This window comes from Physella acuta, unplaced genomic scaffold, assembly GCF_028476545.2.
Source record: "Physella acuta isolate Inbredline_101_S28 unplaced genomic scaffold, ASM2847654v3 ptg000369l, whole genome shotgun sequence".
Taxonomy (NCBI): Eukaryota; Metazoa; Mollusca; class Gastropoda; family Physidae; genus Physella; species Physella acuta.
In genome coordinates, this window is record NW_026731888.1 from 429516 (window position 1) to 531588 (window position 102073).

The window sequence follows — 102073 nt, forward strand, 5'->3', positions numbered from 1 at the left end:
ACAGATCAATTTTAATTTCAATATAATATCTTACATGCTTATGTTCTATTTTATCTATGTATTGTCTCTTTTTTTTAAGAAAACATTGCCAAATGATGTTAGTTTAGACACCAGTAATTTTTAACCAGCTTAACATACAACTTAGGGAGGTAGTATGTTTAACAAGTTAACAACAAGGACAGACAAATTTTAATTTCAATATTATATCCTATATGTTATTGCTGTATTTCATCTGTGTATTTTCAGTTGCCTATTATTAAAGAAAACATTGCCAAATGAGGTTAGTTTAGATACAAGTAATTTTTAACCGGCTTTACACACAACTTAAGGGGGAAGTATGCACAGCAAAGTTAAAAATATATTGGCTAATTCAATGTAGTATCCTATAGGCTGTTCTTTTTCAGTTGTGTATTAGAGAGGTGTAGTGACTATTATTGAAGGAGACATTGTCAAATAAGATGCATTTTGACACCAGTGCTTTTTAACTTGTTTACATACAACTTAGGGAGGAAGTATGTGTAACTAGTTAAAAGCAAAGACAGATCAATTTTAATTTCAATATAATATCTTACATGCTTATGTTCTATTTATCTATGTATTGTCTCTTATTTAAGAAAACATTACCAAATGAGGTTAGTGGTTTTTAACCAGATATACATACAACTTAGGGAGGAAGTATGTGTAACTTGTTAAAAGCAAGGACAGATCAATTTTAATTTCAATATAATATCTTATATGCTTATGTTCTATTTTACCTATGTATTGTCTCTTATTTAAGAAAACATTACCAAATGAGGTTAGTGGTTTTTAACCAGTTATACATACAACTTAGGGAGAAAGTATGTGTAACTTGTTAAAAGCAAAGACAGATCAATTTTAATTTCAATATAATATCTTACATGCTTATGTTCTATTTTATCTATGTATTTTCTCTTATTTAAGAAAACATTACCAAATGTGGTTAGTGTTTTTTAACCATTTGTACATACAACTTAGGGAGGAAGTATGTGTAACTAGTTAAAAGCAAAGACAGATTAATTTTAATTTTAAATATAATATCTTACATGCTTATGTTCTATTTTATCTATGTATTGTCTCTTATTTAAGAAAACATTACCAAATGAGGTTAGTGTTTTTTAACCAGTTGTACATACAACTTAGGGAGGAAGTATGTGTAACTAGTTAAAAGCAAAGACAGATCAATTTTAATTTCAATATAATATCTTACATGCTTATGTTCTATTTTATCTATGTATTGTCTCTTTTTTAAAGAAAACATTGCTAAATGATGTTAGTTTAGACACCAGTAATTTTTAACCAGCTTAACATACAACCTGGGGAGGAAGCATGCACAGCAAAGTTAAAAATATATTGGCTAATTCAAAATAGTATCCTATAGGCTGTTCTTTTTCAGTTGTGTATTAGAGCGGTGTAGTGACTATTATTGAAGCAGACATTGTCAAATAAGATGCATTTTGACACCAGTGCTTTTTAACTTGTTTACATACAACTTAGGGAGGTAGTATGTCTAACAAGTTAACAACAAGGACAGATCAATTTTAATTTCAATATAATATCCAATATGTTTATGCTCTATTTCATCTGTGTATTTTCAGTTGCCTATTATTAAAGAAAACATTGCCAAATGAGGTTAGTTTAGATACCAGTAATTTTTAACCGGCTTTACACACAACTTAGGGAGGAAGTATGCACAGCCAAGTTAAAAATATATTGGTTAATTCAATGCAGTATCCTATAGGCCATAGATTCCCATAAACTGTGGGTCTACCCCTATAGGGGCCGCAAAGGCTTTCAGGGGGTGGGGGGGGGGGGGGGGGGGTAGCCAAATGGTAGACAAGAAACCAAACAAAAAATTCTCTATACAGTTTGTTTTTAATAGTGGTGCCTTGAAGTTTGAACAATTTCATATTAAACGATGAAAGGGAGAGTGATTCCTCGAAATACTCATATATACTTTTTCATGCAAAATCTTGTGATCCCACAAACGTTTGTTTTCCGGGCTTATGTATTATAGTTTTCAGATTGTTCTTAGTCATCTTGAGCTGAGTCAAACAAGTAAAGTTTTCCCTTTCAAACCTGACGGTCTATAGGGCAAGTGAAGTAGAGTTCACTTGTTTCTGATGGGTACCTAACTTATGTTAGGGAAAGTAAAGGCGGCTGGGCATAGTGCTGACCACACTATCTCTTCATATGCCGAGGTCACAGAAACAAGTGAGTCAAACAAACTCACCAAAAAAAAAGATATGGAGTTCTTTCGTCGATATGAATCTAATGGCAAACACCAGACTTGATAGAACAGGAAGTTTTTACCAAGTAAACACAGTGCAAGCATCATATGAAGTCGCATTAGAAATTGCCAGTAGACACCAGTAATTTTTAACGGGCTTTACACACAACTTAGGGAGGAAGTATGCAGAGCAAGTTAAAAATATATTGACAAGTTCAATGTAGTAGCCAGTAGGCTGCTCTATTTTGGCTATGTAATAGGGTGGTGTAAGCTATTGTTAAAGAAGACATTGTCAAATTAGGTGCATTTATATACCAGAGCAATTTTAATTTACTGTATAAAAGTAAAGTGTGGGTTGCCTGTTAATCAAACCTGAATTAGATCAGATACCAGCTGGGCAATTTCCAAGGATTTTCTCTTGCCAAAGTGCACAACTTACTCTTAACTAAACCAATAATTGTCTTGAGTTTCAAAAACCATACTACACTGGTCGTTGCTTTATATAAACTACATCACTTGCAGCAAACTTGATATTTGGCATGGAATAGTTTGGGTGTCCTAAATTATCAGAAATGTAATATTAAGGGATTGAAAATGGATGGCATTTTTAGAGAGTAGTGACGGCCCAGTCCACCTCTATTAACCCTAAATCTAGCCATAACCCTTCCCCTAGCTTTAACTAAACCCAACATTACCTTATCATTAGGGTTAGGTTTAATGTTAACATTAAGTTCAGAATTAATTTGTATTTTCTGCTTGGTAATCATATACCCCAATTTTCGGGCATGGGTTATTTGATAATCTAAGGGAAAAAATAGGGGGTGAGGGTGTCAGGGTTTACTGTCCTGCTTCCCATATTAAATTTTGTGCAAAATAATTCATAATTTTAAATTTACTTTGAGGACATTAATGTTTGAGTTTTATTCATTTGTATTTGAGTAAAATATTTGGTAAAGATTCAGGGCCTATGCAAAACCATAATTTAATAATTATTAGAATCTACTTAGACTCTACTTACTAGACTAGATTCTAGATCTGGATCTAAGGACAAGGTCCATAGTTAAGCGTCTCCGTCTGTTATTATTCCAGAATGGTATAGAGTATAGACTATAGAGTATAGAGGTCTAAATCTAGTCTAATAGTAATACTCTAATATCATGTTTACATCACGTGACAGACCTACACATTTGCCACAACTCACAGACCACTCACCATGAGCATTATTCACTAAATAATACATACAAGGCCTAAATATTTAGTTTTATTTACGATGGCTCTACACACACCATCGGCAATGCACACCTATGGCAACCGACAGGACAACTTTTCGCTGAAAGGAATTAGGAAAAGAAGTTGGAAATGTCACACACCGACGTCCGACCAGACCACCAACCATTATCACTAGGAAGGCGATACGTTCCAAGGAAAGCGCAAAAGAGGTCCACTAAGAAACACCTAGCGACGGGGCCCTGAAGCTGAAACGACAAAGATGGGCTAGGACACCTGGATTCAAGTTGAGAAAATGGCATAGGATAGAGGATTCTAGAGATCTTTGTTGGCAGCCCATATCGGTCAATGATGTTGATGTGGATGGGCTTTAGCTGACTTGAGATGTTTCAGCAAGCTATTTTCAGCCAAGATGTCGCAATTCATAGCCTAGATTCTACATCTCTTAACTCAATATAGTAAAGAGGAATTTATTCTTTTGAGCCAGCAATTTGTGCATCCACTGACTTTGTGACCCACTATGTGAAACACTCAAGGGCTTCGACAACCCATTTGTGATACCATTTTGTGGTTGACACAATGTTCAGTGGAGAAACTTAATGCTTGGCACTAACTTGGTCACTTACTTAAGTGGAAAAGCTTAAAGACCTGGACGACCTATCTGCAATTCCACTGAGTTGGTGGCTGACAGTTAGTGGGTAAATTTGTATTAACATTGTAAACTTGGGTAACATTTTATGGGCATAGATTAAGTTTTTTTTTTTTTTCTGGGGGGGGGGGGGGGGGGGGAAGTCACAAGTCAGCAGCAAAGTCCAACAGCAGTTTCATTTCCACACCTTGAGATGCCCATAAACTTTTAGGTATGTTGAATTTTTATTTCTTTAAAAAAATAATTTAAAAAACGATTTTTGCTTTAATGTTTGCGTTATATTTAATATAACATACAAGTAGTATTTTGTCCATTTTTTATTAACCTATTTATTTTTCTTGAAATTAGTCTGCAGCTATGCACCTGTAAAAAGCAACACCAAAAAAAATTTCAAGCCCAAGACAGAACCTGATGTCAAAAAACTTTTGGAGTTAATTCTACAAGACCTTGTCAATAGTAAATGTTTTAATTTTTGTAAACAGCTAACTTGATTTTAAATTCTTTTAAAAATTAAAACAGATGTATTTTTCCCCTTCAGAGCAGCCAGATGTAGGTCCTATTATAAATCCTGCAGTCCAACATCAGCTTCAGTTCAACACTACAAATGGTATACATATCTATTTTTTGAAAAGGTTGAAAATTCAAGTAAAATTTAGTCATTAGATTTGAAACAGGGGTCTATGAATACCATGATGTAACTTATTACATTTTGTATTTATTCTTTTGTTTCTCTTTTTTTATATTTAGTTGGTTTTTAACAACACAGCAAGTAATACTTACTGCTGCCAACATGTCTTCTACAACTAGCCAATCTAGTGCTACAGTAATTTTAAATCCTTACCACCAGATGCCCAATAATTTAGGTACATTTACAGTTTTTTTTATTTTTTGGCATGGAAGACAAATGCATTTTTTTTTGTTTATATGTTGTGTTTTTGTGTCAGAATAAATGTGCGTTTTTATCTCTTTAGCCAATACTTTTAAAAATTTCAGCCTACAGCAATACACCTAAAACAATCTTCAAGAAAAAGACATTTTCAAGCACAAGAGAAGATTTGAAGAAGGTTTCTACTTAAGATATGATTCCTGTAGAACAGTTGGAAAGGTAAATGTAAATTTTTTTTAAGCTAGAAAATTCAACAACCTTGTTCTATCAAGGAAGATAACAATTGTATTTCTTAATATTTTTTTTTATTTTTAAAAATGTCCCTTTGTTTTCATTTTGAATCACTTCTTTTCAACACTGCAAGAGAATTTAAGTACAAGTCAATGAAGTCCAACAGCAGTTTAATTTTCACACTTCAAGATGCCCATTAAAAAGGGTTAACTTAAGTTATTTGTTTGTAAATCAACTTCATTGTAGTTCATTATATAAAGCCTTTTGCTTAAAATTCTCTCTTATATTATCTAGTTTTAGAATGTGCAATATTTTGTTATTACCCATTGTTTTTAATTTTTCTTCACATGTCAGTCCTCTGCCATGAGCCTGTTTAAGCAGTAATCAGTTGAGGATAAAGACATTTCAAACACCAAACAAGTCCATGATGTAACCAGTCTTCTGGATGTTCATGTTGATCACTAAAAAACCTTCTAAAAAGTAAATAGCCTATAATCATTTGTTGTAAAAGTGGAAATTCAACTAAAATATAGTCATCAAATTTCAATGGAGTAGGTGGGCAAGGGTTAAATATTTTGATATTAAATCTATGATGCACAATTAACCCTTAAAATTCAGTATTTTGATCTTATGTTTCTCTTGCTTTGTTTTCCCCACTCAGTACAGATGAGTGCATTGTAAGATTTCTTGCCACAAGATGCCCTATAATATATGTATCTTGATAGGGTTTTATTACTTTCTGTAAAATGTTTATTTGTTCATAAATTAGCTTTAAACTTAGTTTCAGACTAGCTTGTTTTGTTTAAAATTTGAATACATTTTGTTTATTAAAATTACAGTCCACAACAAAACCCACAACAAAATCTTCAAAGAAAGACATTTTCAAGCACTACACAGGATATCAAGTCTTCTGGATATTAAAGATTAATCTTTATTCCTGTAGAACCTTGGAGAATGTATTTGTATTTATTTTTTGTAAAGGGAGGAATTTCAGGTAAAATTTTGTAATTAGGTTTTGAAGGGGGGGGGGGGGTAGGATGGGGCTGAAAGTTAGATGATATACAATTAACTTATTGCACTTTTTGTTTGTGTTTCAATGTATTGTCTTTTAACGGTTGGTGAGGATGCAGTGTAGGATTTGGTGGAAAAGGGTATGGTCTTTGTGGGTCAGGGGAGGGTTATCCTGACGGAAGGTGGGTGTGGAAGAGGGGGCAGCTGGTAATGGTGGCACACCAGGGAGATGAACAGTTGGAGAGGTCTGCTCAATAGAGCAGGCCGCCTGCCAACCTCCGCTGCGAGTGTGTTGACATCTGTGGCCTGCTCGGCTGGCCCATTGTTGATTACCAGATAATGCCTGAACCCTAGCCTTGTCAGTCTGGATAATGTGTCATACGTTTGTGAATATTGCAGTTTCCTTGTCTATGTAAGCAGAGTGCCTGATTGTAAACAGGTCTTTTCATTGGCAATGTGCAGGCTATTTCACATACTTTTTCCTTTTACAATGCAGTGTTAGGAAAAGAAAAGTAGGCTCTTTAAGTGAAGGGAAAGGAGCCAAGAGCTTTCTAGCTTCTTGTGGTTGGGGGGAGGATGGGTGTTAAAATTGCTAAGATGATCCAAACAATTTGTTAATCAATGTAAAGATGACAAGAAGTAACACTCTTGACTTGCTGGCAATTTGACATTTTTCATTTTCTACACTTTTAGAAATGAATACTAGGTTTTTTTAGTTAAGGAACAGGGGCCAGTCTCTCTAGCTTTTTTTTTTATAGAAAAATAGTCAACCTGTGAACTAAATGAAACTTCCATCATGTTTAAGGAGTTGATAATTTTAAAATGTAAATATATTAGTAATGGTATAAAATAATATAGACTGTCCACAACCTGACTTTTGATATTTCTGGCATTAGGGGAGGAATGCTAGAAACGTCTAAAGTTAAGTTTAATCAGCTGTTTTCATGGCCTTTAGTTGTGAAGGCATTTAGGGATGCTGAAGACAACTACATTTTTCAGGCCGCACTGACACTAAACAGTCTATATTATCAAACCTATTTTAAAAAATAATTCCTTAAAATGTGATTATTTATTATTGAGGTCCATAACCTGACTTAAGATGTGACTGCATTAGGGCATGAATGTTGTATACATCTAAAGTTAAGTTTAATCTCTCTCACATTTTTTTCATGGCCTCTAGTTGTGAAGGTATTTAGGGATGCTGGAAACAACTACATTATTCAGGCCACAGTTGCACAGAATGGTGTATATTAAAAAAAGAAAATTCCTTAAGATGCACATTAAGACTTATTAGACAATAAATTATCTTTAGGTTGTAGGACAAATATGTTCTGTATTTTGTAATTTTATTCTTAAGAAAAATATCAAAGACTATCAGAAATTGAAACAACTTTCTGAGACAGCCCCTTGTGCCCTTGGCAATGATGAGAAAAAATGCAATTTTTTGTTTGCAAGTCAAGAGTGGTTTCCAATCTTCTAGGTTTAAAAAAAAAACATTAGAGCATCATGTAAAAAGGGACACCTATAATATACTCTTACGCTGAAGCAAGTTTTAGTGCATTCCTAAAGGAAAAACAATGCCAAATAGTCTTTTGCCTTTGAACAAATGAACTGACCTTTCATAATCAGGCACTTTCATCAAAGATTTAGGAAAGATATGGCAATATTCACAACTTTATGTGATGCATTATTGACACTGACCTGTGCTAGGAATTAGGGCTAACGTCTGGTATGATACAATGGGTACAGCCGACAGGTCCACAGCTCTGTCAACACCAAGTCAGCGGAGGGGCAGGTTCCAACACATCTACTGGTAAAGCCTATACCATATAGAAACCAGCATGCCCATGTCGGGATTGGTGGGGGTGTTAAGGGTGGGATTGGGGAGGTGAGGGTTGTGTATATATGTAGTCCTCTTCTGTTATGTGTAATAAGTTAATTGTTTTTACTGGTTGTAAATAATTGAGTAGTTTTACTTGAAATCCCTCTCTATTTTTGTTGTAAGCTATATTATTTTTTCATTAAGATTTGAGGAGTCCTACTGCAAAATTAGCTAAGCCACTTTAGATCGATATTCCAGAATTTGTCTTTTTAAAAAATCATCTTGTTAGCTAAACTCAATTGTAAATAATAGCTTTTCAAACTGCTGACTTAGCAGTTTTGCAAGTGGGGCTCCTGGTTTTAAAAAAGGAATGTTTCATATTTAAATATTTTTAGATGATTTCCACAATTGTAATATATTATGAGTGTTAGTGTGAAAAGTGAATGAAAGCTAAATTCATTGTAATATTAGAATAATTCATTAAAATTGTTGTATTACTAGAGGATTTTTAGATACATTAAACACCATCTATATGTTAGACAACTGTGAAATTACTATGACAAAATAAAATAAAGTTAATTGTAATTCATTGAGTATTTATATGGATAGCATTGTTTTAAATATGAAGCATTCCTTACAGGCCTATGATGCAACAAGACAATATATTTGTTTGATAAGCAAAAACTTGTATTCATTAATCATAAGACAAACACTGAGGCCTATTGTTAAAAAAAAGTAAAAAAATGAGTCATATACCCAATTGACATGTTGTAGCAAGCTTTAAAAATACAATAAACAGTGGAGTGAATGCTCATAATTTTTGTGTTGTTGTTTTATTAAAGAACAATAAATACTTTATGATGAAATGTAATTGAACAATTCTCTATCAAGTAATATAGGTGTAGATATTTTTATAGCAAATTGAATTTTATAAGGCAATATTTAAAGTAAAGATTCTGGTATAAATTCAGAATGCCAGCTGACAAGAGGTAGTGGATGTAACTTGTCACAGGAGTGACATGCAGTGATACACTGTGATGTCTGGCTCAAGTCTTTGGTATCAAACTAAAATTTTAAGGCTGCAATATTCAAATCTAAAATTAACAAATATATATAACTAATATATAGATAAATGACCTGTTCATTTAAGAAAGGATAAGTTTAAAGCAGGGGTCTCCAAACTACGGCCCGCGGGCCGGATGCGGCCCGCGAGGTCCTCTCATCCGGCCCGCGGAGATCTTTTTGTCCACGGAAAAAAACGTTTGTTAGTGATGGCTGAGGAACTTTGCCCAGAAAAATCAAAGACATGTCTGGAACTAACTGGCCCCCGAACTGAAAATTGATAGTTGATGCGGCCCTCGGACTGAAAAGTTTGGAGACCCCTGGTTTAAAGCATACTGAATATTTTCTATCAACTTCAGAATTCTAAAGCCATATTGAGGTGGCCCAACTGACAATTGGTTATTAGTGTACAGTTAAGATAACCATATTAAGCTTATATCGATTATGATATTAATTAGTTTATCATGGTAAATCGTTACCAAAACATAACATTGGGTAGGGTTAGAAATAAGGTAAGGGATGTTTATGGTTGAGGTTATGGAAACGGGAAATAACCAAGCTCCATTTATTTTTTAAATAACAAAATTGAATTGTCTCCCGTCTTATAGAAATTACAAATTTCTACTGTTAGACATGTTGACAGAGGTAAAAACATTGCGAATAAAGTTATAGATCTGATATATAAAATACATTTCAATATTATTTTAACTGATCAATTTGTATAGCGATTCAATAAGTCAATCACTTCAAGATTCTATTAATTAGCAAACTAATTAGTATAATATAATATGACATAGTAGGGGTGGGATTTTAATGGGTGTGTAGAGAGCAAAGTTTCTTCTAGGCATCTCTTCGGGGGGGGGGGGGGGGGGGGGGGAACTGTGCGGCCCCCCCCCCCCCCCAAACAAGATGGATTTTATATAGTAAACATACACTTTTACTAGAGTCCACCCCCCCCCCCCCCCGGAGAAAAAAGTCCGGGGGTGAGGGGTAAAAAAAAAGTCGACTTTAGTGATTTGACGTCACGCTTTTTTACCACAAAAGGATTTCGAACTAGCCGGCCATTCCTCTTCCCTTTGTTTTATTTCCTTAAGGGTATATCTTTTAATTTTTTAATTTCAAAATTGCAGACTGTTTCAAAACTCAATTGATGTGGCCTGTCAATGCTCGTGTCTGACACTGATTATAGATACCGGTGTCCGATAATGGAATCTATTTTTAAAAAAAGGGTTGTTAGTAGTATTGTAATCTCGACTAATTTTATGGTAAGAAATTAGGGTTAGGCGTATGGTAGAACAAGGGTTGTGGTTAGGGTTAGGGACGGGATTACCCATGTGACATTAGCCAGCCATGTGTGTATTTAGTTAAATAATAGTAACCTAACACCCCGTTTTTAAAGAAGATTCTTTGATACCTGTGTCCTATAAGGGGTCATCCATAAATGACGTCACGCTTTTTTGACGATTTTTACCTCCCCCCTCCCCTACGTCACACGTCGTCACAAAAAGCCAGACCCCCCCCCCCTAAAATGACGTCACATCTCAGCCTACAACCCTCCTCAAAATTGCTGTTGAATTTTTCTTAAAACATCGATATTTTTTCCAAAATCTTAGCTGAACTCTGTCAAAATAGAGTATTTTAATAAATTCCTATTACTATTTATTAAAACAGTTTTCTAAAACGCTAAATAACGGCTACAACTGGTTTTCTAACATTGTTATTTTTATAATGCAAAAAATTGACCCCCCCCCCCCCTCCCCCTCATCACACACCGTCACAAAATTACGGACTCCCCCTCTCCCCTACGAGTGTGACGTCATTTAAGGACGACCCCTAATACTCCTCTAATGGGCCTATTAAAAGGGGGGTATTTAGTTCCTTTTGTAAACGACACACTAACCCGAACTATCTCAGAAGTTTTGATGGTCACACACTGATTGATCGTTCACTAGCTTGACTGTACTACACGGGCTTTGAGAAATGACCTGGTCGCTACAGCTAGAGAAGAAAGTCACCTGACCGTGACACACTCAACACAAACAACGATAGGTGAGCTGTGTAACATTTTTTTGACTGAGCTATTTAAAAATTTCAACGTTAGCCTATTGATAAGGATGTTTAGGTTTGATCTCCCTGTTGAGCCTCGTCTCACCGAATGATTTACACATCAGGGTGGTTGACTGTTTGTGTGTGATGTTGGATTTGACTCAATTTACGTTAACACAAGTGTGACAAAGCTGAAACACATACCTTTGTCTTTATACCGTACTTGCAGGTAAATAAATGTATTGGCTATAATGTGCCCTTTGAATTTGATCGATTAGACTGAATTAACCTTAGTGTGGCTTTATTGTTATAAGTGCTGACTAATGGTTTTGCGCGATCTAATGCATATTACTAATGTATTGTTAGTTCATAGCATGTTTGTCCAGGATTAAAACAGCGCTAAATATTGTCTTACTTGAGTGGACGCACAATGATCTTGGCTCAATTACCTTTAAGCTTGTTTTAATTATTCGTTATGACGAAGCGAAATCTATGCGTAAACATTTTATAACAAAATGGGTGAGTCAATTTAAGATACAGATGAGTGCCCGGCATGCCCCCCCCCCCTTTCTGTAATCGAGACTATATTTTTAATCACAGAAGTGAACTGCATCTGCTAAAGAAGAGTTTAGATTGGCTGTAAACATAACTGTAATCTCTTACACTGTTAAATGTTAAAACTCTAACCTGTTTCATTCTTTTTTTTGCAGATATTCAGTTAGTGAATGCATGGCAGTGAACTCCAAGGGATTAAAAGTGCCTGTCAAAATAGTCTTCTGATCTAACAGATGTATCAAGTCTTGTCTGTGCGGCTATGAATTGTGACAATACTACTAACAGCGACCTTATTAAGACAGCGCAGAAAAGGAATTTGGAACTTTTTCTTTCGACAGCAACTGAATCACACGTACTGAAACCAGTTTCCTGCTTCACTGAATCGCCTCGCGTGAGTAAACCTGGTATAGTTCTCAAGGAAATTTCCATGCAGGTTCCTGTACACGCAGTGAAAAAGGAGACAGACATTGGGGACTCGTCGTTGATTGTCTTGAACAAAATGTCCGAAAGCGTTGAAAACACTGTCGCAGCAGAAAGCGAAACAAGAACTTGTAACGACGACGTCGGGGCAAACGATCTTCAGCAGGTGGCAGTAAAAAATAATTGTTCTTCTCTCGTCGCAGCATCGTCATGCCCCAGAAGAACCAAGGCCTCGTCGTATCGACCCTGTCAGCCCAGGACCTGTGAGGCGTCAGGGTGTTCTACCAGCGTCTGTATCGTGACGCCCGAGCCACGTCTTGGTGCCTGTTCCGGCAAAACGCGACGCGGATGCGGAACGAATAATACGTTCTCAAGGTGCAGCAGGTCAGCTGGTGCCAGCAACTCTGCTAATTCGGTAGCCATAGGAACCTGCGTCAAGGTCAAGGCGATTCAGGACAAGTATCGCCCTGCTGGTCAAAGCGAAGTCCAGCACTTTACGGCTATAGTCATGTACGAGTCTGATGACGGCCACTACAAGCTGGGCACCAGGAAGGGAATCCTGGGAAGAATGTTCTCGAGGGATGAGCTCATCTTCACGCCCAAGGTCGGGATGACCTTGAAGGACGTACCAGAGAGAACTGTATCAATGCTAGAGGCCAGCACAATGTCGTATTAGATCTTTATGTGGACATTGTTATATCAGATCTTTATGCGGACAATGTTGTATTAGATTTTTATGTGGACAATGTTATATCAGATCTTTATGTGGACAATGTTGTATTAGATCTTTATGTGGACAATGTTATATCAGATCTTTATGTGGACAATGTTGTATTAGATTTTTATGTGGACAATGTTATATCATATCTCTATGTGGACAGTGTTGTATTAGATCTTTATGTGGACAATGTTGTATTAGATTTTTATGTGGACAATGTTATATCAGATCTTTATGTGGACAATGTTGTATTAGATCTTTATGTGGACAATGTTGTATTAGATCTTTATGTGGACAATGTTATATCAGATCTTTATGTGGACAATGTTGTATTAGATTTTTATGTGGACAATGTTGTATTAGATTTTTATGTGGACAATGTTATATCAGATCTTTATGTGGACAATGTTGTATTAGATTTTTATGTGGACAATGTTGTATTAGATTTTTATGTGGACAATGTTGTATTAGATCTTTATGTGGACAATGTTGTATTAGATCTTTATGTGGACAATGTTGTATTAGATTTTTATGTGGACAATGTTGTATTAGATCTTTATGTGGACAATGTTGTATTAGATCTTTATGTGGACAATGTTGTATTAGATCTTTATGTGGACAATGTTATATCATATCTCTATGTGGACTATGTTGTACAAGATTTCTGTGATTGTTTAAGGCCAGCACAATGTCGAATTAGATGTTTATGTACACAATGTTGTACTAAATTTCTGTGATTGTTATAGGTCAGGAAACGCTCGTTAGATTTTTATGTGGATAATGTTATGTGAGATTTCTGTTTAAAGCCAGCACAATGACTCATTGTAACATTGTGTGGATAAAGTTGAATTATTTCTTTATTTCCTATTTTTGTTTTTGACAAAAGTGCTATACTTTTTATGGGTGCTATTAGTAACATTATGTAGCTTCAATTTCTCAGATTCGTAAATAATAGGTTAAACAAACAGTAAAAAAATAACTTAATATTTTAAATTTCATTCATCTTAAACATTAAAGCAAATTGTTTTGGCATCGCTATATAAAATAACAATCTTTATAAAGTGCTGCTATATTTTAAATACACGGTGAACGAAGTTATGCTTTCAAGATTAATTATAGCAACAGCCTTCACTTTTTATTTTTTTATGCACCGTTTATTTGTTGCATTTTTCAGTCTTTTCCCGATTTAAATTAAATTCCATGGTTCAAATAAACTGTTTGAATTTATTGTTTCGACTTGTAAATTTATTTTTCATACATCCATCAACACAGGTTCATATTATCATACTTGAAAACTATTCGGCTAGTTCTAAACTTGTGAATTGTTCTGGTGAATGGTTTCAATTAACGTTAAGTACTTTAATAGATGAAATTAAATAAAACAGCTTCAAATCTGAGTAAATTTAACTAAAGTTAAAGACAAAAATTAATTGGTGAGCTCGAAACACATAACTAATTTATTAAGAAACAAATCAAAGTAATTGGTATTAAGATCAATCAAATCTACTATTTACATATGATGTTGGTCGAGTTAGAGGGAGGTGGTGTTCAAACGAAATACATTGAACCTGTCACTCTTCATGAAGAACGGAACATAAAGCAGTAAAGTTGGTTTTCAATACTCGCAGCGACATGAGAAGTACTTTTTAGGTTGTCTTTTTTTTTAGAGACCTTCAGATTTACACACATTCAATTGTAATTAGGCTGTAGAGATACAACAGGTTTAAAAATAATGTACTTACACCACAATAACATGCCTTAATGGCTGTTAAAAAACTATTGTAGCATGTGGTATTATTTACGAATACTAAATAAAAATCGCCATTTTTGCTGATATTTCCATAAAGCACGGTGTAGGTTAAAACAAAATTCATGAACAATAACAAATGCAGATGATGAAAAAAGAAAATGATTTTTTTCACTGCAAAAAAACTACTCATACACTCTAAGCACGGCCAGGTTCAAATGCTCTTACATCAACGGTAAGGCTTGGTTAATGTCTATCAATGCCTAACCAAATTAATGAATTTTCTAATTCAACTAGAACAGTAAACAAAAAAAGCCGGGCATCTAACCTATTTACCTATCTCCCAAACATTTAGGAAATGTAAATAATTTATTATAATTATGATATATATAATGAAAAAGTAATTTTATGACAGATATTTTTACATCAAAAAATGAACCTCTTATTTGTAAAGCCTTTGTTATTTGATGTCACGCTTCAAAACTTTGCAAGATATCACAGGAGACAAATTAGAACTGTCGATATGTTCATCTTGTCACATGCATTGGGGCCACATTGTTGCTTTTACTCTAAGCAGCTGCCCAGAGAGGCACGTGCGAGTTGTGACCTGGGTGAGTAGAAAGCGTAGAGTGGCGTGAAGATGAGTTGACCGAGAGTGTGCTCTGTGTCGTCCTTGTCCTTGATGCTGACACGCCCAAACAACACGCACTCTTCGTAGCTTGGTTTACCTGCAACACACAACACATGCACTCAGTTCGTTGACGCCAGAAAATGCATAGTTATGGTTTCCAGAGCAAAAAAAATCTGACATGTGTTAGATTTTAACATGTGTGACACCGTGTTTTATATATATATATATATATATATATATTTATTTATTTATATATATATATATATATATATATATATATATATATATATATATATATATATATATATATATATATATATATATATATATATGTATATATATAATTCTCACACAGATAAAACAAACAGCGATGATATACTATATTCACATAGGTCAGAATACAGTTAAAATATAAAATATTCACATAGGACAGAACACAGCAAAGATATGGTATACACACATACGTCAGAACACAGTAAAGATATAAAATAGTCATATAGGTCAGAACACAGTTAAGATAAAAAATGTACACTAGAGCAAACGTTGGATTAGCGCCAAGATTAGAGAACTTGACGTGTCTTTTTCCCCCTTAAGCTCTAGCATAAATATCTACTACCGATACTCATCTGTGCTAAATGAATTTGCTATCAATTACAACTCTTATCGAGCAGCAAGTAGAAATTTAGGCAATCAGATGGCCTGAAGCTAGAAATCCCTTGTACTCAGGAAGTATCACATTTAATTTACACTCCTTAGTATAATAGCTATGCACTTTTTGGAACATAATGATAAACAGCTCCTAAAAATAATAAAAATTATGCTATAAAATTCAAGGCAGGCAGAGGCATCCATTGTATAAAGTATATAAATAAATAACATAATTCATAATCAATGTGACAACCAGAATTACTGCGACTGGTTACACGCGACTTATTGACGCCACCGATTAACAGCACCTTCCATCATCACTAGTATACATTCAATCTTATGGTAAGTACAGGGGCGTAGCGAGGGGGGGGGCGGGGGGTGCGGACCGCACCGGGTGACACCATTTAGGGGGGTGACACCAAGGCAAAAAATAGCAAAATATATAGAGAAAAACTCGAGGGGGGGGGGTGCAAATCGAAAGCTTGACGGGGGGGTGCAAATCGAAAACTCGAGGGGGGGGGGGGGTGCAAATCGAAAGCTTGAAGGGGGGTGCAAATCGAAAACTCGAGGGGGGGTGCAAATCGAAAACTCGAGGGGGGGGTGCAAATCGAAAATTTGAAAGTTTGTCCCTGGGAAGGGTCTCTATGCCTCTGGGGGGGTGACACCATTAAGTGCCGCACCGGGTGACACCCGACCTCGCTACGCCACTGGGTAAGTATATTCCTAATTTAACGGACCAGAAATTAAGTATATTTTTATTGGACCAGAATATAAGTATATTTTTAGTTTTATGGGACCAGAACTCAGTGGTGTTTCTTACCGTTGCTCTCGGCGTCTTTCTCTGCCGGTGGTGACGTGGCGTTAACGGTCTGGTAGTTGGTCAGGGCGCGGGTGGCGGTTATCTTGGCTGCCAGTGGGAGGGTTCCAATAATTATTTCATCTTCGTAGTCAACCTCGTCCCACGAGCACCGGGCATCGGATCCAACTCGGAACTGACATTTACCATAAGTAACAATGAAAAATTAATAAGCTGGGCTAAAATAGATGTTTAGCTTATGTAAAGTTATAATTAGCTAGCTTGCGTAAAATATTAATGAGTGAGTTTATGGTTATTAACCGAGTTGTGTTCTAATGTTTGGTATACAGACTAGGTTTTATTCTAATGTTGCTATATAAGAAGTTGTTATATTGTAGTGGTTGTTTTTTTTTTTAAATTAATAGTTTCCTTTTACCGGATATTTTGCGTTGCTACATAGGTCTACACTTTTCGTACACAAAACTATAACCTCCACCCACTATCATGTTTAGCAATCTGTACAGGGGCGATAACCCAGCTGAACGGGACCAATAATTCGCGATCTATTTAAGATTTGCTACGGCTCCCGAACTGACTTGATTATAATTAAATGATACGCCCTGACGCTAAATCTAATTTTCGTGTACAAATGATAATTCATTTCTTCTACTCAACAGCATAGTGTTTTTTTCATATTCTCTCGTGCGTCTATTTATAGATGACAGGCCTTTAAAACCTTTTTATTTTGTAAAATCTTGCATGGGCTGAGGGCTGATGAGGTGTGGAGGGGGGGGGGGGGTGGCGAGAGCTGGGGTGAGGAGGGAGGTCTGGCCATTGTTCGTGTAACAAAGAAGCTTCATCTCATAGATATCTTATAACAAAACTTCCAAGTTTCCTCAACTAGTTTTATGTTTCCTTTTCCCTAAGACTTGTGAGATTAGTATGTATATTTATTATTTGAAAAAACATATCTTGTGAGTAGTAAATGATATCCTTTTCACTAACGATATTTTAATTGGAATCGGTGTATAAAACATTTTATACCGTCTGCGCAAATGTACCTTTTCGCATTCGAGGTAAATGTCTAACGTAAGGGGTCGTACATAAATGTCGTCACACACGTAGGGGAAGGGGGGTCCGTAATTTTGTGACGGTGTTTGATGAGGGGGATGGGGGGGGGTTCAGATGGTGCGACGTCACACTTTTGTATTAGAAAAAAGCAATGTTAGAAAACTAATTTTAGACGTTATTTCGCGTTATAGAAAATAATAATAATTATTAATAATTTAATAAATTGTAATAGGAATCGATTATAAGACTCTATTTTGACAGAGTTCAGACAAGATTTTAGAAAAATATCGATGTTTTAAAAAGAATTCAACTGCAATTTTGAGGGGGGTTGTAGGCTGAAGTGTGACGTCATTTTAGGGGGGTCTGGGGTTTTGTGACGACGTGTGACGGAGGGGAGGGGGGGGGGAGGTAAAAATCGTCAAAAAAAGCGTGACGTCATTTATGGATGACCCCTAAAGCAAACGAAAGATAGTAATATTTGTAGCTTCATCTCTACCACTTGGACTCCCTATCCACTCACTAAACACTGCTATCCCACAGCCAACAGTGTATACACTATTTTTTTTTGTAAGCAGTGTTGTAGCACCAGTATTATTCTTTTAAATATTTCAAGAGCATATCTGGGCGATTTCATTAACCAAAAGACATTGACATCAATATGGGCGCCTTCAGTAACTTTCATTATTTTGTTATTTTGACTTACTGTCCCTAGATTATTTTAATTCTTTGTAGTAGATTTTGATTGAAAAAGATGTCACTGTCATGAAAATGTACCCAACCCCCCCACCCCCACTACAACCACCCGACTACGCCTTTACAAAAGTCTTTGAACCACTATTAAACGTCTCATAAAAACTATTAAACTTCGGTGTAGGAGTTTGGGTTAAAGCGACGTTTCCCAAGGCACAAACTGAAGTCGCTGGATAGGAGCCAAGTATAAGGTAATAAAATAACACGCTACTACCATAGTCGTGTGTTTAGTCAAGGCATTCATCTGATTGTCTAAGGTTTTGTGAAGGCGCGTTAATATTTATTCTACACTAATTCTAAAGAGAATACTTTGTACGCAGTGTTATGAGCAATTTTTAAAAATCGTTTTAGTAATTTGCATGAAATGTTTAAATGCGAAATGTACATTATTTTATTGACGCTAGACCGATGAAGCCACGGAATTTGTTCTGAAACTCGCGCTCACCTGTAAAAGATACTGCGATTTCATCAGCTTGCACCCTTTCAGGTGGGACGGGGGTAGTGGGGGGATCCTCATCTTGTCGTTCCATGTGAAGGTTTTGCCCCGCGGGATGTGTTCCTTGTAAACGGTGCTGACGACTTTTTTCTCCTGTTTAAATTTTCCCCCTGCCATGTAGGTAATATGCTGGTAGAAAACAAAGCAAGGTAAAATCGGTCAAATTAAAGACAAACACTGATCAAAGTAGAATAACTTTAACTGTTACTGCTTTTATTTTTATTACTAATTAATACAAATACTGGCTTGGGTTTTATGGCATTACATAGTTAAATTTTCTTTTAAGGACTTCACAAATAATTTCCGAAACACTTCATCTAGCCCTAACCTGGCGTCTAAGTCACAACCCCTAATTTATACGAGTTCTGAGTGGGTCATTAACCCCTAGCTTTTGTGGCATTAAGAAAGTTTAGAACATCGACTTCCTCTTTACGTTATAATCTCACATGTCCTAGTGTTGAATCTTTTGTTCTATAGAGTTCAACCAGTACACGACGTTGCATCACTACCAACAATACGTCAAACATACTAACATATATCCTTTTTTGTTAATATAAACTACTTTTTTAGCGGTTTGTTTTAATACTTTAAATCATAAAATGTCTTGGAGGATGCCTGACGTTGATGACGTTGCAGTTGCTTGACTTGAATGATGGCTGACGTAGTTTCTCACTAAGCTTGATGCCAGCATAAAAATGTTGTGTGCGAAGCCATGTTTTATCCTGTGTTTAAACCCAATATGTTGGCTTTATTATGTTTCTCCTTAACCTGGGTCTAGCTTGTATCTGACCTGTCTTGGTTTTTGTCTGTATCAGTCTCGTCTAAAACGTGGACGATATCACATAATCCAAGATGGTGCCAGTCTTGGATCAGTTTTCCACTGGGGCTGCCTAACAACTCATAAAAACGGTCTTTTGTTTCGTTTGCTTACCACAGTGGTTTACCTAGCAGGGCTGGATGGGGGTGGGGGTGGGGGAGGAACCAGGCAGGAGCGATAAACAGCACTTGAATCATGGGTGGTCGCACAGCCCCTCGTATATTTTGTAAGTTATCTCTAAACAGTCTTGTTTGATTGCTGCATTAACTCGATTTTTTTTAGGTTTTATTGTAAGAATAATATACATAGAAGCCGTAGAACGTTATTACGATTGCTTGGTGTAGATGTAGTAAAATAAATTGTTGTGGGTCAACATCCGTTGATACATGTAGTCGCCGCCTACAATAAAGTTGGAAGTCATTTACCATCTATTCAACTGCTAAATGACGTCACCTACCGTTCATTGGATTATTTAATTGCATAAGTGATTAACTACCACATTTATTACGTCGCATAGCATATACATTGGACGCAATAACCTACCAACGATCTAATAGCTCACCATTTTCAGCTTGACCTCCGCCCAGCACGTTGACCCGCTGTGGTTCTCTATCTGAGAACAGAGGCTGATCTCCGAACCCGGAACGAATCCCTTCCGGTTGGTGGTTATAGACCCGCTAAACCGCCCTGATGGCAGGCAGCAGCAGCCCGTTCTTAGCTCACCCCTGTACTGGATAGGCTCCTGCAAAAGTGGGAGAAATTTAACATAGCCAAAACCACATTCTACAATATTTTGAAACCATTATTAAGTCTTAAATACACATGAATGAGCTGTTGCGTTAACAAATAATTATTAACATCTAAGGAGAGGCACAAAGTAATGTTCTTAGCCTAGGTCAGCGCTCGGTAATTTCAGTTATCTAGACGATTGCGACTCTTTGATACAATTAATAACGCCGCCTTACAAAAAAACGTGACACAAATCCGCAAAAGAAACCATGTCTTTAAGATTTTCAATGTGTGCTTGAAAATTATTAGAACTTTATGGGCTGTTCTATAAATAAGAATTAGAATGGATAATTACTGGTAAAAGGGTGGCGACATTTGCCAGTTGAGTAAAATGTAAAACATCATCTGTTTCACATAGCTGTCTAGTGAATAAAGGTTTTGTTTTAAAATGCATTGCAATGCCGTATGTTATCAGTATTTTGTTTGGGGAATAGGGGAGGGGACAAATGTTTACAGCTAGACCAGGGGTCGGCAACCTTTTGAAGCAGTAGAGCCAAAAGTTACAATTTTCAAAATGTCCCTGGTTTTAAAGAGCCACTAACACTTTTTTATTTCAAATATTTTATTTTTTTTAATTAAGATTATTAGTATTTGTGCTGGAGAGCTGCAACTTGATATCAAAAGAGCCGCATGCGGCTCGCGAGCCGCAGGTTGCCGACCCCTGAGCTAGACTAGTTACGGTTTTCCCACTTAACGAACGAGAAGTGTTTATCGTTTATCTTTATTATCTTTCCTCAAACTCACTGGTTCTTTTAATAAGAGATACACATATTACAGGGCTGACGGTGCTGGTTTTTCTTATAACAGTAATCCCATAATTCAATGCGCAGCAGAGCGGATCATCTTTCTCTCCATCCTTCTCGCTAATTCCAGTTTAGATTTGCGTAACTTTCATTCTGTTTTGACCCCTACAAAATTACACATAGATCCTGTGCTTACGTGTTTTCACAATATAAGAATTCTCACCTATTTACATTCTTAAGAATCCTGCACTGGGCGCTCTTACAACAAAAAACCATGTAGTTTATTAGATTACCAGGATCAAAGCTACAATAATTATCCACACTATTCACGCGAGCGTTCTTGTCTCTAAGCCCTGATTGTGGTTTGGCAAAGCTGAAGTTACATGTAAAGAGCCCTTAACTTTTTACAGTCAGGGTTTGGCGAATTACCGTTCACCGGCTCGCCACTTATGCGAGTGCTTTGAATTCTTAAGAACATAATGGATGTCTGGGCAGTGGCGGAACTAGAAAAAAAAGGCCCCCCCCGCAGAATTTTTTTTGGGCCCCTATATATATATATATGTAACGAGCGAACAGTTACCCTGCTCGCAACGCCACATGTTACGAGACTATTTGCCTGTAGTGCCAAATGTAACGAGTTTAACCACTCATGCTACACAACATCGACTACAGTAGAAAGACTCGAAGATGCAGGTTCGCTATTGATCCTTTTATTACATGAATCAAGAAATGCTTCAATATAACACAATGAATCAACAGGAATGCTTCACAATAATAGTCTGAATCAACTGACCCCTAACAGTCCTCACTAGGCTTCATATAACTGAATCCACATGTCTATTGTCCTTCTTAACACAATATAACCAACTTGATATGTCACACAGACTGACTGATCTAAAGCGAGCGATCGAAAAGGGAAGAGCTGCGAGTTCAGTCGTCCCCTCCTATTTATCCCTTGTATTCGTACTCGTCTTCGTACTTGTATTCCTCCGTAATCGATACTTGTACTCGATGTCTCCGACTACTAGTTGCGCAGTTCTAACGTACAGTCCGTTTAATAAACATCTGCATCCTATCAATCAAAGTTGACAGGCCGTCTGAATCCCCTCGTACCGTTTCCCAAAATAGCACGCGTTGGCTTTGAGATTGTTATCAGTCCGATCTAATAAGCCACCTGCTATCGGTTGCATCAGACTGTAATACTGCGTCTCGGCTTATCGTTCGTTATCAGATTTGTAACTAGTAGCTAGGCCTACCCTAGTTACATCCACCCCTGCCTTTTTTTGTGTGTTTTCAACCACAAACAACGCCTGGCAGGTGCACTCCTCCAAAGTCAATCGCACAATCGTAACAAATTTTATTGTTCCACTCACTGTCCACGTCGTCCCATTCGTATACGATTGACAGTTATACCTATTTCACATATCAACTGTGTCTATATCATCTTCCTGAGACACAAAACAGTTCTAGAATTCACATCCACCCTTTCCATTTGGTGTCTTCACCAGTTCACTTTTATAGCTTTTTTTTAACAGTCTGTTCTCATACCAGCGCGACCATGAAAGAATTGATGGTTGCTGACAAAAAAATTTCGTCTTCCTTCTGTTCCTCAAACTTCTCCGCGGACCACTTATCTGATGGTCTACTGTCTCTCTGCTTCTGGAAGGAACGGGATCCTCTTTGTTGCCGTTATCCTCCACTTGTGTATCGCGGTTGTTCTGTTGATGGTGATATGGTTCCGGGATGGGTATGTGAATTTCCGTTGTAACTTCCGGTTCCCTAATTGTCTTGGATTTCCTTGTGTGTAACTGCTCTTCTTGCCTATTCCAATATTTCTTTAATTGAGCAATGTTCGCCCACCGATCCGGTTTGGCGTGATCGATGGGTCTTATCTTAAAGGGGCCACCTGCTACTTTAGGCATCTCCACGACTTGCCATATCTCCTGTCCCCAGAGATCGTGGATTTTGTTTCTGCCTAACGGGTGGCTACGCAGTAATACCCTGTCATTCAGTTTGAGTGGCGGGTCCTTTGTCTGTACCGGCGGTTCCCTTCGCCGAGATTCATGTTCTAGTCTTTCCTGTACTACCCTGTACATTTCTCTAATTCTTCTCATATGTTCATTCACATATTCCAGTGCGGTGTATGAGCCAGTCATACTCTCCTTTTTTCCTAGGAACAAGTCAAGAGGGAGTCGAGCCTCCCGTCCGAACAGCAACATGTGTGGCGTAAAACCGGTTGTGGCATGGGGTGTGCAGTTGTATAGATATACCAACTCTGGGAGAAAATCAGGCCAACGTTTTTTCTGTTCAGGTTCTAGCGTACGCAGCAAATCATGCATGCTGCGGTTGAACCGTTCACACTGTCCGTTTCCTTTCGGATTAAATGTGGTTGTTCTAGATTTGTTGATCCCGTAGTGGCTGCACAGTTGGTTAATTACTTCTGACTCGAAAGCCCTTCCTTGGTCAGAGTGTAATTGTCTTGGTATGCCATATTTGATGAACCAATGTTCTATTAAGACCTTTGCCACTGTTTTGGCAGTCTGATCTCGTGTGGGCACCGCCACAGTCCATTTGGTGAAAACATCAGTCATTACCAACACATGTTCCGTCCCATCCGATGATTGCTCCAACGACGTAAAGTCCATAGCCACAATCTCTAGTGGTTTTGTCGCTAGTAGGTGTCCTGATGGCTGTCTCATTTTGACAACTGGCATTTTCGCATGCTGACACCTCACACAAGCCTCACAATGGCGTTTGACCTCCATTTCCATATTGGGCCAGTAACACCTCCGTCGTAAAATTTTGTGCGTCCTGTCCTGACCCTGGTGTCCTGCCCTGTCATGTGCCAACCTTAGCACTTCTTCTCGTAATTGTCCAGGCACCACCACCTGGTGTATTGTCCCATCAATTTGGTCATGAATTCTCCGCATGAGAACACCATCCTCTATACTGAGACGGTCCCACTGACTCAGTATTTTCTTTGTTTCTCGACCAAATTGTTCTCTTTCCCTTCTTCCTGGGAATTTTTGTTCCTGGACGTATTTCAATAGCGGTTGTAAGCCACTATCCGTTCTCTGGGCATCTCTTATCTTTTTGTGATTAAGGCAATTAAAATCACTACTGTCCATATGTCCGGGCTCTGTGGATATGTGCTCCACCCCGGTCTGTCCGTTTTGCATCACCTGCACCCCATGAGGGATATCTGTTGACGCTCTGACCTCACATATTCCTGTCAGCGTTTCTTCCTCATCACCCGGTCTCTCGTAAGGATTCCTTGATAAGGCGTCCGCATTGCCATTGGACCGCCCCGGGCGATATTTTATCTCCAGGTCAAAGAGTGCCAATTCTGCTGCCCATCTCTGTTCGATGGATCCCAACTTTGCTGTCTTTAGGTGACTCAGGGGGTTATTGTCAGTGTATACCACACATTTAGCACCTAATAAATAGTCCCTGAATTTTTCAGTCACAGCCCATTTTAATGTCAAAAGTTCTAGTTTCATGGCGCTGTAATTTGTCATGTTCTTCTCTGATCCCTTCAGAGCTCGACTGGCATACGCAATAACCCTGAAACCTTGCTTTTGTTGTTGTGATAGCACAGCTCCCAGACCTTTAGAGCTGGCGTCAATTTCTAGCCGAAATGGTTTGTCAAAGTCTGCGTATCCTAATATCGGCGCCTCTGTCAAAGCCTTTTTCAATAGCTTAAACGAGTTCAGGCATTCATCAGTCCATAATTCACCTATCCGGTGTGTTTTACCTTTCTTTTTCTCCTTACTGTGTTTCTTTGTCATTTTGTTTACCAAGTCATGCAATGGTGCGGCAATTTTTGCAAAACCAGGTACAAATTTTCTATAATAGGAAGCAAAACCCAAGAATGACCTGACCTCTACCGTAGTTGTTGGTTGTTTCCATTCTTTAACAGCTGCAATTTTATCTGGGTCAGTGGCGATGCCATCCGACGAAATCACATAACCCAAAAAATGTACCGATTTTAGACCAAAGCAGCATTTGTCTGGGTTCAGCTTTACTCCTATCTCCCTAAGACGGAGAAACACTTGTTCTAATCTTTTTAGATGGTCCTCCCAAGTTTTTGAGTAAACTAGAATATCATCCAAGTACACCAACATTATTTGAAATAGAAAGTCACTCATAGCACTCTGCATTACTCGCTGGAATGTAGCAGGTGCATTAGTCAAACCAAACGGCATACGGGTCCACTCGTACAGTCCCAGTGGAGAAATAAATGCCGTTTTATGTTGATCGTTGGGGTGCATGGCCACTTGGTGGTAGCCACTAGCCAAATCCAAGGTAGAAAAAAATCTTGCTCCCCCCAACGCATCAAGACATTCATCAATACGAGGCAAGGGGAATGCATCCCTTCTTGTGATATTGTTCAATTTCCGGTAATCACAACACAGTCTTATCTCCCCTGACTTCTTTTTTACCACTACTATCGGTGCCGCATACGGGCTTGTACTAGTTGTAATAATTCCCTTTTCTAGTAGATCATTCAGGTGTGCCTTCACCGCCGAGTAGTGACTCGGTGGTAATCTTCGATAAGGTTGCGCCACCGGCTTGTCTTGTAGTAAGGGTATCTGGTGTTTGATTACTTCCGTGTACCCCAAATCACCCTCATACGAGGCAAATATATCACTGTATTTATTCAGCAATTCATTTAGTTTTGGGTCCTCAGTTTCCGGGAATGTATATGATCGGCCATCCTCTTTCTTCACCTCGGCCGTCACATTGACCGACCTAATTGTTACTTCATTACTGCTGGTATTGCTCAGTTCGATGCACTGTGCCGACCTTTGTACCTCGACGTTCTGTGGTACTCCTACCAGAGTATTAGGCGGTATAAAAATTTCCTCATCCAAAACATTTGCTACCAACCCTTGAACTAGTCCGTTTTCCGCTGATGTGTATGTCCGCAGTAACACGACGCCTGCCCTCAGTGCGGCGCCACATGGTTCTATCATCACATCACCATTCACGCTTCTATCACCAATTTGTAATGTGATTGCCTTGACCGTGTTTGCCGGGACTGCTGTCCTTCCTCTGGTCTTGGCAAACCTGGCCAACCTGGGTCCCCGACCTGGTGTGGTCGATCCGACAATATTTGTAAGCAATTCTGGCAACTGGCCAAGAATATTCATGCCCAATAGGCAAGGTATATTTGACACATTTGTCTCTAGGTTGTGTTTCGTAACGAACACCCCAACCTGCTTCAACCTATGTCCCGACACCACGACATCCGCCAGAAAATAACCACAGTATGGAATGGTTAGTCCATTCGCTGCCGTCAGGCGCATGCACGTGTCAGACCTTAACCTATGGTCTTTTCCTTTCATCCATTTGGTGTAAAAATTTTCCGTGATTGTCGTCACCTGGGAGCCTGTATCCACAATTGCCTTCACCGCGATGTCCCCAATCGTAATCACCATTTCGGGACAGACTCCCATCATTTTGTTTCTTGGGCCATAACCTCGCCCCTCTGTAGCCTGGCCCTGCCTTACAGAGGACGACCGTTTCACCGGACAGTACCGTGCCATATGTCCGGGTTGTGAACAGGACAAGCAAATTGGTCGACCGTCGGCCGTCCATTGGAGTGATGGCTTGGCAGGACGCGGCCGTCCAACCCGTCTCTGTTTTGTCCCGTTCTTTTCCTGATTCTCAGCTGTTGACCTGCTTTCTAACCTCTCCAAACGTTGGTCAACCTTATCTAGGTGGGCCAACAGTTGAGCCATCATGGTCTCCATCGTGTCGGCCCCTGTGGGTGGGGATTGTCTCTGTTCAGGCACAGAGACTTTGTCCACCGAACAGTTCGATTGGTCCTCATCCTCGGACCTGCGGATCGCTGAGTTCCTGACCTGAAGGAAGGTCAACTGCGGGTCTTTGTGGACCTCCTCTTTCAACTCTCTTCTTAGGATCGGGGTTGCTAGCCCCTCGATGAAATGGTCCCTCAGTAGGCGCACATCAATGTCAGGTGTTTTGACCTTTACCGAATCAAAGGCCCTGTTCATCCGGTGTGAGTACTCCATCACACTCTCCGCCATTCTCTGCCTTAAGCCTACGAACCCTGCTAGCAGTTGCGATCCCGACCGTCTCTCCCCAAAGGTCTCCATAATCAGATCCAGCACCTTATCCGGATCTGATTGGATGGTTTTATCATGGCATTTGACCTCTGCCCTAACCGTCTCTCCTATACTGCCCATCAGCAGTCTTAATCTGTCCTCTGGTGACATGCCTCTCGAGGCCCAGGCCGCTTTGACCTCTTCACTGAACCTGTTGGTTAAAGTTGGATCACCGTCCCCGTAAAATTTGTTAATGTGGGACTCTCTGGGTAGGACCACTATATGGGTCTGCTTCTCGTCCAGAGTAGACATTGTATTCCGTAAGTAAAACAAAAGAGTTCTTTCTTACCGTGTGTGTATGAAAAAAATTTTCCTCGTTCCTCAATTTTCACAGTTCCTGAATGTCCGAATTCACACACACACTAAACACAGTTATGCACAAGGTTGACTATGGGTGCCTAAAGCGGCAAGTCTAGTTGAATTCATCCTGTCCGACGACGCCAATTGTAACGAGCGAACAGTTACCCTGCTCGCAACGCCACATGTTACGAGACTATTTGCCTGTAGTGCCAAATGTAACGAGTTTAACCACTCATGCTACACAACATCGACTACAGTAGAAAGACTCGAAGATGCAGGTTCGCTATTGATCCTTTTATTACATGAATCAAGAAATGCTTCAATATAACACAATGAATCAACAGGAATGCTTCACAATAATAGTCTGAATCAACTGACCCCTAACAGTCCTCACTAGGCTTCATATAACTGAATCCACATGTCTATTGTCCTTCTTAACACAATATAACCAACTTGATATGTCACACAGACTGACTGATCTAAAGCGAGCGATCGAAAAGGGAAGAGCTGCGAGTTCAGTCGTCCCCTCCTATTTATCCCTTGTATTCGTACTCGTCTTCGTACTTGTATTCCTCCGTAATCGATACTTGTACTCGATGTCTCCGACTACTAGTTGCGCAGTTCTAACGTACAGTCCGTTTAATAAACATCTGCATCCTATCAATCAAAGTTGACAGGCCGTCTGAATCCCCTCGTACCGTTTCCCAAAATAGCACGCGTTGGCTTTGAGATTGTTATCAGTCCGATCTAATAAGCCACCTGCTATCGGTTGCATCAGACTGTAATACTGCGTCTCGGCTTATCGTTCGTTATCAGATTTGTAACTAGTAGCTAGGCCTACCCTAGTTACATATATATATATATATATATATATATATATATATATATATATATATATATATATATAGATATATATATATATATATATATATATATATATATATATATATATATATATATATATATATATATATATATATATATAGATATAGATATATATATATATATATATATATACATATATATATATATGGAAAACAAAGGTCGCACTAAATTTTAAAAGAAAAATGTATCCGGTACCCGAATAAATCAGAGGTTTTCCAACACACGAGCTGGCCCCATTCAGTTTTCCATGTGAGAAGCACGGACTCTCTAAATCTAGTACAACACTCCAAACTGACGCCGGTTTTTATGAGGCTTTCATCAAAACGTTACCAACCGTGTGCCCTGTTTTCCAGAAGTTGAATTAAATGTTTCTTGGATCTTAGGGCGCGGGTTTCTCCACACTACCAACTAGACACGCCAAGGCATGCTGTAAGTCCTTCGGCGACGACCCAGGTGTCAGGGGAGTCACGGGGCTCTTGGAGCTACCGGTTACATTACTGCACGGGTGATGGGTGCAACACATTGTTTCTTCCGGCAGAGCTCCCCCTCCCCCACCCCTCCTCCGAAAACAGTCTACCTAGGAAGAAACATTGGTGCGACACCTAATTAGATTTAGTCATCGAGTGTTGTAGCGAGACTTATTCCTAGTGTTGTGGGAACTTTTAAACGACTGTCTGTGGGGGGCCAACTTGCTCATATGTGATGCGCTCAGGATGACACTGACGCCGGTTGTATTCAAGTAGTAACCTCATCCGTTTATGCAGGATCACGGGGCGCTAAATCACATATTTCCGTTAGGAGTCCCCACTCCAATATGTACAAATGTTAGGCCTATGACAGAAACTTTTGCGGGGCTGTACTCAACAGCTTCCCAAGTTTTCATGGCGATTGGGTGAATGATGCAGTAATGCAAAATAGACAGAAAAATGTTTTTCACATGTACAACTGTATGTGGCCAGGTCACGCGTTGGATAACCTTCTGATTTAGGGGAGGGGGGGGATTAACAAAAAGCCAGACCCTCACACACCCCCACCTCAATGACGTCATTTATAAATAGTAATTGACTATTAATAATGTTCAATTAATTCTAAACGTAATTAATTTCTAAATAATTATATAAAAATAATCTTACCTGCCCTGTTTTGTGAATTAGATGTGCCTAATACTATGAAAGTAAATTAGTATCTGTTGACTAGATCTAGATCTAGATCTAGTGCTGTCTAGTGTCTGACAAAATGTGCTGAAGTGTTGAATCGTACGGTTAGGAAGTAGTTCATAAACGATACATTTATCTCCTCGATACTTGTGAGGTTGAGAAAGAGGGGTGGGATAGGGGTCGGCTCGGGAAAAAAACTTGAAAGCGACATCAAAACGCCTTGATCTATGTACGTCAGCATCGCCCATTGTAAAACTTACTCAGGGGAGATTATTCCAAGTATAGACTTTAAAAGTTTACTATGATATTTCTCGTAAAAGCAAAAACAAGTAACCGTATATAAAACTGAAGTTTCTAGTATAGTATTATATTATTTTTTTATTATTTGTAGGATGCAAGATACAAATTCAACCACTATCACAAACACATTAACATTGAAAAATGTACAAAGGATTTCGGGTCCCTTACCAATGCCGCAAAGACGAAAGCCCACTTCATATGTAGCGGCTTTTCGTGCTATGGACTTTGTTGTTTTTTAAAAAGAATTTTGCCGACGACAGCGTGTGTTTGATTGTAGGGAAATAGAACTCGGCCTTGACAATGGTTAAAAAATACAACTATAAATAACTGTTTAAAATATGTAAAAAAAAATTCGACAATTTTTGAACCCCCTTTTTGGTCCCCATCCCCTGCCTAATCCGCGACAGTACACTTTGGAGGATCGGTTAAACAGTTACGTGTCCTCTATTTAGCTATTAAAGAGGTGGGGGGGCAACGAGTCAAAGAAGTCATTCAAATTTGAAGAGTTGCCTATATTTTACACTGTAGTTTGTGTAATGGATTTTATCTGTTGCGGAAGAGCGTGGTATAGTGACTGTAAAATAAAGATAATCGTACCGCAGCTAGTGTTTTTCTTTTACAAACCAAATATTAAGGCAAAAATGCACGAAAATTAAATTCAAAATTTAAAAAAATATTAATTTTGGTCAGCCGTGGGCCCCTAAACGGCCTGCCCCCCCCCCCCCCCGCGCATTGCGGGGTCTGGCGGGACTGTAGTTCCGTCGCTGTTCATCAGGTAAAGGAACAACTACTGACTAGTGTCTTTAACAAAATGTGCAGGAGTGGTCAGTTTACAGTTCAGTAGTTCATAGACGGTTCGTTAATCTATGCATTACATCTTATTGTAAGAGTAAGGGTGTGGTGAGGGGTAGAGGTGAGGGGTAGGGGTGAGAGGGGGCAGGGGAGAGAGTTGGGAAGGTTCATTGGAAGGGGACAAGAAAGCGCCGATGAACATCTACATCAATAGTGCCGACCAGTGTTTCTTCCAGACTTTTTTCTCCGGGGGGGCACTTGAAATCTTCGGGGGGCCGGTAAACTTTCTTCGGGGGGGCGGACACTGTTAAAAGTATATATTTTCTATATAAATTATATAAATTTCATTTCGTTCGGGGGGGCGGTAAAAAATTTTCGGGGGGGCTTCGCCCCCCCGAAGAGATGCCTGGAAGAAACTCTGGTGCCGACTTTTTCCGGTCGTCTAGAAGACCAGGATAGTCGCCGCAACATTTCCCCAGCCCGATTTCAAAGCGTGCCGGCACAGTCAAATTTTAGATGCTTCGCTGAAGGGAGATAACTTAAACTTTTACAAGTTTATTGATACAGTTGTTAAAGTAAAAATGAACGCAATTATAAATGTACGAGATCGAAATAAATAATTATATTTTTTGTAGAATTCAGGCCAGTAGTTTAAACACACAATCATAGATATGTATTTTAATAATGTAAACAATATAACAATGCTTTTTTGTTCTCCTAGTCGACGCCACTAAAAAGAACGGTAGGCTGCGTCTTTGAAGTTGACTTTATGTCTGGCGGTCTCTCGAGCTATAGTCTGTGCATTTTTATCAAAGACGTTTGCCGACTATCGTGTTTGTTTGTAACTGTAGAAGAAAGATAACTCGACCTCCACCTAATTTTTTTTTTTTAATTTTTTTTTTTAAATAATTTAGCCAGGATTTTTGGGCCCCCAATCGGTCTGGGCCCCCCCGCATTGCGGGGTCTGGCGGCACTGTAGTTCCGCCCCTGTGTCTGGGATTGCCTTGAAGGCTTTTGATTCCAGAAACTATTGGCGGATAATGCAAGTAGTCTTGGGTTACCGACAAGGTGAACCCATGCAATTAGCGCGTGGCCATTTTTTGTGTCAACATAGACGGTACTCATACCGGAACAGTGCCGGCATGGGGCGGTGTTTATAAATAAGTCTACACGTGAGTGGATGCCCGAGAAAAATAAATAGTTTACGCAGCACTGGATGTTTTCCAGTGACTTTGTTTAAAAGATGTAAGCTGCCTTTAAAATAAATAAGAGAATTTGTTTCCATGAAGCCTCTCGGTGGGGGTTTTGTTTATTTGAGAGATGTAATGTGAGGGCCGAGTGGGTTTATAAATGCTGTCGTAAACTCGTTCTTCATTATTTAAGCTGTGATAATTTTGTGTGTGAACTTACGGAGACTCCTGGTTCCTGGTTCAAATCCAGGTTGGGTATAATTGTAAACGCTCTTTTTGTATGATGGTCAAACTTCCATGGTTTGTCTATTGTTGCTTTGGCCCAATATCTGGCGAAAGATCATGCACTTTAGCCGTGAGTTATTGATAAAGCTCGAGGTTTTAGTCTTCAGTTAAGATCGTTTTAATCATTACTAATAATACTAAAATTTTTTTTATAGAATAATGATTTATATAGTATATTTAATTATGAGATAAAAATATATGTTAACAGAACCGTAATTTGTATGCTACATATGTTTACATTTAAAAGTATCCAAATCAAGTCAGTATAACTGGACAACATCTAATGGACAGAATCAACTGACAGGGCGACATGACTGAAATGGAGATAGGACTGGCCAAGCGACACGTATGACGGGGAGAGGGGCGAGGGGGGGGGGGAGAGGGGGGGATGGACTAACAATACATGACTGCATGACTGACAGCGGAACAGGACTGAAATGACAGAGAGGACTGACATGACGAAACGACTTAAATGACTGACTAGGCGACATGACGGTCATGATTGACGGTATGACGGTAGGACTGACAAGATGACACAACTGACAAGGCAACAGGACTGATAGGACGATATGACTGACTGTGACAGGACTGGCAGGGCGAGAGGACAGACCGAGTGAAAGAACTGACAGGGTGATATGACTGACAAGTTGAAAGAACTGACAGGGTGATATGACTGACAAGTTGAAAGAACTGACAGGATGACAAAACTGGCATGTCCATAGGACTGAGATATTCTAATGATGAAGGTAATTATTTCAAATGATGTTATTGTAGATACCTTCGAATGAAAAAGTTCTATTGTTTCAACACTCACCTTATGTAGCCATAGGCGCCTTCAAATGATGGAGGTAGATCGTTGGGTAGCTGAAGCTGGAAAGGAAATGTGTGCTGCCCCGCTCCAAGGATTCTCGACTCTTCTTGGGATTCATCTAAGGGAGTATTTAAAACTATGGGATTATCTAAGGGAGTATTTAAAACTAGGGGATTATCTAAGGGAGTATTTACAACTATGGGATTATCTAAGGGAGTATTTAAAACTATGGGATACATCGTAAGGAATGCTGACAACTATATGATTCTATAGTTACAAATATTGAATGTAGAGGGATATTTTTCGAGCTGAAGGATTAAACTATGAAAACATTGGAATGAAAAACAACAGTTTGAGCTATGAGATAACTATTCAAGATTCAATGGTAAAGAGGTTAGTTGATGTTTAAGATGTATATAAATAGATTTATAGGAGATTTATGAAAAGAACGATAGTTGGCATTCATATTGGAATTTTTTTTCAAGTGTGCTCCAAAGTTACAAAAATGCTAATATATGAACACTTGTATATGCCTTTATATATGCATTGAATTCAAGAAATTAAAATGCCTTTATATAAATCGTGGGTTGCTATTTGGTGTAGAGCCTATTGAAAAAAACAATTGGGAATTCGTGGGCCAACCTCTAAATATAAACATGGCTACAAAAAATTGTATTAGTATACTTCACTTACAGAGATATGTAATTATAAATAAATAAACCTTTCACAAATATAGCAAAAAATAAATTTTTATATTCATTTGCTATTGAATATAATAAGAAAGATATCTTGAGTATTCCCTACATCATCAATTACAATTTTAGAAATGTCGCAAATTATATTATATATTAATAATTTTTCTGGTAAAATGTTGCTATATTTACTGGTTAAACATTGATAGTTCGCTGGTTAAATATTGGCTTGTGGGTTAAACGTTGGTAAATCTCAGGGCGCAGTTTTAGTATATTTAAACCTCGCCCCTTTCGTCACAGATACTCCTAACCCCCCCCCCCCCCCCACACACACACACAACACAGATAAATATGACTTTTTATAGTTACACGCACATACACACAATTAAATAATCAAACAATAACAAAACAAAAAAACTAACTAGCTGCTCATTTATTATTTTACAATTCTTCATCAGATTTCTGGACCCCCCTCCCCCTCATTCCATCTCATTACTCAGAATGATTGTGTGGTTGTATTGCAGAGACAGTCAAAAATAGAATGACTGTATGGTGTAATATTCTATAAGTCGATGATTTAAATCATATATCTGTTAAATGTGTAGGCTGTCTACTGTCAAGTTGAAGTTTAGTTAAGTAACTGGTATCTGGAATGTTCTTCCTACCAGTCAGTATCCGACAATGGACTCTTCTAAAAATGTTTGGTGGCTAGGAGTCTTGCATCTACAAGTGTCCGACAATAGACTTCTGAAAATAGGTGTGTTAGGTTGTTAATAGTATTGGCACATTAGCTTTCTTGTTAGGGAGGGAAATTTTGTTACGGCTATTATTGTACTTGGGTTAGAGTTTTGGTTAGCGACTTAGCGTGTATACCTAGCAACGTATATTAGTATTTAATTTAATACCTGTGTCCAGTCAAAAGCACTTAAGGAAAAAACGAAACTATAAGGAGGTATATATTGACTACTTAATTTTTATGTTTAATATTTATTATTTTTCAAACGTTTGTAACATTGGTAACAGCACAGTTATGAAATATGAAATTTCGACATCGGTTTTTGCTCAACACAAAATGTGATTAAAGAGCCAACACCGTCAATACCCAGGATATTTACGACAACAAAAGCCAGCACATGTCCTGAGTTGAGAGCGGTGAATGCCAAAGGTTATATGGAAGAAACGTTCTTTGACAAAACAATACACGAGGGAGATTTACTATTATATCGATGGAAAACAACATTACCGAGGAGAAAACCAACCACTAGTGTTCCAGCTTTTTGCACCATTACAGTATTAAGCCCCGTATGTGAGATAGTAAAAACAACGATAATATTAATTTGATGGCAGCTCCTGAAGTGCAAACCTTCACTAAGCGCAACAATTGAAAATTTTGCTGGAACAAAACACATTCTATTTTTAAACTGCACTTGTATTTTTTAATTTCTCGTATATACGAAGTATAGAGAAAGTATTGTAATCGTGCACAAAAATCACTTGAAATTTTAACAATTTTCACCGTATTACACCTCAGTCCTTCATCACATCCAAACTATAGAGGACTTATTTTAATCGGGCAAAAATTATCAATCCAGATTTATCAAAATTAAGAGGTTTTATGCGTAATCCAGTCTGAAAAACTGGGCTTTGCAATTCTGTCCGTATGTCTGTGTGTCCGTCTGTCCGTGTGTAAACACGATAACATGAGTACCGTTACAGCTAGGTTGATGAAATTTCATATATAAGTATTTTATCAAAATCGTAGATCCGTATCAACTTTTGAGCAATTTCCGATAACCGGAAGTGGTACTTTTTTTACTTTGAATTTTTCAAAAGCCTATAACTTGAGTACTATTTCAGATAGATAAATGAAATTTCACATCTAAGTATAAAATCTAATTCTCTACCTTCTGTCAAATTTTGAGTAATTTCCGTTGCCCGGAAGTACTAATTTATGCTACTTCCGATTTCTCAAAAAACTAATGTAAATTTTTAAAGTACTAATAATATTGCGCACTATTATGCACTTTTTTATTTGGCGTTCACTTGGTGTGCAATCTTTTGTCTACGCGATTTTATTCTATTTTTAAAACTTTAAGTATTTAAAATGGATTAAAAATCATGTCTATAGCCCGAGTTCCCATCCCCTGGTATTTTATATAAGAATATTCGAGAAAGTTTAGGGGAGATCACTCCCGGTTTATTTAAACAATATAATAATCATTCATTAAAAGTAATACAATGCTTTTCTTGATTCTGTTTTGTTTTTTAAAGCGAACTATTCATGTCGTGGCCTAATGGTAGAGAGCTAGACTACTAACCCGAGTGTCTCTCGAGTACGAATCCGGGTTCTAATGACAAGGTCTCTGAAGCAGATGAACTCTACTTCACCAGCCCCATGTGTCTTGGACACTAGCAGGAAATGACGAAGGGTATTTGTCCTTTGGGTGAGGGGGTGTGGCCAGGAGATTTTATCCAGAAAATTCTGCCGGTGGTGTTTACTACAAATAACCTAACACCCCTTTTTAAAGAAAATTCCATTTTTGTCAAATTATCGGACACTGGTATTATCGTATAACAGACACGAATTGGTGTTTGTGATGGAATTCACAATAACATTAGCAAATTAAAAAAAGTTACTACTGTGCTATTAACCAAACAACTCCCTTTCCGAAGATCCCATTATTGGTGTAAAGAAAATTACAGGTATTGAAGTGTTTTACAGTCTCTAGGCTCCCAAACTACTAAGGCCATGGCCTATGTCACCTTGACCTTGTGGCCTCCCACATTGTTCGTTTACTGGATGGCTCTTTAAATAATGTTCACGTGCGAACACCTGCAGGCTTGCCAGTGAGGAAAAATATCAGGAACGTAAATAATGAGCTCTAATATGTCAGTGCATTTTTTTTTTTGGAATGAGCACTCATTCATCAGATGAAATGGGAATATGTTTTTGTCTAACAGATTAAAAAATACACCAGACAACCATTATTTGGTTTAAAAAAAAATAGTGACAATACATCAAAGGGAAGTTATAAGACGGACAATGATTACCCCTATAAGATATCCTCTCTTTGTCTAATTAAATAACAATCCGTGGAGACTGTAGGCTTATTATATACCTAGAGGGAGCCAAAGATTAAAGGTCACGGTGTTAACTGATGTAAACAACAGACGTGGGATTGTTTATTGATGTAAACAGATTGAGCACCAAGCAAAATAGCACAGTGGTGGCTAGATAAGTGCCTTAATGGTATTTTGTCGTAGCTGCTCTTTTTATGTCAGGTCACCCCTATAACAAACTATTTTAAATTGATACACACAATTCAAACATATAACTAACAAAGTCAGTTAGGGGTGTCGTGCACGGAATGTGCAGGGGTTAGTTGTGTTAAACTTTGTTAGATGGGGGGGGGATAGAATTTAGCAATGTTTTATTTTCTTAATTTCTCAATTTCTTCGGTGTATAGCGGTGGTTAGTGAACGTTAAAATCTGGACTACAATTTTTTAAAAACAAGTTTAGCCTAGACAGCTTGTTCTGATAAAGAAGTAAAAAGCGGATTGTATTAACAAAACACAAAACTTTTGTAGAACGAATAGGATCATGGTGAGGTTCCAAGAAACCACATACATATAAAACAATAATTCCAAACACATAAAACCAGTGTTCCTGCTTTGAATACATAGTTAGCACAATACAGAAGTTTTATAACTGAGACTAGCGCTAGTGGAGGCCCGAAAAGTCTGACAGACACGTGGATAATGTCTGAGATAAAAATGTACACAGATAAATAAAACAATATTTGTAACGTTTGATCTGAGGTCAAAGATTTTCGTTCAAAATTCAAACCGGACAGAAAGTTTGCAAACCGCTGCGCGATGACACAATCTGACGAAGGTCCATTTCCAATTTAAAACTAACGCAATAAAAACAATTAATATGTGGTGCTGTGTGCTGTTCCACTTCCCACTCACCTGAGTGTTCGCAGAAATTAGTAGGCCTATCCATGTTAGGAATTACATATTATTGTATAGCACTACAGTATCATATTAAAGGATTGTGCAATCATATAACGACGGGCTGTTTTGTTATTTCTGGTGAAGCATTCTGATGTGTTTTATTTTTTATTTTACGCATTTAAACGTGAATTTCTGGCGGCTTATTTTAGGACAACAATCACCTCGTTCTCGTACATTCATATAGTTTTACACCCCCCCCCCTCCCCACCATAACTTCCTCCATCTGATCACGATCATTAGTATACCTTCCACCTTGCAAACCCCCCCCTCCCCCCACCAACCCACCCCGCTGCTTCCATTAACAATAGGTTAAACTGTGCACCCCATGCGTATTGTCTCAACGACAAAATTGTTGAGTTTCTCTACAACTGTGTCGCTGAGAATAAGACCCTTCCAATCGTTCTCAGTTGAGATTGTCGTAGAGAATTAATAAAAAACTCAAAACTCCGAAGACTCTATATTTTATGGTTTAAAAAAAAAAGAAACGAAACGAGAAATATATCCACCATTTTGGATTCACCATAGAGATCCTAAACGCTCGTTTTTCTCTTAGTATATATAGATCTATATCTAAGCGTTTCGCAATCACTAATTATTTACTAATTACAGCTTAAAAGTGAATTCTAGTATATAGACCCATTCACAGTTATGCCTCCTAAAAGAAAACAGGAAAGAATTGAAGACGAAGAGGTAAAACAAAACTTAGTAGAAGCAGTTGTTTTAATTTTATTTTTACTTAAACTTAACTAAAACTTTTAAGTTTTAGTAGGCCTAAAATTACTTAAATAATATATTAAAATAGGCTATTAAAAGAGATTTTTAAAAATATTTTATACTCAACTAAATAGACTAGATTAGAAATATTTCCTAGATATACTAAAACTATACTACAAACCCTCCTTAATATAATAATAAATAGATCTAGTAAGAAATACTCGTATCCCATTGATGATGACCCATGCAAGCGCAACTGCTTGAACACACAGTACAGATACTATCTGTCAGATAGTTTTGTCAGAAGAATATGGCTAAAAAGGAAAACTGATCCCATTAAGCAGCTATAAAAGGATAATTTCATAAATTTTAGCCCATTGCACAGCTATTAATTATAGTATTTATTTTGCGAAGTGACTACTCGGAAGAAGATTTTTCTCCCCAATGTCTCCACTTAGTCGGCAAAAGATAGCTCTGCGCATGCACAGTGACCTATGGCTAGGGTTAGGGCTAGAATGAGGGGTAGGGTTAGGGATAGGGATAGGGTTAGGGATAGGATTAGGGATAGGGTTAGGGTTGGTATTAGGGTTCTGCGGTTGTAAACACACGCATGCCCAGTACCATCGAAAACATCGCCGCGAAGGCAAGTCGTAGTTTCTCTCCATTGCGCATGCGTATCTTATTCCGGCTAGCATCGGCCTCTATTTTGAGCCAATTGTGCATCTATTAAAATAGGTCATTGCGATTTGCATCTTCTGCCAGCCAGACTAGCACTGGGAGTACTAAGCTTCTTCTGAGTAGTCACTTCATAAGTATAATTACTATTAGGCTTCTTAAAATATACTAATTACTACCAAGTCTAGCCCCTCTATTTAATTAGAGGTCAGGGCTATAGGTATCCCGTTCCTAATAGCCCCAGCTACTATTAGGACCTGGGTCCATACAGTCCTGGCCGCTATTCTGACCCTGCATTAAGTTCAGTCTATAGTTTAACATAAAATTATACATTTTATGTTTATTTGATTTTTCTTGTGGGTTTGCAAGTATCTTATTTTTGTTTTGTGTGTGTGTTAAATAGTTTTTGTGGATTTGCTACTGTTAGGTCCTTCTATATGTAAATACTCTATATTTAGCCCTATATACAAAATCATTAAATATTGATTATTTAACAAAAGACATCATGATCGGGTGGAGAATGTCGTGCTATTAAAAATATTGGGAGTTACTGGACTCGAACCAAACTGAACAGGAATTCCTCTTCACTTGTTCCTTGAAAATCACTTAGTTTTGTGCGAGAAAAATAGTATTAAACTAAGCTAGTTCTGTCGCAAGTATAGATTCCTAGATTTAGATATTTAAATATGTCATTTCTAAACGTTGTTGCTCCTATGATTGCCCGCTCACGTTATCTTGGTTTAGATATCAGTAGTGTAAGCCTATAGCATACAACATAGGCAACATAGCAAGAACAATGCTATTTAAGATTGCTAATGACACCACTTTTATTTGTCCCCCAGAAGTTGTAGCCTTAATTCAGCTATTCTATAGTTTTTTAATTTTTTAAAATTTTGGACTGATAGGCCTATAATTTACTATAAAATTAAATTACAGTTAAATAAGATGAGAAAAAATAATGGATCATTTTACATGCACGCCCAACATTCATTGGGTCTGAGAAGTTCATACCATAGGCCATATATAATAGACCTAACGATTAATCTTTGCCATGACATTTGTCAGAAATGATATAGGATATTTAAAGCAAGATCTCTAGATGTTTATGGAATTACAAGAAAGAAGTCATAACAACAGAAAATATATATTCTACATCTTAAAAAGTATTATTGTGTAATTAAATGTCAACAAATTTAATGTCTGGTCTGAATTGTGGCCAAGTCTATAAGGATCTAGTCCTAATAGCGGCCATGGCTAATCAGACCCGGGTCTGATTAATTTAAGAAAGATTAAGATTAAATTAATAAGGATTATAATTTAAAACCTTACCATTTTTACAGGCTTAATTAGTAATCAGTGTTTCTTCCAGAATTTTTCTCTGGCTGGAGGGGGGGGGGAGGAGAGAATACCTGGAAGAAATTCTGTTAGTAATTACTAATATTTAAATGTAATAATTTAACAAAGTCACTATTTCGGCCTATATGATAATTTTTTTTTATTTTGCAGGTCTATAGGTAGCTTTATAGTTCTAGGTTTAATAAACAATTAATATAATTTATAAAAATGAGTAATAATAAGTATAATGAATTTAATATTTATTAGTTTTGAACATTAGTCTAGCAAAATTATTAGTTAGCCAGGGAAAGTTATAGTCAACAGCACTAACATTGGTGGACTGTGTCCAAGAGGCTTGGGAAATATTTAAAAGGGCCCCCAACCTTGGATAGAAGTTTTCACCGAGCATTTTTTCTCTTTCAAAGCCTGGAGAAATACCTACAAATCATTTTTTTTTAAATCAAAACATTAAAAGAACTAATACAGCACATTTCATGGAGGCCTATCAAGATTTGTCTCTGTGGGGCACATGGGTTTTTCCTGGTAGACCGGCTGAATGAAAGAAATATCACTGTCAATTAATTATTTTATTATATTTTTTGCTTAAGACTTAATTGAAAATAGTGTATTGCAGTTATTAACAAAATAAATTTAATTAATGTATATATTTTTTACAAATAGGCTCATTGTTTAATTTCTGTACAGGGGATACCAGTGAAGATATACTGTTATGCTTCTGGGGGACGTGCAACAAGATGGTACAATCCGGCAGAAAAAAAACCAGGCACATCAAAGTCTAGAAAAACCGGAAACTTTACTACTAATGATAATTTAGAAATGATACAAAGTGATGCTGAAGATGAAGAAGATGAACAAAAAGAATCTGCTTACACTAGTAAGTAGTTTTACATTTTTAATTCTTTTGTTAGTAAAACTAAAATTGTAGTTTACACTAATATTATTTTTAATATTACATTATTTTAATGTTACAGTTAACAAAAACAAAAGATTAGCAGTTTGGCAAGATCTACGGGCTAAATTTATTGCTGTTGGATTAGCAAAACTGGAACGCAGTTTTAAAAACTGCACATTTTGCTCATGTCCAATAGATACAGGTGCACATTATCGATGTGATGACTGTGCACCTTTTGCCATGGAAATGTGTGGATCTTGCCTGCTACAACAACATGCCTACCCACACCTTCACATGTTCAGCATTTGGCAGGTAATATATTTATACAGTCAATTTTACATCTTTTAATTAATAGAACATAGGTTTCACTAACTAAATGAAGAAAATTGTATTGTTTATATTTTCATCATTATTACCATAGGATGGAACATTCATGCCATGCAGCCAGAATATTTATGAGCACCAGATTTGGCAAATACCACATGACTGTAAGGGTGAAAAAACAACTAGCCAACTAATCATTGTTGATCAAAAAGGTAGAATCAATACATATTTAAACTATAATAATGTTATTATGCTCTGGAACTAATTGTTCTCTAAAATTCTAATTGGGGAAAAAAAATATTTTTAGGCAGAGAACACATCAGAAAGATTATGTTTTGTAGCTGTGAGGAGCAACCTGTAACACTACTGAAATTGGGTCTCTGGGCAGGCTCTCCAATGATACCAAAAGTGGCATATCATGTTGAACTGTTCGTTCAAATGAGAAGTCTTCTTTTAGAAGGCCATGTGCCCATTAAAACATTTTGCAGCTCTCTGGAATTTAATAGTCCTCCAGAAGCTAGACGCATTTCTCAGTTTGTGAGTTACCAATCATTCTTTGTCAATTGTTAAGTGATTTAAAAAATTAAAAAGTCAATAAACTATATGTAAATATATATATATATATATATATATATATATATATATATATATATATATATATATATATACAATTTTTTTTTTCAGAAAAATATATACTCTTCATGCTTTTTAGAAGCATTTGAAGAATTTAAACATTACATGTATGGGGTGGAACACCCTGTTGAATTTGTTGATGGTCTTGATGATGGCACTCAGTGTCCTGCTTGCTTTAATGTATGTAATTTTTTTTTTTTTTTTTTTTTTTTTTTTTTTTTTAATAAAAAATATAATACTAAATTCCCACCAACTACATGTCTTTAAAGGCTTCAACCAAAATCATCTGCCTGGATGCAGATTTTCAACTTGTGCGGAAAGCATCAGCAGGGAGACAATGGGAAACGCCAACAAGACAGGTTTTTTTCCATCAACAAGATGCTGTTGAAACATTTGTTTCAACTTATAAGGAAGAAAGTGTTGCAAATGTAAGTTGAACTAGATAGATAGTTATTATTGCTAAAGCCTTAAATAATTTACATTTATCTGAAGTACAGTTGCAGTTTTTTCTTTAGGATCAGTGTTCGGATTTCCAAGCCGGAAACAATCTACGATCAAAATCCAAAAACGTAAAACTTTCGGACAAAGGTATATTTGGGTCAGTCTGTCGACATGAAATTCCCAATAAATTTGCCAGTTTAAAACATGGAGAAAGGTAGTGTGACTAAATTTTATTTTATATAGTGTACCTAATTTCATCGTTTCAAGTATTTATTAAATTATTTTTTCATTGGGCAAAATTAGCTCATCAAACTTTCAATAAAGTTCTTCTTTTAAAAAATGTGAAACGGATTTTAGTGTAATTGTTTGCAAAAAATACATATTTAAAATTTAACATTAAAGGTAAGTTCATAATTTATCAGATTGTGCACAGCTAATTCTTACCCCAATAAACAAAGAATGAGTATTGATACATTAAATAAATGTATTTTTTGAAGTAATATCAATTTAGTTCACTTAATTTTATTTTGCAGACTTGCTTATCCAGTGTACTTTCTAGAAAAACTTGTAGATAATTTTCAAGGAAGCAAGCTCATCATATCATATGACATCGCTTGTAAGCTAAATAAACATTTGCAGGTAACATTAAAATTGACACATTTAATTAAAATAAAAATAAATTAAATATAGTTCAAATTGTATTAAACCATATATATATATATATATATATATATATATATATATATATATATATAAACACAAAATTTTTACTTAACATAAGTTATTAAATTAGTCATAATCTCATGTTTTATTTTATAGAAAAATAACCCAGCCTTACTAAAAAAATGTCAGATGATGGTGCCAATCTTCCATTGCTATGGTCATCAAAGACAATGTCAGGTAATAAGTAGTATGACAGAATTATTGTACCCACTGCACAGAAACTTTCAATTATAACTTTTAAAATTTGCACCTTTTTAGATATTATATCATCCAAGGAGAATTGAGGGAGTTGGATTGACAGATGGAGAAGGGATAGAAAGGCTTTGGTCTTATTTAGGCAAGTTTTCAAAAATTTGTAAAGAAATGAAGCCTGAAACTAGACAAGATATGCTGTCAGATGGACTTCTACATTTTAGTGAGAGAAAAAAGAAGAATATAGGTATATTTTTTTTAATTGATAATGAATTCTATTGCTATTATCTTACTATAGTATAGTTATGACTTTTTGTGGTTAATAATTAAAAATAGGCCTATATAGCCTGGTTGTTGTTTTTTAACTTTTTAACAAGCTATTAATTCATACATATTTTGTTGAGAATATATTGTACACAATACAAAAAGTCATTCTTTTATCTTAGGCCACTCTTTAGTTGCACGGCTCGGAAGAGCAACTATAGTCAAAGAAACTGCCATCAAATCTTTGGCAGAGTTACAACAGCTTCACCCAGGTAACCTATACTTACTTTTAAAATGTTCTAAGTAATTTGCAATCAAAAAGTGTTTGCAAAATAAATGATAAACTTTTAAAATGTTACAGACATAAACCAAGAAATTATATCAAAATGGACTAAAGAAGAAGTTGAATCTGTTCAAAAGGATATAAGCAGTAAGTAATTATCATGATGAATATAGTACTAGCATAAGTTAGTAAAATATATCTGATTATGAAAAATTAATATGAAACATAATTTTTTTATTACCAGTGAAAAAATCTGCAAAGAAGGATTCATTTCTGCTAATACAGAACTTTGCTATTGAGCGTCATTTTTTGAAGGAGCAGATCAGGAAATATGCAAGTCAGTTATTATATCAAATATGCCTTTAAATTGTTAAACAAAAATATACATAAAGCATTTTAGAATAATAATTGTTTAATCATTCAATTAATTTTTTCTCCTAGGAGGCCAATCAATTGCTAAGAGAATTAGCAGACAACTTTCCACAAACGCTAAGAAACTGCAAAAAGCTATAGATGATCACAACAAATCAGAACTAATCCCAGTTACTTTTAATCAAGTTATAAATTTATCTGATTCTTCATGGGTTCAAAATTATGGGATAGAGCTTTTAAAAAGGCAAACAATTGATTTAAATAATATTATTTTAAGATGTCATGAAGAAGATGAATTGATTAAAAAAGAAATGATTTCTGTTTTAAATTTTTATGAACTTCAAATTAATCACATAAATGAAGCTTGTAGAATAATCATTACAAAATTTCGACCTAGACTTTTTCTTGACATGTTTAGATTAAAATTGTACTTTAATTTTCTTCTTGATTTATTTACACCCTTTCTATCTGATCTTAAATTTTCCAAATTTGCTGTTGTTAATGAACATGATTTTGTTAATTTTGAAAATAGTGAAGATATTTTAAGTATAGACTCAGGTGAGGTAGATGCCAATAGTTCAATGATTGAAGATGAGGATGATGAAGATACTGATGTTTAATTTACAATGTTGTTTTACTATAACTTTTTGCTGCTGTATTAGCTTAGTCATATTAGCCTTTTTAAAATTATAACCTATTTTGTAGGTTAGATCTGTATTATATATGGTTGGTTTTCTTACCCTACGTTATAAATACTTTTAATGCATGTATGTGTTCTAGCCCAAATGACAATAGGTTGCTTTAACAGCCTACCATTATTTCAATTAAATAGTTTTTGTTAGTTTTTACACCAATCAATACATTGTCTTGATTGTATAGAATTTTTTTTAACACATTATCTTTGTTAAGTTTGAAACATGCATAATGATAAGCTCTTACCAGTCTTGATGCAATTTTTTAGTCTAACAGAGTATGTACAAATGAGTGTCATATGTGATACAAATTTAATAACAAAAAATTGTATGCCCAACAAACTGTTTTTATTTTAATGAAGACCTACTTCCACTGCTGCTATCATAATTATAATTTCCATTTGAATTTTATGTTGCTGATCTATTAACTTCACTAAAAGTATCAAATTAAATTCAGTTTACAAAACAAATGTTGGTGTTACAATAGTTATATTTCAATTTTCCCTTATACCTAATCTGCCAGTGTCACTCAGAGAACATGTTACACATTTAACTTTTTGAAAAACTGTTATGGGGTCATCCATAAATGACGTCACACTTGTAGGGGGGTCCATAATTTTGTGACGACGTGTGACGGAGGGAAGGGGGAAGGTAAAAATCGTCAAAAAAAAGCGTGACGTCATTTATGGATGACCCCTATCCGCTTAATATCTCACAATCTAAGCAGACGTCTATGAAACCAACAGATACCAATAAAAACAAAATAAATCTCACTTTGTTAAAGTGGAAGTTATTCTGGACGGGGCATTAGCTAGCTTGGTAGTGTTTCATTCACTTAATGTTTAGGAATATTAAGACTGGTTGGGATTATAAAGTGATGAGGGCAGAAATATCAGCCCCGACATTTAAGGTAACGCACTTCGAGGCTCTACATTTTCTACTTAAAGTAATATAAAATTGCTATTGCAGAAGTAGTGCTGGAGTAAAGACACGCGGAACTAGTAGAACTACTTGATGAAACCTTGCAATATATGTCTTGTCTTGATGTAGCAAAAAATTTTAACGTATGCAAAACGGTAACTAAATTAAGATATACTCAGCTACAAAAAAAAAAAAAAAAAAAACCCACAGCATATGCACGTGGAGAAAAACTCACGGAGAATTCTGGCGCTATCTATCAAAGTGCCACACACTTCTTTTGAGCAGAAATTTTCTCTCCAACCCCAGTTTATGAATCAACGATATTATCAGCTCCACAACCTCTAACCCTATAGCTTTCTAAATCATCTTCCATTATTTCCTAACTCTAGCCGTAAAGCTTTCTTAATCATCTTCCATTATTTCCTAACCCTAACCCTATAGCTTTCTAAATCATCTTCCATTATTCCCTAACCCTAACCTTAACCCTAGCCTTAACCCTATAGCTTTCTAAATCATCTTCCATTATTCACTAACCCTAACCCTAACCCTAACCCTAGCCCTAACCCTAACCCTAACCCTAGCCCTATCGACAGATAAGAAGTTGTTTTTAACTTTTGGCCCGTACACTTTCTGCATTAGTGACGGGGCTAAGAAGAACGTATTCTCATATACGGACCCATTCATATTGTTGAGTTACGATGCGCTTGACGTTTAGCCATGTGTAAGTAAAGTTCTCCTTCCAAAGCTGACGGCAAGTGAAGTAGAGTTCATCTGTTTCTGTGACATCGGCATATGAAGGAATAGTGTGGTCAGCACTATGCCCAGCCGCCTTTACTTTCCCTGTAAGGTTAGGTACCCCGTCCCAGGGCCACTACGTCCCGTTTTGTATTATTTTAATTATTTTAAGATTTTGTTTGATGTTGTATTTCCTTATGATGGTCCAAATTACATCTTGTCATACTCAAAAGCCTTCTTAAATTTCACACGGTAAAGATGTTGCTGGCGCTGGGGGTAGGTTATTTGAAATTATATATATGCATATAAACATATATATATATATATATATATATATATATATATATATATATATATATATATATAAATGGCCCAATACGGAGAATATTTTTTTTTAATTAATTTATCTTCACTGTACTTTACCACACAATTTTGGCAAGTATGGCTGATCGCAAAAATTCCTGGCCATATGGCTTATTTTCGCGCAATATTGTAAGTTAAGCTTGTTAGGTGAAACCAAACTGGGAGATCAGGAATCTAGATCTAAAATAGATCTAGATCTACATCTGCATCTTTATCTTACCTTATACAGTTTTCTATTAAATAATATGAGTTCAGTGAGTGTAAGGCGAAGTTTAGATCTATTAAATCCGTACTCGACAGCTAATTAAATTAAAAATAAAAATTATCATTTCATTATCATGATTATCATTAATTATTATTAATTTAATACTAATTATATAGAAACATTTACATAGATCTACATTCTCATTGTAATCTAGAAGTAAATTAATCTAGCTAGATCTAGAATATCTAGATCTATATATTTTGTATAATGATTGTTAATCTATAATTAATATTTTATATCCTCAGCAGTTCTTAACCGCTTTTCATATCTGCCCTTTGTCCGTAATAAGTAATGTGAGTCAGGTACCCATCAGAGCTGGGTGGACTCAGGGACGTCCTACAGACTCCAACATGGGAGCCGAACTCGAGCAGTCATTAGCTCTAACCACGCTGTCTCTGACTATTACTTATTACATTAGAAGATTAATTATTGATAATCAATAGCAATAGGGTATTTATAATTATATCACAGTGCCTATTTACATTTTAAAAACAATAACATATAGATTCTATAATAAAAATAGATATGTTATTAGACTATGACCATTACTAATTGTTCTTTATATTTAAAAACCTTTTTGATTAACATTTTTTAGAGGAAGTATTTGACTGTTGATGAAAAAAAACAGCTCAATTCTGCAATTGAAAATGGAATGACAACTAGAGATAAGGAATGGATAGGAAAGCTGGCAAGGGAAATCAAAATTGAGCCATTTAGAATTGAAGTAATGTATTAATGTTTTAAATGCTGAAATATTAAAATAAAATGTATACTAATAGATTAAAGTTGATAATAGCTCATGTTGACTGTTAATTTACTGATACATTTATATCTGCAGAAGTACATATACAACATGAAGAGGCAAAAGGATAACTCTGTTTGCAAGCTCCCCAGAAAAAGAAGAAGTGGTTGGGATGAATTTAGAGCCATGCAAAAGCAAGGTTTGCTAACCATCTTTTAGAATTATAATTATGCTCCAACATATTAAGATAAACTATAGACTTTTAATAAAGATACTTTTGTTCATATTTTCATCATTCAGGTGCTGATGAAGATAACAGGTCATTTTTAAGAAGAATTTCCCAAGAATGGAAATTGCTTGATCATGTGACAAAAGTTGAAATGGACAGGAAGGCACAAGAGAAAAACAAACAACCTTTTTATGGGCTCGAGGATAGTGATATTGTAAAGGGGCTGAAGAAAAGATTAAAATTATTGGTAAGATGTTAAGATCACTTGTCAACTATACAACAGATTAATAATACTAATACATGTAAATATCTTAATAATTCGTTCACTTTTTTTTTGCAGGTTAAAGATATGGAAAAGGCTAATGTAAAATTTATTGGTGTTAGTTCTTACTTTGACCCGATTAACAAAGTTGAAGTGTTCCACACCATGAATGCAAAACATTTAAAAAAAGACATAATAGATCTTGTATGCAAAGGTGAGGGTTTTTTCTTTGCGCAGGCAGAAATAATCAATGAGTTTAATTAGGCCTTATATATTTTAGAAATTTAAAATAATTTAAGAAGTTTTGAGATTTAAAAAAAAAAACTTCACCAAAAAAAGAAATATTTATATATACTGGTATTCTTTTTTATATTTTGTTAAATGTAGAAAAAGTTCATATCTGCTAAACTTTAGGCTAAGACCTTGAATACCTATTATGAAAACCTATTTTAAATCTGCATTATAAATATTTATTTGTGAATTTAATATTTAAATGATTGTATAGATTAGCAATTATAGTGTTATACTTTTTATGTAGTTTCTACCTATATTTGTAATTATTAAAATCTTTTATTATTTTACAGATCCATTACAAAGCTGCACTAAATCTGTCAGACTGCGCCAATTAGTGATGGAGATTTTTCAGGAAAGATGGGGTAGGTCAATTTAAGACAATGTTCCTTTTATTGCCTTTGCATTTCTAATTTTAAAAATATGCTACACTAGATTGTGTTCAAGAATAATATAATTTAAATTTATTTTATTGAAAAACTATTTGGCTGGTCTAAATCTTTTGCAACCTAAAGACAAATGGTAATGGTTAAAATTAATAGATTTGTTTATGTGTGCACAAACTTACATATATAAATATGTGTGTTTCAGAAAGTTGCATGAAACTCAATACTCAAGTACCATACTTTAGTAGTAACATAACTGTCACTGGGCTGCCTACAGGGATACCATTCAAGCACCCTCAACTGTACACTGTAAATGAATTAAATCAAATAATAGCAGAAGACAAATACAATATACAGATGGCTATAACCTTGTGAGTTATTTTAGTATGATTTATAATATATAATAGATTTTAAAAGTGTAATCAATTACTTATAATGTAGCCCTATTTTAAAAAAATATATAATTATTAATTATTTTAAAAATTTTTTTAATGCTCATCATGTCAAATTATTCTTCCATGAGTAAAAACTTTTTTAGTAACTAATGCAAAGTAAATATTTAATTTTTTCCAGGAAAACAATGGATTATGATTGTGAGTTTATCTTTGTATTCCTGAAGTTCAAATTATTTATTTAATTTGAGATAGTTAAACTCCTGTAGATTTCTAATATTCTTATATCAAATTTAATTTATCGTGTAAGTAATGTAAGACTGGAACTTCTAAGTTCTCATACTAAGTTGCATTCCATGCTGATTCCTAAACCTAACATTTGAGAAATATTCTGAAGTAGGCCTTCTAATAAACATGTTATATTGCAGTATTGTGCATCATTTCTTCTGTTTTTATTTGCAATTTCTAAGGAATTCTTTATGTACTTATTATTAAAAAACTTTATTGTGTTGTCATTGAACCTATTGTGTTTCAAACACTGATGTATATTCTTCCTTGCAGGTTTGCTAAGCTCATTAGAAAGCTTGAAAGTCCTTTCAAAAAATTTTAGAGGTCGAGTGTTAATTGAAGGTATTACTTTTTGACAAACTGGTGTTTAATAATTGTATGCAATAATAATCCATATCAATATTATATTATATATTTTAGATAATTAATTATTTATGAATGATTTCTTTTTTAGATGAAAGTAAAAAGCTGCAATATCCTGAAAAGGAAGAGTCATCCTTCAAAGACTGTGAAATTCAGGTTTTGGAACTTGGTAAGATGATAACTGTGTTATTTATTGATATTGTGTTGTGGTGGTGCTGGGTTTGAAAAATCATGGCTTTACTTGAGCTGAAGCACAAAACTTTGCATGCTATTTGTTTCAGACTTAAATGAAGCTGTAGCTGGGATTGTTTTAGCTGCAGATGAATCAAGTACAAATACAGAACAAACAGAAATAACTGAGCTTGAGATACCGAGTATCCTTAGTATAAACCAAGGTAATAATGTAAACTTATGTTATGGTCTTACAATTGACAAGTAGAGTAAACCTCAGTTATTTATTTTATGTAAAATAAGAAAGTTTTTTTTTTAACTCTATTTCTGTTGTTTCATTAAATCTAGATAAATCAATAGCACTGACACAAGCTCAAATTGAAAATGTTGTTCCAGAAACTCCCACTTACATCAAAATGGGTAAGAGAACTAATCCCTAAAATAAAATAAAAATGTATCATTAATGAATTAATGTGCTTACAAAATATAATTTATTTAAAAAAAATAATTCAAAGGTATTGTTTATTTTTGTAGGTAAAAAAAAAAGATACAGTGTGCTGCAGAAAGCAGAAATTTTGACCCAATCCGAAACAATAGGTGTCAAAAGAACAGCTGAAAAATACAACGTATCGGAGTCCTCAATTTTTCTATGGAAAAAAAATAAATTAAATTAAAAATTATACATTTTCTGTCTTTTTTTAAAAAAAAAATTACATACTTATGATAATTGACTAGCCAAACTCAAGACCGGTGACCAGTACTGACCAGTATAGCAAGAAATGCTCTGACCTGGAATCTCCAAGGATAAAAGAAAAAAAACATAAGATGCAACTTAAGTAATACCTGGACCGAGCACAAAAAATTGCCTAACAGGCTGTTGTCAGCTACTAATGTCTTAATTGGATGGCAAACATCTACGTCTACCTACAAATTGTGTTATTCAAGTTATTGTCATGCAACACTACCCATCATTTAGACTATTAAATCTAGTACTAGAAAAAAAACAACAGCAATCCAAAATAGACCTACAGAAACTATTCAAATTATATCATAGCAACACTGTACACTGTACTTTGTTATATTGTAATAAGTTTTGCAAAGAAAAAATAATACAAGAGCATAGCTTTATTTGATATCTTTTTTATATTGTAAGGAAACAACAAAACTCACAATATCCCTGATACAATGATAAAAGTTGGTAACTAACAAAAGATTATGAAAACAGTTTTACAAATATCTATCTACCTTATTTATTTATTAATTTTTAAATTGTTTGTAATAATCTACACAAATAAGATTTCTACATTTGTGTAGATACTATTTTAGTCTGAATATTAGGTAGCTTTTTCAATATCATAATTATTTCGGATTTTGTCCATTAAAAAAAAAGGCTGCAAATTAGGCAGAACCGACAAATATATAGGCTTATATATGTGTATGTTTATTTCAGTGAATGTTACAATATTGAAAGTACATGTAGGCCGGTTTCAATAAACAAACACACATATAAATATTTAAATAAATATATATATATATATATATATATATATATATATATATATATATATATATATATATATATATATTATATATAGCCTATATATATATGTATATATATATATATATATGATGTGAGTAGGATAACTGAAATCAGGTGTATAAAACGGGATGGATGGGATTAATAGGATTGATGAATTTTGCAATCTATATTTCGTATTCAGTATCCTTTATACTCATTCTTTTTTTTTTAATTCTATGAAGGGTAATCTTATGAAATGTCAAATTCATCCCCACTCCATAACGATTGTTATCCAACCCTACCAAAAACCAGTTTACAATATTACAACTGGTCAACCCCCCCCCCCCCCTCTCCCACCCCCTTTAGAGTGTCACCACACTTTCCTTTAGGCCCCTCTCCCCCAGCCCCTCTTGCGTTTCATTTAGCTGGGTTGTTTCCCCTTACAAGGGGATATAACAAAATAATATATTGCTTATTATTAAAAAATAACATGGTTACTGTTCTTTTTCTTTTTGTTGTTGTTGAATGTACTTCTTTATTAATCGTTATCTATTTTTTTCAAAATATCAACGAACCCGTTTCATGATGATGTATGTGGATCAAAGGGGTCGTCCATAAATGACGTTACACTCGTAGGAGAAGTCCGTAATTTTGTGACGGTGTGTGATGAGGGGGAGGGGGGGGGGGGTCAGATTGTGTGGCGTCACTTTTTGGCATTATAAAAAAGCAATGTTAGAAAACGAGTTTTAGCCGTTTTTTTCGCGTTTTAGAAAACGGTTTTAATAAATTGTAATATAAATTAATCGAAATACTCTATTTTGACAGAGTTCTGACAAGATTTTGGAAAAATATTGAAGTTTTAAGAAAAATTCAACAGCAATTTTGACGGGGGGGGGGGGGGGGGGGGGGTTGTATGCTGAGGTGTGACGTCATTTTAGGGGGGGTCTGGATTTTTGTGACGATGTGTGACGGAGGGGAGAGGGGGGGTGGGGTAAAAATCGTCCAAAAAAGCGTGACGTCATTTATGAATGACCCCCAAATATATTATTTTTTAACGTTTACAAACTTCTTTGAAATACGATATAATAGCGCTAAAATTAGGCCTTTAGTCAATAGCTACTTTTTAAAATTCAATTTTGTGACGATACTTACTTACTTACTCCCCCTCCCCCATCTCTTCGCACCATCATTAGAAATATTCGACCCCCACGCCTGATTGACGGCGTGGTTGGGCATGATTGCTAACTCAAAAGGCCCGTGTTCTGACCTTTGGTCAGGTGAAACTCGTTTGCTGGGTACTGGGTACAGCTAGGAGAAAACTGAATTAAAACACTGCTGCCTTGCAGATTTGTCTTAGAAGTTAAATGGAGACGGCTATGGAGACACATCTAGAAACAAAAGCAGGCTCAAATCGCAGTCAATTAGCCATACTTATATATTACCTAGGGGTCATCCATAAATGACGTCCCTTTTTTGACGATTTTTACCACACCCCTCCCCTCCATCACACATCGTCACAAAAAGCCAGACCCCCCCCCCCCCCCTACGTATTACTTATGTTGTAGTAAATCCCCTCAAGTAGTATGAATGAAGAAGAAGAAAAAGAAGAATTTAAACCAAATGGCCTAGAATTTATGTTTTATTTTTAAAATCTTAAAAATATCCTGATTATTACTGCATAGCTTAGCTTAATCATCATGGCTATTTGATAGAAAATTGAGAGTGACCATAAGCCTTTAGAGTTTAAAGGCAAACCTGGCATTATGAAAGTTAAGATAAGAATTTTTAAAAAGAAAACACGATTGTTAATGATTATGACAGTATTAGCTATTATTACCTAAAATACTAACAAAATAAATACAATTCTCCCTGATTCATGTTTAATAAAAAAAATGTAGTGATTTATAAGTCGATACACTTTTTTTCCGTTTAGATATTTAGTATGCTTTGAGCTATAATTAGAGTCTCAACGACAGAATCAACTGAGAAAAAATCTATAGCCTTATTCTATAGCGACACTGTCAGTTAGTTCTCAACGACATTGTCGTTGAGAATAGTGTAGGATCGGCTGAACTGTGGCACGCACCGGCACAGATTTTGACAGCAGATAACAACCGTTAACATCAGAGCCTACTGCATCAACATCCGTTTCATCCCCACACAGAAACGTGTTAGACAGAACGTAGCAGCTCCAGCAGATCGCAGCAGCGTTACAAAAGTCTGGCCAACCTTTGCCTCAACCACTGGAATTCGGCCATGGCATGCTTGGGAAAGTGGCCCGTAAGAGCTAGCTAAACTTCTTTCCGAAAGTCCCACAGCATGGACTATAAATAAACTTTAGTGCAGCTAATCTTTCGCCAAATAATAAGATGCAAATATTTATAACAGAAATCGAAACCTAACAAACGAATTGGTAAAGTGCTTGTATATATATATATATATATATATATATATATATATATATATATATATATATATATATATATATATATATATATATATATATTGTTCAATTTCCTCCTTTATTTAAATTTTTACTTGCCCCACCATGTTCCTGCACTTTTCTAATATAAATGTTGTATTAACTGATTTATTGTTCCTCTCTAATTAACATGATAGCTAGTGCTGAGCGGATTTCTCTTGGTGATCATTAACATTATTTACACATTAACATGCATCACATTAGACTAGACAATGCCTAATATTTCAATTGACTGAAGCGTCAGTATCTTTTCACCGATCGATCACGTAACAGACTTTACCACCCCACAACTCAAAAAGCATGACATGGAGCTGTGTATTAAAGGAATTGTGTTTGTGACTCCTTAAAACTATATAAACATTATAGCTTCGCCTGAATGTCTTTGTATGATGATAATAAACAGACGAAATGTCACTCGATATTTGTTGAACACCTTACAAATAAAATAATGCACATGGTGACATTTTGAACGGGGCTTGTGTTAATATGATGGAGATAATGTTTTGAAAAATCATACCTTGCGGCCAGAGCTGGAACCGGAACTGGAAATAATCCTCATCTGCCGTATACTCTACTGCCTCTACTCGTTGCCTGCCACCCCTGTGACCTACATTCTCAACCTCCGACCAATGGACGTACGCCTTCCCCAGGCATGTCATGCGCACTGCTGTTGAAGGAGACGAGACGTTATTTTATTATTGTCAACTAAACACACACAAGAAAATTTAATAGAAAACCAATCAGGGATTTTTCAAACATCTTACTCCGAAGGTTGGTGGTGGGGGGGGGGGTGCACTTGAAACTTTCCTGAGGGGAGGGTGCTTGATACTGATTAAAGTATATATTTTCTATATTAATTATTTATACTTTCCCCACATATCCCCATATTCCCCGGAGAGCAGCCTGAACGAAACACTGGAACCCTTTTTCACAGATAGTATACTATGATAATCCATCCAATGGATGTATTGTTACGTCACGAGTACCTGCAGCTGTTATAGGCTTGTATAAAGATACATGGACGGGGATAGTTGTTAAGAGATCTTTCTAGCATATATTTTTATCATACAAGAAAAAATCTATTGACATTTTACCGCTTTTTGTTACAACGTATAGCTATACGATGGCGGGTAGGGATGGCTAAAAATGTGTGATGTATCTCAAATACACAACACATAATTCCCATTTAAGTAACAAAGTTATTGAAGAACTAACTACCCTTTTTATCAATGAAGTAACAGCGGCCTATGTCCCAATAGGGACGACAGGCAAACCTAACCTAAACTAACCTGTGAAGTAAATATTGGTAACTTAAGCTCAATAAAACCCAGGTTAATAAGTTTATTGGACAGCGCGAGCAGAGATTCAAATTCTTCTGATGTAATCGTGCAAGTTTTAGTGATGTCACACAGGTAGTAAATCTTAAATCCAATTAGACAACTCGTCTCGGCGATTAACCGCTACACGCCGTGACAAACTCATTAAGTATTTGGCAGTCGAAAGTCACGAAAAAAAGGGAAAATAAATAATGAACGCTTTAAAATGAAAACTTACCCAGTGTGAAAGCCAGACTGACATAAATTTAAAGTCGCAAAAAAAGTTCGAATGTTAAACGCTATGGTGTATACTAGCCTATTAGTGCCTGGGGTGTGGACTAGCTTAATAACCTATAGATGCCATGAGATTCTAGTGGAAACTAGGCTAGAGAAATCTAGTGGGAACTAGGTTAATGAAATCTAGTGGGAACTAGGTTAGAGAAATCTAGTGGAAACTAGGTTAGAGAAATCTAGTGGAAACTAGGCTAGAGAAATCATAGTGGGAACTAGGCTAGAGAAATCTAGTGGGAACTAGGCTAGAGAAATCTAGTGGGAACTAGGTTAGAGAAATCTAGTGGAAACTAGGCTAGAGAAATCATAGTGGGAACTAGGCTAGAGAAATCTAGTGGGAACTAGGCTAGAGAAATCTAGTGGGAACTAGGTTAGAGAAATCTAGTGGGAACTAGGTTAGAGAAATCTAGTGGGAACTAGGCTAGAGAAATCTAGTGGGAACTAGGCTAGAGAAATCTAGTGGAAACTAGGCTAGAGAAATCTAGTGGGAACTAGGCTAGAGAAATCTAGTGGGAACTAGGTTAGAGAAATCTAGTGGAAACTAGGCTAGAGAAATCATAGTGGGAACTAGGCTAGAGAAATCTAGTGGGAACTAGGCTAGAGAAATCTAGTGGGAACTAGGTTAGAGAAATCTAGTGGGAACTAGGTTAGAGAAATCTAGTGGGAACTAGGCTAGAGAAATCTAGTGGGAACTACGATAGAGTAATCTTGTGGGAACTAGGCTAGAGAAATCTAGTGGGAACTAGTGGGAACTAGGCTAGAGAAATCTAGTGGGAACTGGGCTAGAGAAATCTAGCAGATTCTAGCAGGAAACAGGTCAGAAAGTTCTAGTGGGAACTATGCCTAATAGAATGAGAACTAGACCTGAGGGAAATGTGGTGATTTACTTTACCACCTTCACCTGCAGTTTTTAAAATAACTGGCATGTGATAAAACATGATTTTTTTTTTCTTTCCACTCTGTGACAGGTAGGTAATTAATATCAGTGTTGTTTGCATACATACAGTAACACGGGTTGGGAGGTTATGTAAACGTTGGGGGTAAGAGAACAGGTCTTGTGTCAATTTATTTTTAATAAGGTTTATTAACAACTTACCGTGTGTTAGATTAAAACAAAACTGATGAAAGAAAAAGTTGATAGATAGTGAATTGAGATTTCTGAAACAATTGTTTAATGAACTAAAACTAAAATAAAAAATAGTCTGTTTATTAATACCCTATAGCAGGGGTCTCCAAACTTTTCAGTACGAGGGCCGCATCTATCAAATTTTAGTTCGAGGGCCAGTTTTTTCTAGGCATGTCTTTGATTTTTCTGGGCAAACTTCCTCATCATCACCAATAAACGATTTTTCCTTGGACAAAATGATCTCCGCGGGCCGGATGAGAGGACTTCGCGGGCCGCATCCGGCCCGCGGGCCGTAGTTTGGAGACCCCTGCCCTATAGTATAAATGTGAAAATATTATCCTATTATAATTGACTAAAACTTTAGAAAAGGTAAAAGTTTTTTTTTGTTCTAAAATACTTTAGATCTAGTCACGTGCAAAAATGGTACGCTGTTATAGAACTGCATGGGGGAGTTGGGACTGACTGACACTGATAAAATAGTTAGATTTTTTAGATCCCAGCAAACAGTACTAGCTCTGTTGCTCTATTGGTGCCTTTAGTCGTTCTCTTTACTTTCAACAGCAGTTTTACAAATTAACGTTTAAGTATCGATTCAAAACGATCATTAACAAAACTCCAGACGAAGACAGAAAAAAAGTAAATTACATTTGACCTGTTGATAGATGCACGTCGCAGAGATTATTAATCATACCCCGTTCTAAATGCCGATGAGTGGTTAACGTGGAAAGAAGGAGGAAAGATGTTGTCTAGAATGCATGATAAATAAATAAATAAATAAATATATATATATATATATATATATATATATATATATATATATATATATATATATATATGTATATATATATATACATATTTATATATATACATATATAGATATATATATATATATATATATATATATTTATACTTAATACTACGAACCTACTGTAAAAGTAAACCGGGAGTGATCTCCCCTAAGCTTTCTCGAATATTCTTATATAAAACAACAGGGGATGGGAACTCGGCTATAGACATGATTTTTAATCCATTTTAAATACTTAAAGTTTTAAAAATAGAATAAAATCTCGTAGACAGATTAATTGCACACCAAGTGAACGCCAAATAAAAAAGTGCATAATAGTGCGCAATATTATTAGTACTTTAAAAATTTACATTAGTTTTTGGAGAAATCGGAAGTAGCCGAAATTACTACTTCCGGTCAACGGAAATTACTCAAAATTTAACAGGAGGTAGAAAATTAGATCTTTTACTTACATGTGAAATTTCATTTATCTATCTGAAATAGTACTCAAGTTATAGGCTTTTGAAAAATTCAAAGTAGAAAAAGTACCACTTCCGGTTATCGGAAATCGCTCAAAAGTTGATACGGATCTACGATTTTGATAAAATACTTATATATGAAATTTCATCAACCTAGCTGTAACGGTACTCAAGTTATCGTGTTTACACACGGACAGACACACACACACACAGACACACAGACATACGGACAGAATTGCAAAGCCCAGTTTTTCAGACTGGATTACGCATAAAACCTCTTAATTTTTATAAATCTGGATTGATAATTTTTGCCCGATTAAAATAAGTCCTCTATACTTCGGATGAGATGAAAGACTGAGGTGTAATACGGTGAAAATTGTAAAATTTCAAGTGATTTTTGTGCACGATTACAATACTTTCTCTATACTTCGTATATACGAGAAAGTAATTAATACCATTAAAGAACTTCCGCAATAAAAATCCCATCAATTACCCACATCTGTGAGATCCTTGTTGAATTAATTTATATTTTGTATTAATAATAATTGGCTTAACAAAACATTTTTTGCTCGAATTCTGGGGGGTGGGGATGGGGGGGGTGGGGGGTTAAATAGTTAAAGTCTGTACATAAATATGTGTGTTGATTCTTGATTTAATGATGCAGCTGTTATTGAAGGTGTTTTGGTTGAGTTGGCCAACACTTGGCTGGAAAGTTTTCACACCCCAACACATAAGCAGACGTGGGCTTTAACGAGTTGATGCTTCGGGGTCTGACATATGCACATGCGCAAACGAACGTCTCAAGTATGCAGCATGAACGTCTTGTAGTCTGCTGTTAAAATTGTTCGAGGGGACATAAATCAACTTCAGTGCACCCACTGACGTCACCTTGTCATGAGCAGGAGAATCGTTTGCCAGTTTCTGTGTAGAATTGAGTTCAAACCACGCCACATTGGAGATTTGTTTTTTTTTTAACCAACCCAGAGTAGGTAGTTAGAGAAAAAAAAATGCGTGTTTATGGACTTAGGAACTTGGATTTGTTTGAGCAAAATGACGTGCAGACTAGCAAAAAGCAGCTATCGGCTGTGAATAGCGTTTTGTAAGCTCCCACCCTCAGTTAACATGTTTTTGCGCTGAATCTGTCGACGTTTTACTTCAAGTAATATAAAGACTAGCTAGCCTGATACTAGTACGATATAACACAACAAACGTTACACCTATGACGAATGATATAACAATTAACTAATTAACAGTTTTGGACTCGAAGCCGTTTTATATTGCGTTATTAGTTGTTGTTTTTTTATACATTTAAGCTATATTTATATTTTATACACCTTTGTTGTATCATACAGACATGATTTAAATCTCGATTCTACTTGCATATAGAAATTAAAATATTTTTCTAAAGTAGCTGCTCACTGTTGTAGCAAAAACTGATAAATGTGAGAGTTGTTTTGAAAGTTCAACATAAAAGTAAAATCCATCGTCATCAATGGCACCACCATATGGTTGATATTAACGATATCAAACATGATATAAAGGAAAGGTGTGATGACGCAAGGTTGCGTCGGAGAGGTCAGGTAGATAGCAGAAACAGGCTATAGCGATTTGGTCAGAGGTAGACCAATGAAAATATAGGGAACTGACCGGTCACGTGGGACGGTCAGCTGACCAGTGAAGCGTGGGCCACTGTTAGGCCGGCAGTTGATAGGTAGCTAGCGAAGAGGCAGAATGGAGCAGACGTAGTTATGTAGAGAACAGTTAGTGTTAGAATTGGTCATGGGAGTGCGTAGTTAGTAGTATAGTGAACAGTTAGTAGTTGTAGTAGTAAACAGTAGAGAGCATAGAATAGGCTAGTTAGGAAGAAACTTGAATATATATCTTTGTTAATAAAGAACATTTCATACTTGGACTTGTGTTATTGGATTCGTTACACCTCTTAAAAATCCCCACCCTCACAAAAGGTTTTAAAGGAAATTAACTGCCCTGTGGGGCGAAACAAACATTTCCATTCAGCTGAATCCGTATGAGACCATACAAGGTTGTGGCTTTTTAAGGTATTAGTATTAGAAACATAAAGTGTAGATGTGTGAAAAAAATGTTGCATTATTTTTATTTTATTTTCACACTACTTATGCAGCGAGAGTACACTATCAATGCAGTTAACTACAGGTCAGTATCAGTACTCTATTGATAGAATACTCTACTGATACTGTGTTAGTATATTATCTGTGCAACATCAGTACGTCTACAACATGGTTGGAGTATCCTTACTTTATATGTGCAGCATTAGTATACTATAGGTTCAGTATCAGTACAATATTGGTCCAGTACCAGTCGACTATTGATGCAGTATCATTACACGGTAGGCGCAGTATCAATAGACGACTTTCAGTGCCAGTACATTACTGCTGCTATATCAGTTAGTATCGTTAGTATCAGTAGTTGTATCAAGTATGTATGTCCACCATAGGAAAATTGTAGTTAACAAGTACATGTCAATAAAACTAATTCACGCATTTTTATATTTATAAAGTTTATACTAGTTTCTCTACCAATTCTATATTTATATAATTTATACTAGTCTTTTTTAATATTAGCAGAACAAGTTTAGCATTTATATAATTTATACTAGTCTTTTTTAATATTAGCAGAACAAGTTTAGCATTTTCCCTTTTGTTTTCTACTAGATCTACTGTTCTAACTTTAAAAAATCAACGTTTAAAATAACCCCTAAAAATACAAAATATTAATAAACACACACTGAAGTAAACATGAACATTAGAAGAAACAAAAAATGAGCGAAGATAATTTGGCAAGTTTTCCTATAAATTTTGCAGGGAAATGCCTGGGAGAAAGCCGAATGGTTCTGGCAGATAGGTTTTGTTTAGAATCCTTACGACAATTCGGCCTGAAGGCGCTCTGAATGGAATTTTCTGAGACCCCCCCCCCCCCCCCCACACACACACACAACCCTCTACTTCGCAGGATTTACATTACGGGATTTTATTTACACTAGGGAGTAACGCTATCTTATAATGTTCGTTAAAATAAAATGCCGTTTTCAACATAAAGAATGTACTATAAATGATTACCTTTCTTTACACGCTCTACCCTTATAATTTATCGGTTACATGAAGCTCCACCTTTAAACTAAGCTTGTACTTAAAGCAATTTCCAGAGAGAGAGAGGAGAGAGAGAGATAATGAACGTATGTTTCTTTTCTTTGTACTATGGTCTGTCTTAGATTTAAAATGGGAAAACAAATTGAACCCGATGTCTCATCATCGTTTCCTTTCTGTTTGATTTGTTTCCCTTTAACTTTAACATGTTGCCCTCCTCCCGTTAAACCACATTTCTCCTCTCCCATATTATCACGTCTCCATTCCTCCCCACTCCGTCATTCTCCTGCCATATACGCTCCGTGCACCTTACTACCTCTGCTCCCAGTGTTAGACCCGCACACTCCAAACAACTTTGCCTCCGTGTCTCAATGACTCGAATCTTGACGTAAATTTAAAAAACAAACCAATGATAGGGTTCATGTTGTGGCTTTGATCCCGAATCTCCGACCCAAAATGAAAGCCGTATTTTTGTGCCTGATGCCAAGAGCTTTTTTCACGCTAGATAACACTCCGCTCTGAGATAACCTCCTTTGAACTGCCTTTTTTTTAAAATCGTCTCTATGAACAACAGCTATTGTTGTTTTTTTTTCCTTTAAAATACTTTTTTTTAACCCCAGTAAAATGTTAAAATCTGATAAAATGACAAAAAGAAACGTGGGCAATCAAGACTTAGATTTGTTTTACTTTTAAAATAAATGCTAAGATCACATCGAAATATAGAGTAGGCCTACAATAAATGCTAAGATCACATCGAAATACAGAGTACAATAAATGCTAAGGTCACATGATTGAAATGAAGACTAGTGCGCTTCTCATTGCGAACACGAATGAAAATCTAAAACTTATCAACATACTTGATGACATTCTATCTATAAGATCACAAAATTTCTGGTTAACTGCATGCACAAACTACAGCCTTGATGAGCAGGAGAGAACAACGCGCTACCTGCCCTAGCGTGAAACTAGGGCAAATAAACCGTTGCACTGGGCGTCAGATTTACGGCGCTCAGACCGCAGTGGTGAGTTACTAATTGGAGGCAAGCAGGTTGATAATTAACTCGCACCTCATCTTAGGTTGGCAGTTAGCATGGGTACACGGCGTCAAGCTGGCGAATAAGCAGAGTAGGCTTTGAGAGATTCCTGCCAATTACAGATAACAAATCTGATTCTTTATTAAATATGTAGTTTCTTCCTTATCTTCACTTCCTGCTTATGAAATTCAAGACATAATTTCGTGCACTCATTTTTAGCGCCAACTAAGATAACGCCACGTGTTTCTAATCTCATTTCTGCCATTTTAAAAAGAATTATCATTGTTAGGAAAGAATACAATGGGATAATACTACGTGATGAAAACATAATTTCAGAATAGATGAATAATATGACAGCTATATTTTACTTTTGAAACCATGTCAAGGATTGCACCGAAGTTCCTAATTATGGATGTCGAGGTTTGGATACTTAAAGTTGTATCCGTAAATGACAGCATCACAAAGACGACTGTCAACACCTACAACTGCGGTGAGTTTGAAGCTACAAACCTGTGGTATCCACACCTCTAGCTGCAGAAAGTTTGTAGCTACAAACCTGTGGTATCGACACCTCTAGCTTGGTTAAGTTTGTAGCTACAAACCTGTGGTATCCACACCTTCAGCTGCAGAAAGTTTGTAGCTACAAACCTGTGGTATCCACATCTTCAGCTGCAGAAAGTTTGTAGCTACAAACCTGTGGTATCCACACCTCTAGCTGCAGAAAGTTTGTAGCTACAAACCTGTGGTATCCACACCTCTAGCTGCAGAAAGTTTGTAGCTACAAACCTGTGGTATCCACACCTCTAGCTGCAGAAAGTTTGTAGCTACAAACCTGTGGTATCCACACATTCAGCTACAGAAAGTTTGTAGCTACAAACCTGTGGTATCCACACCTCTAGCTGCAGAAAGTTTGTAGCTACAAACCTGTGGTATCCACACCTCTAGCTGCAGAAAGTTTGTAGCTACAAACCTGTGGTATCCACACCTCTAGCTGCAGAAAGTTTGTAGCTACAAACCTGTGGTATCCACACTTCTCACTTCAGTAAGTTTGTAGCTACAAACCTGTGGTATCCACACCTTCAGCTGCAGAAAGTTTGTAGCTACAAACCTGTGGTATCCACACCTCTCACTTCGGTAAGTTTGTAGCTACAAACCTGTGGTATCCACACCTCTCCCTTCGGTAAGTTTGTAGCTACAAACCTGTGGTATCGACACCTTCAGCTACAGAAAGTTTGTAGCTACAAACCTGTGGTATCGACACCTTCAGCTAGAGGAAAGTTTGTAGCTACAAACATGTGGTATCCACACCTTCAGCTACAGAAAGTTTGTAGCTACAAACCTGTGGTATCGACACCTTCAGCTAGAGGAAAGTTTGTAGCTACCAACCTGTGGTATCGACACCTTCAGCTACAGAAAGTTTGTAGCTACAAACCTGTGGTATCGACACCTTCAGCTAGAGGAAAGTTTGTAGCTACAAACCTGTGGTATCCACACCTCTAGCTGCAGAAAGTTTGTAGCTACAAACCTGTGGTATCCACACCTTCAGCTGCAGAAAGTTTGTAGCTACAAACCTGTGGTATCCACACATCTAGCTGCAGAAAGTTTGTAGCTACAAACCTGTGGTATCCACACCTTCAGCTGCAGAAAGTTTGTAGCTACAAACCTGTGGTATCCACACCTCTCACTTCGGTAAGTTTGTAGCTACAAACATGTGGTATCCACACCTCTAGCTGCAGAAAGTTTGTAGCTACAAAGATGTGAACCGTTGAGTCGAGGCTTGCTGAGTGGCAGGTTTGTGTGTTCACTTACTTATGGCTGGTAACAGGTGGCAAGCCGTCTGTATGGGGGATTTAGACCAAAAAACAAAACATTACATTGTAAAACAAAAAACGTTTTCCAGCAAAAAATTGGATATTCACTAAAAAGAAGTAATCCATCTGCATAAACAAATGATTACCGCATACTCGAAACAAGCTACTCTTACAAGCTTGATTTCAAATTTCAGCTGTAGAAAATTGTTTATTTTGTTTAGACCCATTTCAAATCCAGTGATACCTTATTATTATAAATGTTTTATCAACACAACTCTCAAGTGTCTTGCTTGAAGTTTTAATACGCGCTAGCTAGTGTTGCCATACATAAAATAATTTGGCCCAGTAAAAGCTAATAAAGCAAATTACAAAACAAATATTTTTTTATAAGTCGTTTCTATAACTGCTATGATTTTACTCTTAAACTTTTAATAAGCAAACAATATTTAACACGGGTATCGAACTAACTGCGGTTTATTTCGGTAAATGTTAGATGCACTGTAAAAAAAAATTTAAGGAAAGATTGTTTGCTCCCTACTCCATAGAATAGAATTTTTTTTCGCATCGGGCAATTTAACTAATTAGACGGTGAAAAAATTCTTCAAGTACAATAAACGTTATTCTTCAACGTAATAAACTATGACTGCAATTATTCACATTAAAAAATTGTATTCCGAGGAAAGTAAACAAATTATTATTTTCTGAAAAATAAAGTAAGATCCGATATTTACGTTGACGCCGTTGTATTTAGGATATAAAAAGAAACGAAAACTCCAAAAACATCAAAGAGCAGATAACGTATGCAATTGGCACAGTGTTAAACGGTGCATTTATCGCGAAAAATAATTAATCCCTTAGTTTAAAAAAAAAAGAAAGCTGTATACAGAAGACAAATTGAAACATATCAATTTGGTGAGCATCCAGTAGCTATTGGTGTGGGTCTTGCAAGAAACTACTATCTTACACGAAACGATACCGTCTAAAATAACTTGACAGGCTGCGGGTAAAATGCCAGATTTTTTTTGGTCGTTATGTTTATTGTGTTTCATAATTTGAGAGCATATGTGCTGACAAAGCTGGAGTTAGTTAAAAAAAAAGTCTAATGTTCCCGTATTCAAACGATGCTTTACTTTAGAACTGATCTTTAAAATAAAAGACGCTTGTCTTGTGAACACAAGTTTGAAGTATACAAAGTCGGAAATCTGCTAGGAAATGGAAAAAGGTTTGTAAGTTTTATTTAGATCTTTTTGTTAATCACAAGAAACATTTTTTTTTAGTTTTTACAACGTTTTGATTAATTAAATGTTGACTAAACCTTCAACCTGTTCCTCATCACCTATCACCTACACATCATACACATTTTGCTGCAAATCAGACTTCATAAATATGTTGAGTGTGTATGCGTGTGTGTCAGTGTGTGTGTGCGTGTGCGTACGTGCGTGTAAAATGTATAAGGATTTGTCATCAAAGTTGTAGAAGTGGAGTAGGTATCAAAACGTGGGTATTAAAGTTTTGTTGTGGTTATCCCACAACACTGGGCCGGGCGTTACAGACATTTGATGGAAATTATAATCGTGGTGAAGGGTATTACAATCATAGCGGTGGGTAAATTACAGATGCCCGACATCAGGTATGAAGAGAAAAGTCGGTGCTGCATATCAAAGGAAAGATAAACTATTTCTCGAAAACAAATTTTGTTTTTTAAAAAAATCCGTTGCCCAAAATACGGTTGATTGAAATATTTTTTTTTAAAGAGATAGATGTAGGCCAGCGATTCAAAACATCCTAATATATAACAGCCCATGTGCGGACTTCTCCCTCTCTCTCTCTCTCTCTCTCTCTCTCTCTCTCTCTCTCTCTCTCTCTCTCTCTCTCTCTCTCTCTGTCCACAAAATATTTTCGCAGGATTTTACATCAGAATCTTTAGCGATAAATGAAGAACTTGATACGGGCTTTTGTTGAAAATAATATGGTAGATGTTTTAAATGTATAAACACAATTTTATTTAAAGAAGAAAAATAAAAATAAAGGCATATTCGAATGTAGAAAAACTCGTTATGCGCCATTAATGCCATTGACTCCGATTTCAGCCTGCCTTTCTTTTTGGATTTGCTTCCATAGCCTTTATCCAACCAAGAACAAACTACAAGGCAGCAGTTGTTTGGAGCAGTTGTCTGCCAGAGGGTTCGAACTCGAGACTTTTCGGTTTAGCAACCATGAGCTTTACTCGACCACGCCGATCCTTCCATACTACCTTTTCAATAATGAAACGTATCCTTATTTTTTCTCACTACGGTACTGCTTAGCAGTAGAGTATTACAAATCGTTTCAACAAAAGTGGTAAACATGACTGTATTTTAAAAGTTAGATAATCACAACTTACTGACCGAAAATGTCACTCACATTTCATACAGGCAAACATTTGACGCCCTAAGTACTGGGAAAATAGACACATTTCTCCTAGATGTTTACTTCTCGCCCATGGGTAATGTACACCCCAGTTTTATCGGCATTGATAATAACTTGGCGGCTTGTTTAGGGTCTCGTGTTTGGATAATGAGGGCCTTTGGCATATTAGGGTCATGTCGTTGTTACATGTGTTATGGAACAAGTTATCAATAAGTCGTGTAACGGGTTTGTTTATAGATCGTATAGACTTATGGTCTAGGAATATGTGTGACATAATGAATAATAAAAGAATTGATATTTTACTTGTAATGGGGGGGGGGGAATAAGGAACAAACGATCGAAAACAAGCGAACATGAATCCAAGGAAAACAAACACAAGTTAAGGACATGGATTTCGCTTATGGTTATGTTAAGAAGCAGCAAAACAGGCCTTGCATTAATTAAAAAAATAAAAAACGAACAACAGCTACATCGACTAAAAAAAATTAATGAAAATGAACTGGAAGAAGTGACACATTTTACATAACTTAAAAACGCAGTGTCAATTGATGCCTCAACTTGCCTAATTCAGTGAGGAATCTTTGGCACAAATGTAAAGTCTGTGAGACACGGAGAGTAACGGAGACATCAACAAACAAGATCCAGTACTTTGTAAACAGGATTTAATGCACACTAGTGAAGTACTCAGATGTTAGTTGGCCTACTTCAGTTCTCTATTCTCAATTACTCAGAGGTTAGTTGGCCTACTTCAGTTCTCTATTCTCTAGTACAGTACTCAGATATTAGTTGGCCTACTTCAGTTCTCTATTCTCCAGTACTCAGATGTTAGTTAACCTACTTCAGTTCTTTATTCTCCAGTACGCAGATGTTAGTTGGCCTACTTCAGTTTTCTATTCTCTAGTGCAGTACTCAGATGTTAGTTGGCCTACTTCAGTTCTTTATTCTCCAGTACTCAGATGTTAGTTGGCCTACTTCAGTTCTTTATTCTCCAGTACTCAGATGTTAGTTGGCCTACTTCAGTTCTCTATTCTCTAGTGCAGTACTCAGATGTTAGTTGGCCTACTTCAGTTCTTTATTCTCTAGTGCAGTACTCAGATGTTAGTTGGCATACTTCAGTTCTCTATTCTCTAGTACAGTACTCAGATATTAGTTGGCCTACTTCAGTTCTTTATTCTCAAGTACTCAGAAGTTAGTTAACCTACTTCAGTTCTCTATTCTCTAGTGCAGTACTCAGATATTAGTTGGCCTCTTCAGTTCTCTATTCTCTAGTACAGTACTCAGATATTAGTTGGCCTACTTCAGTTCTCTATTCTCCAGTACTCAGATGTTAGTTAACCTACTTCAGTTCTTTATTCTCCAGTACTCAGATGTTAGTTGGCCTACTTCAGTTTTCTATTCTCTAGTGCAGTACTCAGATGTTAGTTGGCCTACTTCAGTTCTTTATTCTCCAGTACTCAGATGTTAGTTGGCCTACTTCAGTTCTTTATTCTCTAGTGCAGTACTCAGATGTTAGTTGGCATACTTCAGTTCTCTATTCTCTAGTGCAGTACTCAGATATTAGTTGGCCTACTTCAGTTCTCTATTCTCTAGTGCAGTATTCAGATATTAGTTGGCCTACTTCAGTTCTCTATTCTCTAGTGCAGTACTCAGATATTAGTTGGCCTACTTCAGTTCTCTATTCTCTAGTGCAGTACTCAGATATTAGTTGGCCTACTTCAGTTCTCTTTTCTCTAGTGCAGTACTCAGATATTAGTTGGCCTACTTCAGTTCTTTATTCTCTAGTGCAGTACACAGATATTAGTTGGCCTACTTCAGTTCTCTATTCTCAAGTACTCAGATGTTAGTTGGCCTACTTCAGTTATTTATACTCTAGTGCCGTCTTGAGCTTTTGATACACCTGAGATTTGTAGCCAAGAGTTATCTCCACTGTGACACCTTGCAGTAGTGAGAACTAAGACAAGCAAAACCAGGGACCCGTTGGTCTCAACAAGTGTTCCCTCACCTGCAACCAGCCGGTACCGTGTGATTTTAGGTGTAACTAGGCTTTTGTTGTAGCGTGTCTTAATTTTAGTTAATCATTTAACAAATGTGTATCAGAATAAATTACTTAAATAATGCCCGTAAAACTAATAGCTAGATCGTTATTGTTAATTATAAGATATTCAAATATTATACCGATAAGTTTGTTTATACGAATAACTATTCTCAAACTACTGCTTTAGACCTGGCCCTTTTTCTATAATAATCCAAACCGCCTTAAAGTATTTATGTCGATAAAAAGATTTTATAATGCTTAACCAACAAACCATAGCTTTGTAAGATTGTAGTAAAGTTCTCTCATGAAGAATGAAATACACCATTTTAAAAACTTCTGTTAATTAATTATCTCAAGCAACGGTTTTTTTTTATGGAAAATTAAATAGACTTTTTTTACATGCCTTGCACACTCCTTTCTTAAACTATAATATTTCTTTTCAGCATTTCTTTTTAAAGAAAATCTCGCAGTAGAGTAATGGGAAGCAGAACATCAAATTCTGTCGATAACTCCCGCCTCTATTCCTCCCCCCTTCCACAAATGGTAAGGGTTTGGGCTAGGGTTTGTGTAAGCATTACGCTCAAGGCTAAAGGTTAGAAGTAGGGCTATTAGCAATTGGGTTGTTAAGGCCATTTTAACATGCTATATTTAGCATTCGATAGAATGTTTTGGTAAAGCAAGAGAAACGTGTTTTGTTTTAATCTGTTCAACATTTCTAGAGAAAGTCTAGGTATTCTCTAGAGGGGTAATTGATAGCAGGGTTCGTACTGCTTTTTGAAAATGAAATTCCAGACTTTTTCCAGACATTTTCCAGACTTTTTTGGAAAAATTCCAGACTTTAGACAGATGTGTTAGCGAATAATGTTTTAAAATGATGAACTATTTGTACTGTCATTATAATTACTTATACTAAATTGGCATTTATTTTAGGCAATTGAGCTATATTCATAGTGAACTTTCTCTAGCCAAATTGATAGAAAATCACTTTTCTAAGTTTGCCTACTCCACCCTACCTAAAATTTTAACAATTAAAAAATTGATTAAAATGATGCAACCAATTTGTTTCCAACATTAGACTTATGTAATCTGTTCCTGATCTAATTGCTTATGTTTTCAATTAAACTATCATTAAAATGGGATTGCATAATAGTGAGAGTTAAATACTTTAAAGAATAATAATGTAATGTATTTATTAATTTAGGTCTGCTCTTGATTTAAGTAGCCTAATACAGGCTACTTGTAAAAAAAATGTGGAGCAAAAAAAAAAAAAAAAAAAAAAAAAAGAACATCATTCACTGTTTGTGCTGAGAAACGGGTCTGCAATAAAAAAAAATTGCCAGTATCCCCCCCCCCTCCCCCACAGACACAAGGTACGCTGAAGGGGTCACTGTGAGGTTATAGTAGTCTAGACTTCAGTATGCCTGTTTAATACGTCATTACATGAACTGTGCTGTGACTTATACCCCCACCCCCACCCTACTTACCAAGCAGTACCAACTACGCACTTGAGGTCACGGTGAGTTCACACAAGTGACCGATGTTACAAGGAGGGGCGGGGTAGTCTAACTATAATCGTTAGCATTTGCAAAGGTTTCAAAAACAGTTTAATGGAAGGTGGATTAAAATTAAAGGGGTCGTCCATTTATGACGTACACATGGAGGGGGGAAGGGGTCGGAAGATTTTGTGATTACATTCTAAAACAAACATAAAACGTGTATCTTGCAAGTAGAATGTAAAATTAAGATGACTGTGCTGGTGTTTTAAAAACCATCACAGCGTGTAAATAATACACGGTATTTATATCTGCCCTAACATTATTGCAAGAGCGTGTCGTCACACTTTATAAAACCCTCCTCCCGACTTTCCGGAGTGTGACGTCATTTATAAACGACTCCTAAATAAAAATAGTACCTCTTTGTTAAGCTGAAGCAAACAGAAATACAGGTATGAACCCAAGGAGGCCTTGCGACTTATTAATCTTATAAATCATAATATTAATCCAAAGTAAGTGAACGCGTGTGGACAGAGGGCGGGAGAGTGGGGAAGGGGGGGGGGGTCTAAAATCTGAAAAATTGTTGTAAGTCATAAATGGATGACTCCTTACAGACTGATAAATTATATCTAAACTACCACTCACACATCCCCCCCCCCATAATGTTTTGTTATGACTGCCTGCATGCAAACTCAAACGATGAAAAAATAGCGGGTAAAATCGAGAGCCTAACAATCATGACGGCGATCATTCTTTTATTAAACGATAATTGTAAGTACTTGTAACACATTCACACGGTCAGTCATGCCACACAATATCTCTTCCCTCCCTTCCCCTCTTCTCCCAATGATGTAGTAACTGAGCATCGGTTTTTTTTTTTCTGCGAACCAGCGAAAAAACGTCACAACATAGTGTAAACCCGCGCTGTAGCGCGGGGGAAAAAAATTGGAGTAAATTCACTTTAAAATAGCAATTTTTTAAGTTGGAAAATATGGACTACGAAGTTTTGTTTCAAAAACAAGATTCCAGACTTTTTCCAGACTTCTAAAAAAACCTGCCCAAAAACTAGCGATTTTCCAGACTTTTTTAAGTCTTAAATTCACTTTTCTAAATTCAAGACTTTTTCCAGACTTTCCAGACTGCGTACGAACCCTGTGATAGGGTTGTAAGTGATCTATGGGTAACGGCAATTGACGAGGGGAAGTGGTGTTAATGTCATCGACACAGCCATTAAATTTTTATCTTACTTTCAACTAAACAATTGAAAAAATCTAATGCTTGACGAGCTAATAATTCGTATTATCATTTGTTAAATAAACCTTCAAAGTTCACTCTCACTTTGGGTCTTTTGTGTGCAAAATAATTCTTCCTAGCAATACACGTTTAGATACAAATATTAATAGAGCTACTTTAAAACTGAAAGAGACGCAATCGATAGTAGCTATTTTAGCTAACGTACATTATACACACACACACACACACACACACATATATATATATATATATATATATATATATATATATATATATATATATATATATATATATATATATATATATATATATATATATATGTATGTATGTATATGTATATATATATATATATATATATATATATATATATATATATATATATATATATATATATATATATATATATATATATATATATGTATGTATGTATGTATATGTATATATATATATATATATATATATCGATGGTCTCGGTCGCAAACCGTCTAACTCCGAAAATGTAAATTTTACAGGAGAGACAAAAAACTGATTATTTCCTTCTCGATCACTCTAATACACATTTTTTTTAAAGATATCTCCGAAGAAACTCTCTACCGACTTTACTGTAGCGTTTTAAAATGGGTTTTGTTGATATTTACAAAATTATAGCAGGTTTAAAAAGATAGACGGTTTGCTCGGTCTAAAATTCTCGGTGCAAACCGTCTATCTGTGCGCGCGCAGACTTAGCTGTTTTGAGCCGAGAATTTCGGTCTCAGCCGCGTTCGTTCGTTTTGTCCAATGAAGGTGATTTAGATATGTTTATGCTTTTAAGTTATAATTAACACTTCATAATATTTAGATTATAGTTTTGGGCTCATATTTTAATTATTTGAGTTTATTCTACATTATGGGGTCAGTTTAATTTTTAATAGAGATGTTTTAGTATGGCTTTATCGCTTTCGAGTGTATTCATTATGTCTGTATTTAGCACTAGACTTGTTAACTGTTGAAGGTTATGCTTTATTTATTACATCTTTCTATTCTCACAGTTTATTTTACTAAATCTGGTGGGTGCTGGGTTTGTAGAATGATAATGGTAAAAACAGAAACCCAGTGGCGTAGGCAGGGGGGGGGGGGGTAAAGGGGGGGGGGGGGTTATACCCCCCCCACCCCCCTTAGACCCCTCGGTATAGATATATAAAGTATGAGGGGGGGTGTAAATCGAAAGTTTGAGGGGGGGGGTGCAAATCGAAAGTTTGAGGGGGGTGCAAATCGAAAGTTTGAGGGGGGGGGGGGGGGGCGTGTGCAAATCGAAAGTTTGTCCCCGGGTAAAAATTGGACCCCCCCCCCCCCCCCCCCCGCCCATTGAGACGATCCTGGCTACGCTACTGCAGAAACCGTATTGTCAGATATATTATGAATGAGACATAGCACACTAATCACATTAATACTGACTTAATGTTTACTTATTTTACAAAAATGTAACACAAAAAAATGTGTTTATTTTAAAAATGTATTCTTTGAATAAACGTCACATAAAGAAACATTAAAATGGCAACATATTTTTAAAACCAGGGAAATCATCATAAGAAGGTGTGTTTATGACTTGCTTTTAGGTGCTCAAATATGACAGCTTTTATCTTTTTTTCTGCTCTTGTACAACTTGACAGGGGCTACAGATGAGATCGTAATCTTACGACCCTAGCTTTGCAATTGCCAGCTATCTGCTAATTCACTTTGAAGTAGACAGTAGCATCAGGCTTGTACTGCAGTGCACGAATATTTGTCGCTTTGAATTTTTGATATGTCTGACTGGTCTTTTGAGATCGGCTGGTCTCTTGTATGGTAAGGCTGGTCTTTTTGAGAGTGGTTGGTGTCTAATGTCTGTTATGTGAGGCTGGTCTATTGTATGTTACGACTGATCTGTTGAGAAAGGCTGGTGTATTGTATGGTAGGACTGGTGTGTTGAGAGTGGCTTGTCTATTGTAGGATAAGACTAATCTGGTATCTTGGAGGATAAGATTGGTCAGTTGAGAGAGATTGGTCGTTTGTATATTACGACTGGTCTGCTGAGAGAGAGAGAGACTGGTCTCTTGTGAGTTACTGGTGCCTTAATGTTACGACTGGTCTGTTGTGAAAGGCTGGTCTGTTGAGAGATGCTGGTGCCTTTACGATTTGTCAGTTGAGAGATGCTGGTGTCTTGTATGGTAATACTGGTCTGTTGAAAGAGGCTGATATGTCAAGAGAGGCTGATCTGTTGAGAGAGGCTGGTCTGTTGATAGAGACTGGTCTGTTGAGAGAGGATGGTCTGTTGAGAGAGGCTGGTCTGTTGAGAGAGGCTGGTCTGTTATGTGGTAAGACTGGTGTGTTGAGAGAGGCTGGTCTGTTGAGAGAGACTGATATGTTGAGAGACTAGCGTCTTTTGAGAGAGGCTAATCTGTTGAGAGAGGCTGATCTGTTAAGAGAGGCTCGTCTGTTAAGAGAGGCTGGTCTGTCGAGAGAGGCGGATCTGTTAAGAGAGGCTGGTCTGTTGAGAGAGGCTGGTCTGTTAAGAGAGGCTGATCTGTTAAGAGACGCTGGTCTATTGAGAGACGCTGGTCTGTTGAGAGAGGCTGGTCTGTTGAGAGAGGCTGGTCTGTTGAGAGAGCCTGGTCTGCTGAGAGAGGCTGGTGTGTTAAGAGAGGCTGGTCTGTTGAGAGAGGCTGGTCTGTTGAGAGAGGCTGGTCTGTCATGTGGTAAGACTGGTGTGTTGAGAGAGGCTGGTCTGTTGAGAGAGGCTGGTCTTTTGAGAGAGGCTGGTCTGTTGAGAGAGGCTGGTCTGTTATGTGGTAAGACGGGTGTGTTGAGAGAGGCTGGTCTGTTGAGAGAGGCTGGTCTGTTGAGAGAGGCTGGTCTGTTGAGAGAGGCTGGTCTGTTATGTGGTAAGTCTGGTTTGTTGAGAGAGGCTGGTCTGTTGAGAGAGGCTGATATGTTGAGAGGTTTATCTGTTGAGAGAGGCTGGTCTGTTATGTGGTAAGTCTGGTTTGTTGTGAGAGGCTGGTATGCTGAGAGAGGCTGGTATGTTGAGAGAGGCTGGTGTGTTGAGATAGGCTTGTCTGTTGAAAAATTAGTCATAAAAGCATCTACTAAAAACAACTTGCCATGTCGTTGAACATGTACGCCAAACATTTTGTAACCTACCATATAAACATTTCTTAACACGTATCTTAACCCTCAATCTAAAGCTAGTAGTGAATTAACAATTATTAAATTTATTGTACATTCTTGTGGAAATATAATTCGAATTATATTGTTTTGATTGATATTTAGATTCTAGAATGAAGATCTAGTTTCAAAGCATTGTGTTAGCTTAAAAAAATGTAAACAAATCAGTTTGGTTATTGAAAATCTGGAAATAGGCTATATTAAACAAATACTATTTTTTATTATTCTTTAAAATGATAAAATTTAATAGAATAGTTGAACATAATTAATCAAATATCCTTACCTATAAGTACTGTGACTGCTGTGCTGTAAAATTGTGTGATTACGGTGTGCGACTGCGTTCCCGATCAAAAATGTACTGACAAATATAGCGATATTCGTTTTGCGCCGAGATTTTTAGCGCTAGAAATAGTAGGCGGTTTGTTCAAATGATTATATCTCAATAATCATTCTACAGATTTCTCTAATATTTTCAGGCATTATGGGGAATCATATTGGCTTTTGATTTATGTAAAAAAAAGAAAATCGAATTTTTTTGAGTTAGACGGTTTGCGACCGAGACCATCGATATATATATATATATATATATATATATATATATATATATATATATATATATATATATATATATATATATATATATATATATATATATATATGAGTTTGTGTGTACCGACATAATAAGTTTGTTGCTTGTGTGTGTGTGATACAAATTATATAGATTTTATTTTTCTAAAATAATATTTCTCTTTAGACCGTGAGATTATACCGATTCCAAGCTAACATTATGCACAAAAACATCGGAAATTTTGGTGTGATTACATAGTAAATTGTAATGTAAAGATCTAAAATACCTGTCAACAATCAGGCAACCTGTCAACAAACAGGCAACAAACAGGTACCTGTTTGCGTTTCAGCCGCCAGTCGACTAGATAATCCTTACCAATAAAATCACAGGTAAAACTCTTCTACCTGGTTGCCGTAGGTAACACAAACGCACTTTACAGGTAGTCTACACGTGTCACGTGGTATTAACTCAATAAAGTGACACCGCATTTTTATTCCTTTTTTTTTGTTGTTGTTTGAAGAAACCAATATTCCGAACTCAAAGTACCCTCTACCTATCTTGCTAAAAAACATAATCCACTGCAGCCGACGTAGTTGCTTTGTTTTTTTTTTAAATGTTTGTTACAAAGCACTGATATTTCAACAACACATCTCTGATTGTATGAGCATAACGAAAAGCTGATGAATCAATTTTTTTTTCTTAAACTTATCAGAAAAAATATATTTTACAGTTTTAATAATCTGAAATCAGGATTTAAAAATTTAAATAAAGCTACGCTTTGTTTATTTATACACGATTTTTATGTGTACATTTTTCTAGGTCGTCAAAAACCAAGACATGAGGTAAGAAAATTAAAACAATGTAAAGAATTCTCACCTCGCATCTTCATTGGACCCCTAAGATCGAGACGAACACTTCCCCTCACAACGGTTCCTGCGATAAAGACAGCATGCGAGGGGTCAAAATTAATCTCAAAAACTTGCAACTTTCCCATGTCTTTGATCCCGGATCGACCAATCATTCAATCGCACGGAGTTAATCCCAAGAACCAGACCCGTCTCACATAATGAAGTTCACATTTTTGAAAAGCGTCTCCGTGCGTTGAAAAAAATCAAATACGCATCCGCATTTGTTCACTCCATCTGGTATCCTGGTTTCGTTTGTACTGTTGGCTGCGCCACGGGCTTGCTCGGCGCGCAAGAATTCAACTCACCTTCAAGCCAGACAATGAGAAAGGGTCTAGGTGTGAGCGCTGAGGAGCAGAAATAGCGCGAGTCCCACAAGGAACAGCCTCGATCGTTTACCAACTCCTGCTCTGCTTGACAGCGGCGGAGAGGTAACTTGAAGCGGAAATATACGAGCTACAATACTTCCATCCACGAAGGTATACTTTTTCTTTTCCTTCCCTCGACCCCTTCGTTCACTATTTTTAATTCATTACACAAACCCCCTTACAGGTTTTCTATATATTTTAATATATATTCTCACTGTAAAGCCATATTTCTACTCTCGTGTAAACCATTTCAAGTTGACACTTTCAGCTTATTTCCCTTCCTTTACCTAAGCCTTTTTTCTGTATCTCTCTACCTTGACTTATAAGTCGATCCCTTCAGTTCAGTCAACAAGATTTTTACAATTTTACTTTGATCATTAAAAATCATTACTTGTTCACATAATCAATATTATAGAGTACGTTAACACCATATGTTGCGCTATGAGCTGTTGACGTAAACTCCAGCGATGTCATGAACGCTATCAACGGGTAGGAATGACCCCAGCACTAGGCGTGGACAGCAGTGACCATAAAACTAGGTATCAGTCGAGGGATGATCACAGTACAGTGGATCACAAACATAACAGACGTCTAAGGTATTTAAGACACAGACAAAAAAAATCTTAAACAGATGTCTTATTTTTAAATATTCCAGTCATAATTACAGTGCTTATGTATTTAAGTTTTAAAATATATCGGGTAAAGAATATGAGATTCTTTCATTTCTTCAGTGAACTGACAAAACCACGTACGTTTTTATCACGCCGCTTCGTGAGTAAACAAAGGGGGAGAATTTATACTCCAGAAAAAAATTCGGTCAGGGGAACCTAATTATATTAAAACATAGCATTAAACAAATCATTTTTGTTAGTTTACTTTTGACTTTTAAAACTTTTGTTCTCTGTTTTAACTGAAATTGCTCGAAAATTGAGAGATGCCGACGGTATACAATCTTATACCTTTAGGATGAATCTTCGTCCAAGTAACTGGTAATAAAACAAATAGTGTTAGTTACCTCACAAGTGAAAGAGTTACAAATACTATGGACGTTTTGACCCAAGGTCTTCGTCATCACACAATAGTGTGGTTACAGATTACACAGAAAAGACAAACAGTAACACAATTTTGGACTTCGCTCGACAGTAAAAACACGTCTTGTCTAAATGCCACGATATCTAAAAGAAAAGACGCGTGAAAAGGACGCTTGGACACCGTATAGGGGTTGGGGTTGGGGGCGTGGTGTATGGGGGAGGGTGGATTGGTTAGGGGAAAGATACCTGTTCGTTTAAACCATCCGGTGCCCGTGTCTAAAATGTAAATTTGTTTTATTACTAAATGAATTAACCTCACTGCAGCTACCATTTGTATTTATCCAAATAACTGAAACGTTACTAAAGTTATCGGTATTTTGTTTCGAGTGCGAAAAATAAAAATAAAAACACCCAAGTATAGGATCATAGATTTTTATTAGAAAACTGAAAAGCTACTATTGTTTATATCGCTACAAATTGATATTAACTTGCGTATACAATGAAATACCTATCTGAAATTTCGTCCACCTAAATAAAATGGTATTCTATTTATCGATTTATAATAAGCTGACACAAAAGAACAAATGGTATATTATATGAGAAATTTCGTCTAGCTTGTTTGTAACTAGAAAATGTGGAAAATGTGACTTTTTTTGGAAAAGTCTGGCTTTGAAATGGGGCGTGAAAATCGTCAAATACGAGACGCATTTTACGGACTAAATTATAACTGCTATAGTCCATAGATGTATATATATATATATATATATATATATATATATATATATATATATATATATATATATATATATATATATATATATATATGTAAATATATACACTATTACAGGTAGAGCAAAGACACGATCTTTGGACGACCCTGTCACAAAAAAGTCAACATGTTACTGTGCCTGGACTATAGAGTCAGCCTGACATTAGATTATGACCTCCAACCTTGAACCTGGACACGGTACTGGGTTGTTATTCTCAGATCAAGGGGCATAGTTCTTGGTTGAATGGTAGCACTAAGCAGAACATAAACATCAGGTGTTTGAATGATTTAATAGGGTAAACAGTTACGTAACCAGGTTATAACAGTAGAAAATGTTATGTAACTTCTTCTTTGTTCTTGTTTTAGTGTTGAAATGGATTCCCTCCAACACAATTAAGTATACGTGTCAACTGGTTATGCGCCATATAGGTAGGCCTATATGGTCTACCTATAAGGCTTCCATAGCCTTTTGTCCAACCAAAGGCAGCAGCTGTTTGATTTTGGAGTTGTCTCTCCTAAAGAGTTGCTGTCCCCAGTTATCGAGCTTCATCTACCCGAGGGTTCGAACTCGAAATCGGTTTAGCAACCATGAGCTTTTACCGACTCGACCACGCCGACTCCTGTCTCCCCTGTCCCCAAAACAGAGTTTCTTCCAGGCATCTTCCGAAGAAAGTCTACCGCCCTCCCAAACGAAATGGAATATATATGGAAAATATATACTTTTACCAGTGTTCGCCGCCCCCCCCCCCCCCCCCCCACGAAAATATCAAGTGCCCCCCGAAAATAGACGTATAGGTTGTTTTTAGTAATGTTACCATCTCAAGTTTAGTGTTAGGGTGTTCCTAGGATATGAAAAATTGAGTCCTCTCTACCCTTTTAGCAGTATTCGTATAACCCATGTCCAACAATAGACTTCCGAAAATTGGTATGTTATGTAGTAAGTAGTCTATACTTTATAGTAGTTTGTAATTTTAGGTTAAGCGTTATAGTTATAGATAAATATTAGGGTTAAGGCTAATGCTAATATTTTTTAGAAGATCCCGTTATTGTGAGATTTTCGGTATAAGGGGTCGTCCATGAAATGTTGATAACAGTTGTTGGGATTTTTGTTTGCAAGCTTCGACCCATGGAAAAAAACAACAGAAATACAAGAATTAAGTGAAATAAAAGTTTGAAATAAAAACATCGAATTTCTTCTCTTCACACGTTCATTTAAATTATTTATGATTACTGATTACTGTTTGTAAAATATAAACATACAATCTGCCTATTTACATTTTTTTAAAATACTGCTTGCGTGGTGTTTTTTTCCTTGTTCTACCTTGGTTTCGCTGCTACATTTCCCCTTTATCGAGTACCGGGATAGCATTAACCATTATTTTTAGGCGATCCTTTACGAGGAATTCTTTCATTATGATGAACGGGCTGCTTTTTTTTTCCTCCTTCTCTTTTATTTTTTTTTTTTTTTTTGTTGAAAGAGGGAAGTTTAGCTTATTTTAAAAATGGTGAGTGAACAATCAGGTATTTAAGCCGACTTTACATTAAACGTTAATTAAGTTCTAAACTATCATCAAAACTTTGTTAGAGAAGGATTAGAGGAGACAGAAATCTATGCACAGACAGATATCTCATAGAACATATAAAGATGTGTAGAGCTACAAGCTACAGCAACAGGTGATACATTGTACCCTTGCCAGGAAGAAACAGGTCAGCTCTTCTAACCATAAACCATGTTTTATATAAGAAACGGGTCAGCCTCTCTAACAATAAACTATGTTTTATGTAAGAAACAGGCGAGCCTCTCTAAACCACAAATCGTGTAAGAAACAGATCATGCCTGATTTCCACGTTGATTAGCCAGAATAATATTGTATCGAGCAAAATCGCTTTAACCAGTCACTACCTCAACAGTGTTTAAACAATTTAAATTTCTATTATTCAAGCGTATCACCTTATAACATCCAGAGTTTACCTTCGGTTTATTGTTTATAATAGCATGCGTCTCTTGTCAGCTTAATGAAAAAAACGGCAGCGAAACGTCTTAAGGGCTTTTTTAACATTTTAAAAAATGTTTCAATAGGCAGACACATAAATATTTCTAAAGTTAATTTCTTTATTTTAAAACGATGCCTTACTGCCGCACTTACCGTTGATAAAATACACTGAAGCAAAAATAAAGTTATAATTAATCGTTTGTTTATATTTAATATTTTAAAACATTGAAGCTTTCAAAATTATCTGGGCAAAGCATTATCCATTCTTAACTTCAGACAGGTAGTATCAGTTATCTCGTGCCTGATATCCATAAACATAGGCTTCAAGTGAATCCGTATGATTTATCTCCTCCTTTTTAATACTCCAGCTTCAACGTGGCTTCTGTTTTCATGGCAAGCGTTCGCAGGTTTATCATCACTATCACGTCAATAATAGCTCTAAGTTTCCCGTGTTTACAAAGATTTTTGGCTGTATGTTTTAAAGAAGTAGGACGCAGTGTCTCAGTATTTGTTTCGTGTAAGCACTTGTTTTAATATAGGATTTCTAGTTCTAAGATGTATTTTAGCAACACCACAATTAGTTCTCAAATTTACCTATCTGTGAAGCAGGTATTTTGGTGCAGTAAGCAAGTGTTTTACTGTATTGTTGGAAACAAGTATTTTACCTGTCTGAAAACTTGTATTAAATGAAACAGGTATTGTTACTTGTAAGGTGAGGTAATTAGCGTTGTATTTACTCTGACAAAGCTAACTTATTTTTTAAATATCCTAATTTATCGAGGCATCTATCATCATAAACATTTAGACTATTTTTTAGCTTCATGTGATTACAATTAAACCATACCATTTTTTTCGGAAAGGTAATGAAACGTCCTGCAGAGTAAAACTCACTCAAGAGAAAGACACACGCCCAGTGCAAAACTTGATGACGTGGGGAGCGGGATATTGAAAGAAACGATCGATGTTTTATTAGCTCAGCCTCGCTGTCAGGTCTATGTGATTACAAATCTACTGCTGTGAGTTAAAACGAATGGGTTTTTAGGCGGGAAGCTCGTCTCTAATATGTCTTGATTAAGTTATGCTTCACCTGTGTTTTGAGCTGCTTCGGTCAATCAAATACAATTTATTTTATTACAGGAGCGATATATGAATCATGCATCGAGTATTTATTTAGCGATACGCGCCACATGTATTTAGTAAGACCTACTAAAGATATTAAATAATAAACGAATTGATGCAATGTGTAATTAAGACGCAGTTGGTGATGCTTATGGTAATTTAAAATACGAATATTAACCTACAGCATTCGCTAATGAAATAACATAAACAAAATTATAAGAAATAGAATCTTTCCTTTATTATCTTTATGACAAGAAAGATATTTCCCTTCCAATCCTAACAAAGTAAATTTTAAAATGTACAATTGTGTACACATCGTGCAACAAATTTGCAAAGTGTACACCAGAGGCTCATGTGAACAATCAGTGCCTTGTTCTCTGGTTTATGTACATTCTAATATTAGCGGGAGGTCACATCTGCATGGTAGTATAAGCCCTATTAGAGTTTGGATAAATAAGGAACACTATCACAGTTGAAGTATCTTTTGGAATCAATAAGAAATCCAAAATAGAAGGCAGAAAAAAAAAGATAAACAAAAAGTACGGAGTACAGAAATACATCACTTTTACTTAAATAGAACTCCCAATACAAGGTATTAGAACACACTTTAAAACTAAGCTTGTTTAACTTTTCTTTCTTTCTTTTTTTTAATCTTTCAAATTTCTTGTTTTTTACCCTCCAACTTTGACATAAATTTATCCTTTCTGTACATCTAGGCTTATTACAGCGGCTGTTATTTATTTTTCTATGATGACAACACCCCCACCCCGGCGTTGCTAACCTGTATTTCTCACCTAGGTAACTTTTATCGCACCTGTGGTAACAAGGTGAGTGTGTGGTGCCGAGGCCTAGAGTTTCACCTTACAGTTTGATCCACGCCAGAATGTGCTTGTTTTGTAATGTATTCTCCGTCATGAGAAGTTTTCGGGGTTTTTTTTTACTATTATTTTTAATTGCGTTTTTTCCCTTAATTTTAAAAACGTAAATAGCTTTTATATGTATTTCCACCTTTTTCCCCCAAAACTAAACGCAAACAGGTAAGGAATGACCTATAGACTAGTGCCTTGGTAAATTAGATGCTTTTTTAGAGAGGAAAAAGCATCATAGTTTTAAATTTCATCAGCATTTTTGTAATCTCGATTTTAATCATAAAACTTGAGCAAATTTTTATTTAATTAAGGTTTACATCATTAAATTTAACAGAGCCTAAAAATAGTAATAATAGGTCAATAAACTCATTAAGCAGTAGGTGTTTTTTTCTTTGCATTTAATTCGGAAGATAAAGATGCTCGAGGGTCTGAAACGTTGTGAGCCGATGTTTGACACTATATTGTAAACGTTTGTCTGGATTCTAAATGGAGCACCGCGACTGAGATGCTGCCGACACCTGCTCCTACTTATCATGGCAGCCATTGGCGAGTTGCTCTAGACAGCTCATTTCTATGTTTGTATGGATAAAAAAGTTTGTTGGTTCTCTCCTATGTTATGAAGGGCTTGAAACGGTCGGGTTTTAGGTGCAAATGCTGAACAAAATGACAACAAGGATGTTGATCTTCAGAGATACTGAGTGCACATGCATGACGCACGGGTGTTACTAGTTTTTGTTGTGCATTTAACGACGATTCTCAAATTATATTCAGAGACTTAAAAGACAGTAAAATTTGATCTATCATTTTTTTTACACAAAGAAGAGACACAGCAAGTAAGCAAGGGGAATCAAGCTAAATTAAAGCATGTAAAAACATCACTCGTAACAACGTTATAAGTGACGTAAATTGATCCCCGCGCGTCGAAAACTTGTACTTAAACCAGCCGCCAATAATCCTCTATCTCTAGAGATTATCGCGATGAACACACCAGGTTACGTCAATGAATCGCACAAGCAGGGCCCTCAAATCCTGGCACACATTGACGATTTCATTCCTCTAATTTGGCATAGGCCTACACTTGTGACGGCTAACGTCGAGCACGCCAGCCACCATCTTGGATCAGTTTTTGTGTTCAATTACATTGTGTACCGTATTCAGGGCATCGGGTAACCTTCCAAGTAGAGTAAGGTGTTACGCGTTTGATGTTATGTCCTTTATTTACGGATTTGTAAAATACTCGGCGACTTTTATATCACTCTCATCGAAATAGTAACGAAACTCATTAAAAATGTTAGACATCTTCACTTAAAATGTCTTCAAATAGACCCATAGAAAACAGTCTCTATGTCTCTGAAAGCACACACAGAAAACGTAAAAAAGTAACACGTTGTAAGTCGATGTATGTTGTATGTACCACCTACCTATCTTACAGCAACAATATGAACATAACTCAGTTCCAACATAGGTGGATATTTTGTCGATGCATGAAAAGCATTTTCTTTATATCTTGCTTGGGGTTCAAAGTGTAAAGTAATGAGCATTCAATTCAGGTATTGTCTCTTCAGTCAAGAAGTGCGCAAACAAATGGGTAAAAAACGTAACCCATTTGCTTAATCACTGACGCAAACATTCTTTCTAAAATAACGGCAAACAATAAATCGCAACCTTTACTAATATAGAAACGAGGCAGCACTTTAATTCCCATGCTCATAAAACTTGTCGAAATACCACTCAGGTGAACTTTAAAGTGAATGATCTCAGCGCCTCCATGCTGTCTCAGCCCAATAACACCGAAACACTTTATGTTGTGAAAAAAAAAAACATAAGCTATTGTATCATTAAAATTTGTAGCTCGTGATTGAAATATACTGATTGACTAAATTGTTATGACTAGAGATCGATTTTTAGGTTTAATGTTGGCGCTAGGGTAATAGCTTAAAAATTAGAGCTTAAGTTAGGATGTTCAGACAATTTTAGAATGTGAGGAATCGTTAATAAATCAGGGTCGGCTGGGGGCAGCCACTCTTCTAGGAGAGACAACTCCAAAATCAAACAGTTTGTAGTTTGTTCTTGGTTGGACAAGGCTATGAAAGCAAATCCAAAAAGAAAAGCAGGTTGAAATAGGAGTTAAGGCCCTCAATGGAGTATAACCTGTTGACAAGGGGATCCCTTCCAACACTAAAATTAAGCACGAAGAAGAAGAAGTCCATAAATCATGACCGGGAAATTTTTGGCATATCGTAACGCGTTGTCACTGTACGCCAGCCCACCTACACGTATGCCCCTTTCTCCGAGATTTTGATCAATGTGAGCAAGTTTAGGGGAGATCGCTCACACTTTATTAGATAAACTGGCGTAAATCTCAATTCTACAGTAGAGAAATTCATTTAAATGAGTTATATTAACTAAATTAATGCGTCAGTGACATATTTCCGATTATTTAATTTTTATTTAATATAACTTCCCGGGGCATGTCTCACCTTTAGCTACGCCGCAGGTGAAAATGTACATCTAGACGCACACAAAACAACCTCCAGCTTACTTTTAACCTTTGACGCGCTATTTTTTATTAGCAAGTTATTGCTCAGCGGCGGAGGGTAGGGGTAGAGATGGAAAGCTCAAGCACGTGTGATTCAACTCCCCAGTGTGAGCTGGGTTCCAGACCCGAGGCCGTTGGTGATTCTTTAAGTGTTCGGTAAATGTTAGTACCACTTCTGCAATGCTAGAGAAAATGCTTGGGAAAAAGGTAGTAGTGTAAACAATGACCTCTTTAAATATAACAGGTGTTCGAATAAAATAAAATTAAAAAAAAAAAAAAACGTAAGTGAATGAGGATATGAGTCTAGTGTTATGTTCGAAATGAGAAATCCATGCTTAGTACTAACTTTACATTTGCCAATCAAAAACAAAAAGAAGAATTTTATTTTATTGTTTTACTACACATGTAAATGTGTATTCTTCTAAACATGTTTAAATCTTCACAGCTTTTTGAAAAAGTGACAACTTTTGCTGCGACACCAAAAGTTGTACAACGGTTAGGATGTTAAGACACGAAAAGCTGATCTACAATGGCTGCCACAGGTAAACGGGAATTTGTTTAACTTTTTTTTTTTAAATTATGTACTACTCCCTTTAACGTACTTTAGGTTGATTTTCTGTGTTGATTTCTCGTTTAGTAATTAGCAAATAATGAGGAGGTAATGCATGTTGTTGTTGGCGGACAAGGAAACATTTTTGTGTATGTTGTTCTTTAACATCGAATAATAAGACTAGTCGTTTCCTGGATGAAGAAGAGCAGTGTTTAGCTGGCAGGGTAAGACAGCGCAACGCATGGGAGGCGTTACAAAATAAACACTGTACACATTTGTTGGCTTTGGTTTCCCGATTGTATGACGTTTTATGAATTATGAGAGACGATCTTGTCTAGAGAGGTCTACAACACACGCCTGAAACACTTGCACTGGTCTCACACAAGGTAGTTACTGGTCTGACACAACATCTGTGCAGGTCTCACACACCTTTTGTACTGGTCTCACACACCCTTTGTACTAGTCTGACACAACATCTGTACAGGTCTCACACACCTTTTGTACTGGTCTCAAACACTCTCTGTACTGGTCTCACACACCTTCTGTACTGGTCTCACACACCTTCTGTACTGGTCTCACACCTTCTGTACTGGTCTCACACACCTTCTGTACTGGTCTCACACAACATCTGTAAAGGTCTCACGCACCTTCTGTACAGGTCTCATACACCTTCTGTACTGGTCTCACACACCTTTTGTACCGGTCTCACACACCTTTTGTACTGGTCTCACACACCTTTTGTACTAGTCTGACACAACATCTGTACAGGTCTCACACATCTTTTGTACTGGTCTCAAACACTCTCTGTACTGGTCTCACACACCTTCTGTACTGGTCTCACACACCTTCTGTACTGGTCTCACACACCTTCTGTACAGGTCTCACACACCTTCTGTACTGGTCTCACACACCTTTTGTACCGGTCTCACACACCTTTTGTACTGGTCTCACACACCTTTTGTACTAGTCTCACACACCTTTTGTACTGGTCTCACACACCCTTTGTACTAGTCTGACACAACATCTGTACAGGTCTCACACACCTTTTGTACTGGTCTCAAACACTCTCTGTACTGGTCTCACACATCTTCTGTACTGGTATCACACACCTTCTGTACTGGTCTCACACAAAATCTGTACTGGTCTCACACACCTTTTGTACTGGTCTCACACACCTTCTGTACAGATCTCACACACCTTCTGTACGGTCTCACACACCTTCTGTACTGGTCTCACACACCTTCTGTACTGGTCTCACACACCTTCTGTACAGGTCTCACACACCTTCTGTACTGGTCTCACACACCTTTTGTACCGGTCTCACACACCTTTTGTACTGGTCTCACACACCTTTTGTACTAGTCTCACACACCTTTTGTACTGGTCTCACACACCCTTTGTACTAGTCTGACACAACATCTGTACAGGTCTCACACACCTTTTGTACTGGTCTCAAACACTCTCTGTACTGGTCTCACACATCTTCTGTACTGGTATCACACACCTTCTGTACTGGTCTCACACAAAATCTGTACTGGTCTCACACACCTTTTGTACTGGTCTCACACACCTTCTGTACAGATCTCACACACCTTCTGTACTGTCTCACACACCTTCTGTACTGTCTCACACACCTTCTGTACTGGTCTCACACCTTCTGTACTGGTCTCACACACCTTCTGTACTAGTCTCACACACCTTCTGTACTTGTCTCACACACTTTCTGTACTCGTCTCACACGACATCTGTACAGGTCTCACACAACATCTGTACTGGTCTCACGCATTTTCTGTACTGGTCTCACACAACATCTGTACTGGTCTCACACCTTCTGTACTGGTCTCACACAACATCTGTACAGGTCTCACACACCTTCTGTACTGTCTCACACACCTTCTGTACAGGTCTCACACACTTTCTGTACTGGTCTCACACGACATCTGTACAGGTCTCACACCTTCTGTACTGGTCTCACACACCTTCTGTACTGGTCTCACACAACATCTGTAAAGGTCTCACACACCTTCTGTACTGGTCTCACACCTTCTGTACAGGTCTCACACCTTCTGTACTGGTCTCACACAACATCTGTACAGGTCTCACACACCTTCTGTACTGTCTCACACACCTTCTGTACTGGTCTCACACACCTTCTGTACAGGTCTCACACCTTCTGTACTGGTCTCACACACCTTCTGTACTGGTCTCACACACCTTCTGTACTGGTGTAACACACCATTTGTACTGGTGTCACACATCCTCTGTAGAGGTGCAGGTTACGTCAATGAATAGTACAAGCAGGCCCTCAATTCCTGGCAAATAATGTCGATTTTAGTCCAATTCATTAGCTTTTTGTATATAGAACAAATTATAAATATATAATTATTATAATATATATTATAAAGCTATTTGAGACAGCGGGTGTTTTAAGATTTATTTCATCTCATATGTCGAATATACATCAGTTTCTTGGTTTTTACAAACTATTATTCACAGCCAGAAAAAGGGACATAACACTCTCAGCAAAACATCTCACAGTTAAGGGAAATAAAGCTATTTTTAAAAATATATTTGAAATTGTTATAGCACTCCGTTACTGCAGTACCCGTACTCAAAAGCGTGCTTCTGTTGATACCACTTTACCAGACGTTTTTAGCGAATATCTTCTAAATTATTTAACCATTTTAAATTGTTACTCCTTTATGGATAATCTTCCAACATTTTGTCTCCACAAAATGAATTAAGAAATTACAAAACTAGTTCCTAAGTGACATAATATGTTCACGGGAGATAATAAGGATTAAGAAAACGGTAGCTCTCAAGAAAGTGGAAAATCTTATTAACTTATTATTATTATTATTATTAAGACCTAATAAACTTAAACACGGAAATTATATCATTAACACTAAAAATATGTATTTGTAACGCTTTTTATTACTGAAAAAAAAAATAAGGGCCATCTATGAACAACGTCACGTTTTTTAAAAATAATTTTACCTTCCCCGTCCCAACATCAACATCGTCAAACAGAACAAAATATTTAGTGAGCTGTCAGCATTGACTATACTGATCAACTATTAATTGCGATTTACAACAACACAAATCTTCTAACATTAAACGACTTGTATTAAGTTTCTAGTATTAAAATGTTAAAGTATGTTGCCACTCTTTCTGAACTTTCAGCCTCTTCCTCGACACACGTTACAAAAGGCATACTGCCGAGACAACGTATGTAGACATTTTATGTCCATGTCGTCATTAATCATCAGGCCCCCCTTAGTCATATCGTCTTGATAAGTTATATGCTTGTAACAAATACTATTGCTTACATTGCTGCTTCTGAATTCTTAATCGAGAATAACTAGCTACAAGGGAAACAACGAGGAGCGATATGCTAGGTAATTATTAAACTGTGTTGCTTCCCTTAGATATATTTTTTTTTCATCCACTTTTATGTCATAATTTTAAAATCGGGTAAAGTATTATTTAATGAGATAATCCATAATTACAACAGTAACAATGCTAAGTCTATACTGAGTTTAGTGTCAAAATAGTATCCGTGAATTAGTATGGCAACAATACTTTCTTTTTCAAACACTTATAATTATAAAATAAGTGTCGCATGATGTGCAAACTACAAAGGTTGAGTGAGCTATCTCTGTTATTCATCATTACAAGTATACGTTATGCTGTAATCATTATATAGATGATAAAAGAAATATTTGCTCAAACGAGAACTTGGCGAAATCCAAACAAGAACATTACACGAGAGTTGCAAGCTGTAACAGATGTTTTAAATGCCTAGTTCTGACTTGAGAATTCGTATTTTATTAATCTTAATTTGAACTTACAATAGAAGAATAATACATCAACTTTCTGCTTAAAAACAAACACAAAAAAACATAAACTCACATATTTTTTCATACTGCTGATTGCACAATGCAGCTTTTTCTTGTCAAGTATTTGCAGTATAACTTTCAAATAGTGCTTTTATGCACTGGCGTAGCGAGGTCGGGCGTCACCCGGTGCGGCACTTAATGGTGTCAACCCCCCCCCCCCCCCCCCAGAGGCGTAGCGACCCTTCCCGGGGACAAACTTTCAAATTTTCGATTTGCACCCCCCCCCCCTTCAAATTTTCGATTTGCACCCCCCATCAAGTTTTTCTCTATATATTTTACTATTTTTTGCCTTGGTGTCACCCCCCTAAATGGTGTCACCCGGTGCGATCCGCCCCCCCCCCCCCCCCCGGCTACGCCTCTGCTTTTATGGACGCGGATAAATCATGAGATACAAAGTTACGTCTTTCAGCATATGGCGGACAATTTGTACACACTGTGTAGGATAAGGTAAGGTGACCTCAGTTTAAGATGATTAGTCAGGTTTTGCTCCTAGATACACAGAAAATGATAGCGCGTTCTATATTTTAAAATAAAAATATGTATATGCTTCATACAGTAGCGTAAGCAGGGGGGGGAGCAGGGGGAGCAGCCGCTCCCCCTCTGGCCATTTTCAGCAAAGTGGCGCCTTTTTGGAAACTTTTTTAATTCAAAGTTTTAAACAATGAAATTTGTTTAAAAAAATATTTTTAGTCGGCACATCTATGTAAATCACAATATTTCTTTTCATGCAGCAATTAAGCATTATTGTACTAGTCTAGTAGTGTCTACGTTTACAACACGTATTAACAGCTGAATCATTTTGCCATTCTAAAAAGAACCATTACGATGCGTTGCAATGTTTAAAAAACATTACGATCAGTGAGATCAGTGATTACGATTACAAATTATATGAAACAGTTACAACCCCCTCCCCCATGGACCCCTCTGTAAAAAAAAAAAATATTGTCATAATACCACTGCTACTTATTTAAATCTATTTCTGTAATATATATCTGTGTAATATATATTTGTGTAATATATATGTATGTTTAGAACAGTCATCTAAAAACTGACGCTATGTTCACTCTGAGTTGGTTATCTCCCCCCCCCCCCCCTACACACACACACAAACACCACCACAATTGTGTAGAACGATATTAATGTCACACCTAGGTATACACTGGGTTGGATAATTGACCTAAAGTGACCGGACTGTGGTGAATGAAGTTGAACCGACCCCCCCCCCCCAACCCACCCCGAACTGATCTGTTAAGTACATGTAGAAAAACGCGTAATGATGTACCAAAGTACCATGCCGCCAGAAAATTAGCTTTTTAAACGTAAAACTCTGTGAATATTGTTTTTGCAATTACCAGTAAAAAGGTGTGTGATCAATACAGTGATCTAACCCATACCTATCACTATGTTAAAAAATTACCTTTAAAGAACTCAAAGAAGCAGTAGTTAGTTAAAAATATTTGATCTGTACAAAAACACCGATATTTAGTTAAATGTAGGCTGTTATTCCGAATGTTGTTCTATTATATCGAAAAGCGTGGTTTTATACCAACTCTGATTTTAAAAACTTTCATTATGCTGTAATGCTTTAGCATTTATAATGACGATATATTAAATTCTGATTATAGACAAAAACATTTTGTAAACACGAATAGTGTTAAAGAATTTCATTCTATTCTAAAGTAATTATTTTTTTGTTTTGACGTTTTTAATTAAGTGTGTAGATATATACATATTTATAGTAAGAGAGTGATTATCTCCCCTATTTCACTTGTCTCAAATAATTTCCCAGGAATTATTATGTAAGAATTTTTTTTTTACAAGAGTTACAAATCAGATTGTGTTACGTTCATTGTTTTTGGTTGTTGTGTGTGTATATTTTTTTTTGTTTAGATTGATAAAATTTTTGTTTTGTCGGCCTACATTGTATGTTTTTTCTTATTTCTTCAGAGTGCTACTTTCAATTTATTTTACATCATAGCGAAGTAATGACATAAAGCTAGTAATTATATATATATATATATATATATATATATATATATATATATATATATATATATATATATATATATATATATAGATATATATATATATATATATATATATATATATATATATATATATACACGTATATAGAACGTGTTCAAAATTCGGCGCCTTTTTTTGCTCTTTTCGCTCCCCCTACAACGAAAACCTGGATACGCCTCTGGCTTCATACACAAGTATTTATTTTAGTGTATCTCCTTTTCTATGTTGTCTGTGTGATATGTATTAAAAGTATTAACTGATGACTACGATCAAGCATTTTTGTTACTTTTTGGAAATCTCTCTCCCTTCAATTCACACACCCTCCCATTTCGAGAAACTTTTAAAGGAAAACATGTTATGTCGATCAGAAGACCTGCCACCCCTTTAATTTACCCGCATACTACGTTTATGAACTCGCCCGTATGGTTCACAAGATAGTTTTTATTTTAATTTCCATTTTTATCCACTGGTCCCACTGACAATTTGTGTAGCGTGTTACACGCTGAGGCTATGGTTGTAATTATAGGGGGCGCTGTTTTCGTGTAAGAACGTCTTGTGTAATCGCCACGACAAATCCCGGGAACATACGGCTCAATCTGTGCGACACGGAGACGCGCCATATGTCAGCCGATTAATCACTCTAAAACTACATCGCCGAATATTTTAATTTACTGCCTTCTGAGGCCCGGTCGGTAACAATGAAGTAATTAACTCTTGGGGCTAAAGCTCAGATAAATCCGCCTTCTTTTTTTTTATACCCGTCCGGCTTTTATATTTAGAAATATCACGTTTAAAACGACGATTGAACATGTTTACCGTTGTGCGTGAGTGTTTGCGGTTTGTTCCCTTTTTTTTTTGTTTTTAATCCTGAAGACAAGCACGTCTTAAGCTTTAAAAAAAAGTTTTTAAACTTGGTGGACGTATGGAAGCTGTTGATTCATCGTCAAGATGTTTTCCTCGGCTTCCGTTTTCTTTTTTCTCCCTACACGTGTAATTTAAATACTGTGGGGGGAAATTTGTGATCGACTCGGGGTTTGTTTTGTTGAAAGCGTTGAACTCATTCGCTTTCAATTGTTGTGGGGATTTTGTCCATTGAAACGGGGGAACCGAATTCGGTATTCGTGCCGTGCTGCTTCCGATACCCCTCCGGTATCGATCTGCTTCCTGCCTTTATGTCTGAGCGTCCGCGCGGCGCTTGTCAAAGATTGACTAAAGCCGATCCGATCGCCACTGACACCTGGCGCACTCTATGTGATCGCTAGCAGGGAACAATTAAGACCAGATCTTCCGGTGAGGTTCCCCCTACCGGTGGAGAGTGGCCACCGAATTAATTGAAAGCCGTGAAAATTAACTCTAAAGATGACTTTCATCTTGGCTGAATTAGGTCCTGATTGTTCCATAGAAAAACAGTAGTTTTAGGTCCGCGGAGAGCCCAGCGGTATGAAAGCGGTATGGCTTGGGCGAACTGTCAATGCTGACCTTTTCTTTATGTAAATTGACGTGAAACTTCGACGTGTTCTTGAGTTTAAATTTGACTAAATGACAGTTTCCTAATTTAATAGAACAGGTTATTTACCATCCTTCATTATTTTATCATTATATATTAGCAAAGCGCGTCTAAACAACAGAAGACGACTCCATTATTCAAAAAACAGGCAACAACCTAACAGCCCGGATATCTTGCTCGTTAAAATAATAAATACTAAAACATTCAGCTGTACAAGTTACCCATAGAAATAAACTTAATTTTTTTTTATAAATCGAACAGACATACCGCAAGTATATCTTACACAGAATCTCACATATAAGTAAAGTTTCCCTTTCAAACCTGACGGTAAATGTGGGCAAGTGAAGTAGTGTTCACTTGTTTCTGTGACCTCGGCATATGAAGAGATAGTGTGGTCAGCACTATGCCCAGCCGCCTTTACTCTCCCTAACGTGAGTTAGGTACCCCATCAGAGTTGGGTGGACTCAGGGACGGTCTACTGACTTGAACCTGGATTCGAACTCGAGACTTATGGGTTAGCAGTGCAGCTCTCTACCGCTAGACCACTCCGTCAATCTCACATGTAAATCACGCATAATCTACTATGTACTTATTATTATGAATCTCACAGGTACATCACATAGAATCTCACATATACATCTCATACAGAATCTCACTTGTACATTAAACGAGATATCTCACATGTACATCTCATACAGAATCTCACATGTATATCTCATACAGAATCTCACATGTACATCTCATACAGAATCTCACTTGTACATTAAACGAGATATCTCAGATGTATATCTCATACAGAATCTCACATGTACATCTCATACAGAATCTCACTTGTACATTAAACGAGATATCTCACATGTACATCTCATACAGAATCTCACATGTACATCTCATACAGAATCTCACTTGTACATTAAACGAGATATCTCACATGTACATCTCATACAGAATCTCACATGTACATCACACATAATCACACATGTACATCACACATGTAATATCGCATGTAGGCCTACATCACACATAATCTCACATGAACATCACACATAATCACACATGTACATGACACATGTAATATCGCATGTAGGCCTACATCACACATAATCTCACATGAACATCACACATAATCACACATGTACATCACACATGTAATATCGCATGTAGGCCTACATCACACATAATCTCACATGAACATCACACATAATCTCACATGTACATCACACATGTAATATCGCATGTAGGCCTACATCACACATAATCTCACATGAACATCACACAGAATCTTACTTCTTCATTATATATGTACATCATTAGTATCCATAAGCATTGTTGTCAAAAACAATATTTTCAAACCATACACAACTATAATAATTTAACTGGCGGTTTAAAAACGTAATTATTTTTAAAGATGAAAGTTTTAATTTGTTGATAACGAAAGCGGCTGTGTAAAACGGCAATTTTGTCACTGGTAACGGCTGAATTTAGATAACTAAAGTACGTTAGACTCTCCTGAATTGAAACAAACTGGAAATTTTAATACGTTTTTAATCAAGAAATAAACAGTAATAATATGGGCGCTGGTTAGCGATAAGAAAATGAGACGTTATTAGCATAACTAATAATTCTCTAAGCTAATTTCTGGAAGTTTATTGTATATTGGATGTCGCAACAGGATCTGAGATTTAACAAAAACACTGCTATTTACTGCAGAGTTATTGAGGTTTTATTTTGCAGCTGACGTTAAGTGGTTGTGAATAGATTGAGGGTGGGGGGGGGGGAGAGGGGGCGGACGGACGGAGACAATAATCTGTATACAGGACAGTCTAATATGCTTAATATTTTTGTGAAACATTTCACAAGTACTGTTACTTATTTGAACAAGTGAACAACAAGCAAAGCAGTCAGGATCAGTTTGATGTCGCAAAAATCATTTTTGTATACAAGGATATAACAAATTAGGGATCGCCCATAGATGATATCACGCAAGCTTGGCTATCACAAACCTCCCGGCCTCCTTCTCCCCCCCCCCCCCTTACACACACACACTCCCACAAAAAGCCCTACATATTATTTTAATGCTCATTCATCATTTGTAATCGTTAAAAAAACAATATATATGTATAATATTTTTGTAACATTTTTCAACCACCAATGATCCCCCCCCCTACCTCCCCACCACATCACAGAATTCAGACAGCTCCATCTTCACCTTTTAAGTTTGACGTCATTTGTGTACGACGCCTAATCCATGTGTTGAAATCAACGATGGGGATGGGGTAAACATTGTAAATACTAAATGAGTTATTGACTAGAACCTTCTCGATCAGGGTAAGGAAACTATTTAAATAATAACGCTGTTTAACATTATGCCAAGCCATTCTGTAACGGCAGGTAGGAAAAAAAAAGAGAGGAGAGAGAACAGCCCGTCTCCAGGTCGTGCAGTCGCGCCCCACCGTTTGTTTACAAACACTATTTTTATACCCGGTTTTCTACTTACTTCACTCTACCCAGCTACCCACCACTCCCTCCCCTCACCCATCTTCCACACCATTAACCCGCTCTTGTCTTAATCACAGAACTTTTTGATCCAGCACAATCTAAGCCGAGACGTAAACATTCCAGCAGCTTCTAGAAGCATATCAGTGAATAAACCCCGCTATGCACGCGACAACTCCCCCACACAACCACGACCACCTCCCGGCCAACCCCGTCCCCGATCTTTCCTCACTAGTCAGCATCTAGAAACTTCTACAAAAGGTTTATTTATGGTTACGAGTTTCCCGTAGTGAGCAAGCTTATCACACCGCAATTACCTACGCAACTGATCGAATTTATATTTAAAGAAAAATAAAATACGGCTTTAAAACCGTGCCGAATAAGAGAAACACTTATTATAAGAGAAATCTACAAATCTAGTCTCAGCGGGTTATCATGGGGGGAAAAAATGGAGTATTTTCAAATGTATCTAGGATAAAAACACGAAAGTGGGAGAATTATGTGGGTACTATAAATCTGTAAATCGGTTAAAAATACAGTTCGATCTCTAAATATTGCCCTTTACACTGGGAAAATTGATTCAGGTTTACGATATATAAGCAAGTATTTATTGTCATCTTACAATTGGGATGGAAGAAATCCGGCGGCGGTTATCAGTATTCGTGTCGCAGAGAAGACCGTGTTTATTGTAGCCGTGCGGCAAATCGTTATCGGGAATTCCCTCCGCCGCAGCATAGGAAGTACGCACTGCGTGTATTTGACGTTCCTTATTCCCGGTCAGGAGCTGTGTTTTAGAGCATGTGAAACGGTGCACTGGATGCTGTCGTTTACGTGAATAGCGTGTAAGACGTCACGAGTGCCGTAATAGCCGCGCGGCGGTGCCGTTGCTCGTCTGCCGCAGCCGCTCAGCGCTTCAGATTAAATGCACTTCGTCATTTCTTCGGATCCTGTAATTTTAAAAGGAAAAAAAAATACTTTAGTAATCAATGAGTAAGCATCGAGAATATTCCAGGTGGTTCTGCTCCGTAGGTAGGTCAGGTATAATCTGATTCATTTCATAGGAGTTCGTGACTGCCAAGGCTAACTTCAGCGTATGTAAATAAATGGCGTTTTTAAAAACAATGGGCTGCAACCATTTGTTTATCTCTAAATTGGCGCTGAACTATACAGTACAATGCATACAACTACCCTATGCTATGCTATGCTATGCTATGCTATGCTATGCTATGCTATGCTATGCTATGCTATGCTGTGCTGTGCTATGCTGTGCTGTACTATGTCATGCTATGCCGTGCCATGACATGCCATGCCATGCTTTGCTATGCTGTGCTACGGTACGGTACGGTATTCTACGGCACGTACGGTAAGGTACGGTACGGTACAATACGCCACGGTACCCTAGGGTACGGTACGGTACTCTAGTCTGCTCTAGTCTACTCTAGTCTAGTCTAGTCTACTCCACTTCACACTACTCTACCCTACCCTACCCTACCCTACCCTACCCTACCCTACCCTACCCTACCCTACCCTACCCTACCCTACCCTACCCTACCCTACTCTACTCTACTCTACTCTACTCTACTCTACTCTACTCTACTCTACTCTACTCTACTCTACTCTACTCTACTCTACTGTGTTTGTATCATTGATGGGGAGTTGCGATACCCAATAAAAGAGAAGAACTTCATTTCTCAAGTTTTATCTACTGTGGATAGGAACTGTTCAATATGTGAACGACTAAAAGGTCTAGTAATATATGGTGATCACATTCATCTGAGAACTCACTGTAGTACACATGAGACGGTTGGATTAAAATAAACTTGCTCCCCCTTCCCCCCTCCCACATACTGTTAACATCTCGAGTCACGTGAGAACGGCAAGGTTTGATGATCCGTCCCTGGCGATCTATAAAAAAAATCTGTGACATAATAAAAATTAAAACGAAATCTCCTCTGTCGTAAAGCGCGTGGAATTGGGGACGGATGTAAACATGTCATTAAATGGTGTGTAACGCTGGGAGGACATTTCGCCATCTAACTTTTTAACTCATTGTTTGTTGGTGCTCAAAGATGTTATTAATATTGCCATTTTTAAAAAGCTATAAAAAAAATAAACAACATTCAAGAATTTACGATATCATTCTCTTACAGAAAAAATTATGGGGCAGTTGTAGTTGATGTTGTGCACATAGAGAGAGGGGGTATGATGATCTGAGTGAGAATGACGTCGGGTGGGGGCAGCGTAGACTATCATATATTTAATATTTGTAAAGACAAAAATGGTGAAAATTAGGTTTTGTTGTATAGGTCAGTTCTTGTAGAACTATGACGTCATTTTAAGGCTCTGGATTTTCGTCATGACGTGCCACGATGGAGAGGAGGGGACGACATTCGCAAAATATGGGGTAATCTCAGGCTTGGACTCAAGCAATAAAGACTAATTAATGCCTTAAACTTTCCAACCTAACCTTAACCCTTACACTGACAATCTAGTTGGTAGTAAATGTATTGCTGTACTTCATGGTATGATAGTAGATTTTTATCATTTACTAAGAAAGCTGAAACTAAAAGTTGTATCTCACTAGTAGGGAAAGTACCTTTTATTATTGATCAAGACGTTCTGTTTTAGACAACTGGCGCATGATAAGAATGTACTCACGAAACGCTCATCATTTTCACCATTTAAATCCCCCAAGCTTTTGTGCCCCGTCTTTTCTACTTCTGAGCAGGACACTTAATCTACACACCCATCACACCACCTGAGCATGTAACGGTCCAATGACTCCGCAGCAGTAAAAAATTAAAAGCCTTGTAATCAAACGTTTGCGCTTGGAGAAACTCGTGAGACGGCGGAGATCAATTTCTCTCATCAACAGCACCGCCGGTCCGGGTCGCAGAACTATCGACGGAATAGTTTCTATAGCCTTGGTTCGAACCGGTGCGTTGTTGTTTTGTTTTTTTGTTTCGGGTCGGAAAAAAATACTAATCAAACTAAATATTTGTTGTTTCACTGTTTTGTTGTCGAGTCAATAGGAAATCACATCCATAAGACTGAGGCAGATTCTGCCTTTTTCTGTGACATGAATTGTGTAGGAGATACCTATTTATGTCTCTGAATGCGCTCACTGCTTTTTTTCTTTCTCGTATGTAGAGTATAAAGTATTGTAATCGTGCATGAAAATCAAATGAGAGTTTGCCAATTATCGCAGTTTTACACCATCCTATTGTATCGTTTACGGAGTATAAATGACTTATTGTAATCTTTCAAGAAATCTAAATCGAGATTTTGATAAATCTCGAGGTTTTACGCCTCTCTGAGTCGGGAAAACTTAGTTAGCAATCTTGAGATTTTCTGGGAATCTTTTGACGCACGATCAGTGCAAGAAAGTTCAAATTTGATCTAAATACTATTATTCTAGCGTTATTCGAAAAATCGATAAAAGCAACATATTTTGTAAACTCAATAAACTTTTCAAATATGTTGACATGTTCAATATAATAAAAGAAATTTTACCAAAGATTTTATTGTTAAATGTATGATTCAATTTTTAAATTGTGTTGAGTTGGTGACCGTCTAGGTAGGCTATTGATCTGCTTACTGACTTGATTACCGTCATGTTTACAGACCGAACTTGATTCAAACAGTTCATCCTGCTACTGATCATGCATCTGAATACTGATCTGTTTATCTGGTTACTAAAGAGAAGTTGGTATTGATAGTCCCCCTAATTACTGATCTGGTTACTTATCCTATAACTTTGCACTTAAACCACCCCTTCTTAACTGACTCCAGCAATTTAAAAAAAAAATACTAACCCAATCACCAGCACACAGATCGTGTGAGTTCCTCATTTACCCTCGGTCTTTATCGGCATATCAAAGCGTACTCCAGTACTAAATTCAGTCTCCTGCTAGTCGTCTGATTACCGGTACTAATTACTGATTGGTCCCCCCACTCGCCACATGACCACGTCCTTAAGGGAAGCTGTCATTAGGTAAATCTCTGGCGAGTTTGGAGTAACGTACTTTTTTTATTGGTTTTAAAAAATAACGTTTAAAAAAATTTATATTGAAGGCTTATTAAAATTAATAATATAGTATGTTACACGGCGTAAAAATGTAATTGAATGATTGCAGGAGTTTAGTAACATGACTGATTGTGGTCAAATAATTGGCCTGGAAGGGGAGGGGGGTTGATGGTATAGAAACTCTAGCTTCATTTAATAACACGTTCGTATAATATTTATTTTACTGAATCATAATACATTTTTTTATATAATCCATTCACTTAAAATAATGCTACTAAACTAATTAAAATATTTTAAATGCATTGTCTCATATGCCCTCAAAAGATCAGACTCCAACTCATAACTTAATTGTCTTAAAACATTGGAAAATACTATTCACCTAATCACGCAGTGCAGATATTTACTTTGTATTGAAAACATCCATTAGGTCCTAGATAATTTCCCCTGAAGAGCAATACGGTTTTTAATGTGATTATCGTTCTTTTGTATTTGGATTGCTTTCTATTTTTATAGCAATTTCACTCAGGGTTATCTGTGGCAGTTTTTTAAAAAAAACTAACTTTCCTCTCTGATTTCTTAGTTCACCGCATATTCCTAATTTAGTTTACTTATTAATACAGTTTTAATAATATAATTAGCGAGTTTGTCCACGCTCAAAAACGTAGATTTGTTTTAATGTTGCTCAATTAAACGTCGAAGAATTGCTAAATTACCTGTAATGACTAAGTCATGGTTGATTTTCAATGAGAGCTGTATATCTAATGCTGCTCGAGGATGACAGTTTACATGGGGAGTTAATACAGCGAATCCAATTGATACTTTAACTTGGTATAGTCTTCAGCCGGGTGCGAGTGGCGGGGGGAACGATACTAATACAGAAATGCATCACGCCACGGATGTTTCAAGGGTCTATTAAGTTGAGTGCCTGTTACGGTCCCACCGAGCGACAATTAGCCCGAAAGAGACAGAGGTCCATCAGATGGAAAGTGCTGGCGGATGATAATATTTCTCTTCCTCTTACGAGTTGCAGCCCTTTTTTAAACTATCATCCACAATCATGGTTACAGTGAATAATTTAATATTAAAATGCCATATACATGTGTCTGATAGCATTATTATTATTATTTTAAAGTATAAATTAGCTTGTTGTATTATGCGACCATTAACAAGCGCGCGGTGGTCAAAACAAGAAATATAACAATTACCACTGTCTTCTGCTTTTATGTATAATCTACAATATCTTTATCAAAATACTTCTAAAAGGACAGGTGCGATATTTTTTTCCAAAACAGAATAAGGTGTAATAACCAAACTGAAGTTGTATGAATATACACACCTCAATGTTGTACGCACTCAAACAAGTTGAGTTGATGTATACGTTGTTGATTAGACAACCAAATAGACACAAAAACAGAAGATTAGGGAAAAATAAAGTATGTAAAGAATAAGATACCCCAAATAAAGAAAGAACAAGATAAATAAAGGGAAAAAGATGATTTCCTCCAATTTAGAAAAACGTAAGTAAATGTCTATAATGAGCGCCCCACCCCACGATCTCCAACCACCGCACTTAAAAACATGAACTTGTTTATAAGATTGGCATCATTTGTAGCAATCAAGATCAATCATCATTGACTTAGTGATTTTTTGTCAGTTTAACTGCTTCTAAAATTACATTCGATTTTATATATATATATCTAATAAGTCGCAGTGAATGTTGTCAATTTGACAATTGTTAAATTTTTAAAAATCTATCATAGGGTTTGGAGAATACAATTCAATGTCATAAGAGTGTAAGAGACTAAGTTAAATTAGTGACCCCAGTCCTTACTTTTAGAACCGTCGACTAATAAATTGTGTATTAGCAGAAGAGCTATACATTTGATATGCTTAACAAACTTATAGTGAATGCCTTAGAAAATATCTAATTGTATTAAGTAAATGTGTGTTTAGGAGTGCATTTGTAATATTAATTATAAGAGTTAAGTATCGATAGACAAAAACACAAACACTAACACACAAAAACATAAAAAAACATAGATTTATATCTGTTAATAAAATACTTCTTGCAAGAATTAGAAACAATGAGGTGACTTTGATGCCTAAATTATAAATATCTTCAAACTTAACTCGATCAACACTTATAAGACCTAACAGTTTCATTTTTAATATAGAA

At 36.5% G+C, this 102073-nt stretch overlaps 4 protein-coding genes across 4 annotated transcripts; 3 read left to right on the forward strand and 1 right to left on the reverse strand.

Moving 5' to 3' along the window:
* The first annotated feature begins 11246 nt into the window (after positions 1-11246).
* On the forward strand, positions 11247-12867 carry LOC131941696 (uncharacterized). The gene is made up of 2 exons (XM_059301119.1): positions 11247-11411; positions 11893-12867. Exon 2 carries the CDS (start codon positions 11997-11999, stop codon positions 12831-12833), a length of 837 nt encoding a protein of 278 aa, XP_059157102.1. The 5' UTR covers positions 11247-11411; positions 11893-11996; the 3' UTR covers positions 12834-12867.
* A 2319-nt stretch (positions 12868-15186) lies between these two features.
* LOC131941678 (arrestin domain-containing protein 17-like) lies at positions 15187-33872 on the reverse strand. Its single transcript, XM_059301089.1, has 8 exons — positions 33857-33872; positions 33218-33362; positions 32339-32447; positions 20394-20573; positions 19635-19736; positions 18964-19143; positions 16722-16893; positions 15187-15350 (listed from the first exon to the last, which is right to left on the reverse strand). Exons 1-8 carry the CDS (start codon positions 33870-33872, stop codon positions 15187-15189), a joined length of 1068 nt encoding a protein of 355 aa, XP_059157072.1.
* Positions 33873-38423: 4551 nt separating this feature from the next.
* On the forward strand, positions 38424-45918 carry LOC131941662 (uncharacterized). Its single transcript, XM_059301041.1, has 15 exons — positions 38424-38614; positions 41354-41543; positions 41641-41873; positions 41983-42097; positions 42193-42422; positions 42570-42698; positions 42788-42946; positions 43034-43173; positions 43493-43598; positions 43779-43859; positions 43941-44121; positions 44321-44410; positions 44500-44568; positions 44666-44758; positions 44863-45918. The coding sequence occupies exons 1-15, from the start codon at positions 38573-38575 to the stop codon at positions 45411-45413; spliced, it is 2409 nt and encodes an 802-aa protein (XP_059157024.1). The 5' UTR covers positions 38424-38572; the 3' UTR covers positions 45414-45918.
* Positions 45919-47649: 1731 nt separating this feature from the next.
* On the forward strand, positions 47650-64609 carry LOC131941680 (uncharacterized). The gene is made up of 18 exons (XM_059301090.1): positions 47650-47758; positions 48365-48493; positions 48608-48710; positions 48812-48987; positions 49081-49216; positions 49587-49658; positions 49885-50050; positions 50253-50272; positions 50633-50701; positions 50814-50891; positions 51004-51117; positions 51242-51313; positions 51428-51527; positions 63433-63561; positions 63670-63745; positions 64130-64180; positions 64268-64462; positions 64547-64609. Exons 1-18 carry the CDS (start codon positions 47750-47752, stop codon positions 64607-64609), a joined length of 1758 nt encoding a protein of 585 aa, XP_059157073.1. The 5' UTR covers positions 47650-47749.
* The last annotated feature ends 37464 nt before the right edge of the window (positions 64610-102073 follow it).

What these genes read in the sequence shown, in the direction of transcription:
- LOC131941680 (XM_059301090.1), top strand. An exon ending in GAAAAATACAACGTATCGGA is followed by an intron (nt 51,528 to 63,432) that starts GTCCTCAATTTT and finishes AACCATGTCAAG; the next exon opens with GATTGCACCGAAGTTCCTAA. An exon ending in TTTGTAGCTACAAACCTGTG is followed by an intron (nt 63,746 to 64,129) that starts GTATCCACACCT and finishes CCACACCTTCAG; the next exon opens with CTGCAGAAAGTTTGTAGCTA.
- LOC131941696 (XM_059301119.1), top strand. Translation starts at nt 11,997, where the DNA reads ATGAATTGTGACAATACTACTAACAGCGACCTTATTAAGACAGCGCAG.
- LOC131941662 (XM_059301041.1), top strand. Translation starts at nt 38,573, where the DNA reads ATGCCTCCTAAAAGAAAACAGGAAAGAATTGAAGACGAAGAG. An exon ending in AATCATTGTTGATCAAAAAG is followed by an intron (nt 42,098 to 42,192) that starts GTAGAATCAATA and finishes AAATATTTTTAG; the next exon opens with GCAGAGAACACATCAGAAAG. An exon ending in AGCTAAATAAACATTTGCAG is followed by an intron (nt 43,599 to 43,778) that starts GTAACATTAAAA and finishes TTTATTTTATAG; the next exon opens with AAAAATAACCCAGCCTTACT.
- LOC131941678 (XM_059301089.1), bottom strand. An exon ending in GCAACTGCAACGTCATCAAC is followed by an intron (nt 19,144 to 19,634) that starts GTCAGGCATCCT and finishes GTTTTCTACCAG; the next exon opens with CATATTACCTACATGGCAGG. An exon ending in AATCGCAGTATCTTTTACAG is followed by an intron (nt 16,894 to 18,963) that starts GTGAGCGCGAGT and finishes GGTAAATGTCAG; the next exon opens with TTCCGAGTTGGATCCGATGC.